The sequence below is a fragment of the Rhinopithecus roxellana genome, chromosome 17 (genome assembly GCF_007565055.1).
Source record: "Rhinopithecus roxellana isolate Shanxi Qingling chromosome 17, ASM756505v1, whole genome shotgun sequence".
Taxonomy (NCBI): domain Eukaryota; kingdom Metazoa; phylum Chordata; class Mammalia; order Primates; family Cercopithecidae; genus Rhinopithecus; species Rhinopithecus roxellana.
The window spans coordinates 47,174,291-47,312,858 of NC_044565.1; the positions used below are offsets into that span (position 1 = coordinate 47,174,291).

The 138,568-nt window shown below is 50.9% G+C and overlaps 6 protein-coding genes and 2 long non-coding RNA genes across 36 annotated transcripts in view; 3 read left to right on the forward strand and 5 right to left on the reverse strand.

Annotated features, from left to right (window-relative positions):
• Nucleotides 1-17,411: 17,411 nt before the first annotated feature.
• Nucleotides 17,412-31,105, reverse strand: ZNF34 (zinc finger protein 34). 3 transcript variants are annotated; one of them, XM_010375190.2, is made up of 6 exons: nt 31,016-31,105; nt 23,936-23,984; nt 22,728-22,814; nt 22,373-22,499; nt 21,787-21,906; nt 17,412-18,919 (listed from the first exon to the last, which is right to left on the reverse strand). In XM_010375190.2, the coding sequence occupies exons 3-6, from the start codon at nt 22,758-22,760 to the stop codon at nt 17,559-17,561; spliced, it is 1,641 nt and encodes a 546-aa protein (XP_010373492.2). In that variant the 5' UTR covers nt 22,761-22,814; nt 23,936-23,984; nt 31,016-31,105; the 3' UTR covers nt 17,412-17,558. The 3 variants fall into 3 exon arrangements, with proteins under 3 accessions (XP_010373492.2, XP_030777635.1, XP_010373494.2); XM_030921775.1 differs by lacking the exon at nt 31,016-31,105 and adding an exon at nt 30,864-30,963; XM_010375192.2 differs by lacking the exon at nt 21,787-21,906.
• A 2,314-nt stretch (nt 31,106-33,419) lies between these two features.
• Nucleotides 33,420-35,958, reverse strand: RPL8 (ribosomal protein L8). The gene is made up of 6 exons (XM_010375189.2): nt 35,853-35,958; nt 35,479-35,627; nt 35,255-35,396; nt 34,750-34,968; nt 33,830-33,945; nt 33,420-33,616 (listed from the first exon to the last, which is right to left on the reverse strand). Exons 2-6 carry the CDS (start codon nt 35,614-35,616, stop codon nt 33,458-33,460), a joined length of 774 nt encoding a protein of 257 aa, XP_010373491.1. The 5' UTR covers nt 35,617-35,627; nt 35,853-35,958; the 3' UTR covers nt 33,420-33,457.
• A 96-nt stretch (nt 35,959-36,054) lies between these two features.
• ZNF517 (zinc finger protein 517) lies at nt 36,055-56,187 on the forward strand. Of its 5 annotated transcripts, none has more exons than XM_030921485.1 (5): nt 36,055-36,242; nt 45,446-45,508; nt 46,194-46,320; nt 46,661-46,774; nt 54,436-56,187. In XM_030921485.1, the coding sequence occupies exons 2-5, from the start codon at nt 45,476-45,478 to the stop codon at nt 55,626-55,628; spliced, it is 1,467 nt and encodes a 488-aa protein (XP_030777345.1). In that variant the 5' UTR covers nt 36,055-36,242; nt 45,446-45,475; the 3' UTR covers nt 55,629-56,187. The 5 variants fall into 5 exon arrangements, with proteins under 5 accessions (XP_030777345.1, XP_030777342.1, XP_030777343.1 ...); XM_030921482.1 differs by lacking the exon at nt 36,055-36,242 and adding an exon at nt 41,342-41,716; XM_030921483.1 differs by lacking the exon at nt 36,055-36,242 and adding an exon at nt 41,659-42,930.
• A 223-nt stretch (nt 56,188-56,410) lies between these two features.
• Nucleotides 56,411-71,573, reverse strand: LOC115894315. Its single transcript, XR_004054414.1, has 3 exons — nt 69,658-71,573; nt 66,928-67,035; nt 56,411-58,863 (listed from the first exon to the last, which is right to left on the reverse strand). It is a non-coding gene; the product is annotated as an uncharacterized LOC115894315 (long non-coding RNA).
• A 234-nt stretch (nt 71,574-71,807) lies between these two features.
• Nucleotides 71,808-88,838, forward strand: LOC104671649 (zinc finger protein 7). 17 transcript variants are annotated; one of them, XM_030920618.1, is made up of 6 exons: nt 71,822-71,958; nt 73,384-73,431; nt 73,780-73,939; nt 82,226-82,315; nt 82,915-83,031; nt 86,604-88,838. In XM_030920618.1, the coding sequence occupies exons 2-6, from the start codon at nt 73,429-73,431 to the stop codon at nt 88,415-88,417; spliced, it is 2,184 nt and encodes a 727-aa protein (XP_030776478.1). In that variant the 5' UTR covers nt 71,822-71,958; nt 73,384-73,428; the 3' UTR covers nt 88,418-88,838. The 17 variants fall into 17 exon arrangements, with proteins under 17 accessions (XP_010373486.2, XP_030776478.1, XP_030776477.1 ...); XM_030920622.1 differs by having other exon boundaries at nt 71,823-71,958; nt 73,813-73,939; XM_030920614.1 differs by lacking the exon at nt 71,822-71,958 and adding an exon at nt 71,977-72,710.
• A 7,798-nt stretch (nt 88,839-96,636) lies between these two features.
• COMMD5 (COMM domain containing 5) lies at nt 96,637-100,115 on the reverse strand. 4 transcript variants are annotated; one of them, XM_030920631.1, is made up of 3 exons: nt 99,377-99,697; nt 98,859-98,934; nt 96,637-97,858 (listed from the first exon to the last, which is right to left on the reverse strand). In XM_030920631.1, the coding sequence occupies exon 3, from the start codon at nt 97,799-97,801 to the stop codon at nt 97,127-97,129; it is 675 nt and encodes a 224-aa protein (XP_030776491.1). In that variant the 5' UTR covers nt 97,802-97,858; nt 98,859-98,934; nt 99,377-99,697; the 3' UTR covers nt 96,637-97,126. The 4 variants fall into 4 exon arrangements, with proteins under 4 accessions (XP_030776491.1, XP_030776490.1, XP_010373481.1 ...); XM_030920630.1 differs by having other exon boundaries at nt 98,859-98,985; XM_010375179.2 differs by lacking the exons at nt 98,859-98,934; nt 99,377-99,697 and adding an exon at nt 99,761-100,115.
• The window catches only part of LOC115894209, a 45,347-nt gene continuing 6,326 nt past the window's right edge, over nt 99,548-138,568 (forward strand). Inside the window, exons 1-3 of the long non-coding RNA XR_004054229.1 lie at nt 99,548-99,661; nt 100,137-100,205; nt 136,488-136,615. This is a non-coding gene — a long non-coding RNA (uncharacterized LOC115894209). The remainder of the gene's footprint in view (nt 99,662-100,136; nt 100,206-136,487; nt 136,616-138,568) is intronic.
• ZNF250 (zinc finger protein 250) overlaps nt 126,913-138,568 on the reverse strand; it is a 22,293-nt gene continuing 10,637 nt past the window's right edge. For 2 of the 4 annotated variants that reach the window (XM_010375177.2, XM_010375176.2), the window contains exons 2-6: nt 136,910-137,005; nt 136,465-136,591; nt 136,113-136,226; nt 132,886-132,945; nt 126,913-128,852 (exon numbers count right to left, since the gene is read on the reverse strand). In XM_010375177.2, coding sequence (XP_010373479.1) covers nt 127,531-128,852; nt 132,886-132,945; nt 136,113-136,226; nt 136,465-136,591; nt 136,910-136,951 — 1,665 coding nt within the window. In that variant the 5' untranslated portion in view covers nt 136,952-137,005 and the 3' untranslated portion in view covers nt 126,913-127,530. Of the gene's footprint in view, nt 128,853-132,885; nt 132,946-136,112; nt 136,227-136,464; nt 136,607-136,909; nt 137,006-138,568 lie in introns of all 4 variants that reach the window. The other 2 variants (XM_030920628.1, XM_030920627.1) reach the window with 1 other exon arrangement.

Here is a 138,568-nt window from a genome sequence, read left to right on the forward strand (position 1 = left end):
GACATAAAGGTTCTCCAAGTCCCCACCAGCCTCAGGAGCCCAGCTGGCCTCACCCAGTGGATCCCGTACGGGGGCTGCAGGCGGAGCTGCCCGCCAGTCCCCAGCCGCGCCTGCACTCCTCAGCCCTTGGACGGTGGATGGGACCGGGCGCCACGGAGCAGGGGGCGGCGCCCGTCGGGGAGGCTCGGGCCACGCGGGAGTCCACCGCGGAGGGGGGGCTCGGACATGGCGGGCTGCAGGTCCCGAGCCCTGCCCTGGGGGTGAGACGGCTGAGGCTCGGCGAGAATTCGAGCACAGCGCCGGCGGGCGGCACTGCTGGAGGACCCGGTGCACCCTCTGCAGCTGCTGGCTCGGGTGCTAAACCCCTCACTGCCGTGGGCCGGCGGCACCGGCCGGCCGCTCCGTATGCAGGGCCCGCGCCCGCGCCCGCCGGAACTCGCACTGGCCCGCGAGCGCCACTGCGCAGCCCCGGTTCCCGCCCGCGCCTCTCCCGCCACACCTCCCCGCAAGCAGAGGGAGGCGGCTGCGGCCTCAGCCAGCCCAGAGAGGGGCTCCCACGGTGCTGTGGCGGGCTGAAGGGCTCCTCAAGCGCCGCAGGAGTGGATGTGGAGGCAGAGGAGGCGCTGAGAGTGAGGGTTGCTAGCACATTGTCACCTCTTTTAGGGACCTAGGTTGGTTTGTTCACTGCTCAGCCACCAGTCTGGAACATAGTAGGCACTCTATAAATACTTGAGAAGTGCTTGAAAAACGTATATAAAAAGCTGAAAATAAATACATCATACTAATTGTAAGATTGCAGAATATTTGATTTCCTCTTTTTCTTTTTCAAATCTCCTACGGGAGGTGTGTAATCACGCTGTGACTGGCGGCTGCTGGCTTTCCTAACGGATATTTCCAATTTACAGGGCTACCAACTGCCGAGCATCCAAGGAGTCCCTAAGCAGCAATCCAGCAGCTGACAAGGTTACCAGTGTCACTGCCACAGATGCTAGGCTGGTTTGCCATATTTACGTGGATTTGGTCAGCAATGAGCACGAAGGATATTGATTGTTTCTTTCCTTTCTTTTTTTTTTTTTTTTTTTTTTTTTTTGGCAGAGTTTCACGTTTCTCTCTTCTTGTCCAGGCTGCAATGCAATGGTGAGATCTTGGCTTACTGCAACCTCCACCTCCCAAGTACAAGCGATTCTCCTGTCTCAGCCTCCCAAGTAGCTTGGATTACAGGCATGCATGACCACGTCTGGCTGATTTTTTTGTATTTAGTAGAGACGGGGTTTCACCCTGTTAGGCTGGTGGCAAACTCCTGACCTTAAGGGATCCACCCGCCTCCCAAAATGCTGGGATTACAGGCGTGTGCCACTGTGCCCAGCCTAGATTGTTTATTTCTTTTCTTTTTTTTTTTTTTTTTGAGATGGAGTCTCACTCTGCCACCCAGGCTGGAGTGCAGTGGCTGGATCTCAGCTCACTGCAAGCTCCGCCTCCCGGGTTCTCGCCATTCTCCTGCCTCAGCCTCCCGAGTAGCTGGGACTACAGGTGCCTGCCACCTCGCCCGGCTAGTTTTTTGTATTTTTTAGTAGAGACGGGGTTTCTTTTCTTTTTTTTTTTTTTTGAGGCGGAGTCTCGCTCTGTCGCCCGGCCTGGAGTGCAGTGGCCAGATCTCAGCTCACTGCAAGCTCCGCCTCCCGGGTTTACGCCATTCTCCTGCCTCAGCCTCCTGAGTAGCTGGGACTACAGGCGCCCGCCACCTCGCCCGGCTAGTTTTTGTATTTTTAGTAGAGACGGGGTTTCACCGTGCTAGCCAGGATGGTCTCGATCTCCTGACCTCGTGATCCGCCCGTCTCGGCCTCCCAAAGTGCTGGGATTACAGGCTTGAGCCACCGCGCCCGGCAAGACGGGGTTTCACCGTGTTAGCCAGGATGGTCTCGATCTCCTGACCTCGTGATCCGCCCATCTCGGCCTCCCAAAGTGCTGGGATTACAGGCTTGAGCCATCGCGCCCGGCCTAGATTGTTTATTTCTTATTCAAACAGCTACAGCATGATCAGCAACCTGTGTCCCTAGACACAGAAGATGACAGCAAACCATAGGGGCCAGATGACAGGAAGCACAGATGGTGGCCATGGTGCTGCTGAGGCGCCAGCTCCACACTGCAACCAGGCAGTGGTGTGTCCACAGCTGTACCCCAAGGAGAGGCAAGGGGAGCATCCCGGACGCAGCCAACCAGGGTCGCTGGTGTGACTGTCGTTTCTTAAAAAGGTTGCTTGTCTCCCTTAGTTTCAGGAGGAGCCTCCAAGCATTCTGCCAAACTTAGCTCACACAGTGATGGACCTTGCCACACAGCTATGTGAAGATGTCCAAGGTCCTCGGGGCCCACGGCAGAGCTGTTCCCTACTCCACTGACCTCCCTGTTTCTAAAACCAGTGGGCTTTTTTTTTTTCCCTTTGAGACAAGGTCTCTGTCACCGAGGCTGGAGTGCAGTGGCACAATCTTGGCTCACTGCAACCTTCACCTCCGCAGACTCAAGCAATCCTCCCACCTTAGCCTCATGAGTAGCTGGGATCACAGGTGCGTGCCACCACATCCGGCATTTTGTATTTTTTTGGTAGAGACAGGGTCTTGCTCTGTTGCCCGGGCTGGTCTCAAACTCCTGACCTCAAGTGATCCACCCACTTTGGCCTCCCAAAGTGCTGGGATTACAGGTGTGAGCCACAGCGCCCAGCCACCAGTGGGCATTTTTTAATTTTCCTTTACTTGACCTCACAGCAATATTTGACACCATGAACTGTTCGTTCTTCTTGGAACACTCGATTTCCTTATCATCAATAATACCACCCTTCCTTCATTTTCTGCCAACAACTCTCAATCTCCTTTGCTAGTTTCTCCTCTACTCAGTGTCTGCCCTGGGCATTCTCCTTACTTTATTCTACATTTTCCTCTAAGAGAGCTTACCTTGTCTCATTTCTTCAACTGCTCCTTACATGTAAATTACCCCACTTAAAAAAAATTCCATCTCAGACCTTTCTTCTGTGTTCAAACCTTTAGAAATACATACTCAGCATATTTACCCATTGGCTGGGTGTGGTGGCTCACGCCTGTAATCCCAGCACTTTGGGAGGCCAAGGTGAACAGATCAACTGAGATCAGGAGTTTGAGACCAGCCTGGCCAACATGGTGAAACTCCATCTCTACTAAAACTACAAAAAATTAGCCGGGTGTGGTGGTGCACACTTGTAATCCCAGCTACTCGGGAGGCTGAGGCGGAAGAATCACTTGAAACCGGGAGGTGAAGGTTGCAGTGAGCTGAGATCGTGCCACTGCACTCCAGCCTGGGTGACAGAGTGAGACTCCATCTACAAACAAAACAAACAAACAAAAATATTTACCCGGGCCGAACACCCACAGCAAGCAGTGCTGGAAAGGGCAATCGGACTGTGGGCCGGGGCAGGCCCTTGTTCTCCCTCCTCACATTCATGACTAATACACCTGTGTCTTGGGAAATTCTGGGGAGGAAAATTCAGACCCTTCCTTCCCACTGTACCCTCTCAGGAGGAGTGGCGGGGAGAGTGTGACTTCATTGGGAATTGTTACCCTGGGGGACGGGTGGCAATAGCAAGGGTCTGTATCTTCCTCCCGGCTGCATGAGGTACATTCAGTACTTGCATCACCAGTTTCCACGTACAAAAACACCAGAATTCAGGCAGCCTGGCCAACAGAGTGAGAACTCATTTCTAAAAATAAAATAAATAAACAAAATAATGATAAAACCGATGAACGACCATGATTTTGCATCTGCAGCCACAAGCGCCTGCTAACTGTCCTGAGAAACTGACCCTCCCGGTCATATGTAGAGGCCTCTGCCATGGCAAAGAGCAGACCCCAGTGCATTCTATCTGATCCCAGGAAGACTGGAAGGACAAAGAAGCTGGAGGGGCATGAGCTACCTCTACAAGTTCCTTCTCCACACACAGGTACTTCACTCTGTTCTGCAGAGAATGAGCCAGAGGAGCAGAAGCCAGATGCTCCCCTAAAACAGCTTTCTGTGTTTCCCTGGTCTTGAGAGAGCTGTAGGAAAACAATTCTGGCAGCAGCACGGAGAGCAGGCTGGGGCTCTCTGAGACTCTCCCCTGGCTGGATGTGGGGAAGGAGGTCACCAAGGCTGTGTTCATGCCAGGGCCGTCCCTTATGGCTGGAGGAGGGTGAGCTGTGGGATGGCAAAGACTCTCCTCTCCAACTCAGGCTTCTCTAAGCCCTGCTCCCAACTAGGCCTCAACCTTGGTCTTTTAAGGACTGCAGACTCTCAACATAAATGGTTTTGTCTACACATCGGATGCAGGCGAACCACACCATCAGGGCTCAGCCTGGGAGGGTTCCTGGTTTTGCACAGGAAGGAATTCAAGAGTAAGCTGACAGAGTAAAGTGAAAGCAAAACACATTTATCAGAGCAACAGAGTGTAGGAGAATGCCTGCTCTGTAGACAGAGCAGGGCTACCCCACAGGCAGGGCAGCACTGGCGGGCTCCTGAGTTATATGTGATATTTTGGACCCCACAGCCAGGGCAGCACTGGCAGACAGCTGAGTTATATGTGATGTTTTGACCCCACAGGCACTGGCAGACTCCTGCGTTATATGTGATGTTTTGGATTGGTGTCCCCACCCAAATCTCAGGCTGAAATTTAATCCCCAGTGCTGAAGGTGGGCCTGGTGGGAGGGGACAGGATGACAATGGTAGATTCCCCCTTAATGCTGTTCTCCTGAGAGTGAGTGAGTTCCTGAAAGCTGGTCATTTAAAGGTGTGTGGCACCTCTACCCCCCTCTCTTCTCTCTTCCTCCTGCTTCCACCATGTAAAGTGCTGGCTCCCCCTTTGCCTTCCGCCAAGAAGCAGGTTTCACCATGCTTCCTGTGCAGCCTGCAGAACCATGAGCCAATTAAACTTCTTTCTTTATAAATTACCTAGTGTTGGCCGGGCGCGGAGGCTCAAGCCTGTAATCCCAGCACTTTGGGAGGCCGAGACGGGCGGATCACGAGGTCAGGAGATCAAGACCATCCTGGCTAACACGGTGAAACCCCGTCTCTACTAAAAAAAATACAAAAAGCTAGCCGGGCGAGGTGGCGGGCGTCTGTAGTCCCAGCTACTCGGGAGGCTGAGGCAGGAGAATGGCGTAAACCCGGAAGGCGGAGCTTGCAGTGAGCTGAGATCCGGCCACTGCACTCCAGCCCGGGCGACAGAGCAAGACTCCGTCTCAAAAAAAAAAAAAAAAAAAAAAATTACCTAGTCTTGGGTATTTCTTTATAGCAGTGTGAGAACGGACTAATGCCATATGCTAAAGAAGGGGTGGGTTGGCCGGGTGCGGTGGCTCACACCTGTTATCCCAGCACTTTGGGAGGTTGAGGTAGGAGGATCACGAGGTCAGGAGATCAAGACCATCCTGGCCAACATAGTGAAACCCATCTCTACTAAAAATACAAAAATTAGCTGGGCACAGTGGCACTTGCCTATAATCCCAGCTACTCAGGAGGCTGAGGCAGGAGAATCGCTTGAACCTGGGAGGCGCAGGTAGCAGTGAACTGAGATCGTGCCACTGCACTCCAGCCTGGCCACAGAGTGAGACTCTGTTTCAAAAAAAAAAAAAAAGGGGGGGGGGTGGGTTATTCACAAGCTTTCTAGAAAAGGAGTGGGCAATTCCCTGAATGGAGGAACCCTCTCTTTTAAGCCCTATAAGGGAACCTCGTGGTGCTGCGATGGCATCTGTATATGGTCATGCGCTGGCGGGCATGTCATATGCTGACGTATTAATTACAATTTGCATGTAATGAGCAGTGAGGGCAACTAGGGCTGTTCCCATCCCCATCTTGGTCCTGACTGGGTGTGGCCAGCTTCTGCACTGCCTCCTGTCTGGAGCAGCCAGGTAGTGACTGTTGCTGGGAAAACAAGTCCCATGGGGAGCCCACTTCACATCCCACACTGAGACACACACAAACCCTAGTGCGGCCTCTAGCCCTCAGGCTGGCCCGGAATGACCACAGCCACTTTAGAATGTGTGCCAGAGGCAGCTTAATGCCAGCAAAAGAACTTAGTTTGTTCCAAAGAAGCCCTGAGGACAGGGGAAGTGAAGAGGCATGGTCAGTGGAGGAGCCACAGGTCACAGCTGGACTCTCTTGGTCCGTCTGTCCCCCACAGTCCCCGCTGGACTCTCTTGGTCCGTCTGTCCCTTAGTCCCTGCTGTTCTGGATGTGGATGTCTGCCCATTGCCACAGCCCAGGAGCTGGGAATTGCAGCTGTGCCCTCGAAGGCTGGACGTCAGGTGAGCTGTCCATCCTTCCAGTGAGTGCCGTCTACTCTGCCTGGAGCTTCTCTACCCAGCAAATGCCTCCAGGGCTTAAAACAGTCTCCTTGTTCATTCAGCAAGTATGTATTGGGCACCACCTGTATGCCAAGCCGTGTGCAGGAACTGGAGCTTCCCCCTCGCGGAGTGCACAGTCTGCCGGGCTGGAGAGATACGAATACTAAACAAGACGTATCAGAAAAAGGGAGCCGAGTGCCCCAGGAGCTCTGTGGGGTCAGAGAGGCCATTCTGAGGCCATAGCCAGGTAGAGAGTGGCTTAGGCCATGGAACCGCATGGCAGAGGCCCCACAGCACAGGACAGTGTGGCACATCAGGAAAAGCGTGAGGCTAAGCGGGGGAGGAGGAGGCATAGGTGAGACTAGAGATGGGGCCAAACTATGGGGGACCCTGTGAGCCACAGGGGTTCTGCACTTCATTCCGGGATCACAGGACGCCGCTAAGGGGTTCTCACAGGGGCTGTAGTGGTTTTTTTTTTTATGTTCTCTGGCTGCTCTATGGGGGTGTTGAAGCCTCTGATGGGAAGTGTTAGGGACCTGTGTTAGCATGACTCTTGTGGGGGTAAGGAGGTGAAGGAACGGGAACCCCCAGTTTGGGTGGCAGACGGGACATAGACAGCGAGTGAGAGAAAAGTCAACAGTGGAGCAGAGGTGACCCTGTGTGGGCTGGGCCCAGGTGGTCGTCATGGCCACCACACCAGAAAAAAAGCAACAAGTGGGGACATGTTTGCAAAATAGATACAGGCCTCACCCAAATCAATGAAATAAGACCAAAAATTTTCCGGGCCGGGCACGGTGGCTCACGCCTGTAATCCCAGCACTTTGGGAGGCCAAGGTAGGCAGATCATGAGGTCAGGAGTTCAAGATCAGCCTGGCCAACATGGTGAAACCCAGTCTCTACTAAAATACAAAAAAATAGCTGGACGTGGTGGTGGGTGCCTGTAATCCCAGCTACTCGGGAGGCTGAGGCGGGAGAATTGCTTGAACCAGGACCCGGGAGGCGGAGGTTGCAGTGAGCTGAGATCACGCCACTGCATTCCAGCTACAGAGTGAGATTCCATCTCAAAAAAAAAAAAAAAGGCCGGGCGCGGTGGCTCAAGCCTGTAATCCCAGCACATTGGGAGGCCGAGACGGGCGGATCACGAGGTCAGGAGATCGAGACCATCCTGACTAACACAGTGAAACCCTGTCTCTACTAAAAAATACAAAAAAATTAGCCGGGCGAGGTGGTGGGCACCTGTAGTCCCAGCTACTCGGGAGGCTGAGGCAGGAGAATGGCGTAAACCCGGGAGGCGGAGCTTGCACTGAGCTGAGATCCGGCCAATGCACTCCAGCCTGGGTGACAGAGTGAGACTCCATCTCTAAAAAAAAAAAAAAAAAGGACAAGAGTAGAAAACCACATGGCCAGGGAACACCTGACAGTAGCAAATATACAGATGTGGGGAATTTGTGTGAGTCTTCAGAGCTGGTGGAAATGGGAAGTGGAGTAACTATTTTGGCAGAAAAATATATATTTTCCCTGCGAACCAGAATCCCACATGTACACATCCAGAGAGTTCCCTTTGTGGGTTCATGAGGAGACGCATGCAAGGGATGCCCTAGCAATGAGAACCTGGAATGGCCTGAATGAGAGCAGGGGAGGGGCCGCTAGGACAAAGCTGCAGGGACAAGGACCACTCATCCTCTATGGCAACTTGCAGACTTAGAAAGAAGGGTCCCCCCAGTCTACTGGAGTTCTTGACACTGGAATTTGGGGCTTGTCACAGGCCTGTTCAGAAAGGGGTCTGGTCCTGAGAAATAATAGGGTATTGGAGGCTTGTGGTCATAATGCTGTCTGTAGTTCCAAAGCCAGAAGAGGCAGCCACAAGCAGACAGGGCGCCATGTCTCCTGTGTAGGTGGAGACTGGGCATAGTGGCTCACATCTGTAGTTCCAGCACTTTGGGAGGCCAAGGCAGGAGGATCGCTTGAGCTGAGCCCAGGAGTTTGAGACCAGACTGGGCAACATAGCAAGACCCTGTCTCTAAAAACATACATACATACATATGTACTTTAAAAAAAAATGTAAAAGAATAACTGGACACAAAGTAAGGACTGTGGTTGTTGATCCTAGCCTGAAAAAAAGCTTTACTGGACATTTTGGGGACATTGGGAAAATTTGAACATGGGTTGACTATTAAATGAGATTACAGAATTACTGTTAATTTTCTTAGGTGTAGCTATGTGGAGTGATGGTCTCATTCTTGAGAGGAGGGCTGCGACATTTGGGGAGATGTGTCACCAGCTGCAAATTACTTCCAAACGGTTCAGCCAGAAATACAACATGTAGAGAGCATTGTGGAGAACAGGATAACAAAGCAGCAGCTGCTGAACTCAGGTGGATATAGAAAGTGTTTTTTTTTTTTTTTTTGAGACAGAGTCTGGCTCTGTCACCCAGGCTGGAGTGCAGTGGTGCGATCTCGGCTCACTGCAACCTCCACCTACTGGGTTCAAGCAATTTTCCTGCCTCAGCCTCCCGAGTAGCTGGGATTACAGGTGCCTGCCACCACACCCAGCTAAGTTTTGTATTTTTCATAAAGACCGGGTTTCACCATCTTGGCCAGGCTGGTCTTGATCTCCTGACCTCGTGATCCACCCTCCTCAGCCTCCCAAAGTGCTGGGATTGCAGGTGTGAGCCACTGCGCCCAATTGGAGGTAGTTTCTAATATTCTCTACGCTGGAAGTTTTTTGTAATGGAAAGTTGGAAGCAAAACAAGATAGGAAGCAAGGTGAACGCTGTAGAGGTTGGCTGCGTCAGACGGACCAGAAGGCTGACTGCAGGCGGGCAAGAGATAAGCACTGGCAGTAGTGGTTTGATACCTGACGGTCCAGTAGAATGCACAAAAGCCATTACTGAAAGGGCAGGAAGTCCCAAGGCTTTCTCTAGAAAGAACACATTCCTGTTCCACTGGCCCTTCACCTGTGAGCTGGGATGGGAGCTTTTGGGTGTAGCAGGTTGCTCCTCGGCCTCTTCCCAAGTTCCAGGTTTCCAGGGCCTAAAACCTGGTTGCTCTTCCTGTGGTTTGGGGCATTGTGGGGCTGAGTGATGTGGTTCTTCCAGCGAAGCTGGGGGACTGAACCACCCTGACTTGGGTGGTGCAGAGTCAGGGAACACCAGATTTGTTTCTTCTATCTGGGGCTTGGAGAAGCAAAAGGTGAGTACAGAAGATTAGCAATAAAACCCTAACTGTGGCCGGGTGCGGTGGCTCACGCCTGTAATCCCAGCACTTTGGGAGCCCGAGGCAGGCGAATCATGGGATCAGGAGATCAAGACCATCCTGGCCAACAAGGTGAAACCCCGTCTCTACTAAAATACAAATAATTAGCCAGGCGTGGTGTCATGTGCCTGTAGTCCCAGCTACTTGGGAAGGCTGAGGCAGGGGAATCACTTGAACAGGGGAGGCAGGGGTTGCAGTGAGCTGAGATCGCACCACTGCACTCCTGCCTAGCAATATAGCAAGACTCCGTCTCAAAAAACCACCACCACCACCACCATATCTGTATTTATTTGCCTCCAGTAATTTTTATCTCTGCTTGATCCCAGTTACATTTTAAACTTTTACCACTTACTGAGGGCAGTGAATTCCATGTATTTTTTCCATAACTTAGAAGTATTTTTATCTTGTCTTAAATTGATCTCCAGCAGTGCCTTTTTTCCCACACCCACGTATTATTTCAGGGGTCAGTGACATTTGACAATGTGGCCGCGAATTTCACAAGGAGGGAACGGATGCATCTAGCTTTTCACCAACAGGCGGTGATGTTGGAGAACTGTGGGAACTTGACCTGGCTGGGTAGGCACTGCCCTCTCCCCTGCCCCTCTCCAGGCTCTCTGAGTGCTTCAGTTGTTGAGAGTGATGGAAATTCCACATCCTTTCTAGACCTAGAAACTAGACCCTTTCTCCAGGGGACAGACCTGAGCTCCACATGGAGGAAAGAGGCTGGGCCTGAGGTAGCCCCTCTCTCCAAGTTCCCTATAGATATTGCACCACAGAATTCCACTCATGCTTGGTAGGACTTTCTGTCTCCCCAGCACGATTTGGTACAGTCCTGATGAATCTGAATTTTTCTCTTTTTTTGAGGCAGGATTTCATTCTGTCGCCCAGGCTGGCATGCAGTGGCACAATCATGGCTCACTGCAGCCTCAACCTCCCAGGCTCAAGTGACCCTCCCACCTCTGCCTCCCATGTAGCTGGGACTACAGGCACGAGCCACCAGGCCTGGCTACTTTTTGGTTCTTTGTAGAGACAGGGTCTCACTCTGTTGCCCAGCCTGGTCTCGAACTCCTGGGCTGAAGTGATCCTCCTGCCTCAGCCTCCCAAAGTGCTGGGATTACAAGCATGAGCCATTGCACCCAGCCAGAGTCTGAACCTCTTAATCACCTTGTACCCTTTTCTCCCTTTGCCCTTCTTTCTCCCTCAGCCATGAGTCACCCCCATCCCTCCCTACCCCGGACATAGTTTTATCTTTAGAGCCCCTACTTATTCCACCATCCTGGGCCTTCCTACCTGGTCCAGCTGAATCTCTCTGCCTGCTCTCTGCAGACCATAGGCTTTGGTTCTCCGCAGAAATGCACCTGTTGTGTTTCCTTCTCTGCCAGCAGAATTTCTAGGCCTCAAACCTGACCTGATCTTCTAGCTGGAGAGAGAGGAAGAGCCATGGCTGCCAGATGTTCCACAGACTGAAAATACACACACACACAGATGCTCCTTCCCAGGTGAGAAGAGGGAAGCCAGCTCTGGAGAAGGCAGTAGTGGGATACATTAGGAGGAGACATAGCTTGAAAAAACAGAGCCAGGTTGGGCATGGTGGCTCACACCTATAATCCCAGCACTTTGGGAGGCCAAGGTGGGTGCATCACCTGAGGTCAGGAGTTCGAGACCAGCCTGGCCAAAATGGCAAAACTCCATGTCTACTAAAAATACAAAAATTAGCCGGGTGTGATGGCAGGTGCTTGTAGTCCCAGCTACTCACTAAGCTGAGGCAGGAGAATTGCTTGAACCTGGTAGGTGGAGGTTGCAGTGAGCTGAGATCACACCACTGTATTCCAGCCTGGGCAACAGGGTGAGACTCTGTCTCAAAAAAAAAAAAAAAAAATAATAATAATAATAAGGCCGGGCACAGTAGCTCATGCCTTTAATCCCAGCACTTTGAGAGGCCAAGGTGTGCAGATCATTTGAGGTCAGGAGTTTGAGACCAGCCTGGCCAACATGATGAAACCTGTCTCTGCTAAAAGTACCAAGAAAAAAGCAGGGCATGGTGGCTCACGCCTGTAATCCCAGCACTTAGGGAGGCTGAGGCAGGCGGATCACGAGGTCAGGAGATCGAGACCATCCTGGCTAATATGGTGAAACCCCGTCTCTACTGAAAATACAAAAAATTAGCCGGGCATGGTGGCGGGTGCCTGTAGTCCCAGCTACTCGGGAGGCTGAGGCAGGAGAATGGCGTGAACCTGGGAGACAGAGTTTGCAGTGAGCAGAGATCAGGTCACTGCACTCCAGCCTGGGCGACAGAGCAAGACTCTGTCTCAAAAAAAAAAAAAAAAAGTACCAAGAAAAAAAAAATTAGCTGGGCATGGTGGCGCAGGCCTGTAATCTCAGCTACCCAGGAGGCTGAGGCAGGAGAGTCACTTGAACCTGGGAGGCGGAGGTTGCAGGGAGCCGAGATTGCACCACTGCAGTCCAGCCTGGGTGACAGAGTGAGACTCCATCTCAAAAAAAAAAAAAAAAAAAAAAAAAAAGAAAGAAATTAAGGAAAACAATTCCACAAGAGCATTAAAATGAATAAAATATTCAGGAATAAATCTAATCAAGAGGCAAAAGCCTCATAAATTGAAAAACTACAAAAGATCACTGAAAGAAGTTAAAGAACACATAAATGGAAATACACTCGCTGTTCATGGATTGGAAGACTTCATATTATTAAGGTGACAACACTACCCAAAGTGACCTACAGATTCAATACCTACCACAATCTTAATGGTGTTTTTTGTACATATAGAAAAACCCTTAACTGGGCATGGTGCCACGCACCTGTGGTCCCAGCTACTCAGGAAGCCAAGCGGGAAGGGTTGCTTGAGCCCATGAGGTCAAGGCTGCAGTGAGCTGAGTTTGTGCCATGGCACTCCAGCCTGGGTGACAGAGTGAGATCCTGCTTCAAAGAAAAAAAAGGACCTATCCTGAACTTCATATGGAATGGCAAGTGACCCCAAATAGCCAAAACAATCTTGAAAAAGAACAAAGTTGGAGGACTCACACTTCCTCAAAACTTAATACAAAGCTACAATAATAAAAAACAATGTGATACTGGCATGATAGGAAATAAAACATAATACAAGAGAGCCCAGAAATAAACCCTTGCATATATTATCAATTGATTTTCAGCAAGGATGCTTGGACCCTTTGTCATGTTTGTGTCCCACCAAATTTTGTATGTTGAAGCCCCAACCCCCAAGGTGGGGAGAGTGGCTGTGAGAAGGTGATATAGGCTAAATGAGACCATAGGGTGGGGCCCTAATGCAATAGGGCTGGTGCCTCTAAAAGAGGAAGAGATACCAGAGATCTGTCTCTCTCCACCATGTGAGAACACAGCAAGAAGGAGGCCATCTGCAAGCCAGGAAGAGAACCCTCACTGAGAACTGAATAGGCTGGTACTTTACCTTCCTAGCCTCCAGAATTGTGAGAAATAAATTTCTGTTGCTTATGCCAAGCCACCCAGTCCGTAGTAGTTTCTCATGGCAGCCCAAATTGACTAATACATCATTCAACTGGAAAAAGAAAGTCTATTCAATAGATATTGGCTGGGCACAATAGCTCAGCCTGTAATCCCAGCACTTTGGGATGCCAACACAGGTGGATCACTTGAGGTCAGGAGTTCAAGAGCAGTCTGTCCAATCTGGTGAAGCCCTGTCTCTACTAAAAATACAAAAATTAGCTGGGAATGGTGGTGCATGCCTGTAATCCCAGCTACTAAGGAGGCTGAGGCAGAAGAATTGCTTGAACCTGGGAAGCGGAGGTTGCAAAAAAACTGCAAAAGATCACTGAAAGAAGTTAAAGAACACATAATAAATGGATGGATCCGTCCATCTCAGCCTCCCAAAGTGCTGGGATTATAGGCGTGAGCCATCATGCCTGGACAAAACAGTTAAATTATCGTATGATTCAGCTACTTCACTCCTAGGTATAGAGCTAAAAGTACTTCAAGTAGGGATTCAAAAACCTATTTTTACACCAATGTTCACACTAGCACTACTTACAATAGGCAAGAACTGAACTCCAGCCTGGGTGACAGAGAGCAAGACTCTGACGCAAAAAAAAAGATACTGCTGGGAAAACTGGTATCCACACACAAAAAGAAAAAAAAGAAGCTGGGCACTTACCTTACACTGTATTTTTAAAATTAGCTCAAAATGGATCAAAGACCAAAATGCAATATTTTTTTTTTTTTTGGAGATGAAGTCTTGCTCTGTTGCCCAGGCTGGAGTGCAATGGCACGATTTCGGCTCACTGCAACCTTTGGCTCCCTGGTGCAAGTGATTCTCCTGCCTCAGCCTCCCAACTAGCTGGGACTACAGGTGCATGCCACCATGCCCAGCTAATTTTTTGTATTTTTAGTAGAGGCGAGATTTCACCGTGTTAGCCAGGATGGTCTCGATCTCTTGACCTTGAGATGCACCCGCCTCAGCCTCCCAAAGTGCTGGGATTACAGGTGTGAGCCACCACTCCCAACAATGTAATACTCAGAAGTAAAAACTTGGCTGGGTGTGGTGGCTCATGCTTATAATCCCAGCACTTTGGTAGGCTGAGGCAAGTGGACCACTTGAGGTCAGGAGTTCCAGACCAGCCTGGCCAATATGGTGAAACTCTGTCTCTACTAAATATACAAAAATTAGCTGGGTGTGGTGGCGCACACCTGTAATCCCAGTTACTCGGGAGGCTGAGGCAGAAGAATCGCTTGGAACCAGGAGGTAGAAATTGCAGTGAGCCAAGATTGCACCACTGCATTCCAGCCTAGACAACTGTTTCAAAGCCAAACCAAACACAGCTGGGCGTAGTGGCTCAAGCCTGTAATCCCAGCACTTTGGAAAGCCAAGGTAGGTGGATCACTTGAGGTCAGGAGTTCAAGACCAGCCTGGCCAACACGGCAAAGCCCCCTCTCTACTAAAAATAAAAAAATTAGCTGAGTCTGGTAGTGGGCACCTGTAATTCCAGCTACTTGGGAGGCTGAGACAGGAGAATCACTTGAACCTGGGAGGCGGAGGTTGCAGTGAGCCGAGATTGTGCCACTGCACTCCAGCCTGGGCAATGAGAGTGAAGCTCTGTCTCAAAAACAAAAACAAACAACAAAAAAACCCCAAACTAAACCAAACAAAAACTGTAAAACTCTTTGAAGAAAATATAATGGAAAAGCCTCACGACCAGGGACTTGTCAATGACTTTTTGCATATGACACCCAAAGCAGAGGCAACAAAAGAAAAAAAATAAATGAATTAAACTTCTTCAGAATGGAAACTTTTGTGCACCAAAGGAAACAATCAAGAGAGGGAAAAGGCAACCAACAGAATGGGAGAAAATATTTGCAAATCATACATCTAATAAGGAATTCATATCCAAAGTACATAAAGAACTCCTAAAATTCAACAACAAAAACCAAAGAGCCAAATTCAAAAGTGGGCAAATTTGAACAGCGGTATCTCCGAAGAAAATATACAAATGGTCAATAAGAACCTGCAAAGATGCTCAACATTAGGAAGACGCAACCTGAACCACGGTGAGACACTACTTCACACCATTAAGATGCCTATTATCAAACAGGCAGAAGATATCAAGTTGGCAAGGATGCAGAAATGGAACCGTTGTGCTTTGCTGGTGGGGATGTAAAACAGCACAGCCGCTGTGAAGAACAGTTTGACTGTGCCTGAGAAAGTTAAATCATTACCATATATATTTTTTTCTTTTGAGACGGGGTGTCACTCTGTCACCCAGGCTGGAGTGCAGTGGTGTTATCTCGGCTCACCGCAACCTCCACCTCCCAGGTTTAAGCGATTCTCCTGCCTCAGCCTCCTGAGTAGCTGGGACAACAGGCATGCACCACCACGCCTGGCTAATTTTTCTATTTTTACTAGAGACAGGTTTCACCATGTTGGCCAGGCTGTTCTCCAACTCCTGACCTCAAGTGATCCGCCTATCTCAGCCTCCCAAAGTGTTGGGATTACAGGCATGAGCCACCATGCCAGGACAAAACAGTTAAATTACCATATGATTCAGCTACTTGGTATAGAGCTAAAAGTACTTCAAGTAGGGACTCAAAAACACATTTTTCCACCAATGTTCACACTAGCACTACTTACAATAGGCAAAATGTAGTAACACCCAAGTGTCCAACAAATGAATGGATAAACAAAATGTGCTATATACATACAATGGAATATTACTTGGTTATAAAAAGTAATGGAGGCCAGGCACAGGGGATCACACCTATAATCCCAGCACTTTGGGAGGATGAGGCGGGCGGATCATGAGGTCAAGAGATCGAGACTATCCTGGCCAACATGGTGAAACCCCGTCTCTACCAAAAATAAAAAATTAGCTGGGTGTGGTACTGCGTACCTGTAGTCCCAGCTACTTAGGAGGCTGAGGCAGGAGAATTGCTTGAACCTGGAAGGTGGAGGTTGCAGTGAGCCGAGATCGCACCACTGCACTCCAGCCTGGTGATAGAGCGAGACTCCATCTAAAAAAGATAAAAGTAATCGAGGCCAGGCACAGTGGCTCATGCCTGCAATTCCAGCACTTTGGGAGGCCAAGGTGGGTGGATCACTTGAGGACAGGAATTCGAAACCTGACTGAGCAACATGGTGAAACCCCATCTCTACCAAAAACTATAAAAATTACCAGGCTTGGTGGCATGTGCCTATGGTCCCAGCTACTCAAGAGGGTAAGGTGAAAGAGTTGCTTGAACCTGGGAGGGTGAAGTTGCAGAGCCAAGATCATGCCATTGCACTTCAGCCTGGGTGAGAATAAGACCCAGTCTCAAAAAAAAAAAAAAAAAAAAAAGAAAAAGAAATGGAGTTCCGAAACAGGATACAACACAGAGAAACCCCTCGAAAACATTATGTGGAATGAACTAAGCCAAACAGAAAGAAACACAGATTACATGTTTCCACACATATTTATGTTCCCAGAATAGGCAAATTCAAAGAGACAGAAAATAGAATTGAGGTTACCAGCAGCAAGGAGAAGGGGGGAAATGACCAGTTATTGTTTAATAGGTACACAGTTTGTTTGGAATAGTGAAACAGTTCTGGAAATACACAGTGGTGATGGTTACACAACACCATGAATGTACTCAATGCCACTGAATTGTACACTTAAAAATGGTTAAAATTGTAAATTTCATGTTATGGTTATTTCACCACAATAAAAAAGGCAACTTCAACTCTATTGACATAAAAAGTATGACTGTTTGTTTCACTTATTTTTTGAGATGGAGTCTCACTCTGTCACCCAGGCTGGAGTACAGAGGCACAATCTCGACTTACTGCAACCTCTGCCTCCCAGGTTCAAGCAATTCTCCTGCTTCAGCCTCCCGAGTAGCTGGGATCACAGGCGCCCACCACCACACCTGGCTAATTTTTGTATTTTTAGTAGAGACAGGGTTTCACCATGTCGGCCAGGATGGTCTTGGACTCCTGACCTCAAATGATCCACCCACCATGGCCTCTCAAAATGCTGGGATTACAGGCATGAGCCACCACACCTGGCCCATGTTTTTAAATTTATAATATATAAAAATGTTAAAATATGTGGTATTATCTTCAGTGTGAATTTTCTGATATTGAGGAAATAGCAAAAGTGAAGATCCTAGATGCTGCAATGACAAGCATTACAGTATTTTCTTTTTAAAATGCTCTCCAGTATGTCTCAAAGAAAACCTTCCTAAATCAGCAGCAATGAATTTTTTTCTAAGTGGGGGAGATTACAGGAGCTTCTTTTTGCTCACTTTTCTCTCTCAATTTCTCTAAAATGAACATGCACTGCATTTGATTTAAGAAAAGAGGTTTGTTTAATGAGAAATGTCCTTTCACCCTGTGAAAACATTGTGTGGATAATAAAGGGCCGAGTCAGGTGCCGGGGGCGCATGCAGGAAATGCTCAGCTGGACTCTGCCCTCAGACACTGCCCCACTGTTACACGGAGAAGTCCTCCCGGAGGTGAATCCGCTGATGCTGACACATGTTGGAACTGTGCCGGAAGGCCTTCCCACACTCACTGCACTTGTAGGGCTTCTCCCCGGTGTGGATCCTCCGGTGCTGAATCAAGTAATTGCTCTGGCTGAAGGCTTTCTTGCAATCACTGCATTTGTAGGGTTTCTCTCCGTGGTGCAACCTCTGGTGGTGAATGAGTCTGGAACTGTTGTGGAAGGCCTTCCCACACTCGCTGCACTTGTAGGGCTTTTCTCCTGTGTGAATTCTCTGATGCTGGATGAGGTGTGTGCTCTGGCTGAAAACTTTGCCACAGTCATTGCATTCATAGGGCTTCTCTCCAGTGTGGCTTCTCTGATGTTCCACAAGTTTGGTTTTTTGAATGAAAGCTTTCTCACATTCATTACATTTATAGGGTTTCTCTCCAGTGTGAATTCTCTGATGTTGGATAAGGTTAGAACTCTGGGTAAAGCCCTTGCCACATTCCTTGCACTCAAATGGCTTCTCTCCAGTGTGAGTCCGACGATGGCGGATAAGGATGGAGCCATCACTGAAGGCTTTCCCACAGTCATTACATTTATAGGGTTTCTCTCCAGTGTGGATCCTCTGGTGATAAATAAGGGAAGAGTAGGCGCTAAAGTGTTTCCCACACTCACCACACTTGTAGGGTTTCTCCCCAGTGTGAATCCTCTGGTGCTTCATGAGGTTGGGCCTCCGGGTGAATGTCTTCCCACACTCGTCACACCGGTAGGGAATCTCTCCTGAGTGCATCCTTCGGTGGTTGATGAACTCGCAGCTCTGGCTGAAGGCTTTCCCACACTCATCACATTTGTAGGGTTTCTCTTCACTGTGAAGCCGCTGATGCTTGACAAGGTTGGCACTGTACCTGAATGTTTTCCCACAGTAACTGCAATAATGCAATTTTTTCCCAGTAGGAATTTTCTGATCTTCTTTAACAACTAAGTTTGCACTCAAGATTTCCCCAGAGTCACGAACTGTCTTTGTTTTTTTTGACCTGTGTATGCGCTTATGGTTGTTGAGATAGGATCTCTGTTCAAAACTCTGCTCGCATATATCACATTTGTGAGGGCTCTGATCGGGAACAGCTCGTGACACCAACCTGAGGCTTCCCCCAGACCCCCCGCTGCTCTCCCCGTTGGTCAATGTGACTGCCCTGGGGCCTCTCTGCTCCAGCTTTTCCAGGCTCCCCTCTGCCTTCCTGATGTGGTCACAGGCTTCTACCGGCTCAGATGCCCGGGGAAAAATCCCCCTCGGCTGTCCTAGTTCTTCCTCACCAAATGTCTCCCGTGAAGTCAACTCCTTGTACTCAGTTCTGATCCCAAGAACTGAAACAAAAAACAGAACATCTAAGGGTCACCTGCTCTGACTCTGGAAGGCAGGCATGAGATGCTGCTGGCCACCTGTGGGGTACTGATTTGATCATCTCCAAAGTCACAACAGCCTTGCAAAGATGAGAGTCTGGAGCTCAGAGGCTTACGCAGCTCACCTAGGGCCGCAGTCATGTAGCCCTTCAAACACTCACTCCTTCCTTGATTTGACACTCACACAACAAACTTCTCCTGGGTGGCCACTTCCCAAGAATGGGGAGTGACAAGTACCCAAGTGGGGTCCTGCCACATGGCCCCTCAGAGACTGATACCAGCAGCCACACTCAGGATTGATTAGTCCTGGCCCCTACTTGCCAGCTGAGTCACCTGAGGCAACAATTCACCTACCTTTCTGAGCCTTGATTTCTCCATCTGTGGCCACATGGCACTCTCATGAGAACAAAACAGAGTAATACAACAGACTGACCATGAAGAACTGAGCCCAGTGCCCAGCACAGCAAGTTCCAGGTGCAAGCACCTCATGACTGCCACTTTGATTACTGCTCCCTTCCTAGTCCTAAGGGGCCTATCCTTCCACCCCTTGCCTGGCTCTGCACTGCACACGAATACAGGTGCTGAACACCAATATCGGCCAAGATGTGCAGCAGACAGTGCTCACATACTACTACAGGAGCCTGTGCTGGAGCTGCTGCTGTGGAGGATGGTTTGGCAACCTTATCTAAAGCTGCTCTATGAACATGCTGACTCAGCGACTCTGCTCCCAGGCACACACGCACCAGAAAGGTATTCCGGGCACCGGAGAGATCCATGCCCAAGAGCGTCCACAGCAGTCCTGTGCAACCCCAAACCTGGACAACTCAATGTCCTCCACAAGTAGAAGGGAACATAAATTGTGGTATGTTCATACAATAAAACAATGCAACCAAACAGACCACACTGCTGCTCCAAGAAACACAAGCAGCTCTCACAGTGTTCAGCAAAAGATGCCCTGTGTGCGTCTAGACAGAAAAATCCAAAGCAGGAAGCGGCCTCTTGTGACAGGAGTCAGAAGGAAGACCCCTGTGGGGAGCAGTGGGCAATGACAGAGGAGAGCCAGGGAGCTCCTGGGGACTGAAACAGTCTGTATTTTAATCTGAAGGATGATTTTTCATAAAAATTCACTGAGTTGTAAACGTAGGGTTTGTCTTATTTCTATAGCTATTTACATTCAAATAAGCAGATTTACAAAATAAGAAGTCCTTTGAGCCAGCAGTTCCTTCCTAGAATATCATCAGACACATGCAAAAAGGTGACCAGCAGAGCTATCCAATCTTTTGGCCTGCACTTCCAGTGAAGACATGACAGAGACTCATGCGCACAGAAATGGAAACACATTCCGTGTCTGCACGGCAGAACACACTATCATTCCTGTTAAGCAGCAGTGTCAGCCGGGCACGGTGGCTCACGCCTGTAATCCCAGCACTTTGGGTGGCCAAGGCAGGTGGATCACAAGGTCAGGAACTTGAGACCAGCCTGGCCAATATGGTGAAACCCCATCTCTACTAAAAATACAAAAACTAGCCAGGCGTGGTGGCGTGTACCTGTAGTCCCAGCTACTCGGGAGGCTGAGGCAGAAGAATTGCTTAAACCCAGGAGGCAGAGGTTGCAGTGAGCCGAGATCACACCACTGCACTCCAGCCTGGGCAACAGAGCAAGACTCTGTCTCAAAAAAAAAAAAAAAAAAAAGAATGGCTCACACCTGTAATCCCAGCACTTTGGGAGGCCAAGGTGGGAGGATTGCTGGAGCCCAGGGGTTCAAGACCAGCCTGGGCAACACAGTGAAATGCTGTCTCTACTAAAAATACATACATTAGCCAAGCGTGGTGGCAGGCACCTGTAGTCCCAGCTACTCAGGAGGCTGAGGCAGGAGAATCACTTGAAACTGGGAGGTGGAGGCTGCAATGAGCCGAGATTGCGCCACTGCACTCCAGCCTGGGCAACAGAGCAAGACTCTGTCTCAAAAAAAAAAAAAAAAAAAAAAAAAAGCAGTATCTGGGTCAGGTGCAATGGCAGTGGCTCACACCTGTAATCTCAGCACTTTGGATGGCCAAGGCGAGAGGATCACTTGAGCCCAGGAGTTCGAGACCAGACTGGGCAACATAGTGAAACCTCGTCTGTAAAAAAATCAAAACTTAGTGTGAGTGGCACATGACATGCCTGTGGTCCCAGTTACTCGGGAGGCTGAGATAGGAGGATCGCTTGAGTGCAGAAGGTCAAGGCTGCAGTGAGCCATAATCATACCACTGCACTCCAGCCTGGGTGATAGAGGGTGACCCTGTCTCAAAAAAAAAAAAGAAAGACTGTCCGTACATAACAGTGGAAAGGCCAGTGCTAGGAAAGGAATATCCTACAATACAACTGTGTCTGGGCAGTGAGATTCAGGGTGATGTGTACTCTCTCACTTTTCCGTAGTGTATTAATTTAGAAGAGAGGGGAATTAAGTGATAGTCTCCATCACTAGGCCCTCATTGTCTGGCATAAGCTCTGGAGGGCAGGGTTCTGTGGGGTTCTGCAGACCCTAACCTCCCCTTACAGCACCCATGGTCTGCACCTACTCACTCCCCTCTACACGGGACCTTGCCTGGAATGTCCATTCCTGTTTTCCACAGAAATGCTGCCCTGGAGAGATTCTGCTCAATAATCTCCCCACCAAGGTGCCCAGACTGAGAGAAGTGACCTGGACTTCAGCAAAGGCCACCGTCAGGCCTCCTGTGCTAGCCCCAATGCATCTTCCCCGCAGACTCCTGGTTCATTAAACAGACATGCTGGACCCTAACAAATGCTCATTCGGTGACTTGAGTTGGGGAGCAGACCCCCTCACGCACCTGGGCTGTTGACTCTCAGGTGCTCTCTCTCAGAGGTGCCCTGAACATCCAGGACCCAGGGCTCATCCCCTCGCTCCAACTGCGAGATCACTCCAGGCTTGGGGCCTGCAGGTCCTACTCCTGGGAAGGAGACAGGGACTGGGGTTGGTACCAAGGATACAGGGCAGCACCTAGTGCCGTCTCACCCTGGGGCAGCAGGGTAAGGGAGGCACAAGCAGAGGGGGTGATGGAAGCCTGGACACCCTCTGGAGGGCACTGAGATTGGGCTGGGGCAGTCCTGAGCATAAGGGAACAAGAGCTCAGGGGTTACCTCCACTAGGAGGTGTGCAACTCCACCCCCTGACCCCGGTCCCCCTGTCCCACCAGGGAGGGGTCTGCCTGGGACCTGGAGCGAGAGGGAAGGGAAGGGCTGACTCAGGAAGGTCCCAGCACTGCCCCTCCCCTCATCTTCTCAGATCAGGTGCCTACCTGGGATAAAGGTCATCACCTACCTCTGTGCCCAGGGGGTGAGGCCCCCAGCCCAGCCTCTGCTGAGCCCTTAGCCCCTAGGGCTGTTCCCAGAGCTTAGTCCTAGTGAGGGCCTTACCCAGTGAGACTAGGTTCCCGTAGGTCTCCAGCATCACGTCCCTGTAGAGGCCCCTCTGAGCAGGGCCCAGGCGGCCCCATTCCTCCCGAGAGAGGAACACAGCCACATCCTCGAAGGTCACCTCGGCCTGGAATGACAGCAACTGCTATAGCCCAGGTGTGGTCCAGAGTGGGCTGGCAGCGGCACGGAGGCAGCAGAAGCATGCTAAAGGCACCACCACAGTGGGTGGCTGCATGGGGGTCCCAGGGTCACCCCTACCATCACGTCAGCACCCCAAACCAGAGACACCTGACAGTGTTTGCCAAGGAAAGCCCTGGGTAAAGATTTCACTCCTCCCAGGAGGACAGATACTCACCTGGGGTGGGGCAGACAGGAACAAGGCTGCCATTGCCTAAGGGTTGGGCTTTCTGAGGGCGGTGCACAGGAGCTGGTCACTCAGGTGCTGAGAGAAGAGAACAGAACAAGTGGAGGCCCAGTCTGGCCCCTTCTTCCATAGCTCAGGCTACTTGGTGCTGCCATAAACAGCCCTGCCTGCCTCACTGGTCCACCCCCACCCATCCCAGTGGGGGTACTGCTAACTGGCCTCCCAGGCTCGTAAACAAGTTTTCCATTATCTCAGGTAGCAGAGCATATTACATATGCATCAAAGAAAATGCTAAACCATCACAGCCACACTTGATGCACCACTACCTTTCTACCCCCACATCCTCATGTCCTCACCTGTCTACCCTCACGTATGCACGTCCTCACCATCTGCTTCTTTGTTTGATCACCATTAAATAGTGTGGGCTCCCAGAGCTCGGGCCCTTCACAGCCTCCATACCAGCACTGGCCCCTGGGCCCACCTTATGTACTCTTAACCTGTCTTTTCTCCTTTGACTCCGCCACACTTCACAGCCCCCACGACCTGGTGTTGGGTCTGATCACCCCAACAATCACACCCGGTTAATTTTTTTGTACAGATGGGGTTTTGCCATGTTGCCCAGGCTGGTCTTGAACTCTTGAGCTCAAACAATCTTCTTGCCTCGGCCTCCCAAAGTCCTGGGATTACAGGAGTGCACCAAAGTGCCCAGCCTCCAGTCTCACCTCTATTGCCTGCTGCCCTCGGGCTGTCTATCCCCCTCCTCCTCTCTGGCATGCTAAGCTGTCTCATTCAGGAGGAAAACAACAATACTCATTCACTTTACATGGAAGAATGAAGACAAAATGTTAAGGGTTAAGGAAGAAAATTAAAAATGATAGAAGGGGCCAGGCTCGGTGGCGCACATCTATAATCCTAGCGCTTTGGGAGGCTAAGGCAAGAGGATAGCTTGAGCCCAGGAATTTGAGACAAGCCTGGGCAACGTAGGGAGACCTCAATGCTACCAAAGAAAAAAAAATTAGCCGGCTGTGATGGCACACACCTGTAGTCCCAGCTACTTGGGAGGCTGAGGTGGTAGGATCGCTTGGGCCCAGGAAGCAGAGGCTGCAGTGAGCTGTGATCACACCACTGCACTCCAGCCTGGGCGACAAAGCAAAATCCTGTCTCAAAATAAATAAGCAAAATAAGGTTGACTCACTTACCAGAAGCATGAGACTCTTGGATTAGGTACACATGATGCAACTATTTGGCCTAAAATAAAACAACACAGAAAGGCTAAATATCAGTAAATATTAGATCAAACACTAGTTAAAATAAAGCTGTGGTACCTACATACCTTTTCTATATCTTTAAAGCTTTTTATTGATGTATATTTATATTATAAAAGTTGACAAATCCTGAGTACACAGTTCAGTGGATCATCACGAACTGCACAAGCCCATGGAACCAGCACCACAGTCAAGAAAGAACAGGACAGGCCCTGCACGGTGGCTCATGCCTGGAATCCCAGCACTCTGGGAGGCTGGGGCGGGCGGATCACCTGAGGCCAGGAGTTGGAGACCAGCCTGGCCAACATGGTGAAACCTCGTTTCTACTAAAATACAAAAATTAGCTGGGTGCAGTGGCAGGCAGGCGTCTGTAATCCCAGCTACTCAGGAGGCTGAGGCAGAAGAATCGCTTGAACCCAGGAGGTGGAGGTTGCAGTGAGCCGAGATAATACCACTGCACTTCAGCCTGGGGGACAAGAGCAAGACTTTGTCTCCAAAAAAAGAAAAAAGAAAAGAAAGCAAAAATCACTAATAGGAATTAAAAAAAAATGCATATTACTAAAAGTCCACCAAAAAGCTTTAATAATTACAAGCAGGTATGGATCTATCAAAGAGGAACTGGTAAATCCTCCTCTGGAATGAGATTTTTTTTTTTTTAAGATGGAGTCTCGCTCTGTTGCCCAGGCTAGAGTACGGTGGTGCGATCTCGGTTCACTGCAAGCTCCGCCTCCCGGGTTCACACCATTCTCCTGCCTCAGCCTCCCGAGTAGCTGGGACCACAGATGCGTTTAATTTTTTTTTTATTTTTAGTAGAGACGGGGTTTCACTGTGTTAGCCAGGATGGTCTCAATCTCCTGACCTTGTGATCTGCCCACCTCGGCCTCCCAAAGTGCTGGGATTACAGGCGTGAGCCACCGTGCCCAGTTGAGATTTTTAACATACTTCCCTCAGAAACAAGTGGGTCAAGTAAAGAATCTCATGCTTAAAGCATAAAGAACACACTTTTTTTTCAACATACTGAACATTACCAAAAAAAGAGCCACAGAGAAAGTTTCAACAAATCCCAAAGGAATATATCATTGGCAAAATAATTCCTACCCATATTGTTGTTATATTAGAAATATACGATGAAAAGTTACCCTCTCTCCAGAAGAATACAAAAATGGAAACTAAAGTGGAAATAGAACCAAGCCTACCTAAAGAAAACTGTGCATCCTTAATAGACTCATTTTAACAGGAAAGACTGAAACAAACAATCTAAGTATTCAGCAAGAAATCAAATGCAGGCTGTGGCTCATGCCTATAATCCCAGCACTCTGGGAGGCCGAGGCAGGTAGATCACTTGAGGTCAGGAGTTCGAGACCAGTCTGACCAACACAGTGAAACCCCGTCTCTACTAAAAATACAAAAAATTAGCTGGGCGTGGTGGTGTGCGCCTGTAATCCCAGCTACTTGGGAGGCTGAGGCAGGAGAATTGCGTGAACTCAGGTGGCAGAGGTAGCAGTGAGCCGAGATCGAGCCCAGTGCGAGACTCCATCTCAAAAAAAAAGAAAGAAAGAAAGAAAGAAACAAATTCAAGGAAAGAATATGAAAGGAAACAAAACACAATTTAAAGAAACAGAAAACAATCTCTATAGTCATTCTTTGAAAATGCTAATAAAGTACACAAACACCTGGCAAATCCAATAAAGGGAACAAAAAAAGATGGAAAAGGGGCTGTGCACAGTTGCTCACGCCTGTAATCCCAGCACTTTGGAAGGCCAGGGTGAGTGATCTCTTGAGCCCAGGAGTCCAAGACCAGCCTGTGCAACATGGCAAAATCCCTCTCTACAAAAAATACAAAAATTAGCCAGGCATGGTGGCACATGCTTATAGTCCCAGCTACTTGGGAGGCTGAGGTGGGAGGATCGCTTGAGGCCAGGAGGCAGAAGCCACAGTGAGTCGAGATCATACCACTGCACTCCAGCTGGGGTGACAGAGCCAGAGCCAGAGCCTATCTCAAAAAAAAAAAAAAAAAAAGAAAATAGATGGAAAAGTAGAAAAGGAAATGCTACCAAGAACAAAAAAGGAAAGAGTGTATATTTAGGGCAGTTTGAATCTATGCTCCTAGGTTAAAAAAATAATAATAATTTCAAATAGATTAAAAAAAAAAGAGCAAAAGGCCAGGTATGGTTGGCTCATGCCTGTAATCCCCATACTTTGGGAAGCCAAGACAGGAAGATCGCTTGAGCCCAGGAGTTCAAGCTCAGCCCGGGCAATATACTGAGACCCCATCCCTACGAAAAATTAAAAAAATTAGCAGGGCTTGGTGGCACATGCCTGTAGTCCCAGCTACTTGGGAGGCTGAGGTGGGAGGATCACTTGACCCCAGGAGGCATAGCAATAGTTCTCAGAGTGTGGCTCAGGGACCCTGGGGTTCCATGCATTCAAGTTTGTGTTCACAACACTAAGAGGACACATTAGAAGCACGTGCAGTAGAGTCAGTGACAAGAGAGGGATGTTCCCTCTCAGAGCCTGCTGCTATTCAACATCCTAGCCAGCGCAGTAAGTCACAGAAAAAAGAAATACAAGCTACAAGGATCAGAAGAAAAAAGACAAACTTGCCATTCTTTGAAAATGATAAAAACAATCTACATAGAAAATCCAAGAGTATCAATCCACTGTTGGGATGACAGGAGTTCAACAGCATTGCCACAAACAAGGTCAATACAGAATAATTAATACCACTCCTATTCGTTAGCAATCAGCAACTGAAAACTGACCATTCATAATAGTTACAAAAACTATGCAGTACATTAAGTCTTAAAAAAAGTTATGTATGTAATGGACAACATTATAAAACTTCATTGAAGGCCGGGCGCGGTGGCTCAAGCCTGTAATCCCAGCACTTTGGGAGGCCGAGACGGGCGGATCACGAGGTCAGGAGATCGAGACCATCCTGGCTAACATGGTGAAACCCCGTCTCTACTAAAAATAAAAAAAAAAACTAGCCGGGCGAGGTGGCGGGCGCCTGTAGTCCCAGCTACTCCGGAGGCTGAGGCAGGAGAATGGCGTAAACTCACGGGCAGAGCTTGCAGTGAGCTGAGATCCGGCCACTGCACTCCAGCCCAGGCGACAGAGCAAGACTCCGTCTCAAAAAAAAAAAAAAAAAAAAAAAAACTTCATTGAAGTACCTTAGAAAAGTTTATGCAGAAACAGACCATGTTTCTAAACAGGAGGGCTCAATAATATAAAGATATCAATTCTCCCCAAGTTAAATTTATTCTGTGCAATTACAATAAGCATTTCAACAGGACATTATATCTGACAGAAATGACTCCAAATACCACATGAAATAGTAACGATCTAAGATTAGCCAAGGCAGTGTGGCTGGGCACAGTGGCTCACGCCTGTAATCCTAGCACTTTGGGAGGCTGAGGCAGGCGCATCACGAGGTCAGGAGATGGAGACCATCCTGGCTAACGTGCTGAAACCCCGTCTCTACTAAAAATACAAAAAAATTAGCCAGGTGTGGTAGCATGCACCTGTAGTCCCAGCTACTCCGAAGGCTGAGGCGGGAGAATGGCGTGAACCCTGAAGGCAGAGCTTGCAGTGAGCCAAGATCACACCACTGCACTCCACCCTGGGAGACAGAGCAAGACTCTGTCTCAAAAAAAAAAAAAAAAAAAAAAAAGTTAGCTAAGGCAATACCAAAAAAATAACTGAAGGAGACAAGGGTGTGCCCTACTAGATATTGAGACTTAGGCTTTGGTAATGGAAAGTGAAGTTTAAGTATAGGAAAAAAGATAATGGAAGACATCTATACATATGTTAATATACCTGCAATATCAATGGCAATGAAGAAGGACAATAAATGGTATTGGCACAACTGGTTTTCCATTGGAAAATAAAATTAGTTCCCTGCCTTCTATGGTACACAAATATTTCGGGCAGGTTAAAGACTTAAACATTTAAAAAACAAAAAAAACAAAAAAGGCCGGGTGTGCTGGCTCACGCCTGTAATCCCAGCACTTTGGGAGGCTGAGGTGGGTGGATCACGAGGTCAGGAGTTCAAGACCAGCCTAGCCAAGATGGTGAAACCCTGTCTCTACTAAAAATACAAAAATTAGCCAGGTGTGGTGGCGCGCGCCTGCAATCCCAGCTACTCGGGAGGCTGAGGCAGAAGAATCATTTGAACCGGGGAGGTGGAGGTTGCAGTGAGCCAAGACCATGCCACTGCACTCCAGCCTGGGTGACCAAGCAAGACTCTGTCTCAAAAAAATACATAAAAATGTAAATAAGTAAATAAATAATAAAAGCCTATAAAGAAAATGATTGTTTGATTCCATTAAAAAGGAAAAAAGGGCCGGGCGCGGTGGCTCAAGCCTGTAATCCCAGCACTTTGGGAGGCCGAAACGGGCAGATCACGAGGTCAGGAGATCGAGACCATCCTGGCAAACACGGTGAAACCCCGTCTCTACTAAAAAATACAAAAAACTAGCCGGGCGAGGTGGCGGGCGCCTGTAGTCCCAGCTACTCGGGAGGCTGAGGCAGGAGAATGGCGAGAACCCGGGAGGCGGGGCTTGCAGTGAGCTGAGATCTGGCCACTGCACTCCAGCTCGGGCGACAGAGCAAGACTGCGTCTCAAAAAAAAAAAAAAAAGGAAAAAAGGCCAGGCTTGGTGACTCACACCTGTAATCTCAATGCTTTGGGAGGTGGAGGTGGGCAGATTGCTTGAGCTCAGGAGTAGGAAACCACCCTGGGTAATATGGTGAAACCGCAGCTCTACAAAAACTAGCCCACGTGGTGGTGTGAGCCTGTGGTCCCAGGCAAAACCTCAGGTGGCTGAGGTAGAAGGATCGCTTGAGAGTGGGAGATGGAGGCTGCAGTGAGCCAAGATTGTGTCACTACACTCCAGCCCGAGCAAGACCCTGTCTCAAAAAAAAAAGAAAAAGGATTCTGCACAAGACACCACAAAATTAAAAGGCAAGCAGACAAGCTAGAGAATGAAAGATATTTGCAAACATGTAACAAAACATAAATATACAGAATATATTTAAAAATTTTTTTAATAAGAAAAATGTCACAATTTTGAACAAATGAACACAGGATAGGACCTGGCAAACCCTGTAGTCCCAGCTACTCAGCAGGCTGAGGCAGGAGGATCACCTGAACCTGGGAGTTCTGGGCTGCAGTGTGCTATGCCAACTAGGTTCGGCATCAATATGGTGACATCAGGGAGCAGGGGACCACCATGCTGCTTAAGGAGGGGTGAACCAGCTTAGGTGGGAAACAGGGCAGGTCAAAACTCTGGTGCTGATCAGTAGTGGGATCACGCCTGTGAGTGGCCACTGCACTCCAGCCTGGGCAACATAGTGAGACCCCCCATCTCTAATTTTTTAATTAAAAAAAAAAAAGGTAAATAAAACCAGACTCTCCCCATAGATTGGGGAAATATAAAATACTTCATAATATCAAATGTTGAGGACACCGTAAACTGGTACAGTGACTCTAGAAATACATCTGGCCCTACCTGGTAGAACTGAAACCCTGCAAAACTCTCTGTGGGGAAACCTAACTCAAAGTATGTACTCTATGGAGACTTGCTAAGGCACACAAGAAAAACACAAGAATGTTACCATGTGCCTGTGTAAAAGAAGAAAAAACTTCAGCGTCTATCAGCAAAGTCACAGTGCTGAAAAGTAATGCCAAGGAGATAGAGCAGTTATAAGGCTGAGAAAAACTGTCAGATATAGAATATCCACAGTATAATACATACGTAGATTTTTTTTTTTTTGAGACGGAGTCTTGCTCCATCGCCCGGGCTGGAGTGCAGTGGCGCGATCTCGGCTCACTGCAAGCTCTGCCTCTCGGGTTCACGCCATTCTCCTGCCTCAGCCTCCTGAGTAGCTGGGACTACAGGTGCCCGCCACCACGCCCGGTTAATTTTTTTGTATTTTTTAGTAGAGACGAGGTTTCACCGTTAGCCAGGATGGTCTCGATCTCCAGACCTTGTGATCCGCCCGCCTCGGCCTCCCAAAGTGCTGGGACTGCAGGCATGAGCCACCACACTCGGCCATACATATGTAGATTTTTAAGAGACAAAAACAATATTAGGTATGTAGAGATACAAGAAAACGAGACTGGGCGCAGTGGCTCACGCCTGTAATCCCAGCACTTTGGGAGGTCGAGGCGGGCGGATCACTTGAGGTCAGGAGTTCGAGACCAGCCTGGCCAACATGGTTAAACCCCATCTCTACTAAAAACACAAAATTAGCCGGGCGTGGTGGCGAGCGCCTGCAATCCCAGCTACTCTGGAGGCTGAGACAAGAGAGCTGCTTGAACCCGGGAGACGGAGGTTGCATTGAGCCTCCAGCCTGGGCGACAGAGCGAGGCTCCGTCTCAGAAAAAGGAAGAGAGAGAAAGGAAAGAAAGAAAAGAAAAAGAAAAGAAGGAAAAGAAAGAAGAAAGAAAGAGGAGAAACAAAAACCTGGCTGCCTGGCTGCGGGGAGAAAAGCCCCCGACCGCTAGAAGCGAGGAGGGTGGGGTGGAGGGAAGGCACCAGCAGAGGGAGCAGCAAGGAGGAGCGCGGACGCTAAACGCAGGAGGGGCGAGATCCGCAGAGGGCTGGGAGGACCGAGAGACGCACGACCCCGCCCCTGAAAAGCTGACAGGAGAGGGGCGTGGGAGGCAGCCGGGATGAGGCCTCGGGTCGCTGGGACCAAGGGGTCTGGAGCGCATCGGGACGCAGAAGCCGCCCTGTGCTGCAGGAGTCCAGGGGGGCCCGCGTGGGGCAAGGGAGCTGTGAGGGGCTCGAGGGCGGAAGGAGCCCCGTGAGGAGCGACCCCGGAGCTGGGAGAGGGCGGCGAAGCGCAGTCCGTACTCAAGGCCTTGTCCGGGGTCCCTGGAACAGGAAGTGCCGCTGATGGCGGGACGGACCCAGGCCTGGAGCACCGCAACAGAACCGGGCACGGGCGCAGTGCGCAGGGAGGGGTCTGCGCCCCGCGCGCCCGCCCCCGCCGGGCTCACACTCACCTCAGCGCCGCGGAGCAGGACGGCCGCCCAACATCGCCCGTTCGGCCCTCCCGCCCCGCCAATCGGTGCCGACCCGGAAGTGACGTCAGCCAACTGTCCGGGTCCGAGGCGCCGTCCGGGCCGCTCTGGGAAGCTAGGACTCCTCGTCTCGGCTGCCCACCTCCCTGGCTCGCAGTAAGGCTCCGGGGACCCGCGAATGGCAAAGCCGTAAAGCGGAACGCTGCCACCGGGTGGCAGTCCGAAGCCACGGCCCGGAGGCCTCAGAACTGGGGCGATGGTTAGAGTCGAAAACATACTAATCTTTTCCTTTTTCTAATAAATTCTCTCCCTAATGAGCCACGAAAGGTGCCGCAAACAAGAAAGAACTAGGTCCCTTCCTTCACAGAGAAACGGGAACCGCACCCTTCCTTGGGGCTAAGAGAGGATGCTTACTGGCCCAAGAAGCCTGTCTTGGGTTTAACCCACGGCCCCTCATCCCTGACTCCTGTAAATGGAGCCCAGTGTTCACTCTGGAGAAAGGGTTTTCGGGTGCCTGAGCTGCTTCTGGAGCAAACTTTCCCTGATGGCCGGTCCTTCGGCCAAGCCCTGCATCCACTTTGCCCAGAAGGGAGCAGAAAAGCAGTGACCGCTTATGGCCAAGCTAAGCATCTAGTGCTTTCCCAAAACCCTCTTTCCAGATGCCCCTCCATCCTTCAGGAGGAAACACCATCCTCCTGGATTCTCAACCTAGGACCCTGGGACCGCCTTGCGAATGACAGGGGATCTAAACCAGGTCCCCTAGCTACTGGCGGGCGGTCAGGGCGGGAGTGGGAGGACCACATGAGGCCAGGGGTTTGAGACCAGCCTGGCAATAGCGAGAGCCTGTCTAAAATAAACAGGCCCTGCTGGGTCACTGCCTAGGTGTGGTGGGCGCCCAAAGACAGGTGGGGCCATGCCAGCAGGATCAGGAAAGCAAGATCATGAAATGCGGGGTAAGGTTCACTCTAGAAACAGCGTGGACCATGACAGTCAGGGACCACCCTGCAGCCAGTTAGGAATTGTCATCCCGGAGTGACCATGGAAGCCTAAGGTGGCCTATTCTCACCTGCCAGGCACTCTCCAAGTCTATAGGCAGAGCACACCGTGCCTCATTCTGCCTGCTGCAGTTCCACAGGAGTGTTGTTAGGGGCAGTAATCTATCTGCAGCTGCTGCATTTGCTGGTGGAACTTCCTTGTGTGAAAGCGCTGATAGGATGCTGTCCTGGGATCTCCTCGTGGTTAAGGGACAAGATGCCATGGGCTATGGCCAAACAGGAAGCCCCTCCACCTGCCTTGTGACCGCAACCAGCTTACTTGCCCTTCCATTGCAGGGGGCGGTTCCCTGACACTTCCAACCTGATTCCACTCAGAATCACCACCTTCAGCCTCACTTGTCACTACCAAAGCTAGAGAGAAGGTAGGTATCTGCCCCTGCCAGTAGGGAAAGGCCATGTGCTCAGAATAAGGTAATCAATGCAGCTTTGGGGGCTGTTCCTGGTTAGTTTCTCTGCAGTGTATGGCTCTGGGTGGGTGGGTGAAGGGACTCTTGGGTGCTCTGGGATCCCCATACACGCACTGCATACATTCATCCCTTTGTTCAGCAATCCCAGCAGTGACCTGGGACCCCACACTCAATCACCACCCTCAACCTCACCTGTCACTATCAGGATAGAAAATGAGGTAAGGCATGAGGCTCCACCCACAGGAAAAAGCACCCAGAACCCTCCAGTCAGTGACCACTCCCCACCATGGCAGGGTGGGAATGCATACAGGGTGCTCCCAGTCGTCTGCAGAACAGAATGGTAAAGGCCAGGCTAGGAATAACTTCCTGGCTGTAGACAGAGTGTCTGTCCCACGTTCCTCCAGGCCCATCCCAAGTTCTCAGTGCAAGACAGACACCTGCAAGCCCGGTATCCCTGGCAGTGACTTTACAAAAACACACTGACATCAGCAGGGCTGTACCCAGTACGGAGGGGAAGGATGTAGCCAAAGACCATGGGCAAAGGAACGCCTCAGGTGCTGAGCAAGTTAGCAGTGAGCTGGCCGAGTGAGGGTATGGTCCAGAACACCAGGCTCATGATTGTGTCCTATCTGTTTCCTGTTCCTCAGTTTCCCCATATGTGAAATAAGTGCTTACATCCAAGCACTGCAAGCCATGGTACTGAGTCACCCACCTAAGTGTCTTGGTCCCCTCTGTGTAGAAGCAAGGGTCTTGCCCAGGGTACCTGCACCTCATTTCTAGTTGTAGACTTTCCCTTCACGCTTCCACCACTCATTGGTGGTCTACTCCAGTAGTCTACCTTCCTCCCAGTACCAACCAGGGGATCCCACAGAAATCCTCCCAGCAGGGACCCCTCCCTTTGAAACCATGGGGGTGGGCACAGCCTGGTGGCATAAAGACAAACTTTATTGAGGCTCTCAGCACTAGTTTTCTTTCTCCTGCACAGTCTTGGTTCCCCGGAGACGTCCAGTCCGGCGGGCAGCAATGAGACCCACTTTGCGGCCAGCAGGGGCATCTCTGCGGATGGTAGAGGGCTTGCCGATGTGCTGGTGGTTGCCACCTCCGAAAGGATGCTCCACAGGCTGTAGGCAGAGGAAGATGGCTTTAGAATGCGGGTGAGCCCACCTCCTTCAGGAGGGTTGGAGCAAGATCAACAGTCCTGTGACTACAAACCACCACCCACTGCTCCTCCCACTGCAGATGTCCCTCCTGCAGGGCCACCTATGGATGGGACTTGCCTGCTCGTGTGGCCACCGTGCCTTGAATACCCAATCCTGCATTTCTGCATTACTTACATTCATGGCCACACCCCGTACTCGTGGCCAGCAGTTCCTCTTTGCCTTATATTTGTGGTAGGCCCGGCCAGCCTTCAAGATGGGTTTGTCAATTCGGCCACCTCCAGCCACCACACCTGTAAGGGAGATCAGGTACCTCAGGGAACCTCTAGTCGGTCAGAGCACCCCCACCGCCTCCCCTCAATCTCCTGTCACGCACCTTCACAATACTACATCCAACTACCCAGCAAAAAGCCCATTCGCCTCCACCCTAGAGAGCCCCTTGCACCCTGTGAGCCGACATCCAGTTTCTTCAATCCACACTGGGCAGTCAAGCCAAGGCCCTCACCTCTATCACCCAGAATGCTGGCTGAGCTCCAAGCACAGGGAAGCACCCCTTCACCATGTGTGAGACATCCGGCAGGTCACTCAACTTGACACGGGACACTTGATTCAGCCTGCCCCATCTCAGCTTTGCTTATTCCAGGAATACCACCTCAGGGCCTCCCCTGTGCGAGGCTGAGTTCGTAACAAGGATTCCAATGTTCCCAACAGCACAGCGAGTTAACCAAGACTCAAATCCTCCTTCACTCACTCAGGAGGTGTTTTTGAGAAAGTCACAACTCTCTCCCTGCCTTATCTGAAAAAGCTGTTAACCAACTGTATGCAAGTACAGCAATCAGGAAGCCCAGACTAGAATTCAAGTCCCAAGTGACTTAATCCCAATCTCATTTAATGCCACAACAGCAATAAGGCAGGCACTATTGTGCCCATTTTACAGTGACGAAAACTGAGACTACAGAATAACCTCAAACTTACAAAACCCAAGTTTTGAAACAACAGGTAATTCCAGGAACCAAGTCTAGCTACTGGCTGTCCGCCAGCGCTCACAGCCTGTTCACCCAACAGCCCTCAGCATTCAACTGCTGCCTGGTACTCACCAACCACAGCTCTGTTGGCTGAGGAGATAACCTTCTTGGAACCGGAGGGCAGCTTCACACGGGTCTTCTTGGTCTCAGGGTTGTGGGAGATAACGGTGGCATAGTTCCCTGATGCCCGGGCCAGCTTGCCACGGTCTCCAGGCTTCTCCTCCAGGCAGCACACGATCGTACCCTCAGGCATGGTGCCCACAGGGAGCACATTGCCAATGTTGAGCTGGGCTGCAAAGGGAAGCAGCATCAGGCCGTCAGCGCGGTAAGAGGCAATGCGACCCCCACTCGCTCTAAGTAGCGCGCGAAGTTGCGAGCACAGCATTCAACATCCAGCCTCCCGGGGCAGCTCTCTGAGCACCCACCAGTGCTCACCGTAGCCACTGGCCTGGCCCCCCGTATGTCCCCACCCCAACATTCTGCTGCGAGGTTCCCACACCGGTTTAGGACGTTAACTCCTCAGGCAACACCCAGACCTCTCCCCACCCCGACCTTGCTTCCCCGCCGCGATGCTAACCCTTCTTGCCGCAATACACAAACTGTCCCGTGTGAATGCCCTCGGCGGCAATGAACAGCTCCGTCCGCTTCTTAAACCGGTACGGATCCCGGAAGACCACCTTGGCGAGCGGCGCGCCGCGGCCCGGGTCGTGGATGATGTCCTGCGGGCAGGGGCGGCGTAAGTGCGGCGTTCCGGCCGGGAGTCCCGTCCCCTCCCGCCCCGCCCTGGCCAGCGTTCCGCACCTTCACGATGCCCTTGATATAGCCGTGCCGCTCGGCGAAATCCACGGCGCGCAGGCGCGCAGCGCCCTTACGGTGCTTCACGTGCGCGCGAAACACAGACCCGGCGCCCTTCCTCTGTCCACGGATCACACGGCCCATGACGACGGGTCCTGGGGGCGATTCACGGTTAGCGCGTCCGGGCGGCCCGGGCACCCCCGCCAGCCCGGCTTTCCGGGACCTTGCCTCCAAGGCCGCCGCGCCCACCACCCGCTATCCTCTCCGCGGGCGCCCGCACCGCCATCCTCTCAGGAGGGCCGGCCCGCGTCTCAGCGCGCCTCAAGGAGAAGGATGGCGGCGGATACTGCCCATGCCGCAGAGCCGCAAGCACGACCTACCAGCTTACTAGCGCTGCCGAAAGAGGAAACGCGACGTCCGCGAGCCGCCTTATCTTCCGGGGCGGGGCCCAGGGCCGCGACACCTTCCGGGCGCGCCACGGCCAGTCCAGCGCGGTGCACGCCGGGCTTGTAGTCACCAGTGGCCGCCGGCCCCGCCTACTTTTCCGCCGCTGGGGCCCCCGCGCAGGCGCACCGGGAGACGCGGCGCGCGAGGTCCTGCTGGCGCGGGCTCGGAAGGAGCGAAAGAGTGCTTGGCCTTCACCGGGGTCTCCGGGAGGGCACGTGTTCTCTGAGTGGCCGAGGAGGCGCCGAGTGGTTGAGTGAACTGTCCAGGGCGTCACAGAGCGACCCACTCCGGGCCACGGGGTCTGGCGCTCCCGGCTTTGCCTGGTGAGGGGCTTCCGTGTAGGCGGAGGGGTTCTCGCTGATGCAGAGCAGGAGATGGGCAGGGGAGATGCGTGTACCCACTCGTGGAACGTCGTGGTTTGCAGGTGGCAGATGACCGTCTCCCTGATGGACGGGCGCTGCTGGACGCCGGGACCTTGTCCACTGTAGGCCCTTGGAGAGGTCGGGCGTCGAGGAAAGGAGCCCGGGGATCCTTGCCGAGGGCGAGGGCCGGCCGGCCCAGGAAGTGGGGAGGGCCAAGCTGGAGGGTCCCGGGGCGAGGGAGAAGAGCGGGGATGGGCTGGGTCACATGCTGCGAGGAGGACGAATAATAGCAGACTGGACCGTACCCTGACCAAATTCTGTGCGGGAGAGGTGGGTGAGGAAGGAGCAAGAAATGGAAACTGGGAGGGGCAGTGGAGACCTGAGCTGGAAAGAGTCAGCCCGACTGGGGGTCCAGCGGCACATGCTGTGGAGAGGGGCTTCGCGGAATCGAGTCCCTAAGGGGTGGGACCCCGAGGCCGGGGGCGGGGGGTGGTGGGGAAGAGGTTTTTCAGGAGAGAGTCCCTGGCTGAGTGAGCACTGTCGAGCACAGGCGAGGCCGTGGTTGAGGAGGCAGCAAGGAGGTGAAAGCAGGGGTCCCAGTGGGTGGGAGAGGCTTGCAGTCAGGACTGGGAAGTGGGGTATTTCCTAGACCCTGCAGGGGCTGAGGCAGGGTTGACATCGTGAGAAAGAGACAGGAGAGGGTGGAAGGGGTGTCCTGTGGCCGCCGCTGCTCATAGGGGAGAGAAAGGGCTGCTGAAGGAGGCCCTCCCCTAGGGTTGGCAGGGGGATCGAGGAGGAGCTGCAGGTGGGGACTCAGGAAGCAGCCCAGTCCACAGCAGGGCCAGGGGCTGAGGGGCAGGACTGGACCCCAGGGGCAGTGTGAGAGGTTCTGGGATCAACCCAAAATTGGCCCACAGGCCCAGCCTGTCCCTCACTCCTGAGCACATCTGCTTCTCTGCAGGAGCAGAAGGAGAGTTGGGTGCGGGATAGAGATGAGAAGAGTGCTTGGACACACAGGCTGTGGGGTTCCCCAAGATGGTCTCACGGGTCTCTGGGATGAGATGCAGCTCCCAAGATCCTAGGTGCAGCCAGGAGGCTGACCAGGCCGCTTTAAGGCTCGAAGAGACATGGCCTTGCCAGCATCCACCCGACAGTCCTGAGGACTATATGACTAGGCTCAGTCTTGACCTGGCACACAGCAGGGGCTGTGCAGTTCTAGGTCATTTGACAGCCACTCCAGGCGAGGCCACAAACACTGGACATGAGGTTTTCCAGCCTTCTGGGGTGGAGCCATCTTTCTTGGGGCCAGGATTAGGCTCTCCACACACAGTGCCTCTGCTTGTGCTACCGACGTCACCCCTAACCTGCTTTTCAAACTTTATTCTTAGAAATTATTGCCAGCCAGGTGTGATGGCTCATGCCTGTAATCCCAGCACTTTGGGAGACCGAGGCGGGAGGATCACCTGAGGTCAGGAGTTCGAGACCAGCCTCATCAACATGGAGAAACCCCGTCTATACTAAAAATACAAAAGTTAGCTGGGTGTGGTGGCAGGCACCTGTAATCCCAGCTACTCGGGAGACTGAGGCAGGAGACTCACTTGAACCCAGGAGGTGGAGGTTGTGGTGAGCCGAGATTGTACCATTGCACTCCAGCTTGGGAAACAAGAGCAAAACTCCACCACACACAAAAAAAATTTCCTTTTGAAATTGTTCTTCAAATGTTTCTTGTCCCATACATGCAGGAGTAATTAGGTATAAACATGAGAAATTGTGATCCTCTGTCTTGCTCAGCTTGGCTCCCCTCCCCCACCAGCATTATCTGCCTGCACCCCCAATCCCCCACAACTGATGTGTCCTTATCTCCCTGCCCCCGCCACCACACCCCCGTAGCATAATTGTATCCCACATATGGGCACACCATCACATATGGCTAAAATGGGGTCACTCTAATAAAAGGAATATATATATATACTTTTTTTTTTTTTTTTTGAGACGGAGTCTCACTCTTGTTGCCCAGGCTGGAGTGCAATGGTGTGATCTGGGCTCACTGCAACCTCCGCCTCCTGAGTTCAAGCGATTCTTCTGTCTCAGCCTCCCGAATAGCTGGGACTATATGCGCACACCACCACGCCCGGCTAAGTTTTGTATTTTTTAGTAGAGATGGGGTTTCACCATATTGGTCAGGCTGGTCTTGAACTCCTGACCTTAGGTGATGCACCTGCCTTGGTCTCCCAAAGTGCTGGGATTACAGGTGTGAGCCACCACACCTGGCCAATACTGGGTACTTTTTACGGGCCAGGGACTGATCTAAGTACTTTTCATGCACACTGCTTTTTTTTCTGAGACGGAGTCTCACTCTGTCGCTCAGGCTGAAGTGCAGTGGCGCTATCTTAGCTCACTGCAACCTCTGCCCTCTGAGTTCAAGCAATTTTCCTGCCTCAGCCTCCCGAGTAGCTGAGATTACAGGCGCCTGCCACCGTGCCCAGCTAATTTTTTGTATTTTTAGTAGAGATGGGGTTTCACTATCTTGACCAGGCTGGGCTTGAACTCCTGATCTCATGATTCACTCACCTTGGCCTCCCAAAGTGCTGGGATTACAGGCATGAGCCACTGCGCCCAGCCCCATGCACACTGCTTTTCTAAATAAGTGTCTTGCAATTCTGGAGCTATGTCTTGTGAAAACGTATTTCCAATAAGATTCTCTGAGATAGGCTGGGCGCGGTGGCTCAAGCTTGTAATCCCAGCACTTTGGGAGGCCGAGAGGGGCGGATGACGAGGTCAGGAGATCGAGAGCATCCTGGCTAACACGGTGAAACCCCGTCTCCACTAAAAAAAAAATACACAAAAACTAGCCGGGCGAGGTGGCGGGTGCCTGTAGTCCCAGCTACTTGGGAGGCCGAGGCAGGAGAATGGCGTAAACCCGGGAGGCGGAGCTTGCAGTGAGCTGAGATCCGGCCACTGCACTCCAGCCTGGGCGACAGAGCAAGACTCCGTCTCAAAAAAAAAAAAAAAGATTCTCTGAGATAGTTTTCCCATGTGCTTTCAGTGCCTCGGGTGGGATTACCCATAGGACCCTGTTACCCATTCAGGAGTGGGTGAGGGGAGACCCCAGGGGCCAATGCCAACAGGAAGAGGTGGGGTGGTTGCGAGGATGGAGATTGCACATGCTTGGGGACAGCTTGAAGGTGCGTGTTAAAATTTTTCCGAGAGGGGTTAAGGTAGTGTATTGTGAAGCCCAACGGGTTAGTGAGTGCTAAATCTCCATGACCCCTGCCGTCTATATGGCTTGGATGCATCATGTCAACCTGACATAAAGCTGTGGGTGAACATTCTCTGGGACCCCACATGTGTGATTAAATAGTTGGAAGTTTTGGCATCCTTTTACAATGAGAACAGCACAGGATTTACATAGAATTTTTGGACATCCAAGTTCACCATAATACCCATATTATCTGAAATTATGTGCCATGGCCCTGAGGGGAGTCATGATCCCTTCCCCAAAGATGGTTGTAGGGACAGAGCAAGTGTCCACCAGTCCCTCCTGCTGGACCCCGAATCCGGAGTGCCTCTGTCCTACCCAGCCTGTGCCTCACTCCTGAGCAGATCTGCTGTCAGCAGTGTGAATGCAGGAGACACCCTTGGTCCCCCAAAGAGTCTGAGGAACCTACAGGCATCCAGTCCTGGGACAAGGATCTAGGTAGACATCACACAAGTTTAGCACCACCCATGTAGAGTGCTGGGCTGAGCCTACGTAGACAAGTGTCACCCTCCTGACCCAGTTTCCCCTATCCTTGTAAAAAGGAAGAAAATGATGGTTCCTGGTCTGTCTTGTGCTCAAATCTGACCTGGCTCCCAACCAGCTGTGGCTCTGGACGAGTCCCTTACCTTCTTTGATCCTCATACCTCCTCCCAGGGTACGGTTGCCATTCAGAGGATCTGGAAAACCTAGAGCGTGTGCGAAACCATCCCTAAAATGTGTGTGGAGGTGTGTGGGAATTTTTCAGCACACCAAGTTTCATGAATTGAACTGTTCTTCCCACTTGCATGATGGTTTCACACCACAGTTTAGTGGCTAAAGAATATGTGACTTGAAAAAAATTATTAAATTTTTTAAAAAAAGAATATGTGACTTGGAGCCAGGTCTGTGGGTTGGATCCCAGTTCTGTTACTTAAGAGATGAGACCTTGGCCAGGCACAGTGGTTCACGCCTGTAATCCCAGCACTTTGGGAGGTCGAGGAGGGCAGATCATCTGAGGTCAGGAGTTCGAGACCAGCCTGACCAACATCGAGTAACCCCGTCCTTACTAAAAATACAAAATTAAACGGGCGTAGTGGCGCATGCCTGTAATCCCAGCTACTCGGGATACTGAGGCAGGAGAACCTGGGAGGCGGAGGTAATGGTGAGCCAAGATGGCGCCATTGCACCCCAGCCTGGGCAACAACAGCAAAACTCCGTCTCAAAAAAAAAAAAAAAAGAGACGAGACCTTGGCAGATAACAGGGACACTATGCTCTCGTCATTTTAGTATGGGAACAGTAGTATTTTGATATGATTACCGTGAGGATTAAATTAGTAAATACAAAGAGCATACAAATGTTTACAAAAGTCACAGGGCTGTTAGAAGTCAGAATGACCACCCTTGTGTGCAGACAGGAGAGGTGGTCTGAGAGTGATCAGAGGGAGCAGCAGAGACACTTCAAGATTCCAGAAACTGTCTGGGTGCGGTGGCTCACACTTGTAATCCCAGCACTTTGGGAGGCCGAGGCGGCGGGTCACCTGAGATCAGGAGTTCGAGATCAGCCTGGGCAACATGGTGAAAGCCCGTCTCTGCTAAAACTACAAAAATTAGCCGGGCGTGGTTGGAGGGCGCCTGTAGTCCCAGCTACTCGGGAGGCTGAGGCAGAATGGCGTGAACCTGGGAGGCGGAGGTTGCAGTGAGCCGACATCACGCCACTGCACTCCAGCCTGGGCAACGAGAGCGAGACTCAGGCTCAAAAAAAAAAAAAAAAAAAAAAAGTCATACTAAACAATGCCATAAATTTATATAAGAGACAGACCCCGGCCCGATGCCCCAGCTCCGCCGTTCCTGCGGGGCCAGGAATCGATTCCGCGCCGTGCTCCCCAACCCTCGCAGGCCATCCGGAGGCAGGGAGTGGGCGCAAGGGCTGAACGTTCGCCGCCTCCGATCCCGGGGGAAACGGGGCGCTGAGAACGTCGACGCTCTTCCGCGCCCCTGGGGCGTGGGACTGATACCCGGTCTCGCCAGGAACCCCCGAGGAGCGCCCCTCGCTGAGGCCCTGGCGAGCGCCATCGAGGTGCGCGGTCCTCCAGGCCTCCCAGAGCGGCGCAGCGGCCGTTTCCGGGGGCGGGGCAGGAACCGGGGCCTGAGCGCCGGGCGCCCTGAGCTCCTCCCCGCGCGGTCCCGGCGGCCCAGGGTGAGTCGGCCCCGGCCGCGAGGCGGGGACTGGGAGGGGCGCGTTCCTCGAAGCCCGACCCAGTGGAGGCTGCAGCCCCCGGAGCTCGACAGGGAGCGGACCCGCAGCCGGCACTGCCGCCTCCGCTCGCCTTGAGTCCGTAACCCTCCTCTGGGCGAAGGGCCCTGCGCCCCGGTCCATGCTGGCTGTGGTCGGGGGCGTGCGGCCGGACCCCAGAGACCCGCTCCACCTAGGCGGACGGCTGCGCAGAGATGAGGCTGCAGGCGGGGAGGCCTGGCGAGGTGGGGCTGCTCCGGGAAGAACCAGGCTCTGCCCCTCGCATCCGCCCGATGGCGGGCTCTTCCCCGCAGCCTCGCTCCCCGGCGGAAGCCGTTTCCCGCAGCTTTCATTCACCCTGCGCAGAGGCTGAGGCAGGAGAATGGCGTGAACCCGGGAGGCGGAGCTTGTAGTGAGCCAAGATCGCACCGCTGCACTCCAGCCTGGGCGACAGAGGGATACTCCTTCTCAAAACAACAGCGACACTAAGAGTTAACATTTGAACTGAAACCTGCTGGCCGAGAGAAGCAGCCACAGATCCCTGAGGAGAAACTCCCAGGCGGGGGAACAGAGAGAAGGCTGGCATGGCTGCGGCGTAGTGAGCAGGGTGCCCCAGGTTCCCGAGGAACAGGGCTTATTCTGTGTAAGGAAGGAGGTGACCCCTCCTAGTCTTCTAGACCCCAGTTAAATGTTACTTCCCCCAGTAACATTTCTTGATGGTCCTCCTTCTAAATTAGTACCCTCCTCCCTTTGACATTTTCTCTCTCAGCACTCTCAGCAACAGTTTGATCTGTTGTCATCATATCATTGCTCAATTATTTTTAGCCCAGTGCTGTTTAATCTGATTGAAGGTTTATTTCCTAATTCCAAAGATAGAGTTAAAAGCAGGTTTTTTCCCCTCTAACCAGGTAGCCCCTCCCTGAGTACATGCATTCCCTAGACATGAGCAAAGAAAAAGCAGCAGTGGTAACTTACTCTCCTAGTCCAAGTCCAACCGTAGTCCGGGGTTGCAGTTCTTACCAGAGTGGAGCCTGGTATGTGTTGAGGGATCAGGGGATCGAGTCTTCTGGCAGCCTCATACCCTGAGATACTCTGGTGGCCTTGTTGGGGTGAGGACAACACGTGTGACCATCGCAGTGGCCCAGGTGGGTCCTGCCACAGACTGCCCTGGACAGACAGTGAGTGGGGCTGTGTGTGGTCCTGCTCTTCCGCAATCAGTCTGCTATCGGTCTGCGCACTCTGTGCAGGGGTGATTCACGAATCTGTCTGATCTACTCCCATCACCCTTCGTACCCTAACATGTCAAAAGGACTCTGCTGTCAAATGTCACTTCACAGCATTGTGATCAAGCGGCCGTCCTGCTTCTAAACGTGCGCTTTATTGATTTTTATTTATTTTGAGAGAGTGCCTCACTCTGTCGCCCAGGCTGGAGTGCAGTGGGGCAAACTTGGCTCACTGCAACCTCTGTCTTCTGGGTTCAAGCAGTTCTTGTGCCTCAGCCTCCCAAGCAGCTGGGATTACAGGCGTGTGCCAGCACACCCGGCTAATTTTTGTATTTTTAGTAGATAAGGGTTTCACCATGTTGGCCAGGCTGGTGTCGAACTCCTGACTTCAAATGATCTGCCCTCATCGGCCTCCTACAGTGTTGGAATTACAGGCATGAGCCACCGCCCCCGGCCTCTGAACACACGCTTTTTGTTAACTGATGCCTAGTGGGAAACATCTCTTTACAAAGTGGCAGCTACTTAGAGCTCCAGCTCTACAGAAAAGGATAGCCCCGGAAACCTTCACCCAAACACAAGAGCTCAAGTGTTTGTTGAAGGGAAGAGTGAGGAGACCAGGGCATCATGCCTGCTCTGTATACGTCTGCTTAGAGCAAAATTATTGTTTTGTTTTGTTTGAGACAGGGTCTTGCTCTGTCGCCCAGGCTGGAATTGGTGGCATGATCTCGGTTCACTGCAGCATCTGTCTCCTGGGCTTAAGGGATCCTGCCAGGATGACCAAGGTTGCAGCATTGCATTCCGGCCTGAGCAACAAGAGCGAGACGTCACCCAGGCTGGAGTGCAGTGGCGCTATTTTGGCTCACTGCAATCTCTGCCTCCCAGGTTCACGCCATTCTCCTGCCTCAGCCTCCCAAGTAGCTGGGACTACAGGCGCCTGCCACCACTCCTGGCTAATTTTTTGTATTTTTAGTGGACGTGGGGTTTCACCATATTAGCCAGGATGGTCTCGATCTCCACCGCACCTGGCCAAAAAAAGTCTTAAATTGGAAAAATAGAGGCCGGGTGTGGTGGCTCACACCTGTAATCCCAGTGCTTTGGGAGACCGAGGCAAGAGGATCACTTGGGTCCAGGAGTTCAAGACCAGCCTGGGCAACATAGTGAGACCTCATCAATAATAAAAATTTTTTTGGCAGGGCGTGGTGGCTCACGCCTGTAATCCTAGCACTTTGGGAGGCCAAGGTGGGTGGACCACGAGGTCAGGAGATCGAGACCATCCTGGCTAACACGGTGAAACCCCGTCTCTACTAAAAATACAAAAAATTAGCCGTGTTTGGTGGTGCACGCCTGTAGTCCCAGCTACTTGGAGGCTGAGGCAGGAGAGTGGCGTGAACCCGGGAGGTGGAGCTTGCAGTGAGCTGAGATCGTGCCACTGCACTCCAGCCTGGGCAACAAAGTGAGACTCCGTCTCAAAAAAAAAAAAAAATTTTTTTTTAAATTAGTTGGGTGTGGTAGCATTCTCCTGTAGTTCCAGCTACTCAGGAGGCTGAGGTGGGAGGATTGCTTGAGCCCAGGAGGTTGAGGCTGCAGTGATCATACCACTCTACTCCAGCCTGTGCCACACAGCAAGACCCTGTCTCAAAAAAAGAAAAGAAAAATAGAAAAACAGGAACCACTCGTCATTCTATGACCCAGAGAGAACTAGGGTTTTATGCTACCAGTTTTAGTTTTCTGCTTACGGTCTGCTTGTTTCATGTAGTAAAATGCAAGAATGTTTTCTGATGTTCCCACACATGGTTTTATTGGTTGTAGAGTCACCCATTGTTCATTTCCTAATGAACAATGTTGCCCAGGCCGGAGTGCAATGGTGCAACCTTGGCCACCCTGGGAGGATCCCTTAAGCCCAGGAGGCAGAGGTTGAGGTGAACCGAGATCATGCCACCATACTCCAGCCTGGGCGACAGAGCGAGACCCTGTCTCAAATAAAACAATAATTTTGCTCTAACCAGTCATGCTTTGTTCATTTCATAAATCCCTTCTGAGCATATGCTGTGTGCCAAGCCCTTTGTCAGGCCCTTGGGGTACAGCCCAGAGGTCTTATCTAATTAGGGAAGGCAGATAAGGAGCAAGGGCGTTAACTTGTCTTATGTCAGGTGGCATAGTGCTACGGAAAAAAACAAAGCAAGGAGCGAGGATAAGGAATTCCCAGGCGGGAGGGGAGGTGGCAGTCGCAGAAGGCCTCTCAGCAAGGTGACAGCCAGCAAACATTGGAGGGAGTGGGTGTTCCAGTGGAGAAGCTTGGGTGCAGCTGCTCCTTGGGACGTGAAGGAGGTGGCTGATGTGATTGCCCCAGCACTTTACCCTCTCCTGCTCCCTTCTGGATCTGGAGGGGCCTTTTGGGGGGCTGGAGAGCCTTAGGCCTGGGCTCCTTCCACTCATGGCTCTATGTTCTCCCGGAATTCACTGCCTCTAGCACCTGCTCCTCCTCAGAGGGTACCCTGGAATGACGATGGCAATCCCGATGCCTGGACCCCAGGTGAGCACCCCCTGAGCCTGTCCACTGCCCCAGGAGACTGCTTCGCCCCTAGCCTCAGCTTTTCAGCCCTGAGAACCTTCTGGGGAGCCTCACACCCATCCACATCACCAGATGGAGTCTGCAAGCCGAGGACCACCTCCTTGCTCTGTGGCCAGGCCGCACACGTGGCTCTGCCAAATCCTTCCAGCGTTTGGGCAGAAGTGGGCTTCCTGGGGCCTCCTATGGCCCCTGAGCTTCTGTGATCAGCCATTGAGGGCAGGGTCCCTGTCCTTCCCCAGTGCCCGACTCCTTCCTGGTGTGAATGGTCAGCCATCCTCCCTCTACTGATGCTGACTCACTGCCGGTGTTGGAAATGGAGACGCAGAGGGTAGGGACGCAGTGCTGGTGCTCCTTCCCCAAATCCCTGATGGTCTGTGGAGAGGGTGAGGCCAAGGTTGGGACCCCCTTCCTGGTAAATCTTTCTCCCTCCCCCGAGTTCAGTTTTTCCCTCTTCCTCTCTGGGGCTTGTGCTGAGAATGAGGCTGCTCACTCGGGGAGTGTTGGGCTGCCCTGACTCTGCTGGGCCCTGTGGATGCAGCGATGAGCAGCAGGGAGAGAGGCCTCTAGCAGATCACGCAAATGTTTCTCGTCTGCTGGGTTCTCACCGAGCTCTTGACTGCCTGGATAGCAGAGTATGTGGTTGCAGGAGGCTGTTGTGTTCGAGGATGTGGCTGTGTACTTCACGAGGATAGAATGGAGTTGCCTGGCCCCCGACCAGCAAGCCCTCTACAGGGACGTGATGCTGGAGAACTATGGGAACCTGGCCTCGCTAGGTGAGGGCTTCTGCCTTTGGTCCTGGGGCCGGGAGGTGTGTCTGTGTTAGCTTCAAAGGGAAGTTGTTTCCATTCCAGATTCAAGGTCTGAAACATTTTTGAGGGGAAACTGGAGGCTCCCCGAGGAGCCCCTCTCTGCTTCCTGTTGGGCAGCCACTGCCAGCATCAGCCTGCCTGAGGCTTCTCTCCTGGGACAGGCCCCCCATCTCCCCTTGGCCACCTAGCTGCCCCTCCTGGGACAGTGAGTGTTCCTGACCCACTGCAAGCACTCCAGCCAGGCACCCGGGCATCCCTCCTCCCTCCTGTACTGATACATTCTGCTTTCCTTCTCTGAACTTAGGCTTTCTTGTTGCCAAACCAGCACTGATCTCCCTCTTGGAGCAAGGAGAGGAGCCGGGGGCCTTGATTCTGCAGGTGGCTGAACAGAGCGTGGCCAAAGTCAGCCCGTGCACAGGTGAGTACAAAGCACTGGAAGGCCTGGGCGGCTGCCACTGCAGGGCGTGTCGTGTGCTGTCAGTGTGGCCTGGCCCCACCGCAGGGCGTGTCGTGTGCTGCCAGTGTGGCCTGGCCCCACCGCAGGGCATGTCCTGTGCTGCCAGTGTGGCCTGGCCCCACGGCAGGGCGTGTCCTGTGCTGCCAGTGTGGCCTGGCCTCACTGTAGGGCATGTCGTGTGCTGCCAGTGTGGCCTGGCCCCGCCCCACCGCACGGCGTGTCCTGTGCTGCCAATGTGGCCTCCGTGCAGTTCTGTGCAGGTCCCTTCTCCCGCAGTAGGAGGTGTGTGCGTTTAGCTCCTCACAGCACGGTCAGAGTTCCTACTAACTGCCTTGCTTGTAGGTCTAAGGTCAAAACTAACTTATGCAGGAAGACCCAAGTGCATGAATTTTCCATTTTGGTGTCCCCAAGGTGTCAGAGGCCGGGTCTGTGCACCTCTACCCTTGGGTTGTATAGGGACCAGCCCTACAAGGTCTGTGGGTTTTTCTTCTCGTGTGTGGAGAGGAGAGATCGTAGAAATAAACACACAAGACAAAAGAGATAGAAGAAATATCTAAGGTTAAGTTATCATCCCAGGCTTTTAAGTGCCTCAAGACCTTTTCCCAACTATGTTGATCTTTATTATAAGCATAAGGCGTTATGCAGTCATCAGAAGTATTCTAGTCATACTGTAATTGCATACGGTGTTCCAAATTCATAACTCTATCTCCCAGCCAGATTACACTCTGGCGGAGATCATTAATTTGATTAGCTAATTTCTGATCAACTTGAGTCTGAGAATTCCAAAGTCTGGAGGAGATTTTCTGCCATGCTTCAACATATTGAGCGGTTTAAACAGAATTGTGGATTGCAACTCCAGCGGTTACGGCTGTTGCAGTAACCGCAGTTAGACCTGCAATGACTGCAATAAGAGTTAAAATGAATCTCTTAGTTCTTTTGAGGATACCTTTAAGATCTTCATTGACTGTGAATAGAGGGGGAAGACTCCCATGGACGATGTAAAGAAACTGGTATGCCTACCCCCTCCCTAGCCCTCACCAAGAGAATACTTGTTGTGAGATTAAAAGTAGCATCAATGGACATGAACAGCTTACAGTTATCACATTCTATAGTGTGTGTATTGGGAATGATAATTACATTTCCAACCAACAGCATATAAGGGGGTTTGACAGCTCTTGATAGGCATCACCTGTTCAGACATCAAGGTGATGTTGAATATGGGTGTCTTGGTATTAGTAGGAGAGAGTTGATAAGTAGCGTTCCATATCCTTATTCCTGTCATGGCTGCAGCTAATTTCCATAATTCAGGATGTTCCGGGGTAACAATTGGATGAATCATTTTTGGTCTAGGAGGAACAATGCCTGTGTCCATCCATTTAAATGGGTAAGGAGACACCCATTCCTTCAACCTGTATGACTGCCATTTGTCCTCTACATAATCTAACAAACTCCGAGCAGGTCATATTTTGGCCGGAGCAATTCCGCCAAGAATGCCCTCTTGGAACCCAGTCAGTAACAACACCTGTAGCTAGAGTTTGGAACACTATGACCTTTGGAGCATTACAATCATTCCATACAATTGAATTTACTAAAAACGGTCCCTTTGTAGGTTCCTTGGAGCAGTCTGGCAGTCCTTTTGTGGAATTATCTTTTGTGGTAACAGGAACCCTCCATTCCTCATGTGGGTTAAGTTGAACAGTCGTAAGTTGAAAAGAATTGGTACTGAGCATATTATGTACTTAATAAGAATCATTACTAAAGGACAATATGGTCCACATCCAGTTCTGATAAGAAGAAGCTAAACAGCCAGGCGACATTGCAATGCACAGTGGTGGATGTTTGTAGCCAATTGACAAATTAAACCTTCTTCTGGTTGAGTTGGAAACCTGTCATCATTAGGAACCGGCATGAATGCACTATCATGAGTGGAAACTTCCACTGAGGCGTCCACCCAGGAGACAGACTGAATTAAAGGGGGAAAAGGAACATATGCCCAATAGGTAGACTTTTCAGGTGTCCCAGCTGCTGGCGCACTCACCACTGCACTGACCGCTGTAAAGGCAGCCGGAATTATATTACCCATCGTCGTTGGAATTCCTTTTTCTTGTAGTAATGTTTGTGTTTGATGTGATAAGACGTTTATTTGACGCCATGTTGGTGGAGTTGAACGACTGGTGGTGTAGGTCACATGGCGAGATTTTGTCGTAATGTAGAGGTCATGAAGTTTAAGTGTCAGGAGGGGAACCTTGCCCTTCCATTTGTGAGGAGTCTTTGCCTTTTGTTTCTGAGAGCGTTTCATATTTGAAATTTTGGTGCCATTTCAGTTGCCGGGAGGGAACCCACACGGGTTGTTGTCTTTCTTCTGGGGAAACGCAAGCAAAACCCCTGCCCCATGTTACCACGGTGCCTAATTCCCATTTGTTAGTTTTTGCATCCTTCCACCGTACCTGCTTTCCTTTTTGTGGATCAAATTTATTTCCAGTGAAATGTTCTCTGCTATAAAAGGTTGATTTCTTACTAGGTTTAAGAAATTTAGTGTAAAAAGAGCTAGATTTAGCTCAGCATGAGGGGTAGTGGCATCCCTCTTTGTCTTGTGTCCTGTTTTCGAAGTTGATCTTTGAGTGTTTTATTGGCTCCTTCCACCAAGGCCTGTCCTTGAGAGTTACAGGGGATGCCAGTTGTGTGAGTACTTGCCCATGTTTGAGTGAGCTTTTTAAACGCGGCACTACTGTAGCTGGGGCCGTTGTCAGTTTTCAGTTTCTTGGGACAGCCCATAACCGAGAAACATGAAAGCATAGTCGTTTAACATGAGATGTACTTTCCCCTGTGTGACAAGTGGCCCAGATAAAATGAGAAAATGTGTCAATAGTTACATATATAAAAGAAAGCTTGCCAAAAGCAGGATAATGAGTCACGTCCATTTGCCAGAGAGCATTCTGTGAAAGTCCTCTAGGGTTAACTCCTGAGGAAAGTGGCTGTAAAATTAACACTTGGCAAGTAGGACAGTGACGTGCAGTGGTTTTAGCTTATTTCCATGTGAGGGGGACTTTTTTTGGAGTCCCGCAGCATTGACATGAGTTAAAGCATGAAAATTTTCGGTGTCAGTGAAAACGGGGAGAACTAATATATCAGCTCAGGCATTTGCTGCCGAGAGGGGCCTGGGGAGGGGTGTGTGGGCCCGAATGTGAGTAATGTAGAAAGGAGAAGACCTTGCTCCGAGTACAGACTGAAACCTTTGGAAAAGAAAAAGTAGGGTATCATCAGGCCGAAATTTGATTAAGGCAGTTTCAATGTTGCCAGCAACATGTACTACATAGGCCCAATCAGAAACAATGTTAACTGGTTCAGGGAAATCTTCAAGGACAGCCATGACAGAGATCAGCTCAGCTGGTTGTGCTGAACTAGCGAACAGTTCTCTTGGCCCTGTATGTGCTGCTCGGCCATTACAGGAAGCATCAGTAAAAACAGTGACCACTTCGGCTAGTGGGGTATTTCTAGTCATGTGAGGTAAGATCCAAGAAGTGAGTTTAAAGAACTGGAATAGTTTTACATTAGGATAATGATTATCAGTTATACCCAGGAAACCTGCCAAATGGACTTGCCAAGCAAGGCAGATTGCAAAAGCCTGTTGGACTTGTAATCGGGTGAGGGGAATGATGATTTTTTGGGGCTTAATACCCTTGTTTTGTAGCTGCATTCCTAAATAGTGATAAGAAGTAGTCTGGATTTTTGAGGGGGGGGCAGGTAATAACCAAACAGGCTGGTGTGCTTGTTGTACCGCAGAAAAACAAGATATTAACATGGGGCGTGAAGGTGCCGTGAGATCAGCCGCCTGCTGGGCAAGATCGGTGGCCTGTGGCTGATTTTATGCTGCAGGGACAGCAGGTATTGGAGGCTGGAAAATTACAGGAAATTGCCAGGCTTTGGGATCCCCACATTCTCTTGCCTGTGGTATAGCCCTCATGAGAGGAGGGTCATTTCGAGGAATGTATGTAACTTGTTGCTTGTGAGCGGCAAGGGTAGTTGTGGCAACCACAGTAGTGACCTGACCAGAAGCAGAAAAGAGGTTGGAATTTTGAATGGAGAAAGAGTTGAGAACCTGTAAACCAGGATGAGATGAGATTACTGCTGAGCCGGTCTTTCGTGGGCCTGAAATCCAGGCTGCCGCGGCAGCTGCGGACCAGGCTTCAAGGGAACCTGAGGCTTCTTCAAGGGAGCCCTATTTGTCGAAAGAGACCCAGCCTTCAAGACAGCCTGATTTTCTTTCTTTCTTTTCTTTTCTTTTGAGATGGAGTCTCGCTCCGTCGCCCAGGCTGGAGTGCAGTGGCCGGATCTCAGCTCACTGCAAGCTCTGCCTCCCAGGTTCACGCCATTCTCCTGCCTCAGCCTCCCGAGTAGCTGGGACTACAGCCCCCCGCCACCATGCCCAGCTAATTTTTGTATTTTTAGTAGAGACGGGGTTTCACTATGTTAGGATGGTCTCGAACTCCTAACCTCGTGATCCACCCGCCTTGGCCTTCCAAAGTGCTGGGATTACAGGCGTGAGGCACCGCGCCTGGCCTTTTTTTTTTTTTTTTTTTTGAGACGGAGTCTCGCTGTGTCGCCCAGGCTGGAGTGCAGTGGCCGGATCTCAGCTCACTGCAAGCTCCGCCTCCCAGGTTCACGCCATTCTCCTGCCTCAGCCTCATGAGTTGCTGGGACTACAGGCACCTGTCAGCACTCCTGGCTAATTTTTTTGTATTTTTAGTAGAGATGGGGTTTCACTGTGTTAGCCAGGATGGTCTCGGTCTCCTGACCTCATGATCCACCTGCCTCGGCCTCCCGAAGTGCTGGGATTACAGGCGTGGGCCTCCGTACCTGGCCAAGGGAGCCTGACTTTCTGAGAGAGAATCAGGCTTCAAGGGAACCTGTGGCTCCAAGGGAGCCCAATTTGTGGAAAGAGAAATAGGCGGGAGAAATGGAAAACTAGGCTGTGGAGGGATAGGGTTGAGGGCCTCATTTCCGGGCCAAACAGGCAGAAGGTTGAGAGCCCTACAGCAGGGCTGAACAGAGACAGGGTTGCGATAATACAGGAGGGTTTTATAAAGTTTAAATAAGCCAAGTACTTAGTATTGGCCTGTCCCATGGTGTCCCCGAAATACTTTGAGTGCTCAAGTTGACCACCAAGCTTATTGACCACAATCCTCAGGAATCTGTCATCGGAGTCCTCTGCTGAGTCCCACGCTCAAGGCGCAACTTCACACAGAAAGGGAGAGCCCCATGTTGGAGCCAGATGTAGGGTCCAGCCCTACAGGGTCTGTGGGTTTTTCTCCTCATATGTGGAGATGAGAAATCGTAGAAATAAAGACACAAGACAAAGAGATAGAAGAAAAGACAGCTGGGCCCGGGGACCACCACCACCAAGGTTCGGAGACCGGTAGTGGCCCCGGATGCCAGGCTGTGCTGTTATTTATTGGATACAAGGCAAAAGGCACAGGGTAAGGAGTGTGAGTCATCTCCAGTGATTGATAAGGTCATGTGAGTCACGTGTCCACCAGGCAGGGGACCCTTCCCTGTTTGGCAGCCGAGGCAGAGAGAGAGAGGACAGCTTACACCTTTATTTCTTCTATGCAATTTAATGACTCTTAGTACGTTCACTAATTATACTACTGCTATCTAGAAGGCAGAGCCAGGTGTGCAGGGCGGAACGTGAAAGTGGACCAGGAGCGTGACTGGTGAAGCACAGCATCACAGGGAGACGGTGAGGCCTCCAGAGGCTGCGGGCGGGTGTGACTGATGTCAGGCCTTCCACAAGAGGTGGTGGGGCAGAGTCTTCTCTAACTCCCCAGGGGAGAGGGAGACTCCCTTTCCCGTCTGCTAAGTAACTAACGGGCGCCTTTCCAGGCACTGGGGCTACCGCTAGACCAAGGAGCCCTCTAGTGGCCCTGTCCGGGCATGACAGAGGGCCCATACTTGGCTTCTGGTCACTTCTCACTGTGTCCCTTCAGCTCCTATCTCTGTATGGCCTGGTTTTTCCTAGGTTATAATTGTGGAACAGAGATGATGATGATGATGATGATGATTTTTTTTTTTTTGAGACAGAGTCTTGCACTTTGGCCCAGGCTGGAGTGCAGTGGTGTGGTATCGGCTCACTGCAAGCTCTGCCTCCTGGGTTCACACCATTCTCCTGCCTTAGCCTCCTGAGTAGCTGGGACTACAGGCGCCTGCCACCACACCCGGCTAATTTTTTTTTTTTTTGTATTATTAGTAGAGACAGGGTTTCACCGTGTTAGCCAGGATGGTCTCGATCTCCTGACCTTGTGATCCGCCCGCCTTGGCCTCCCAAAGTGCTGGGATTACAGGCGTGAGCCACCGCGCCCGGCCAGAACAGAGATTATTATAATGTTAGAATAAAGAGTAATGCTACAAACTGATGACTAATAATATTCATATATCATATTTATAATCTGTTTCTAGTATAACTATTCTTATTATATATATTTTCTTTATTATACTGGAACAGCTTGTGCCCTTGGTCTCTTGCCTCGGCATCTGAGAGGCTTGCCGCCCACAGGTTGCTTTGGTTTTCCTGGTTCCCCATGGCCCATGTGCCAGGGACTGAGCTCAGGGCAGTGGAGGCTGCAGAAAGAACCCTGAGCCGGGGAGGAGGCCCCCAGTCCCGGAGGTCTGTGCAGGCACCTGTTTTATGCACCTGCCCAGACATGTTTGCTGAGTGAATGAACTGTGGGTGAACTCTGAAGGAGAGAGGAGTAAAGAACGTGGCTGTGGAGTGAGGTGCAACCTGCACCTCATGCCTGGCCTGTCTTCCCTGCCAGACCTTGGGCTTCTCCTATGGGCTCTCCATGAGCCAGCCTCCCACAGTGCTGGAGCCATTATTAGCCTTTTTGTTCCCTTCTCACCCAAACCCTCATTTTATTTTTATTATTATTATTTTTTTGAGACGGAGTTTTGCTCTTGTCGCCCAGGCTGGAGTGCAGTGGTGCGGTCTTGGCTCACTGCAACCTCCACCTCCCGGGTTCAAACTATTCTCCTGCCTCAGCCTCCTGAATAGCTGGGATTACAGGCACCCGCCACTGCACCCAGCTAATTTTCGTATTTTTAGTATAGATGGGGTTTCACTCTGTTGGCCAGGCTGGTTTCGAACTCCTGACCTCAGGTGATCAGCCCACCTCGGCCTCCCAAAGTGCTGAGGTTAGAGGTGTGAGCCACCACGCCTGGCCTGAAACCCTGATTTTAAAACCTCTGGCAATAATTTCTCAAACCTCCCTGAACATCTAACAAAGACTCTGTCTTCACTTGATTGTGTTATCGTGTCACAGTGTACATGTTTACTGAATCATGTTGTACACAAAAAATATATACAAGGTTTGTTTTGTTTTAAGACAGTCTCTTTGGCCCAGGCTGGAGTGCTGTGGCTTGATCTCGGCTCACTATAACCTCTGTATCCTGGGTTGAAGCAATTCTCCTGCGTCAGCCTCTTGTATACAAGTATTATTTGTCATTTATACTTCAGTAAAGCTGGGTGTTGGGGGAAGACTTGGGAATAAAAAGGTTCTTCCAACAATAAGTTCGTTTGAGTGTAGAGGCTGGATCATCCTTCCGTTTTCTGTTCCTTCTCTCAGATTCCAGGATGGAGGTCGGGGTCACGGAGTCTCCTCTCCAGAGAAAACTCTCCAGGCAGGCAGGACTGCCGGGCACCGTGTGGGGGTGCCTCCCCGGGGGGCACCCCGCGCCACCCCACCCACGTGGCAGTCCTGAGGACGGGTCAGATAAACTCACCCACCCCCGGGCTTGGGAGCGCAGCGCCTCCCCAAGGGTTCTGCAGGAAGACCCGGGCCGGCCTGTGGGGAGCTCAGCCCCCCGCTACAGGTGCGTGTGCGGCAAGGCGTTCAGATACAACTCACTGCTGCTCAGGCACCAGGTCATCCACACTGGCGCCAAGCCCTTCCAGTGCACGGAGTGCGGGAAGGCCTTCAAGCAGAGCTCCATCCTGCTGCGGCACCAGCTGATCCACACGGAGGAGAAGCCGTTCCAGTGCGGCGAGTGCGGCAAGGCCTTCCGGCAGAGCACGCAGCTGGCTGCCCACCACCGCGTCCACACCCGCGAGCGGCCCTACGTGTGCAGCGAGTGCGGCAAGGCCTTCAGCCGCAGCTCCCGGCTGCTGCAGCACCAGAAGTTCCACACCGGGGAGAAGCCCTTCGCGTGCACCGAGTGCGGCAAGGCGTTCTGCCGCAGGTTCACCCTCAACGAGCACGGCCGTATCCACAGCGGGGAGCGGCCCTACCGGTGCCAGCGGTGTGGGCAGCGCTTCATCCGAGGGTCCTCGCTCCTGAAGCACCACCGGCTGCACGCCGAGGAGGGACCCCAGGACGGCGGCACGGGGCAGGGCGCCTTGCTCAGAGCGGCGCAGAGGCCCCAGGTGGGGGACCCGCCCCACGAGTGCCCGGTGTGCGGGAAGCTGTTCCGACACAACTCTCTGCTGCTGCTGCACCTGCGCCTACACACGGGCGAGAAGCCTTTCGAGTGCGCGGAGTGCGGCAAGGCCTTCGGTCGCAAGTCCAACCTCACTCTGCACCAGAAGATCCACACCAAGGAGAAGCCCTTCGCGTGCACCGAGTGTGGCAAGGCCTTCCGCAGGAGCTACACGCTGAACGAGCACTACCGGCTGCACAGCGGCGAGAGGCCATACCGGTGCCGCGCCTGTGGGAGGGCCTGCAGCCGGCTGTCCACCCTCATCCAGCACCAGAAGGTGCACGGCCGCGAGCGCCAGGAGGACACGGAGGGCAGGCGGGCGCCCCCCTGGGCTTCCCGATGATGGGGATGACAGGCCAGGGATTCACGCGGGAGGCCCACCCAAGCCGGCGGGGCCCCAGCGCAGAAATTCAGAACCCCATGTCTTGAAGGTGCAGCAAAGTCTGAAGAAAGGGCCAGCTCCCACCAAGAGCTTAGCTGCTTGCTCTAGCCGGGCAGTGGGGAGGGAAAGGGCACCGGGCAGCCCGTGGTGTGGCCTCAGGAACTGCCATCAGCCGCCATTTCCTGGGACCTTCCAGAAATGTCCAGGAGCGGCAGTAGTGAGGGAGGGAGGGGCAGCTATGCTCAGTCCCCAAAGAGCAGGGCACGGGGGACACCATAGACGCATATGCAGCCTGGCACAGCCAGGCCTTAGCACCAGGCCCTGTGTGGCGGTGAATTTCAGGTGTTGTAAAGCCGACTCACAGGATAGAAGGTGCCTTAGCTGCCTGCCACCTCTCCTGCCTGTAATCCCATCACTTTGGGAGGCTGAGGCAGGAGGTTTGCTTAAGCCCAGGAGTTTGAGACCAGCCTGGGCAAGTTTGTGAAACTTCTCTACAAAAAATTTAAAAATCAGCCAGGTATTGTAGCTTGTGCCTACAGGCTGTGGTCCCAGCTACTCAGGAGGCTGAGGTGGGAGGATGGGTTGAGCCTGGGAAGTCAAGGCTGCAGTGAGCTATGATAGCACCATGGCACTCCATCCTGGGTGACGGAGTGACACCTTGTTTAAAAAAAAAAAAAGCCTAGATGACTGGTGGAGCTCTATCTATCTGTCTGTCAATCAATCAGTCAATCAATCATCTTATCTTTTTGAGACAGGATCTCTCTGCCAGCCAGCTTGGAGTGCAGTGGCACAGTTGTGGCTCACCGCAGCCTCGAGCTCCCAGGCTCGTTTCTCTCACCTTAGCCTCCTGAGTAGCTGGGACTAAGACACACACACTGCATCTGGCAGCTGGCTAAGCATTGTTTCTGAGTGTGAGGATGTTTTCAGTGGACTCAGTGAAGATCTGCCCTGTGTGGGCAGGCACATCCACCTGGCTGGGGGCCCAGATGGAACACAAAGGGAGAAGAGAAGCATATTCTCTTTTCTGGAGGGAGACACCCATCTCCTGCCCTTGGACATCAGGACTCTAGGTTCTTTGGCCTTTGGACTCAGGCTTGCCACAGAGGCCTCCCAGGGCTCCTGGCCAGTCAGCCTCAGAATGAGAGTTACACCACTGGCTTCCTTGGTTCAACTGCCTTCTTACCTGGACTGAGCCTCACTAATGGCTTCTCTGGGTCTCCAGGTTGCAGACAGCCTATGGGAGGACTTCTCAGCCTCTGTAAGTGTGGGCCAGTTCCCCTAATAAAACCCCTCTCCTGGCCGGGCACTGTGGCCCCTGCCTATAATCCCAGCATTTTGGGAGGCAGAGGTAGGCGGATCACCTGAGGTCAGGAGTTTGAGACCAGCCTGGCCAACATGGTGAAACCCTGTCTCTACTAAAAATACAAAAATTAGCTGGGCATGGTGGTGGCTGCCTGTAATCCCAGCTACTCGGAAGTCTGAGGCAGGAGAATCGCTTTAACCTGGGAGGTGGAAGTTGCAGTGAGCTGAGATTGAGCCACTGCACTCCAGCCTGGGTGACAGGGCAAGACTCTCTCTCAAAAAAATAAATAAAAATCCCCTCTCCTAAACTCTATTATTGGTTTTGTCTTTCTAGAGGACCCTAATACACTGCCCAGCAGAAGCCAGGAAGGAAGCCCTGCCAGCTCAGAAGGTGGGCAGGAGAGAAGGGTGTGGCCAGAGGGGGAGCCAATGGGGGTGCTGCATCCTCTCGGCCCCACTGGGAATACCTTGTCACCCCTAACAGATGAAGAGAAGGTGAGGGGGGATTGAGTTACCTGCCCACTGGTGTGTCAAACTCCATGGTGGGGGTGGGAACATGCACACCTGGCCCCTCCAAGGCCCAGTGCTCCCTGGGCTGTGCACCCCACAGTCCATGCCAGGGGCTGCAGAAAGAGCCATGGGAAGCCTGGCCCTGGTAGGGCACCAAGATGGGGAGGGCTGGATCCACCCTCCAGAGAACAAGAACCCTGGGCAGTAGCCGGGACATGGTGGGGGAGGCTGAAGGGTTGTCCCTGAGCATCCCCAACATGGAGCTCAGATGTCTGGGCCATGGGTGGGAAAGCACGAAGGTCAGGGCCAGCCTGGGAAACCAAGAGCTGTGCCAAGATCTCTTTCACCTGGGGCAGCTGCTCACATGCCTGCCACTGGGTCCCATCGCCTGAGACTCCCAGCAGGTGCCTCTCTGAGTCTTTGTCCTGTGCTGGAAACCGGGATGTGCAGCACGAACCTTCATACCCACAGCACGGGCAGGAGGAGTAACACCTCCTATGGGGAGCCAGGGTTTCTGGTGTCTCCAGGTTTTTCAGGAGCCACCACGTTCCTCTCATCCAGACGTTGGCGCCCGAGGTGGAAGCAGGTGGTGGCACGCCCGGCCCAGCCGCAGGCCGAGTGCAGATCCTATGGCGAGTGTGGGATCCAGCCTGAAGCACAAGCCAGGTGCAGCCTGCCGGGTCGAGTGGGCAGGTACCTCTAACAGCCTGGAGCCGTGAGGCCTTGGGCAGGGGCGTTGCCAGCATGGAGGTCTCCGGCTGGCAAAGTGGCCCGGAAAGAGTCCTGTGTCATAACCAGACTCACTTGTAACTTCTGTTGCTCTCCGTAGCTATTTCCAAAGCATCCAGGATAGGTTCATCTCAAGACATTCTAACTCATCTTGGACACAATCCATTTACTCTGGTGGACCCCGTTCACAGAAGCTGGAATCCCTGCTCACCTTCCCCAACCCCTTATTGCTGGGTCATGTTTACAAGTTTCTGTCTCTTTTTGTTCCCGGTCCCAGTACCAGCTCAGGTCCAATCAGCTTCTGAACCTCTATTGTGCAGCGCCTGAGACAAGGTGGGGGAGACAGGGACAGTAAAGCTCAGCCAGGTGCAGACTGCAGACTGGAAGCAAAGGCTGAGACAAGGTGGGAGAGACACAGTAAGCTCAGCGAGGTGCAGACTGCAGACGGGACGCAGAGGCAGGGCCACCCTCTTTCGGGGCATTTCTGGTCACTCCAGTCTGCTGGAAGGAGTCCGTGTCTCACCAGGAGACTCAGGCATGGACCTGGGCTGCCACTTTCTTTCTTCCTGTTACATGGATCTCTCTACCATGCCCCAGACCCAGGACCTCAGAGGCTTTCTCGAAGCTGCACTACAGAAGTTCTAGCCAGAGCAACCTGGTAAGAGAAAGACATAAAAGGGTATCCAAATGCGTCCTTCCAAATGAGGAAGCCCAATTGTCCCTGTTTGCATTCAACATGATCTTATGTATAGAAAACCCTAAAAGCTTTATCAAAACATTCTTAGAACAAACAAATTCAGTAAAGTTGCAGGATACAAAATTAACATACAAAACCCAGTAACATTTCTACATACCAACCACAAACTACCAAAAAAGAAACCAGGAAAGCAATTCCATTTACAATAGCAACAAAAAACAAAACTAGGAGTAAATTTAACCAGTGAGGCCGGGCGCGGTGGCTCACGCCTGTAATCCCAGCACTTTGGGAGGCTGAGGTGGCAGATCACGAGGTCAGGAGATTGAGACCATCCTGGCTAATACGGTGAAACCCCATCTCTACTAAAAAATACAAAAAATTAGCTGGGCCTGGTGACATGCACCTGTAATCCCAGCTACTTGGGAGGCTGAGGCAGGAGAATCGCTTGAACTTGGGAGTCAGTGGTTGCAGTGAGCTGAGATGGCACTGTTGCATTCCACCCCAGGCAACAGAGCAAAACTCTGTCTCAAAAAAAAAAAAAAAAAAAAAAAAATCATCAACCAGTGAGGTTAAAGAGCTCTACAAGGAAAATTACAAAACACTGATGAAGGAAATTGAATAGATCACACACACACAAAATGGAAAGTCATCTCATGTTCATGGATTGGAATAATTAATTTGGTGAAAATGACAATATTATCAAAAGCAATTTACAGATTAAATACAATCCCCATCAAAATACCAATGACATTCTTCACAGCAATAGGGAAAAAAAATCCTGAAATTCATATAAAATGACAGAAGATGCTGAACAGCCTAAATCAATCCTGAGCAAAAAGAACAAAGCTGAAGGCATCACACTACTTCAAAATATAGTACAAAGCTATAATAATCCAAACAGCATGGGCCAGGCACAGTGGCTCATACCTGTAATCCCGGAACTTTGGGAGGCCAAGGTGGGCAGCTCACATGAGGCCAGGAGTTCGAGACCAGCCTGGCCAACATAGCAAAACCCCATCTCTACTAAAAATACAAAAGTCAGCCTGGTGTAGTGGTGCACACCTGTAATCCCAGTTACTTGGGAGGATGTCTTGAACCTGGGGGCAGAGTTTACAGTGAGCCAAAGTCATGCCACTGCACTCCAGCCTAGGGAACAGAGTGAGACCCTGTCTCAAAAAACAAAACAAAACCCAGCATGTTACTGATATAAAAACAGAAACATAGACCAATGGAACAAAATAGAGAACCTAGAAATAAGTCCATATATTTAGTCAACTGATTTTCAACAAAGGTGCTAAGAACATTCACTGGGGAAAGAGCGGTGAAGGGTGCTGGGAAAACTGGAAATACATTTTGAGGATATGCAGAAAAGTGAAACTACAACCATATGTGGTCCAGGTGCGGTGGCTCACGCCTGTAATCCCAGCACTTTGGGAGGCCGAGGCGGTTGGATCATTTGAGGTCCGGAGTTAAAGACCAGCCTGGCCAACATGGTGAAACCCGTCTCTACTAAAATACAAAAATTAGTTGGGTGTGGTGGCACACGCCTGTAACCCCAGTTACTAGGAAGGCTGAGACAGGAGAATCGCTTGAACCTTGGAGGCGGAGGTTGCAGTGAGCCAAGATTGCACCACCACACTCCACCCTGGGTGACACAGCTAGACGCTGTCTAAAACAAAAACAGGCTGGGCACAGTGGCTCACGCCTGTAATCCTAGCACTTTGGGAGGCTGAGGTGGGTGGATTACCTGAGGTCAGAATTGCTTGAACCTGGGTGGCAGAGGTTGCACTGAGCTGAAATTGCACACTACATTCCAGCCTGGGTGACAGAGACTGTTTCAAAAAAACAAACAAAAAAAACCAACAGGCTTATGAAAAAAGTGTCAACAGCACTAATAAGAGAAATGTAAATCAAAACCACAATGAGCTATCATCTCATCCAGTTAAGATGATTATTAACAAAAAGACAACAGATGCTGGTGAGGATGTGGAGGAAGCAAGTACTCTGCTGGTGGGAATGTAAACTATATAGCCCCTATGGAAAACACTGGAGTTTTCTCAAAAAGCTAAAAATAGACCTACCGTGTGATCCAGCAATCCCACTGCTGGGCATATTTCCAAAAGAAAGGAAATCAGTATATCAAAGAGATATCTTTATGCTCATGTTTACTGTGGCACTATTCACAATAGCCAAGATAGGAATCAACATGTCCATCAGCATGTGAATAGATGAAGAAAATGAGGTACACTTACACAGTAGAGTACTATTCATCATAAAAGGAGGAAGTCCTAGGCTGGGTGCAGTGTCTCACGCCTGTAATCCCAGCACTTTGGGAGGCCGAGGTGGGCAGATCACCTGAGGTCAGGAGTTCGAGACCAGCCTCAACATGGAGAAACCCCGTCTCTACTAAAAATACAAAACTTAGCTGGGTGTGGTGGCAGGCGCCTGTAATTCCAGCTACTCGGCAGGTGGAGGCAGGAGGAGGCAGGAGAATTGCTTGAACCTGGGAGGCGGAGGTTGCAAAAAGAGCAAAACTCCGTCTCAAAAAAAAAAAAAAAAAAAGGAAATCCTGTCATTTGTAGCAACATGTTTGGAACTGGAGGTCATTATGTTAAGTGAAATAAGCCAGGTACAGAAGGCAAATACTGTACATTCTCACACATATATGGGAGTTAATAAAGTTGATCTTGGCCAGGCACGGTGTCTCATACCTGTAATCCCAGCACTTTGGAAGGCTGAGGCAGGCAGATCACCTGAAGTCAGGAGTTCCAGACCAGCGAAACCTCGTCTCTACCAAAAATATAAGAAATTAGCCGGGCGTGGTGACACATGCCTGTAATCCCAACTACGCCGGAGGCTGAGACAGGAGAATCGCTTGAACCCAGGAGGCAGAGGTTGCAATGAGCCAAGATCACGCCACTGCACTCCAGCCTGGGCGTCAGAGCAAGACTCTATTTCAAAAAAAAAAAAAAAAGTTGGTCTAATGCAGGTAGAGAGTAGAATGATGGTTACCAGAGGCTGGGAAGGATGAGGTGGGAGATGAATGTATGTTGATTAATGGGTACAAACATAAAGTTAGATGGAAGAAATATATTCGTGTTTGGTAGCACACTAGGGTGACGACAGTTGTATAATTTATCACATATTTAAAAAGAGCTAGAAGATTTGAAATGTTTCCAACACAAATAAATGATAAATGTTTGAGGTGATGGGTATCATAATCACCCTGATTTGATCATGGCACATTGTATTCATGTGTAAATATCAAAATACCACATATACCCCATATATGTGTACAATTATTACATATCCATCGATCAGCTTGTGGGGGGGGCATTCTCACATCACACACTTCTCCTAACTATGGGGAGGCTGAGACCGGAGAATCCCCTAAGGCCAGGAGTTTGAGACCAGCCTGGCCACATGCATGTGTAAATATCAGAATATCACATGTGCCCTATACATATGTACAATTATTATCACCACAGGCAACATATTGAGACTTGTCTCTAAAAATAAAAAATCAAAAAATTAGCCAGGCATAGTGTCACCTGCCTGTAGTCCCAGCTACTTGAGAGGCTGAAGTAGGAGGACTGCTTGAGCCGGGGAGCTCAAGATTACAGTAAGCCATGATTGCACCGGACCACAGAGTGAGACCCCATCTCAGACAAAAACATACAAATCAAATTAAGTGGCCAGGCGTGGTGGTTCACGCCTGTAATCCCAGCATTTTGGGAGGCCAAGGTGGGCAGATCACGAGGTCAGGAGTTTGAGACCAGCCTGACCAACACGGTGAAACCCCGTTTCTATTAAAAATACAAAAATTAGCCATGGTGGTGGTGCCTGTAATCCCAGCTACTCAGGAGACTGAGGCAAGAGAATCGCTTGAACCCGGGAGGCAGAGGTTGCAGTGAGCTGAGATCATGACAGCCTGGCCGACAGAGCAAGACTCTGTCTAAAAAAAAAAAAAAAAAGAAAAAGAAAAAAAATTGCCAGGCGCGGTGGCTCAAGCCTGTAATCCCAGCACTTTGGGAGGCCGAGACGGGCGGATCACGAAGTCAGGAGATCGAGACCATGCTGGCTAATACAGCGAAATCCCGTCTCTACTAAAAAATACAAAAAAAACTAGCCGGGCGACGAGGCGGGTGCCTGTAGTCCCAGCTACTCGGGAGGCTGAGGCAGGAGAATGGCGTGAACCTGGGAGGCGGAGCTTGCAGTGAGCTGAGATCCGGCCACTGCACTCCAGCCTGGGCGGCAGAGCAAGACTCCGTCTCAAAAAAAAAAAAAACCAAACAAACAAACAAAAAACAAGAACATACAAGGAACTCGCACAACTCAATAGCAAAAAAGTAATAAGAATAGTAAAAATCTGATTTTAAAATGGGCAAGTGACCTGGAAAAGAAATAGAAAAGACACTACAAACTGCTCTGATAGGGATGGAGGCTGTAGACCAGAAGAGGGAACCCAGATAAAATTCTACTATATAAGGGTGTCTTCTGACAAGAAGTGGCGTTGAAAGATCAAATAATCAAATGATGTGAGGCTGTGCTGCCTGCTTTGTAGAAATGAAAGGATCTAATTGAAGACAGAAGTTTTGGGCACAGAGGCCACAGCCCAAATCCTTCACCTAAAATCACTATCTCTGAGCCACTTTTTAATTTTAAAATGTAAAAGGAGGCTGGGCGTAGTGGCTTATGCCTGTAATCCCAGCACTCTGGGAGGCCAAGGTGGGCGGATCGCTTGAGGCCAGGAGTTCAAGACCATCCTGGCCAACATGGCAAAACCTCGTCTCTACTAAAAATACAAAAATTAGCCGGGCGAGGTGGCGGGCGCCTGTGATCCCAGCTACTCAGGAGGCTGAGGCAGGAGAATTGCTTGAACCCAGGAAGTGGAGGTTGCAGTAAGCTGAGATCATACCAGCCTGGCTGATAGAGCGAGACTGTGCCTCAAACAAAAATAAATAGGCCAGGCACGGTGGCTCAAGCCTGTAATCCCAGCACTTTGGGAGGCCGAGATGGGTGGATCACGAGGTCAGGAGATCGAGACCATCCTGGCTAACACGGTGAAACCCCGTCTCTACTAAAAAAATACAAAAAAAAAAAAAAATTAGCCGGGCGAGGTGGCGGGCGCCTGTAGCCCCAGTTACTGGGGAGGCTGAGGCAGGAGAATGGCGTAAACCCGGGAGGCGGAGCTTGCAGTGAGCTGAGATCCGGCCACTGCACTCCAGCCCGGGCGACAGAGCGAGATTCTGTCTCAAAATAAATAAATAAATAAGTAAATAAAATAAAATAAAATGTAAAAAGAAATAGGTAAAATTAAATACAGTAATACATTTTATTTTCCTTAAATCTAAAATATAATTCCAAATGTAATCAATATAAAAAATCATCTGAGAGATATTTTATTTTCTTTTTCATACTAAGTCTTTAAAATCAATGTTTGTTTTGCATTTGTGGCACATGGCAATTTGGACCGGGCACATTGCAGGCATCTGATAGCCACATAGGCCTTGTGCCCACCATGCTGCATACTGCAGGATCTGACTAAAGGGGCGCTGGGGTGGGTGAACTGCTCCCTGGCCCCACTTCTGGACTTTCCTCTCCTGCAGCCCTCCCCACGGGGCCTGCCACTTCTCCCGCTCCCTGCCCCAGGCCACTGTTGGGAAGGTCAGCATAGCCCTTGTCCCCCGAGTTAAATTGAGGGGCAAATCTGCAAGCTTCTGCCCAAAACGTCTCGGAGTGGACACTTCAACCTGGCAGCAACTCTGGGGCCAGTTAGCTTGGATTTCTACATGACGGGCAAAATGTCATAGGCTCGCACAAGGACAGCAGCACCCTCCACCCAGCTCTGTGGCCTTTGGCTCTAATCTGACACTGTATGGGTGGCCAGGCCCCCAGGCTGGACCCACAGCAGCCTCCCATGACCACCCGGGGCCTGAGATTAGCAGTTAGAACTCAGATCCTGAACCAACCACATCCTGCAGAGCACTGAGCAAGGGACTCACCTTATGGCCTAAGATCCAGACTCCTCTGGGAGTTCCCCAGGGTCTGGCCTGGGGAAAAGCCTGTCACTAACTGAGGAGTCTGGTTACTCACACTGCTTCACCAGCAGCCCAAGGGGGGTTGGCAGGGGGTGGGGGAGATCACATTGCATTAGAAAGAGAAATCCCCCAGCCTACAGGACACCAGCTCCTTATACCTGTCCTCCTCCTCTCCTGCTCAGTGTCATACTTGGCCTGCAATCACCCACAACTGTCCTCCTCACACACAGCTGCTATGGAAGGCAGAAGGAGGGTCTGTGGGCATGGGGGAGACCCCGGTGGCACCCTTAGCAGCCTGACCTCTGTGCCTCCGTGTCTTACCTCCAAAAGAGGACATCTCCTGCCTCACAGGTGCTTGTGAGGACGAGCTGAGAGACCAGCTTCTACACGGGGAGGGGTTGTGACATATCAGGGCTGTTCTGGACCCAGAGTTACTGCAGGGAACTGGAGAGATTGTGCTGCAGGAGCCAAGGAGGTTGCCCTGACAGGCCTGGAAGTGGCTTAGGTTTGGATCCTCCATCCCTGGGCACCTGGCATTGGGCAGACCAGACTCCCTGGGGCAGTTCCCACTGAGAAGCCGCAAAGCATCCTCCTAGACCATCCGTACCCTGGGGAAACATCCCTTGGTCCCTCTGTACCCTTCAGACCAGCCCCTCTTGAGGGATACCCAGACTCAGGCAAGGCAGGAGCCAAGGGCAGTGAAGCAAACCTGTCAAGGTGCTGCCCGTTCCCTTGGGTGTCTCCCGCCAAGAGGCCTCCATTCTCAAGGAAGGGAGCACTGGCCACCTGTGTGCATCCACCACGCGAGTGCGCAGGGGCAGACTTGCCAGGACGGAGCAGCCTTGGCACCCACTGCCCACAAAGGCGTCCTGGCACAGCCAGCATGGTCTGAAACCCTCGTATGAAGGAGCTCCTCACGGCCTGCTGCTGCCCCAGCCACAAGAAGCATAGGAGCACAGGTAGGGCCCACGGAGTCCTTGGGGCCTGCTACAGGGAGCCAGTAACTATGTTCACACCAGCAGCAATAAGCACAGGGACACAGGCAGATACCACCAGCCTGGGAAGGACGGGTGCGGTGGCTCACACACCACCTGCCTTCTTGCCGCAGCAGGCCTGTGGCCACTCTCTGGCTCTGTCTGTCCCAGTGCAGGCTGGACCTGTGGGCACCAGTCCCTGGAGGACTCAAGGTCATGGCAGGATCTGGCCCTGCCCCCCAGGAGTCTAGGGGAGCTCAGAGGTGCTCCGCTGGAGACAGGCCTGTGAGGGAGAACCATCATTAACCCCGCAGGCCACATAAGAGTGACAAGAGGTCACAGGTCTAAAAGGACACTGGCGAGGAAGATCGGGAGGGCACCAATAGGAGCCGGATGAGGACTCTGGAGCCCCAAGGCTCCTTTGTTCTTTTCTTTTTCTTTTTTTTTTTTTGAGATAAGGTCTGGTTCCATCACCCAGGCTGGAGTGCAGTGTCGTGATCTTGGCTCACTGCAACCTCTGCCTCCCAGGTTCAAGTGATTCTCCTGCCTCAGCCTCCTGAGTAGCTGGGACTACAGGCACCCGCCACCATGCCTGGCTAATTTTTGTATTTTTTATAGAGACAGGGTCTTGCCACGTTGCCCTGTCTGATCTAGAACTCGTGAGCTCAAGCCATTTGCCCTCTTTAGCCTCCCAAAGTGCTGGGATTATACACATGAGCCACTGTGCCCGGCTGACTCCTTTTTCTGAAACTCTTGAAAACTTCTTGTCTCTAGACCCGCTTATATTCAAAATCTACTCCCAATCTACTCCCAAATCTCAAGACTGCGAAGAAACAACAGTCAAATCTCAGCCATCCCCAGCCACAAGCTCAAGGCTGATGGACAGACCCCCCACCTAGACCCAAACTGTGTCTCTGTCCTGGGGGGACAGACCCAGCCTGGACCCCTCTGTGCTGAGCCCCTCTGGTCCTGGGCACCTCAGCAGTCCCACCAACCTCTTACCATACCATCTCTGTCGCCAGTCGGGCGCCCCAGAGCCTGCAATGGTGGTTGATTGACAGCTCCCCTCTCTCCTCCACGGTACAGCACCCCCAACTCCAGCAATGCAGCTGTTCCTGTTCAACAACAGGCCCCAAATGACCAACATGACAACATGGAGGTCCCAGCAGCTGCTAATCGAACCCCAGGTTTCTCCTGCTTGAACCCAGGGAAGGATCCCTTGCCTCCTGAGATGCACTTCAAACGGCTGTGTGCTGCTGAAGGCCCTGGAAACGCAGCCTCGCCTGGCCTCAGCTCTCCTCATCCTCACCTGGAATGACCACAGTCCCTGCACCAGGGCAAAGCCAATCACTGTCATTCAGGCTGCTCCTCCCTGACCGACTGTCTTCTGTCAGGACCCCTGGTGCCCCACACAGCAGGCACAGAGAAGGGCCTCCAAGGCCATGGCAGTAGATCCCTCTCCCAGCTCGTGTCACAGGTCCCCAAGCCGGAACCCTCACTGCTGACTCATAACCAGCCCATGTGGCACTGCTTCCTGAGGCTGCCTCCCTCTGGACATCCCTGGTGTGATGGCAGTACGGTCATCCCCAACGCACAGCAGAGCCTCCATCTCCAGGGCCCCCGTGCCAGCAGAGCCTCCATCTCCAGGGCCCCCGTGCCAGTCCTCCTCTGTGTGTGCGCAGCAGCCACCACTGCTGTTCCCAAAACCTCAGTCCCGTGGCTGCTCTGGCACTCATGGGTCTCTGTATGGCACAGTGCCCAGGTGGGGCCAGCTGTCTGCCCCGGCCCTCCGGGAGGTGGGCACTGTGGCTCTTAGAGGCTCCTGGCTCCTAGTTCTCTGTCCTCCGAACCTTCCGAGCTCCCAGGCCCTCTCCAAGTTGTGGCCTGGCCTATGGCAGTGGGGCTGTGGCCACCCTGTTCACACTCACCCCTTGGGAGCACTCTTCCCCATTTCTGGCTGGGTGAGGATCAAGGGCGTCTCCCCTTGTTCCAGCAGGGAGATTAGCTCAGGTTTGGAAGCTGGGAATCTTACTTCAGGAAAACAGTCCAGAGGCCTGGAGAGAGCCTGGGGAGGCGGAGCAGGCAGGGCGTGAACTGGGGGACTCTCCCACACCCAGCTAGCCAGGCAGGCTGCCCACTGGACACTTGAAGGGTAGGAAGCGGCTGCCAAGATCTCACCCCCAGAGATGCCCAATTGTGGCACAAGCGTCCAGTCTCTCTTGATTTGGCTGCCAGAGAAAAGCAAATTCTGCTTGTGGTTGTTGTCATGCGGTCCCAAACAGATCATCACTACAGGGAGAAGCAGTCTCCTCTGTACTCTGATGGGTGTGGGATGGGTGAGGACTGACTGTCCAGAGGGCCCAGGGTGCCTTCCAGGAACACCTATAGCACTGCCGACCTGATGCTCACCCCACCCCTTCCCACAGCAGCCCAGCGCCCTCCTGGCAGGCCCGCTGCTCCCCAGCTCACCCCCATCAGGCACTATTCCTCCTTAGATATCCTCTCCACCGCACGGAGGCTTGGACCCGACTTCACCAAGACATTTGAAACCATGCACCAGGGAGTGTGTGCATAGAATGAAGAACCTTTTGTTTGTGGGGCTCCATCTCTGCTCTCTAGGGTCACCCAAGCATTTGGGGCCTTGATCCTGGAGAGGCTGCTCCCTCTAGGGCTAGCTAATTCCCAGAGACAGCAAACACTCCCCTTCCAGTGCACCTTTTTTTTTTTTCGAGATGGAGTCTCACTCTGTCACCCAGACTGGAGTGCAGTGGCATGATCTGGGCTCACTGTGACCTCTGCCTCCTGGGTCCAGGCGATTCTCCCATCTCAGCCTCGAGTAGCTGAGACTACATGCGTGCGCCACCACACCCGGCTAATTTTTATGTGTTTTAATAGAGAGACGAGGTTTCACCATGTTGGCCAGGCTGGTCTCACCTCAGGTGATCTGCCCTCCTCGGCCCCCCTAAGTGCTGGGATTACAAGCATGAGCCACTGCGCCCAGCCCCAGTGCACCTCTGAGACACAAACCAACCAATCCAGAGTCCACAACTGTCCATTTCCCTTGTCACACTGTCACTCACCAAGCCAATATTTCCCCTGCCCTAAGTCAACTGGGAGCCAGGTACTGGACAAGAAGGGGCCACTCCTATAGCCCAGAGCCTGCCACAGTTGTTCAAATAGTCCAATCCTGAGCTCACTCTGCATACCTACCCTGCCTGCCCTCTCCTTCCAGAGAAAATAAAGGCTCCGGCCGAACTCAGCCCTCTCCCACTTTCTGCCTCCTGGCCATCCCTGGTCCTTCTCATGTGGCCCTGTGTGCCCTGCCCAGTTTCCAGGGACCCGTGACTATAACCTCTGCCTTCACGACAGTCTTTCTCACGTGTGCACGCCTTGCCACACGATTAAAACAAATCCAGGGGGCTGGGCGCCGTGGCTCACACTTGGACGCCCAGCACTTTGGGCGACCGAGGTGGGCGGATCACCTGAGGTCAGGAGTTCGAGACCAGCCTGGCTAACATGGTGAAACCCCATTTCTACAAAAAATTAGCCAGGCATGGTGGCGCGCACCTGTAATTCCAGCTACTCGGGAGGTTGAGGCAGGAGAATTGCTTGAACCCGGGAAGTGGAGGTTGCAGTGAGCCGAGGTTGCATCATTGCACTCCAGCCTGGGCAACAAGAGTGAAACTCTGTAAAAAAAAAAAAAAAAAAAAAAAAATTCAGCGTACATTTGAACTCACCTTGAGATATGGGTGTCTGCAGATGGTAAGGGACCTGTGGAGGGGCTCTGTCGGTTGGAAGCACCATTGCTCTGGGCCATCCACTCGGATTCGGAGAGTGCTGTTGGAAATGCAGCATCACCTTGAAAGTGGCTTTGTAGTTGAGATTTTTTTCCTGGTAACATTTACAGCTTGGAACTGTTCTATCTGACCAAATATGAGGAGTTTAGAGTTGCCCCAAAAGTGGCAGCAAGGGAGTTGCCTCAAAAGACTTCCCCAAACTGTCCCCAAATGGAATTGGTTGGGATTCCAAGGAAAGAAGTGGTAAACGATCAGTCCAGAGCATTTCTTCCAGACATTTTCATATGGAGCTTCAGCATTCTTGGGATCAACGGTGAGGCAAGGGATGCTTTACCCAAGCATGTTTGCAGCAAGGGAGTCTGGCCATGGAGCTTAGATGAGAGTTTAAGGGATTGGGCTCAGGGCAGGGCCAGTTTCTATGTGTTCAGCAATAGGGTTGACTGTGTTTTTAAGCAACTTAAACAGCTTTTTCAGGGAATGTGCCAGGCCCCAGCCTGAGTTCAAGGCTGCAGGGAACACGCAGTGGCCAGGTCCTGGAGCGGTGAAAGGACTCTGTGTTTCTCAATCAGTAGAGAAAGAAAGAGGGGGAACTGGAAGACCCTGTGAATCCCAATCTCAGACAGGGATGAGCAATCCAGGCTGGCCCAGAGCATAAGCACCGTGACCATGTGAGGCCTGAGTGCCTCGCTGTGGAGGGTCTGCTTGCTCAGTGGGCTCTTGACTCAGCCAGGTAGTGGATGCAGTGGATGGAGGAAGTCCCCTCGCCCCAGACAGGATCTCAGGGCCTCAGAGCCCTGGCATCTGCACCCTGGACACAAGGAAGGTGACGATGAGGTGGATGCGCTAGCCAGGCTCTCTCCCCCTCCTGCTACTGTGTTACCCTGGTGTGCCCCCCTCACGGGCCAGGCTGGGGCACAGGGTTGCCGGCCCCTACCAGCCCTGGGGGTCTGGAGGGCGGCTGGGGAAGCAGACCCCTGTCCTTCCCTATCCTTCGCGACATGCTCCCTGAGCAGCTGGGCACTTAGGTGACCAGAGAGGATGTGGGGCTGAGGGAGCCGAACTCGGGGGCTGCAGAGGCGGGGGTGGGAGTGCTGGGATCATCCGCAGGGGGAGAGGAGAGGCCGGCGTCTGTTTTTCACCTGGGCCTCCCTGGGGGGTTGGGGGGTGCCTGAGTCTTCCCTCCTTTGGTTTGCGCAGATTTCCCCGCGCGGGTTCGGATCAGCATGCTGGGGGAGTCCGGCTTACGTCCCTCCTGGACCTTCGCCCCGTTCTTCCCGTGGGGAGGGGTGCGTCAGGCGGATCCTGCGCCCTCCAGCCGCTGGGCTTCCCTGGGAGCCACGCGGGAAGGTCCAAGCAGCCGAGACGCAGGCAGCGTCCTCGCTGAGGCTGCGGGTCCGTGGCCATCCGGGGGAGACGCGCAGGCTCTGCCGGAGGCAGAAAGAACGCGAGGGAGCCGGGGTGGAGGGCGGCGCGCGGGGCCGGGGAGGGGCCAGGGAGGGGCGGGGCGCGGGGACGCCGGGCCCGGCCTCGGGCAACTCCGAGGCGCGCCCTTCCCCAGGGTCCCGGAGGCTCTGAGACGCCGCGCCCGCTCCAGCCGCCCACTGCGGACAAGGCCCGGGCCAGGCGTCTCCGCGAGTCGGGGCCTGGAGCGCGCCCAGCAGCCGCCTCCTGTCGCAGGGACGTGGGCGGGCGGCGCCTGAACAGCCTCGGTGGGAACCAGCGCCCGAAGCTGGTGATCCGGGGTGCGCAGGGCCCAGCCGGGCGATCCCCTGGATCTCCGCCAGCCTCGCCCCTACCCCGCTCCTCCCACCAGCCAGCGAGGCCCGAGCCTCGGAGTCTGCAACTCTCGGCCTGCGTCCCTAGCTCCCGGCCCGGGCCCGCCCCCTGCTCAGGCACCGCCCACTCCGGGCTCTGGGCCCTCCTCTCCCTCGCGGCTACGCCCCCTGCCCGCCTCCGACTGTAGCCCCGCCCCCCAGGCACCGGCCCCGCCTGTCTGGGCTTCTGGTCCCGCCCAGGCTCTTGGTCCCTCGGGCCCCAGCCGCGTCCCTCCTCGGCTCTGACTCCACCCCTTCCCCGGAGCCTGGGAGGCGGGGCTGAGAACCACAGAGATGGCCGGGCCTCCGAGCCGCCCAGGGCGGCCGGAAGTTTGCGGGGCGAGGCGGGGCGGGGCAGACGCAGGCGGCCAAGGCCCGTTTCCGGCGGCGCCGCGCGTTTGCTAACCTCGGGTGGTCCTTAGGGAGGGTGAGTGGGCGCGGCGGGCGCGGACTCGGGTTGTCCTGGGTGTGAGTGATCGCTGGTCGCTTCCTGCGCCCTCCGGCCTTCGCCACTGGGGTCCCCGCGTCTCCCGGCCTCCAGTCGGGAAAGCGCGGGGGCTTTTTGCGGGGTCCTGAGCGCCTGGCGTGGGAGGTGGTCGAGCACAGCCGCCCTCTCCCTTGGTGGCGCGAGGCGGGCTTCGTTTGGCGGAGTCTCGCACGCAGCTCCCCGCAGACCCCGCTAGTGGCAGCTGCATCACCCGCGGGCCCCGGTGTCAGGGGCTTGAATAAGGCGAGCTCCAGCTGCGGCCTTTTCTCCAGGCCTGGGCCTACTCCCGGGGCCCTGACTCGCCCTCCTGCGAAACCGCCTTCTTCTAGAGCGCTCGCTCTGTTTACTGGCCTGGAAGGCCTAGGATAAGTGACAGTGGAGGAAAGAACGGTGCCTTGGGTGGGGTAGGCTGTTTGTCTTCTCTAAATTCTGGTTGTTATTCCGGGCTTTCCTACTGTCAGGAGCCAGGCGGAGGATCCTCCTCTGGTGGTCACTGCTGCTTGGGTCAGCCACCCTATGCCGGTGACCTGGGGTTTCCACCCACAAACCACTTTCTGGGTTACAAGCTGCCGTACGAAGACTCTTTTTCCCTTCCGACCTCCTGGGGGAATGCTTGGGCAGGTAGAGGGTCTGGGATCATTGGCTTAATTGAGGTGATGACATCCCTGTGCCTGGTTCCATCCTGGCGACAGGTGAGCTGGAGACTGGAATTTATGTACTTGAGGGCAGGGGTTTCCACGTCCACTCCTGTCTTCCCTACAGTTCGTCATTTTTGCTCTTGCCTGCTCCAACCTCCAGTCGCTCACTGCCTTCCCTTGCTGTCAGGGATTTACCCACACTGGTTCATCCAACCCCATTTCTTCTTGCTCCAGGCCCTTTCGCATGCTATTCCTGCTGCCTGGAGTGCTCTGCCCACCTCCATTACCTTGGCCGAGGTCCCTTTGGAAGTGACCCATTACACTGAGTCAGCGTTCTAGGCTAAGTGGCTTTCATAGTTCCCTGTGCTTCAGCGCTGTTGTGGTTGCAGTGTGCTTATTTGTGTGGTTATTTAACTCTTTCCTCCACCAGACTGCTTCGTGAAGGCAGGATCCCCGTGTCCACTACTGTATCCCCGTTACTCAATGCCTGGCACGTGGCGTCCACTCCTTACAGCTTTGCGGAGTGATTCACACACACAAACGGGGAACAAGAGTTCAGTGGGCCTCCTTCCCTCGAGTGCCGTGCCTGCTTCAGCCCAGCCCCATGTCCCTGCTAGAGAAATCTGGGGCTGGAGGTAAAGGAGCAGAGAGTACAGTACCCCCTTGATTAGCCTGGAAGTTGGGCTTCTGGCACCCTGACCTTTAATCCTTTCATAATTCCCAACAGGTCTCTCGGCCAGAACAAGTGGATGCCCACCCACCACTGAGCCTCATGGTAGGAAGCTTGACTGCCTCCTCCTCCTCGCTTGTCCTGTGAAGGCCCACCTCCTGCTCTGCCCACTGGGCCTGGGCTCAGACCCTACCTTGGCCCTTGCTGGGCTTAGGAAGGCCCCCTTCCCCCATCCCCAAGGTAGTGAGCAAAGCCCTGCCGAAACCAGGGCCTAACTGAGGCTCTTGAGGGGGGAGGGTGGTATGACCACAGTGGACTGGGTTCCTGCTCCCCGAGACTACCCCTCCCCAGAATATTAGAGGCAGAGGAGTCCTGCTGAGGTCTCACCTAACCCCATGGTGCGCCTGCCTGAGGCACGTCATGAGACAGTGCCAGAAGGGGGCTGGCACCCAGGGATTCCTGGGGTGCTGGTGTATGTCCTTTCAGGAGGTGGTAACATTTGGCGATGTGGCTGTGCACTTCTCTCGGGAGGAGTGGCAGTGTCTGGACCCTGGCCAGAGGGCCCTCTACAGGGAAGTGATGCTGGAGAACCACAGCAGTGTGGCTGGACTAGGTGAGGCTGCACCTCGGGGCCCTTCCCCTGCGTCATCAGTCAGCACCACCCAGCCAGGCTCCATTGGAGGCCAAACACTCAGACCCTTGTGGGCTCCATAGTGGGCTTGGACTCATGAGTGGTGTGCCCGGCTGGTTCCTAGCTTTGCCCATGTCATGGGGTTCAGCCCCCAGGGAGTGGGTGGGATTCTGGGAGTTAGTAAAGCCTCTTTTCCTAAGCTGTTAAATTGTGAGAAATAGAATCCAAACTTGAAATAGCTTAGACAAGAAAAGAGAAATTATTGGGTGGAAGAATCCAAGGCAAAGGTTGTACAACCAGAGCAAGAAGTGGCGGTGCCTACGCAGCTGCTGTGCAGATGCTGTCATCCCCGTGCCCCTCCTGTCCTGCCGTTAGTCTTCCTCTCTGAACTCCTCCACTGCCACAGGCAGCCACTACGGTGCTCTTTATGTCCGTGTCTGTATTCTCACAAGGTGTGTGCTGTCGTTAGATTGCAACTTGGTGAAGGGGGGTGTGTCTGACTTGGGCCTCACTGGGCCTCTTGCCTGTGACTAAGCTCTCTGCTGCATGGGACCCTGAGAGAGTGCCTGGGCTGGGGGATCAGGAGTGGAATTGATGGGGCATGGTTGGCCAGGAGCTTCTTGGGGTGTTGGACCAGGCCTGTACCCCTCTGTCTTGGCTAGGCTGGCAAAGTCCAGCTTTCTGTTTTGCCAGTCAGATAAGTGTACAGTGGGAGGCTATTGTGGTTTGAATTTGCATTTCTCTGATTTCTGCTGAGCTTGAGCCTATTTTCACACCCTCATTAGTTTGCCAGGTTCTTTGTAAAATATCTGCTCAGGGCATTTGTCTGTGTTCTAGGTCTGCTGTGTTTTACTGCGTTGAAGGTGGTGTTTCTTCATTCTGTCTAAGACGCCTTACGTTGTAAAAACATGTAATTATGTCCCCATCGTTATTTTAAGGAAGGTGGAATGCTACTGACGACGTGCATTTTTTTATCACTTGATTTTACTGTATGCTTTTTATTTTTTTTTTTTTTTTTTTTTTTTTTTTTTTTTTTTTTTTTTTTTTTTTTTTTTTTTTTTTTTTTTTGAGGCGGAGTCTCGCTCTGTGGCCCGGACTACAGTGCAGTGGCCGGATCTCAGCTCACTGCAAGCTCCGCCCCCCGGGTTCCCGCCATTCTCCTGCCTCAGCCTCCCAAGTAGCTGGGACCACAGGCGCCGCCACCTCGCCCGGCTCATTTTTTGTATTTTTAGTAGAGACGGGGTTTCACGGTGTTAGCCAGGATGGTCTCGATCTCCTGACCTCGTGATCCGCCCGTCTCCGCCTCCCAAAGTGCTGGGATTACAGGCGTGAGCCACCGCGCCCGGCCTACTGTATGCTTTTTAAAGAGCTCTCTTGGACTCATGTAGACCTGGCTTACCCTGTCTCACTGAAATAGAAAGGAAAGACGCATGTCCTGAGGGGACCTTTTTTTTTTCCCGAGACTGAGTCGTGCCCTGTTGCCTACCCTGGAGTGCAGTGGTGCGATCTCGGCTCACTGCAGCCTCTGCCTCCTGGGTTCAAGTGATTCTCCTGCCTCAGCCTCCTGAGTAGCTGGGACTGCAGGTGCCCGCCACCACACCCGGCTAATTTTTGTATTTTTAGTAGAGACCGTTTCACCATGTTGGTCAGGCTGGTCTTGAACTCCTGACCTTGTGATCCACCCGCCTCGGGCTCCCAAAGTGCTGGGATTACAGGCATGAGCCCCCACGCCCGGCCAGAGTAAGGGTACTTCTAATGTTTCTTCACAGCTTTTAGTGACCCACTCTCTGGGTTGGTTATCTGTGTCCATACTTTCCACATGATGGCAACCTGTGGGCCCAGCCATCAAGGGGTGCTGCAGCCTTTCGTAAGTGGTGATGGGGTTTTCTTCATCCTGTGAGGTTGGTGCTTGAGCGCTCTTGCTTGGCATATAGCAGCCATCCCTTTTAACAGTCCCATCTGCTGTGCCTGTTCCTCTCTCAGGCCCTGTGTGTACACAGTTGCTGAGTTGCCAGTAACTGGAATTGCACTCATTCCTCCAGCAGCAGTTTGCTTCTCCAGGTTCAAAGGTACAGCTGCTGTTCTTTTTCCATGGCTTCTGTCTATTTTTAACGTTCTGCTGCTGTGCCAAGTCACAGGGTAAACCTTTTGAAGACAGTGTAAAGAGCAGCTGAATTCAGCGTGTGTTGTATGATGGTGCTGGTGACACCTGCAGCAGTGACTGGGCCGCTGAGGCAAGCTCACGTGTGCACAGGCAGTGATGGCGTGTCACACAGCTGCCGCCTGGCGGATGACATCGGTTCCTAGATACGTCCAAGAGATAGGAAAGGGTTTTATAAAAAGACTATCTTAGGGCCGGGCGTAGTGGCTCACTTCTGTAATCCCAGCACTTTGGGAGGCTGCGGCGGGTGGATCACGAGGTCAGGAGATCGAGACCATCCTAGCCAACACAGTGAAACCCCGTCTACTAAAAATACAAAAATTAGCTGGACGTGGTGGCGCGTGCCTGTAATCCCAGCTACTCGGGAGGCTGAGGCGTGAGACTCGCTTGAACCCTGGAGGCAGAGCTTGAAGTGAGCTGAGATCGCACCACTGCACTCCAGCTTGGCGACAAAGTGAGACTCCGTCTAAAAAAAAAAAAAAAAAGAAAAGAAAAAAAAGAAAGGACTGTCTTAGAATTTATCAAATAGGATAAATTCCAGGTTAGTTTTGTGTATTATAAATCACTGTTTCAGCCGGACATGGTGTTGCACGCCTGTAGTCCCAGCTACTGGGGAGGGTGAGGAGGGAGAATTGCCTGAGCCTAGGAGGTCAAGGTTGGAGTGAGCTATGATTGTGTCACTGCAGTCCAGCCTAGGCAACAGAGTGAGACCCTGCCAAAAAAAAAAAAAAAATCTCTGCTTCTTTCGTGTTTGTTAACTTTGCTAGGTCAGAATTTTTTTTTTTTTGAGATGGAGTCTTGCTCTGTCACCCAGGCTGGAGTGCAGTGGCGTGATCTTGGCTCACTGCAAGCTCCGCTGCCTCTTGGGTTCACGCTATTCTCCTGCCTCAGCCTCCCGAGTAGCTGGGACTGCAGGCGCCCGCCACCACGCCCGGCTAATGTTTTTTTTTTTTTTTTTTTTTGAGACGGAGTCTCGCTCTGTCGCCCGGGCTGGAGTGCAGTGGCCGGATCTCAGCTCACTGCAAGCTCCGCCTCCCAGGTTTACGCCATTCTCCTGCCTCAGCCTCCCGAGTAGCTGGGACTACAGGCACCCGCCACCTCGCCCGGCTAGTTTTTTGTATTTTTTAGTAGAGACGGGGTTTCACCGTGTTAGCCAGGATGGTCTCGATCTCCTGACCTCGTGATCCGCCTGTCTCGGCCTCCCAAAGTGCTGGGATTACAGACTTGAGCCACCGCGCCCGGCCTTTTGTATTTTTAGTAGAGACAGTGTTTCACTGTGTTAGCCGACGGTCTCATTTCCTGACCTCGTGATCCGCCTGCCTCGGCCTCCCAAAGTGCTGAGATTACAGGCATGAGCCACCACGCCCAGCCTGCTAGGTCAGATTTTAATGTAATTACTCAGGTTTTGCCTTATGGATTGTCTCTTTGAAGTTTTATTTAAAAGTTCTGTCTGGGCACGGTGACTCATGCCTGTAATACAAGCACTTTGGGAGGCCAAGGCGGGTGGATTGCCTGAACTCAAGAGTTCAAGACCAGCCTGGGTAACACAGTTAAACCCTGTCCCTACTAAAATGCACACAAAAAATTAGCTGGGCATGGCAGTGTGCGCTTGTAATCCCAGCTGCTTGGGAGGCTGAGGCAGCAGACTTGCTTGAACCCGGGAGGCAGAGGTTGCAGTGAGCCGAGATTGTGCCACTCCACTCCAGCCTGGGTGACAGAGCGAGACTCTATCTCCAAGAAAAAAACAAAAGTTCTTCCCTGGCTGGGCGTGGTGTCTCATGCCTGTAATCCCAGCACTTTGGGAGGCCTAGGTGGGCCGATGACCTGAGGTTAGAGTTTGAGACCAGCCTGGCCAACATGGTGACACCCCGTCTCTACTAAAAATACAGAAATTAGACACGCATGGTGGCAGGCAGTTGTAATCTTGGCTACTCGGGAGGCTGAGGCAGGAGAATTCCTTGAATCTGGGAGGCAGAGGTTGCACTGAGCCAAGATCATACCAGTGCACTCTAGCCTGGGTGACAGAGTGAGACTTGGTCTCAAAAAAAAGTTCTTTCCTCCTCCAAGGTCACTGAGATGGGCTTCATTTCCTCCTGTGAATTTTACGGTTTCTATTTCTCATCCGTATCCCAGCTCCACATTTGTGTTGGGGTTACGTAAAAATTCCTGTTTTATTTTGTCCAAACAGTTGTTTTCCCCAACATCATCTATTAAACAGTCTCCTTGGCCAGGCACAGTGGCTCATGCCTGTAATCCCAGCACTTTGAAGTAGGCTGAGTTGGGCAGATCACTTGAGGTCAGGAGTTCGAGACCAGCCGGGCCAACATGGTGAAACTTCATCTCTACTAAAAATACAAAACTTAGCTGGGTGTGGTGGCCCGTGCCTGTAATCCCAGCTACTCAGGATGCTGAGAGAGGAGAATTGCTTGAATCTGGGAGGCTGAGGTTGCAGTGAGCCGAGATCATGCCACTGCACTTCAGTCTGGGCAATAGAGCGAGGCTCTGTCTCAAAAAAAAAAAAAAGAAAAAAACATGTGCTTTTCCTGTTGACATGCGGAGCCACCACTTTCATCTATGAAATGGGGTGTTTCTGAACCCTGTTCTCTTCCCTGAATCTCTCTTGTGGGCCAGCTTCCTGCTTTTGTTTTTTTTTTTTGTTCATTTGTTTTTGGCTTTTTTTCAGATGAAGTCTCACCCTGTTGCCCAGGCTGGAGAGCAGTGGTGTGATCTCGGCTCACTGCAACCTCTGCCTCCCAGGTTCAAGCAATTCTCGTGCCTCGGCCTCCCGAGTAGCTGGGATTACAGGCATGTGCCACCATGCCCAGCCAAGTTTTTGTATTTGTACTAGAGACGGGATTTTGCCATGTTGGCCGGGCTGGTCTGGAACTCCTGACCTCAGGTGATCCGTCCACCTTGGCCTCCCAAAGTGCTGGAATTACTGGCGTGAGCCACCACACCTGGCCAGTTTGGCTTTGTTTTTTATTTTCGGGTGGTTTTTGTTTTTTGCTTTGGTTTTATAGTGTTTCTTAATACTACAAGAATACTAAAAGAATTAAACTCGCCCGTTTAATTCTTTTTTTTCTGGGACGGAGTTTCACTCTTGTTGCCCAGGCTCGAGTGCAATGATGTGATCTCGGCTCACTACAACCTCTGGCTGTTGGGTTCAAGTGATTCTGCCTCAGCCTCCTGAGTAGCTGGGATTACAGGCATGTGCCACTATGCCCAGCTAATTTTTATATTTTTAGTAGAGATGAGGTTTCACCATGTTGGCCAGGCTGGTCTCGAACTTCTAACCTTAGGTGATCTGCCCACCTTGGCCTCCCACAGTGCTGGGATTACAGGCGTGAGCCACCGCGCCCAGCTGCATACAAATTTTAGAATAAGTTGAATTCCTAAAAAATGCCACTGGAATTTTTATTGGGAGTTTTTTGAAACTGTTTTCCGTCAATGTAAAAGTGTTGATTTTTTTGCTTTGTGAATGTATTTTTAGCTGATTATTGCTGTAGTACAAAAATGCTGTTGGTTCTGAAGAATGATCTTACATCTGGCAACTTTGTGGAACTCCCTGGGTAAATCACTGTTGCTTGGTGATTCTGCTGTTTTCCAGCAGGAGGATTCCTGCAAATAAGAGTTTGGCATTTTCTCTCCCAGCCCTCACTCCTCCCATCTCTGCCTTTGCAGTGGCCAGCGCAGTGTTAAACAGGACCCTGTGGGCATGTTGTGTTCCTGATTTTAAAGGGAATGCATCCACATAACCACAGAAATTGACCAAGGAGTTTTGTTTTTTCTTTTTAATCATAAATATTGAATTTCAAGTTCTTTTTCTGCATCATTTGAGATGCATAATTTATTTTCTTTATTAATGCAGGAAATTACATTGCTATATTTTCTTGTATTCCTGAAATAAACCTTACTTAAATCATGATATTTATATATAAATTCTGATACACCTTTGAATTCAGCTAGCTAATATTTTATTTTGGATTTTTGTATTTCTGTTGATAAGTGAAACAGATACATACATACATATATATGAAATTATATATATATGTATATATATATATATATTTTTTTTTTACGACGGAGTCTTACTCTGTCAGCCAGGCTGGAGTGCAGTGGTGCGATCTCGGCTCACTGCAAGCTCCGCCTCGTGGGTTCACGCCATTCTCCTGCCTCGGCCTCCCGAGTAGCTGGGACTGCAGGCGCCCGCCACCACGTCTGGCTGATTTTTTTGTATTTTTCGTAGAGACAGGGTTTTACTATGTTAGCCAGGATGGTCTCGATCTCCTGACCTCATGATCCGCCAGGCGTGAGCCGCTGTGACCAGCCTATAACTTTCTTTTTGTGTTTTGTCTTTATATGGTTTTGACATGTTTGATAAATGGCATTTGGCATACAAGTAGAACTTGGTGGAACTAATCTATAAAACCATCTGGTCCTTGGGCTTTTGGGGAAGGAAAGTCTTGGATAAGCATTTATGCATTTATATTTCCTTTTTCTTTCTTTTTTTTTTTTTTTGAGACGGAGTCTCGCTCTGTCGCCCGGGCTGGAGTGCAGTGGCCGGATCTCAGCTCACTGCAAGCTCCGCCTCCCGGGTTTACGCCATTCTCCTGCCTCAGCCTCCCGAGTAGCTGGGACTACAGGCGCTCGCCACCTCGCCCGGCTAGTTTTTTGTATTTTTTAGTAGAGACGGGGTTTCACCGTATTAGCCAGGATGGTCTCGATCTCCTGACCTCGTGATCCGCCCGTCTCGGCCTCCCAAAGTGCTGGGATTACAGGCTTGAGCCACCGCACCCGGCCTATTTTCTTCCTCTTTGAGTTTGATGTGTGTGGTATTTGTTTGTTTTACTTTTTTAGTTTTTTGAGACAGAGGTTCGCTCTGTTGCCCAGGCTGGAACACAGTGGCTTACTGCAGCCTGGACTCCCTGGGTTCCAGTGATCCTCCCACCATGTTGGCCAGGCTGGTCTCAAACTCCTGACCTTCAGGTGATCCATCTGCCTTGGCCTCCCAAAGTGCTGGAGTTACAGGTGTGAGCCACCACACCTGGCCATTCTCAACTTCTTGAACTTATTATTTATCTCATTTGTGTTTTAAAATACTCATTTCAGGCCGGGCGCGGTGGCTCAAGCCTGTAATCCCAGCACTTTGGGAGGCCGAGACAGGCGGATCACGAGGTCAGCAGATCGAGACCATCCTGGCTAACCCGGTGAAACCCCGTCTCTACTAAAAATACAAAAAACTAGCCGGGCGAGGTGGCGGGCGCCTGTAGTCCCAGCTGCTCCGGAGGCTGAGGCAGGAGAATGGCGTGAACCCGGGAGGCGGAGCTTGCAGTGAGCTGAGATCCGGCCACTGCACTCCAGCCCGGGTGACAGAGCAAGACTCCGTCTCAAAAAATAAATAAATAAATAAATAAATAAATAAATAAATAAATAAAATAAAATACTGATTTCTAGTAAGTGTATCTAAAAGTATAAAATTTTTCTGGGCATAGTGGCATAGGCCTATTATCTCAGCTACTTAGGAGGCTGAGGCAGAAGGATTGTTTGAGCCGAGGAGTTTGAGGCTAGCCTGGGCAACATAGCGAGACCACATGTCTACAAAGAATTTAAAAATTAGCTGGGTGTGGTGTCACCCACCTGTAGTCCTAGCTACTCGGTAGGTTGAGGCGGGAGGACTGGTCTAGGGTATAGTGAGCTCTGATGGTGCTACTGCACTCCAGCCTGTGTGACAGAGCAAGACCATGTTTCTAAATTACATTTTATCTTTACATGCTGCTTGGGCTGCTTCCTATAAATTCTGACTCATAATAAATATGGTTGCCACTTAGTAATTTATTATGTAGTTTCCAAGTAGCTAATTGCATCTAAGCAACATTTTGTAGTCAATTTCATACTGAACTGCATTTGCCTGGGTGCATGTTCTGTGGTGCTGTACTTTCCTGTGTCTGTGACTCAGTGTGTGGCTTGACCCAAGGGCGTTTCTTTGTTCCACATGTACTTGGAGAGAATATGCATTTTCTGTTGAGTGTGGAGTCCTGCCTGCATCTGGGGGCTTGAGCTTATTGGCTATAGGCCTTTGGAATCTCTGCCTGCCTCTTTCCTTCCAGTTGGGGGAACCCTGAAGGAAGCTTCCAACCAGAGGCCTTGGCTGGCCCATGGATCACCTGCTCATCTCTGTACTGACCGGCACAAAGAGGGTACGGGGGCAGGTGGCCCCAAGAGGGCAGGGTGCCAGGTGGGCCCCCACAGGTCTCTGCCACCCAGTCTACGGAGAGGGAGGCAGGCCCTGAGGCATCCTTTGTGCAGGGACTTGAGGCTGGAAGGCCACTGGCTGAAGATTGGACCTTGGAGCTTTCAGATGCAAAATTTGCTCGTTTGTGTCCATTTGTCATTGTTTGTCATCTTACTTTGTAACCACCCTGGCCTCTTGGAGCATCTCTGCTCTGTGAACCGAGGGACAGGCCCGGCTCTGTTGAGTGAAACTTGGGCTTCTTCTCTCTCCTAAGTTCCAGGGGTAGAGGCGGACTGTCCTTTGCAGACTGGTGACAGGGTCACCTGGAGATTTTGGGAGTCAGGTATCCCTTGCTGTCTAGCCACAGGAGCTGGACAGATCTGGACAGAAAGGGCTTCTGTGTCCCCAGATTTTCACCACCCTTCACACCTCTCTCTCCCTGCAGGGGCTCTGCCTGTGCCTTGTAGCCCCCCTGCCCCTTTACATTTGGAAACTGGGGAAGGCTTAACCCTGTGCTGCACACTCCCTGTCATGCTGACACTGTCTTCTCTGCTGCACACACAGCAGGATTCCTAGTTTTCAAGCCTGAGCTGATCTCCCGGCTGGAGCAGGGAGAGGAGCCATGGGTCCTTGACCTGCAGGGAGCAGAGGGGACAGAGGCACCAAGGACCTCCAAGACAGGTAAGACTTAGACCCCGTCACAGAGAAGCCCTGGGGTGAGGAGAAACTGCAGGAGGGGCCTCACAACTGGGCAGCTGTGGGTGAGTCACGGGGGTTACGCTGGGATCCCTGGGAATGCCACTGGGGAAGCAGCATCCAGCACGTAGAAGGGAGCATAGACCCGTTGTGGGGCTGCCTTGGGAGACGCCAAACTGAAGAAGAGTCAAGACACAAAAACCCATGCATTTCCGCAAAAACAGAGCTTGTTTTTGAAATCATGTCACATTTTGTTCTATTTCTAATTTTACTCATACTTTTGTTAAGCAAAGATACAAACCTATGGATCCAAGTGAAGGGTTAAGTTTGGCATTCAGTAACCTCTCCTTAGGTAAGCATATTCGCTGAGGCAGCTCCCTTCAGGCCTTCTCAGGCTCCAGGAGTGCCTTACTTTCCTGTGGCTGCCGTAACAATGAACCACAAACTAGGAAGCTTAAAACAACAGAAATTTATTGTCTCACAGCCGTGGAGGCTGGAAATCTGAAATCGAGGGGTCAGCAGGGCTGTGCTCCCTGTGAAGGCTTTAGAAAGGATCCTGTCCTGCCTATCCAGGCAGCTGGTGGTTTTCTGGCAGTCCTTGGGTTCCTTGGCTTGTGGACGCATCCCTCACTCTGATCTCTGACTCCTTCACACGGCTGCCTCTCCCTGCATGTCTGCGATCATGTGGCCATCTCCTTAGAAGGACACCAGTCATGTTGGGTTAGGGGCCACCCCAGTGACCTCATGGTGACTAATTACATCTGCAACGACCGTGTTTCCAAACAAGGTCACATTCTGAGGTGCTTCAAGTTAGGACTTCAGCCTATCTTGGGGTCCTCAGCCCGAACCAGGGCACCCGCTGCCTCCAGCATGAGCTCCTGCTGGGCAGGCGCCTGGCCTGGTGCTCTGCTTCCCTGCTTTGCTGGTGTGCCACCCACATGACAAGGGAGATGGGTCTGCGTGCATCTCAACTGCAGAAAGGGAGCCCCTCCCCTCCCCTTCAGTTGCTGCTGGGTTGCCACAGTCACTCCTGCACATGGCAGGACCAGTCCCCACAGAGGCCACCGGCTTGGAGGGGCCTCGGGAAGCAAGTTGGACAGTCCAAAGTTGTGAAAAGCAGGGCATGTGGGGCCAGGTGCGGTGGCTCACACCTGTCATCCCAGCACTGTGGGAGGCTGAGGCGGGCAGATCATGAGGTCAGGAGATGGAGACCATCCTGGCTAACACGGGGAAACCCCGTCTCTACTAAAAATACAAAAAATAAGTTGGGCGGTGGCGGCGCCTGTAGTCCCAGCTACTTGGGAGGCTGAGGCAGGAGAATGGCGTGACCCCGGGAGGCGGAGTTGGCAGTGAGCCAAGATCGTGCTACTGCACTCCAGCCTGGGCGACAGAGCCAGACTCCGTCTAAAAAGAAAAAGTACAGGCTGTGATCTTCCTTCCATTCATATGACCCTAGGCAGCTTCAAAGGACAAGGAGGGTGTCTGAGCCTCTTTACACCCTGGGGTCCTTCAGCCACCCAGGAAGGCTGCATGTGGGAACAGTGGTCAGGAACCCTGGCCTCACTGGCTCTGCCGGCTACTCCCATGTTATCCTTTCTGCTCAGCCTCCCTGAGAAGGAGGTTCAGCTATAAGGTAGCCCAGTTAAAATCGAGCCGCCCATTAAAATATTTCCAACACGGACAGGAGAGTTTAAAGAGGGTGCTGTGGCAGAAAAGCCAGCTCCAGTTGGCAGAATTAGTTTAGTGGTTACATGTAGCAGGTGGTCCTTACTGTGATAAAGCATCAACCAAAAATATAATCCCACAGTAGGTGAGAGCTGTTGATTTACCCAGCACTTGCTTGCAGATCCGAGAGTCCAGGGCAGGGTTGTGGCCTCTTAGATAAAACAAGCAGCAGCGCAAAACCAGAATAAGGTGGAAATGCCCAGATATGTTACTTGTCTCCAGCTGGTACAGTCAGCATCAGATACTAAAGGATATTGGCCCAGAGCAGTGGGTGAGGGGCCAGGTCCCAGCTGTGCACCCCCACGCTCTTGACCACCACCATGCCCCCTGGTGGGTGGTTCCTGGCACCCACCAACAAAGCCTTGCTGTCAACCTGGCCCTGCTCTCTCTGCCACTGCTTTATCCTTTTTGAGATGGAGTCTCTGTTGCCCAGGCTGGAGTGCCGTGGCATGATCTTGGCTCACTGCAACGTCTGCCTCCCAAATTCAAGTGATTCTTGTGCCTCAGCCTCTCAAGTAGCTGGAATTACAGGCATGAGCCACCGTGCCTGGCCACCCTGCTCTCTTATCTTCACAGCAGGGGAAGGCTCGGGAGGAGTGCCAAGCGAGCCCTGTTGAAGGACAGGCATTCTGAGGTGGTGTGGTTGTGCAGGGAAAGAAGCACATGAGGACCAGGCCTAGGGATGCCTCCTGTCCTCACAGCCCTTGAGCGTCCCTGCTGCATAGTGAAGCTGAAACGGCTGCCTGCTGTGACTCTCCAGGACTGACAGGAAGACCTTTAGAGGTCCCTGGAAGCCGGAGACTCACCACTGATGATTAGGAGTGGGCAGGAACCGAAGCTTGAAGCCCTGTAACTGGGCGGTGCATTCATGTGGGGTAGACTTGGGCTGGCGATAGCTGTGGCCACGTGGTCGTGGGTGTGAACATGATTGTGTGGTGGTGGGGACCGTGGTTGTGATGACCATAGCCATGTGTTTTGGTTGCGTCCTGTCAGGGTTGTGATCACGGACATCAGGGAGATGTCTGACCTCAGTAGAGGTGCTCTCTAGGGTTACAGAGTAGGACAGAAGCCTGTGCTTACTTGGAGAGTCCAGAAAGAGCACAGATGTCTGGAAGGCCTCCTGGGGGCCTCCAGAAAGTTGCAGCCCCAGGGAAGAAGTCAGTGTGGTCTTGGGAGGTGACCACGCACAGCCCAGGGAGAAGCAGGGGAGGCGGCCAGGTGTGAATTGGCAGTAGCAGCCAGGAGGCAGCTGAGGGGGCTGGGTCCTGCTCAGAGAAGCCCACTGCAGGGAGTAGCCATGAATGGCCTAGGTGCCCAGTGCTTTTCTGAGCTCACCAAGTTAAGTCCCTTGGCAGCTCTTCCAGCCCCATTTTCCTCGTCACAATCCATGCCCTCCATTCAGAACTCCATTCAGAACTCAGACCCTGTACTGTTTCCTCACCAGCTGGGATGCTGGAGCCCCTGACCCCGCAGCCCATGGTAGCTACCCACCCTTCCGGTCTCACTTTGTCTTCTTTGCCTCTGTATGGACTTTGCCCCACACCAGTGCCCTGTAGGATGGATCTCTCTGCTCACAGACCCCAGCCCCGCTGTAGGCCGTGTTGCTCTCAGCACTCTGCCCAGTGCATAATGAACACTTCGTTGCTATTGAATGAGTGAACAAAGTAAAAAGCATGAAATGAGATCTGAGAACTGCCAAAGGCTCTACCTTCTCTTGCACGCTTCCACCTGGGGCCTCGCAGGGCTCAGTGCAGCCGTCCTGGGAGCCTTGTAGTCTTGTCATTTCTCTGAGCACAAGGCCTAAGGAACGTCTTTGTTCCTGTTTATTTCAGATTCTACGATTAGGACTGAAAATGAGCAGTCCTGTGAGGACATGGACATCCTAAAATCGGAATCCTATGGGACAGTCATCAGAATCTCCCCACAGGACTTTCCTCAGAATCCTGGCTTTGGAGACGTTTCTGATTCTGAGGTCTGGTTAGACAGTCATTTGGGCAGTCCTGGGCTGAGAGAGATAGGCTCTACCTTCCAGAATAACTGTTTCAATGAGGAGACTGTGGTTCCCAAGACCTTCATCAAGGACGCTGCCCAGGGATGTAAGGAGCTGGGAAGCAGCATCCTGGATTGTCAGCCTCTTGAAAGTCAGAGAGAGAGTGCAGAAGGGACGTCCCAGAGATGCGAGGGGTGTGGCAAAGGCTTCAGAGCCACTTCAGACATTGCTCTGCACTGGGAAATTAATACACAGAAAATTAGCAGATGTCAAGAATGCCAAAAAAAGTTATCTGACTGCTTGCAGGGGAAACATCCAAATAACTGTCATGGAGAGAAGCCGTACAAATGTGCAGAGTGTGGGAAAGTCTTCAGGCTCTGCTCGCAGCTTAATCAGCATCAGAGAATCCACACAGGAGAGAAACCCTTTAAATGCACTGAGTGTGGAAAAGCCTTCCGCCTGAGCTCAAAACTTATTCAGCATCAAAGAATTCACACTGGGGAGAAGCCCTACAGATGTGAGGAATGTGGAAAAGCCTTTGGTCAGAGCTCAAGCCTCATCCATCATCAGAGAATCCACACAGGAGAGAGGCCCTATGGTTGTCGTGAATGTGGGAAAGCCTTCAGTCAGCAGTCGCAGCTGGTCAGACACCAGAGAACTCACACTGGGGAGAGGCCCTACCCTTGCAAGGAGTGTGGGAAGGCCTTCAGCCAGAGCTCCACCCTAGCCCAGCATCAAAGGATGCACACTGGGGAGAAGGCTCAAATTCTAAGAGCCTCAGACAGTCCAAGCCTTGCTGCACATCAGAGAATTCACGCTGTAGAGAAACCATTTAAGTGTGATGAGTGTGGGAAAGCTTTTAGGTGGATCTCTCGCCTGAGTCAGCATCAGCTGATTCACACTGGAGAGAAGCCTTATAAATGCAACAAGTGTACGAAAGCCTTTGGTTGTAGTTCACGACTTATTCGCCATCAGAGAACTCACACTGGAGAAAAACCATTTAAATGTGATGAGTGTGGCAAAGGCTTTGTTCAGGGCTCACACCTTATTCAGCATCAGCGAATCCACACTGGAGAGAAACCCTATGTGTGTAATGACTGTGGAAAAGCCTTCAGTCAGAGTTCCAGCCTTATTTACCATCAGAGAATCCATAAAGGAGAGAAGCCCTATGAATGCCTCCAGTGCGGAAAAGCCTTCAGCATGAGCACACAGCTTACAATACATCAAAGGGTTCACACTGGAGAGAGGCCCTATAAATGTAACGAGTGTGGGAAAGCCTTCAGTCAAAACTCAACCCTTTTCCAGCACCAGATAATTCATGCAGGAGTGAAGCCCTATGAGTGCAGTGAATGTGGAAAAGCCTTCAGCCGGAGCTCGTATCTTATTGAACACCAGAGAATACATACTAGGGCCCAGTGGTTTTACGAGTATGGGAATGCCCTGGAAGGGTCCACCTTTGTGAGCCGTAAAAAGGTAAATACTATAAAGAAACTGCATCAGTGTGAAGACTGTGAGAAAATATTTAGGTGGCGTTCACACCTAATTATACACCAGAGAATTCACACTGGGGAGAAGCCTTATAAATGCAATGACTGTGGCAAAGCTTTTAATCGGAGCTCACGGCTTACCCAGCATCAAAAAATTCACATGGGATAAACCACTTACGTATAAATGTGTATATATGTGAATAAACCTACAGCCTTAACTTACTTATTTTATATGGGATCATTTATACTGACAAACATGTAGAATGTTGGTAAAGATTCAGAATTACTCTCAAAAAAATCCAACATAAGGCCGGGCGTGGTGGTTCACGCCTGTCATCCCAGCACTTTGGGAGGCCGAGGTGGGTGGATCACGAGGTCAGGAGATCAAGACCATCCTGGCTAACACAGTGAAACCCCGTCTCTACTAAAATTTAGCTGGGTGTGGTGGCGGGCACCTGTGTTCCCAGCTACTCGGGAGGCTGAGGCAGGAGAATGGCATCAACCCTGGAGGCAGAGCTTGCAGTGAGCTGAGATCGTGCCACTGCGCTTCAGCCTAGGCAACAGAGCGAGACTCCGTCTCAAAAAAAAAATCCAACTTCATATAAAATGCATGTTAATTTGCTGAAATGTTTGACCTTAACCTGTTCAATAAAGCCTGTATCCCTCACACCCAGGGTGCAGTCTGCAGTTTGAGTTCACAGGTCCCTGTGAAGGAGGAAGCAGCACAAGGAAGGCTCTACAAACACTGCTAGACTTAGTAGGTTAAAATAATTTACCTCAACTGTTTCCCCTTAAGGATCAATGGCTCGGCTGGGCGCGGTGGCTCAAGCCTGTAATCCCAGCACTTTGGGAGGCCGAGACGGGCGGATCACGAGGTCAGGAGATCGAGACCATCCTGGCTAACATGGTGAAACCCCGTCTCTACTAAAAAATACAAAAATCTAGCCGGGCGAGGTGGTGGGCGCCTGTAGTCCCAGCTACTCGGGAGGCTGAGGCAGGAGAATGGCGTAAACACGGGAGGTGGAGCTTGCAGTGAGCTGAGATCCGGCCACTGCACTTCAGCCTGGGCGACAAAGCAAGACTCCGTCTCAAAAAAACAAAAAACAAACAAAAACAATGGCTCACACTGGCTTCAACAATAAGGAAATGCATTAGCTCATGTTGGAGGAGGTCCAGGAGTGCCTAGAATTCCAACTTCACATTAGATCCTTATCTTAGAACTTAACCCAGCCACCCAGGACCAAACGGCCCAGCCCTATCCCCTTCTTCAGAGAGGCAGGCTGGGCTAGCAGGTACACACCATCACTGCTGGTGCGGTTGGCATTCATGGAGCACATACCAGTGCCAGGCACAGAAGCAAGGTGTCACAGCACGGGTTCTGAGGTCACACTTGTGCCCCAGGGGCTTGCTGTGTGACCCAGGACATCATTGCCCTCCCTGAAACTCGGAGCCTTATTTGTGTATCTGAAAACATGCACTGTGAGAGGGCACTGAGAGGAAACAATGTAGAACACGTCTCACCGTGCCTGTCAGAGAACGAGCACTCAAGTGAATGCTAGTACACCCACCCCTGTCCATGCCAGTGTCTCCAGCACACCCATGTGTGCACAGACCCTCAGGCTGATGACTATCTTGTACCGGCGCAGTTGCCCCACTTTTTTTGCGGGGGGGAGGGCAGAATGTGGTAAGGAGGAAATACAGTGGAGAAAAAGAAAAAATGGGCCAGGCATGGTGACTCACACCTGTAATCCCAGCACTTTGGGAGGCCAAGGTGGGTGGATCACGAGGTCAGGAGATCGAGACCATCCTGGCTAACACGGTCAAACCCCATCTCTACTAAAAATACAAAAAAATTAGCCGGGTGCGGTGGCGGGCGCCTGTAGTCCCAGCTACTCAGGAGGCTGAGGCAGGAGAATGGCGTGAACCTGGGAGGCGGAGCTTGCAGTGAGCCGAGATCGCGCCACTGCACTCCAGCCTGGGTGACAGAGTGAGACTCCATCTCAAAAAATAAAAAGACGGAAAGGGGATGGAAAGAAGCGGTTGGGAAACCTGGGGAGAAGAACCTGAGGAGAAGGGGTGAGGAGAGGGAGTGGGGAAAAAAGATGGTGGGAAGAAAAGATGTTCGATGGCCGGGCGCGGTTGCTCAAGCCTGTAATCCCAGCACTTTGGGAGGCTGAGACGGGTGGATCACGAGGTCAGGAGATAGAGACCATCCTGGCTAACCCGGTGAAACCCCGTCTCTACTAAAAATACAAAAAACTAGCCGGGCGAGGTGGCGGGCACCTGTAGTCCCAGCTACTCGGGAGGCTGAGGCAGAAGAATGGCGTAAACCCGGGAGGCGGAGCTTGCAGTGAGCTGAGATCCGGCCACTGCACTCCAGCCTGGGCGACAGAGCGAGACTCCGTCTCAAAAAAAAAAAAAAAAAAAGATGTTCGAGTGAAGAACTTGGGGTGAGGGAGTGGGGAAGGAAGAAGGTGGCAGAGTGGGGAAGGAGGACTCGGGAGAACTTGGGGAGAGGAAGTGGGGGAAAACGATGGTAGGGAAAAGAACTTTAGCTGCAGTAGGGGCAGACCAGCAGACCGTAGGGCAAAAGGACAGATGGGAGGAGAAGCAGGATCAGGGAGGAGAACCCCAGTTGCTCCACTTTACAGGTCTGGATGTAATTTATGCTGTGGGACAGCTTTCCTTAAAACTCAGCCTGAAACAAAAACTGCCAAGAACTGAGGGGCTGAGATTTTATTCTTTGTAGAAGCTCACGAGAAATCCTGTAGCTGCTCCATCTAGGAGGGGACGGCAGGCAGATTACTCACCGTGGTTGTCAGGGCCCTATCAGTTACCTTTGTCCACCATTCCCATGACGCAGAGGCCCAGCAGGTGCAGGCACAGCTGAGAAATCTGGAGGTGAGGAGTGAGCCTGCTCTGTTGGGAGCTGGGGGGCCATTACCTTACCCTTCAGGTTTTCTGCTGCCAACACAACCTTGAGAAGTGACCCAGGTGGAGCATGGTGGGGGTTCTTGGCACATGCAGGAACATGGAGGTGTGACTGATGGCAGGTGGCTTGCAGTAATCTGCTCAAGGTATGATGCTTTTTTGCTGAAATTGAATTTTCATGTGAATCTGCTGCTCAACCCTAATCTAATAGGCTGGCACCTTGTCCATTTGATTTTCTCACACAGCATCTAATTAAGGCTGATATTCACAGGCATGAGGCCAACAGCAAGACCTCAAGCCTGTCTCCACAGTCCTGGTCATTCAGGTATGAAGGAGTTCCGGGGGAACCTGCTGATTTTTGGTGCCACTGCCAATAATTACACAGAAATATTTGGGCCCCAAAGGCCCCCATCCCCAGTGGAGGGACACTTTGTGATCCCTTCCTCCCAAACATGTGGCCTAGAGGGACACAGGTCACGCCAGGGCTTGTGACTGCTGGCTTGGGTCATGCCGCACTGGTTAGGCATCATGGCAGGGTCACTGAGACGTTGCAGCCTCAGCTGCCTAACCCAAGAGCAACTTGGGAATTTGTATCAGGTTGAAACAGGTTGTGCTGGTCCATGTGTTTGCAAGTTCCAGAGCTTTCCCTGGTGGCAAAGGACACAGCAGAGTCCAGGGTGCTTGTGTCCCCATGAGTTTCGTCTTTACAGCCTGTGGACAGGGATCTGACCCCTTGGTCGGCCTGAGTGACCACCAGCTGCTGCTGCTTAGCTCAACACGCTGCGAGTGTGTTCCCAGACTACAGTGCTGCTCCTGGGGGCAAAGCCCTGACTGGTGACCTCCCACCTGCCCCTTCAGGGGCTCCTCCCGGTATGCAAGGGCGATGGTGCTCTTTACAGCCATGAAATCAGTGTCCACTGTAACTCTGCCTCTTCTCCAGCCACGCCCTACCCACACTGGAACTTCTGTACATGCCGAGTATGTGTGCAACGTCCCTGCCTTGGGCTGCGTGGCTGCTGATGAGGGTCTTGGCAGGTAATGTGCTTAGCCAGCTGGTCGCCTTCAGGTCTAGCACAGGCATTGCTTTTTCTCTACTTCAGGCTTTCTGGGCTGCCCAACCATGGGACAAGAGCCAAGGCATCCACATGCACCACCTGCAGCTCCTGTTCCTGGCCTTCCGAACCCTGCTCTCAAAGACTCTGACCCTGCCTCCTCCTGGGCTCTCGTCATCTCCTCTTGGCCACTTCCTGGTTCATGATCAGGACAAAAGGAGGGGAACATCAGCCATATGGATGGTCTGAAAATTCCAGATTCTGCGCTAACCACACTGCTGTGTTCTTTCCACTAACAGCAACCAGCCAAAAGGGCTTCATGCTGCTTCAGCACCTGGATTCTCTCTGGACTGACATGGTCCTAGATCAGGGGTGGCAAACCAGGCAAACCATTTGCAGCTTTTTACGTTTCTGAATGGTTGGGGAGAAAATAAGAGACTTGTGACATTTGAAGACTATGTGAAAATCAAATTTGTGCACAGTGTCCCTGGGCTTGGTGATGCCCAGGTGTCTTCATGGAGCCTCTGGCAGCTTTCCTGTTGCAGCAGTGTTTACCACACCAGCCAGAGCACCTTAACTTGGAAAATAACTTCATGCCTTCCAGCCACTGAAGGATTATTTTTTCCTCTCAGCCCTTAGTGGTTTCTTCACCTAAATGTCACGGTACAACTGAGAATAAGGCAACTGGGTCAGTTCAACAGAAGTAAACCTAAAGTCCAACAATCCAGGTTAGACATTAGCCACGGAGGGATGGGAGTCCTTTTTTTTTTTCGAGATGGAGTCTCCCTCTGTCCCCCAGGCTGGAGTGCAGTGGCGCGATCTCGGCTCACTGCAAGCTTCGCCTCCTGGGTTCATACCATTCTCCTGCCTCAGCCTCCTTAGAAGCTGGGACTACAGGTGCCTGCTACCACGCCCGGCTAATTTTTTTTTTTTTTTTTTTTTGTATTTTTCGTAGAGATGGGGTTTCACCGTGTTAGCCAGGATGGTCTCGATCTCCTGACCTCAGGTGATCCACCCGCCTTGGCCTCCCAGAGTGCTGGGATGACAGGTGTGAGTCACCGCGCCTGGCTGAGGAGGAGTCCTCTTCTGGCTGCAGGATGTGGAAACGACACATCATGTCCATGGGGCAGCTTGTTGAGAGCCAAGGCTGTGAGCACACAACTTAAAATTCAAGCTGCTGCAAAGCTTTGAGATCTGAGTATCACATGGAAGCATCCAGGCGGCCCCGGCACACAGGCTGTGGTTCTGTGCAGAGGGAGAGGAGGCCAGGTGGCCCCGGCATACAGGCTGTGGTGGTTCTGTGCAGAGGGAGAGGAGGGGCTGCTCGGGGTAGTGCAGGTGCTGGACTATCCTGTGACCTGCTCACACAGTTGTGCAATTTGGGCTTCAGGAAACTCAGCTGAAGAGTTTCCAGGCCAGGCGCGGTGGCTCACACCTGTAATCCCAGCCCTTTGGGAGGCCAAGGAAGGCTCACGTGAGCCCAGGAGTTGGGAGGCTGCAGTGAGCTGTGATCGCACCACTGCACTCCAGCCTACAGGACAGAGTGAGGCCATCTCCACAATATATAAATAAATAAAAACATTTTGGGTTTCTGTTTTGGAGACAATAAATTATAACCTAGGCCTAGAATTGCTTTTTATCTCAACTATCAGAATAGTCTTCAATTTATGACACTGAATTGAAACTATTTGGAGCTTTCTGGAAGCTTCACAAAGTGGAGCAGAGCAAGGGCCGGGCCCAGGCCATTTTATAAATCCCCAAGTCCCCAGTGCATGCAGCTGGACTCAGAGTCCCAGAAATGTTTGCTGAAAGAATGAGTGATGCAGCCGGGGAGGTATCCAGGCTTTGAGCTCAGGACAGTGCCGCAGGAGAGGGAACTCACTAGCAAGTTTCCACAGAGAGCTAAGGCCAAGAAAACCAAGGGAGTAATTTCCCAGATGCAGACATCTGTTCTCTATGCAAGGCCTTGCGCAAACCATGGGGACAAAGATGGACAGAGCCAGCCCCTGCCCTGGAGTCCAGGTCTAATGGAGACTGACCACTGACAAGGATGGACAGGTGCTCTGCATTGGAGGGGTCCAGTGGGCTCATGGGGTTGGCCCCAACCATGCCTGGCCTAAGAATGGTTTTTAAATGGAAAAAAATACTTTGTGACACATGAAATTAAAATTTCATGACTGGGTGCGGTGGCTCATTGCTGTAATACCAGCACTTTGGGAGGCCGAGGTGGGCAGAACACCAGAGCCCAGGAATTCAAGACCAGCCTGGGCAACATGGTGAAACCCCATCTCTCCAAAAATACGAAAATTAGCTGGGCGTGGTGTGGTGTGCCTGTAAGCCCAGGAGGTTGAGGCTACAGTGAGCCATGATCATGCCACTGCATTCCAGACTGGATGACGGGGAGACCTTGTCTCAAAAAAGGAAAATTTCAATATCCATTAAAAAAAAGTTATTGGAGGCCAGGCTTAGTGGCTCATGCCTGTAATCCCAGCACTTTGGGAGGCCGAGGTGGGCGGATCACCTGAGGTCAGGAGTTCAAGACCAGCCTGGCCAACATGGTGAAACCCTGTCTCTACTAAAAATACAAAAATTAGCTGGGCGTGGTGGTAGGCGCCTATAATCCCAGCTGTTTGGGAGGCTGAGGCAGGAGAATTGCTTGAACCTGGGAGGCAGAGGTTGATCGTGCCACTGCACACCAGCCTAGGCAACAAGAGTGGAACTCCCATCTCAAAAAAAAGAAGTATTGGAACACAGCCATATCTATTTGTTTACATATTGTGTGACTGCTTTCAAGCCACCATGGCAGGGTGGACAGAAACTTCATGGCCCACAAAATCTAAAATGTTTACTCTCTTGCCCTTTGTGGGAAGAGTTTGCTCACTCTTGAGCCAGAGGAAGTGGCCTCTAAGTCTGCTCCATGCTGCAGGGATCTCAAGTCCAACTGGATCATGTCTACCCTGATTAAAACCCCACTGCTCCCCTTGCCCCAGTGGAATGACCAAAATCCTGTGTCTAGCCTTGAGGCCAGCTGCTGTCCCTGCACTTGCCCTCTCTGTCCCTCACTCCCCTGTACTCAGGCAGTGCCAGCCCCAGTCCCGGGAATGGCTCACTCCCCTGCCTGTGTCTCACAAGCTGTCTTTTCATGGCTGTGTCTTGGTTTGCCTGGGTCCCCGCTTGAGACAAGCCCAAGCATTCACAGATGAATTGAGGCAAACCGAGATTCCCAATGAGAGACGGTGAGAGGTCAGCCTGAGGACCGAGGGCAGGTCTGTGCTCTGGGCTCCACACAGGCTTTGCAAAGCAGCTGGGAGAAGCAGAAGGATGGGGCTGTCCCTAAAGCTGCTGTCCCTGCAGGGCCAGGGCTGGTGAGTGAGAAAGGCAACATGGTCTCAGCTGCCACAGCCCCAGCCACATCCACATCTGGGGACAGAGAATGCAGGAAGTGGCTGGTCATATTCCTGACCCGAAGACAGTGGTAGGGACAGTGCCTTCAGGGAGACAGGAGGGCTGTACCTGAAACTCAGTGAGGGTGGGACGAAGTCGAGTGAACGACTAGATGGCAGTAGCCACAAGTATGCGCCTTGGAGGGCACCTGGGCCCCTCCAAGAGTCTGCCGACCCCGCCCCCAGGTACTCTTCTGCACCCCGACATGTCAGAACTGCCCACGGAGGATGAGGAAGAAATCCAGGCTAGTGGAGGAGACAAACCAAAAACTGCAGACAAGACAAACAGCCAAGCAACCCCAGGCACTCAAAGACAAGGGGAGGTTTCTCTGCAGAGAACAGACCAAACATGGTCCAGAAGTGCTCCATGGAGGCAGGGGCAGTCAGCTGGAACCCAGTTGACCGAAAATGGCTCTGCAAAGACAGCCCCAAGGCCCCTCCTGGAACACAGTTATGCTGGAAGCTGCAAAGCTGGCTACAACCCCTGCACACACACCTGCCCTAGAGGCACCCGGGAGAGGTCCCTGCCACCAAGTCCACCCTGGTGACAGCCTCTCTGCTAGGCTCTAGCCTCCTCCCTTGCGCCCCTCCACATAGCAGCCAATCACCAGATCATGTCTCTCCTTTGCTGAAAACCCTCAAAAGGGCTCCTCTGTCACTCAGAATTGAGCCAAAGTCTTTAAAAGGCCCTAGGGCCCTGACTTCTGTAACCTCCCCAACATCACCTCCCCTCAATGATCACCACCTACTTGGCTGCAGCCAGTAGGCCTTAAGCACATTAGGCCTCCCCACGCTGGCCGCCTGTGCACCGTCCTCCTTACCTTGTGCTGCCCCCCTCAGAGCGCTGTGCCCCTCGCTCCTTCAAGTCCTCGCTCAGATGTCACACCCTCAAGGAAGGTCACCCCATCAGCACACAGACCCCACCCTATTTGCTGCATCCCATCCCATCCTCTCATGAGCTATTCCAGTAAATTTTTATTATTTATTTTACAATGTTTCCCCTCCCCTCAGCCCCACTAGAATGTCAGCTCTGTGGGGTCAGGGATTTAAGGCAGAAGAATGAAAATGCCCAACCTAAAATACAAGATGTACAAAAGCACCTGGCTACATGGGGCCAGGCTGAGCAACTGTATGGTGTCTACAAAGGGCCTCAACCTGGCCACATAGCCACGCCCAGCAGCAAAGACAAATGTACAGGGAAAGGGAGGGTGTGAGCTTAACACCCACCTAGAGAAACATGTTGTTTACAGCTGCTTTACTTCCAAAAAAGAAAAAAAGGCATAGCTCTCTTTTTCAATTAAACAGAAGACTACATAATTATGTTCAAACACTCTCACTTAAGAGCCTGCCTCATGGCAAGGGCAGAGCTGTCCGGGGAGAGTCAGCTGCACTTTGCCACCATCTCAGGTGCCTGTCCAAGCCTGACCTGAATGGGACTGGCCAAGTGAGGGGTCAGTCCTGCAGTCTGCGCTCACACCGCTTCTCCAGATCTGCCATCTCCTTTAGGACCAGAGCCACGCTGTACCGCAGCTCCTGGAATTTGGCTGTGGGGACCTCGAAGCGGTATGCTGACCCATCTGAAAGCTTCAGCTGCATCAGGACGCTGGGCTGCAGGGAGCGAGCCAGGGCACTGGTGGAGATTGCTACATCCACCCGCCACCGAAAGTCAGCAACATGGGGCAGCCAGGCCCCCTGCTGCTGGGCCACAGAATCAAGGAGGGGCCGCTGGCTCCCAAATACCACGCTGGCCATGTCCCCGACCAGGTCTTGGGGGATGCAGAGCTCCTGGAGCTGGTCCCTGAAGGTGTCAGGCTTCAGGCTGGCAGGGGGCAGACGGAGGGCTTGCTGGAGCAGCGTGTGCATGCCTGCCAACAGGGCACCCAGCCGCTCCTCCGGCAGGTCGGCGCTGACCCGAAGACGCTGCACAGCCTCTCGGCAGTCCTCCCCCTGCAGGCTGCTGACCACAAGCTTCAGCAACTTTCTGAACGTGCTCCTGTCTAGGTCCCCTAGTAGCCGGGCCATTGCTGCCACCTCTGGAGGAAGCTGGGCCCCCAAGAAACTCACTCGGCCACTGTGACTATCACCAGGATGATGCAGGTACGGAGCTGCAGTCCCCACAGCAGACATTGCTGCTGCTTCCTCCTTGATCAGCCAGCCCAGGAGGTCGGTCCCAGATGCAGATGCCTAGAGTGGGGCAGGGGGAGAAGACCAGTGACTCTCACATCCTTTGGGCCAGCGAGTGAGGGTTGATATGGTCCCCATCATCAGGATGCTGACAGTGTGAACTACCAATGACAGTCAGTGCTGGGGAGGTGGCCCTGGGAGCAGGTGGCAGAGGGGTCCATGACAGTCCCAGGAGGAGTGGAGGCCTCCCAGAGGAAGTGACATCTAAGGCATGAAGGGCAAGCAGGAATTGGCAGAGAAGTCGCGGAGCAGGGAGGAGGACCAGGAAACAGCACAAGTTCTCCAAGTAAGTTAACAGATGAAAGAATGAACTAGGGGAGAGGTCCAGGGAACATAGGGACACGGGCAGCTGGCGCCACGGACCACACTGAGACCATTTAACTATTCAACCTTGAATCCTTCACAACAGCAGGCAAGAAGAAATACCATTCCTACCTGACAGGGAGATAAGACTCTAGGCCAGGTGCAGTGGCTCCAGCCTGAAATCTCAGCACTTTGTGAGGGTGAGGCCAGCGGACTGCTTGAGCCTAGGAGTTGGAGACCAACCTGGGCATCATAGCAAGGCCCCGTTTCTACAAAAAATTTAAAACACCAGCCAGGCGTGGTGGTGCACGTCTGTAGTCCCAGCTACTCAGAAAGCTGAGGACAGAGAATCCCTTGGGTCGTGGCTGCAGTGAGGCGAAATCGAGCCACTGCACTCCAGCCTGGACAACACAGCGAGATGCTGTGAGGAAGGAAGCACGGAAGAAAGGGAAGGAGAGGAGAGAGGGAGGGAGAAAGAAAAGAAAAGTAAAAAGAAATCAAAGCTGTAAACACAGCTGCCAAAATCAAGGACTGGAGCCTAGACCTGTCTATTCAGAAGTCTCAGCGGTTTCCACCACAGCCCTCAACCCCCGGGCTGGAGGCGCTGAGCAACGGGTGGCAACAGAGGCAAGTGCCGCATCTAAAGAGGGTGCCAGGCACCTGATGGGGGAGCGCAGCAGCACAAGCACCTGCTCACCTCAGCAGGGGCTGGAGCAGAGCTCGGCGGGGCACAGCTCCTGTCCTCAAGGCACTTGTCAGGCCACTGCACAGCGCTGGGGGAATCCAGGGAACTCCTCAGGGACTTCACGGCGCCCCCATTCTCCCTGAAAGTCAACGACCACCCACTGCCAACTCCTTCACCGCCCCGCCAGCACCAGCAGCGCCTTTCCACTCCAAAGGGCCATCCGGGAAGGCCTCCGAGCTGCCCGCTTCCGGTCACGCGGCTTGGCAGGCCGGGTTCGCACCCCAACTCCCTACCCGCGGTTCTGACGGGGGCGCGGGGGCCTTGGTGCACAGAGTCGAGCGCCCGTCGCCGCCCCCACGGTTCGGGGCCAACCTACCGGCGGGCGCCCCTCCGCGGAAAAACCCCGCAGTATGGAGAGCTCCCCGGACACAGCGGCGAAACAGCCTTTCCTAGGCCCGCACCCCCAGCCGGGGAGGGAGACTCCACCCGACTCCACCCCACGCTCCCGCGGTCCCAGTCGCCCCCAGCACCTGGCTCCGGCAATCCCCAGCTGATGCAGCCAAAAGCGGGCCTCGTCCCCGGAAGCGCCCCGAGGGCCACTTCCGGGTCGCTCTAGGAAAGCAGCAAGGACCGCTCCACTGTGGTCCGATGGCCCGAGGGGCGGAGCCGAGACCTCGCCAGGCCCCGCCCCCTCCCCGCCCGGGTGAGTCGGGAGTCGCTGCCTCGGGGTCCCAGGTCTGGTTCTAGACAGTTTTTTTCTTTCTTCCCCCGAGGAAAAGGGAAACAGAAGGCGGTGTTTTGTTTCCGTTTCTGAGGTAGAAACTGCAGCCTGGGCCCGCGTCTCCCTCCCCACTCGCGCAGAGGAGGGTAAAGCGGCAGACGCCTCCCGTGGTCGGGGTCAGAACTCCAGTCACCTGAGGCTGAGGCGCTGGCTGGCTTTCGTCGGCTCCGGGTGGGCGGCGGGGAACGGCGGGACCTTGCGGATCAGCGCGGAGCGGAGCCGCGCGGGCGTCCCTGGCCCGCGTGCGCGGTCTGCGCCTCCAGGGTTTTGAGAGCTGCCCCGTTTCCCCTCCGGTCGGGTGGCGGCCGGCTCGGGTGACTCAGTTCCGCCTTGGGCTGCTCTCTTGGGCCCTAGTGCAGGAGCTTGGTCCGAAACAATGGCCTCCCATACGTTTGTTTAACATGTATTTTACTATAGTGAAAAATAATGTGCCAAAATCATTGAATTGTATAAAATGGGTGAATTTATATAGTATGTGAATTATAGCCCAATAATTTTTTTTTTTTAAGACTGAAAAGAAGGGAAGCAACCTAATTAAACGGGCAGAAGATTTGAGTGGACATCAAGGAAGATACAAAGTGAGTAATGGGTACGTGAAGCCTTCAGCATCATTGGCTATTAGAGAAATGTGAATTGAAGCCACAGGGAGGTGCCATTTCCTACCATTAGAAGGGTTAGAATAAAAATGACAGGCTGGGCGCGGTGGCTCACGCCTGTAATCCCAGCACTTTGGGAGGCCGAGGCGGGCAGCCAGATCTCAGGAGAACGCTATCATGAGCACATAACTTAAGAGTATGGCAGTGAACCATTCCTGAAAAGCCACCCCCACGATCCGATCACCAGCACGGGGGATTACCTTTCAGCATGAGATCTGGGCAGGGACACAGATGCAAACCACATCTGCCATACAATGGAATAGTATTCAATAACAAATAGGAGTGGAGACTGGGTGTGGTGGCTCATGCCTATAATCCCAGTACTTTATGAGGACTAGGTGGGAGAACCACTTTACCAGCCTGGGCGACATATCAAGGCTTCATTTTTACAAAAATTTTTAAAAAGCCAGGTGTGGTGGTGTGCACCTGTAGCAGGGGTCCCCAACCCTCAGGCTATGGACCACTACAGTTCAGTGGCCTGTTAGGAACTGGCCTCACAGCAGGAGGTGAGGGCAGCCTATAGTCCCAGCTACTTGAGAGGCAGAGTGAAGACCCCTTGAGTCCAGGAATTTGAGACCAGCCTGGGGAACATGGCAAGACTCCATTTCTAAAACAAAACAAAACAAATCAAGTCTAAAAACCATGCTGAGGGAGGATTGTTTAAAGGGAATGGATCTGGGAAGTTTAGAAAGAGACTACGTCTGTAAGGTGTTATTTCCCTTTAAAATATCTGAAGCAAAAAGGTGAAGTGCTATCATTTGTGAGGTCAGGGCAGTGGTTACATGGCAGACCCACCCCCTCCAGAAGTGAGGAGAGCCAGGAACCTGGGGGTGAGTTTTGGAGACAGTTCCCACCCAAAGGCCAGAGTGCCTGGAGAACTCTCATCCTATTGTAGCAGGACGAGCTGCAGACAGAACTTCTCAGACCCCGGGTTAAAGAAGGACGGGGTTTTATTGGGCCGGGAGCTTCGGCAGACTTGTGTCTGAAGAGCCAAGCTCCTTGAAAAAGAAATTATTGGCCCTTTTAAGAGCTTACAACTCTAAAGGGTCCACATGAAAGGGTTATTATGATAGATCGGGCAAGCGTGGAGAACGTGACTGGGGGCTACATGCATCAACAGAACAGAAAGTTTTACAGTGCTTTCTTAGCAATGTCTGGAATTTACAGATAACACAAGCAGTTCAGGTTAGAGGTTGATATTATTATTATATTATTTTTAACCACCAGGGCTGGGTGATGGTGCCAAGGTCATCTGGCTATTTATCTTCTGTTTCTTTTTGTTTTCTCCCTCTTCTCCTTTTAAACTAGTCAAGACGGGGAGAGGAGGGCAGCATGAGAAGTGGTGGTCTCCTTCCTTACTATGATCAACATTTGAAGTTAATTTAGCTTGAAACAATTTCAAGCTTAGATAAAAGGTTGCATGAATAGCGCACCTTCCCAGAGACCCCCATTCAAGGGTCACCAGGTGTCCCTGCAATGTCTCTGAAGGAAAATACCCTGTTACCTGGCAAGAGTGGTATCATCTTGAAGCAAAATCACTGTGGTGGCTGATGTTAGACTCCTGCATACCAAGGTCCTCACACAAGGCCTGTAGCATTGATAACCCCTCAGAAAGATGCTTACCTAACTTCCCCAGCAGTCAGGAATTTTGCAAGAAAGTCTGAGGCATCACCAGCTGCACGTTTTTACCAAAAATCTTGCTATATAAAGGATGCTTTCTGGAGGGCAGGTGCAGGGATCCACTGTCTTGTGGCTGCCCGAGATACTACTTCTGTTCATAAGTCTCTATTAAATGTTTCTTTCTGAGAAACTGCATTTGTCAGCCTCTTTTTTCAGCCTCTCAGCTCCCTCAGCCTTTGGGGGTAGGTTTGTGTGACCTGCTCACTGTGGAGCAATCCCTCAGAGCATGAGGACTCGGCTGAGGGTCACGAGTTGCATCCACTTGTCCTATTTCTTGTCTCCTTCAATCTAGAACAGCCTTTCCATCCCCTGGACTTTCAGGACCCTGAAGTTTAATGTTTATATGCAGTCATTATGGAAAATGTTTCTCAAATTATCATCATTCTCTTGGTCAAAGCAGTGATAGAGCCTGCCCAGATTCAAGAAGACATTGTTCCTGCTCTCAACGGGAGGGACGCCAAAGAACCTGTGGCATCCTCAGTCAGCCACAGCAGACACGGTGGTGGTAACTCGGGCAAGAAGCACCAACACCTGCGAAAGCCAGGTGTCTCCAGGGCCTGAGGCTCAGGATATTTACACAGTGTCAAAACATCACCATGCAATGTAATTATTATTAATTACAAAAGGGAATAAGGTAACTTCACAAGAGACAAACCAGGCAAACAGCACCCTGGCCAAATGATCTAAGATAAAACCACTAATGCATAAACTAATGTCATTCTCCAACTGTCAGCTGTGGTGGGAAGACATCACTGCACAGCTGCCCGAGACACTTCCACCGAAACTTCTCTCCACTGGGTGTCAAGCTTGAAGCCATCTGATGGCCCATCCGTCTTCCTGGTTACCTCACTATTTTCTATCCCAGGCATTTCTCTGAACAAGACGTTTGCATCCTTAATTCTATCTTGAGGTCTTCTTTTTGGAGGACCCAGACCAACACAAATGAGCCAGAAGCAGCTTGAGAAAACCAGTGATCAGACGGACATTTGGGACTGGCCCACCCACCATCTGCAGGTGAAGAAGGCGCTGTTCTGGTTAGGAGGTGAGGCACTGACAGTCCCTGGCACAAGGTGAGGCTCAACTGCTAAGCTTTCCCTTGTGACCTGGGAAAATGTCTCAGCAGAAGGGAGTCTGTGCAAGGGACAGTGATGCAGGCATTTGAAAGGTGCAAGGATGGCCGGATCCCGGAGCAAGGCTGCACCGCCTGCAGCAGAGAATAGAACACTTGTCTATTGGACCCCAAATGGCCCTGCATCCGCACACGCTTCCAGTATGAGCTGAGCTCTGTCAGGCCTCCCCAGGCACGAAGTCAGGCAGCCCAGCAGCATCCATCAGAATGTGGCAATGGCATGGCCAGGATGACATCCACGCAGGGCCAGAGCGCCAGAGTGAGCTGAGGGAGCAGGCAGCCCAGCCCACATGCCTCCCTCAGCTCAAGCCTATGGCTGCACATGGCACACGTGACGTGCAGCTCAAGTCTATAGCTGCAGCGGGTTCCTGCGTGGCTGATGGAGGGTGATTTGTAGATGGATGGGCTCATCTCAGATACGTAGATGGATGGGCACACGTGAAATGGGCAGCAGCACCTGTATTACTGCCACTCTCAAGGGTGGGAAGGAAAACCTTCCCAGTGGGCAGAACTGCAGGCAGCATGCCGGCCACCCCATGTCTGCAAACAGAAGTGGCCTGAGATGAGAATGCCCAGAATTCTGGGCAGTGGCCTTGTGTCCCCACCTTCTGTGGGGGCCAGAAGGAAAAGGAGCCTGCAGACCAGGTCTGGGTTGAGGCAGTGGTGAACACACAGGAGGGCACAGAGTGGGAAGGTGTTTGCACATATCAGTGCCCACCAAGGCATCCAGCACATGAGGCACTGAGCAGCCAAGCAGACAAAATCACTTACCAGTGGACACCAGTCCTCACCGCCAGCCACTCTGGAGCATGAAAGGGGTGACCCTGGTGACAAAAATGAAGATTCCATATGGAAGACCTCCTTCACCCTGGGTCTCATGTTGTCGGGCGCAGTGGTTCATGCCTGTAATTCCAGCACATTGGGAGGCCGAGGCAGGAGGAGGAGCATGAACTCCCTTACCAGGGCCTGTCTGGCAGCTGCCACCTCTGGATGTCCAAATTGTCCATAACAGAGTGGACGCCATCATGCCCTTTCTATCCTGGAAAGGCTGGCCGTTTGTTCTCACACGGATGGATGCCTATTTCAGGTACCAGCTGACCTTTCCTACAGAGCCTCCGCCCACACCACTGCCTGGGGCTTAGGTTGCTTCATTCAGAGGCATGAATCCTCACACAGCAGCATCCTAGTGGGACCCACTGGTACCTGTATTGTAGCAGCCAGCCTCACGCAACTCTGCACTGGCCTTCTAGAGGCTCAGCTGAAGCAGCAGCATGGAGAAGATGCTCTGAAAGGATGGCACCATCCTTTGGGATGCCATACATTAATTTGGATACTTTTTATGGTACTGTGTTCCCAACAGAAAGAACACATGAGTCTGGGAAACAGATTTGAAGCAGGAGTGGCCCAACTCACCCAAACTCTCCCATAACCTACTGGGAGATTTTGTGTTTCCTCTCTACATGGTTCTGGACTTTGTAGGGTTGGAGGTCCAGTGACCCAGGAGCACACAACAAGGATCCCACTGAATAAGCTACAGCTGCTGCAAGGACGTTTGAGCTTCTCAAACCCAGGGACCCACCAGGTCTGCTGTGTTGATAGTTGTAATTTTAGATGAGTAATGAACAGAAAAGAAGAGAACATTTCAGCCCTGAGACCAATTCCAGTGATGAAGACTGTAGTTAATCCAACTAACCACTTCCTTCTGAGTTTCTTTTCAGGAAGAAAGACCCATGGGAACCAGGGTTTTCTGAATTGATAAGAATTAGAACTGGCTGGGTGTGGTGGCTTACACCTGAAATCCCAGCACTTTGGGAGGCTGAGGCAGGAGGATGGCTTGAGTCCTGGAGTTTGAGACCAGCCCAAGCAACATGGCAAAACCCTGTGTGCACAAAAAATACAAAAAATTAGCCAGGCATGGTGGCACATGCCTGTATTCCCAGCTACTCGGGAGACTGAGGCGGAGGATTGCTTGAGCCTAGGAGGTGGGGTTTGCGATGACCTGAGATTGCACCACTGCACTCCAGCCTGGGTGATGTTAGGTTTTGAAGGAAAGGTGAGGGTTAAAGAATGACAGAGAGAGAGAGAGAGAGAGAGAGAGAGAGAGAGAGAGAGAGAGAGGGAGGGAGGGAGGGAGGGAGAGAGAGAGAGAGAGAGAGAGAGAGAGAGAGAGAGAGAGAGAGAGAGAGAGAGAGGAGAGAGAGAGAGAGAGAGGCTTAACAGCAACACAGGTATGTTGCAAAAACCTGTGGAGATGGGAGACCAGCTTAGTGCCAGAGCCCCTTGCTACTTACAGGCTGGGGCAATTTATAGGCCTGCGTGGGAGGGGTCGGAGCTGGGGGGCATGGCCTACTTCCTGGGAAAATGTTGATAACATGTTCTCAGGATGAGGCGGTTCTGGCCCTTGTTCCGGCAGAATGTGGTGTTCCTTGCACTTTCTCCCATGCACTTTCTCCCAGCAGAATATAAGAGGCAGGCTGTTTCTCACCACCCAAACCCCCGTGGAATGTTTCATTTTGAACAAGGTCTGCGAAATGGTGGGGACATACAAAATGGTGCAAGTTGGACTAACATTCTTGCTTTATGCTTTATTTTTTATTTTTATTTTTTTTTGACAGTCTCACTCTGTCACCCAGGCTGGAGTGCAGTGGTGCGATCTCAGCTTACTGCAGCCTCTGCCTCCTGGGTTCAAGTGATTCTCCTGCCTCAGGCTCCTGAGTAGCGGGGACTACAGGTGTGCGCCACCACACCCAGCTAATTTTTGTATTTTTAGTAGAGATGGGGTTTCACCATGTTGGCCAGGCTAGTCTCAAACTCCTGACCTCAAGTGATCTGCCTGCCTCAGCCTCCCAAAGTGCTGGGATTACAGGTGTGAGCCACCGCACCTGGCCACCTACTTTTATATAAAGGGAAGAGGGTGGTTGTTGATTATCTGGCTGCTTCCTGCTGAATAGGGGTGCTGTAATCAGGGTTTGGGTTTTGAAGCAGTGGGTGTCTGACTTTAGAGTGGCTTTCCTGGAGGCGCTGATACTGGACTTGGCGGAGTAGGATCATATCAGTGTCTTTCTGGGTGGCTGCCTGGACAAGGGAGTTCAGCCTTCGGGAGGTAAAGTGGGATATGAAGGTGAGTACACACAGGCCAACTGTTAGGAGGAAGAAAATTAGGGGCCTAAGAAGAGGTTACCCAAGGTATCCACATTAGGAGGGACAACCCCTGCCTCCAAGAGTTAGTGGCTTGATGTTGGATTTCTGCAGCCCCGTCTCGGAGCCTGTGGGCTGTGTCTCGAACAGTGCTGTATTCATGAACATTTAAACAGCCTTCTTGGAGAGCCACACATGTGCACCCCTTCTCAGTGGCTGACAGGTCTGCAGTCCTTCGGTTCTGGAGAACAACTCCCACAGGGGAACCTACTTGCCTTTGGAGGCTTGTGATGGAAGTAGGCATGTCCTCTAGGTATTATAGAGGACTGCAGAGATTTTTATATATGTAAAAGGCAGCTGAGGCTGACACACCCGACCTGCCATTCTGGTGCCACGTGCGACAGAGAGGCTTAATCTTGTTACCAGAGGAAGGAGATGTAGAGCCAGCTTAGCGTGCTCGTGCTCAGAGGAGGAGGAAATAGGGAGAGCCTGCATGGTTTGGTTGTTAGGCAAAATGTTAATGTTTGGAAATTGAAACACCAGGGTGTATGTTTGTAACCCAGCTGCCACCAGGCAAAGATAAGTTGGTTTCATAAAGAAAGAAAAGGTGGGGAGGGGGTTGGCAGGCTAAAGTTGTAAAGGAAGGTAGCGAGCTGTGAGAAGATGGGGGGTGAACCCTGAACAAATGTTTTGTTCCAACTTTTTGTTTTTCCAGGTTGAATAGCTGTTAACAAGGGTAACCCCTGTGAAGGCCAGATAAGGGATGTTGCTGGGGGAGGAGGTGAAGGCTGTTGAGTTTCGGAGAGAGAGAGAACTAGGTTTTCGTTAACAAGTGGCTATTGCAGTACAGGTAGGGCAGAAGGATATATAGGTTGCAGCTGAGGGAATTGTGTGTGCATTTTTTCCAGGGAGCGCCCTTAAGTTGGATACATGGAGAGCGAGTGGTGCTGGCAGAGAGGGGAGGGGTTGGTAAGAGGTGTTTTATGGAATCCAGCTTGTAACATGTTTAGAGGTTACGAGGCAAAGGAGGGTAACAGCCCTGTGTGTGACGGTGTGGGTGGATTTGATGGACTGCGGGGAAAGGTGTTCAGCCAAACAAGATTATAAACAGGTTTTGGGAATGAATTGGCAGAGTAGGTGAGATGCAGGTTTATTTTGGACCAAGTTTCTGTACTTAGGTTAACAGGAAGGGCTGTGAACTGCTGGATTTGTGTGGACAAACAAATTTAACAGTTGGAAGAAAGAGGGGAGTGTGACTGATTTAAGAGCAATGTGTGAGGCTGACGAAGGGGGCCTGGTTGCCAGAGGTTGGGGGTGAGGATTTAGCATATCCACAAAGGACAAAATGAAAAAAGGTGATTTGAGTAGGAGTGAAATTCTGAAAGGTGCCCTGTAGCCATAGCTCCTGGATTGATGTGAGGAATTCGAGTGGAGTATCCAGGGACGTGGGGAGGGAGAGATCTGAAACAAGGTTTGAGATAAAAGATTGGAAATTGGAGGCGGAGAGTGTTATGGACCAGGGCCTTCTGGATAGGCAACTTCTGCAACTCTTGTTAAGCGCAGTGAGGTTGGTCCTGTGAGGGGGGAAGAATATTTTTTGCGGGGGGAGAAAACTTCTGGATATGGATCTGGAGCTTTTCTTAGTTTGGAATGGTGTATCCAGTGTGGAAAGCGGGTTAGCTTTGCCGCTGTGGGAGTAGCTAGAATAACCTGGTGAGGACTTGTCCACTTAGGTAGGAGAGGGGAGGAGGAGTCTGTGATCCAGACCCAGTCCCCACTGGTTGTAGGGACAGGAAGGAGTGTTTTGAGGATGGACTTTCATGCAGGGGCAAGTAAGCGTTTGTGTACCGTGTGTTAGATGGTGAGAGAGGTGTAATGCTGGCCAAGTATCCCATGCAGGAGGGCCGGGAGATACAGGGAAATTTTGGAGGATAAAGGGGCGTCCATACATATGTTCAAATGGGCTTAGGCTGAGGGGCTTGTGAGGAATGGCATATAAAGGCATGAGGAGAAGTGAAGTTTAGGCCATTTTAACCTCCAGGGAGAGTTTGGATAACTGTTGTTTTAGAAGGGCCAATGGCTCATTCAATCGTACCTGAAGATTGGGGGCAATAAGGAATACGGAAGGCCCATTTAATGTTTAGAGTCTTTACCAGCTGTTGGTTAACCTGTGAGACAAATGTTGGCCTGCTGTCGGCCTGGATGAAAGAGGGGAGTCCAAACCGGGGGACAAAATGGGTGAGGAGAATAGAGGTGACTGTTTGCTTTTTCAGTAGTAGTAGTGGTGGTAGGAAAAGCCTCTATCCATCCATACAATCTACTATTGTCAGAAGCTTCCGGACTTATTTTACAGGGAGCATGCGGGTGAAGGCGATTTGCCAGTCCTGTCCTGGCAGGTGTCCTCGGGCCTGGCGTGTGGGGAAAGTGGGTGATCTGATGCATCTTGAGGGGAAGTTTGAGTGCAAAGGGAACATGCCTTAGTGATATCTTTGAGATTGGTGCCCATGGTGGGGGAATGTATACGTTTTTAAGAGCTGAAGTAGAGGGAGGCAACCATCATGGAAATGGTTGTGCACATATAAAAGTACAGAAGGTTTTTTTTTTTTTTTTTTTTGGAGACAGAGTCTTGCTCTGTCACCCAGACTGGAGTGCAGTGGCGCCATCTTGGCTCAATGCAAACTCCGCCTCCCAGGTTCAAGCAGTTCTCTGCCTCACTCTCCTAAGTACAGGGATTACAGGCGCATGCCACCACGCCTGGCTAATTTTTGCATTCTTAGTAGAGATGGGGTTTCACCATCTTGGCCAGGCTGGTTTTGAACTCCTGACCTTGTTTACACCTGCCTCAGCCTCCCAAAGTGCTGGGATTACAGGCGTGAGCCACCATGCCCGGCCCAGGAGGTTTTTAAAACTTGGCCAAGACAATTTTAGCACTGAGGTAGAACCATTTTTTCCTGAATGGCAGGACAAGTGAGGTTTGTTCCTCCTGGGTATATACAGGGTATATGCTGGAAAAACTGGGCAATAATGATGGGGTTTAAGGGCTGCCTGCTGGGCTACCTAATTTGCTAAAAAATTTCCCTTGGTTACGGCATTTGTAGCCTTTTGGTGTCCCTTACAGTGGATGATAGTGGCCTGCAGTGGTAGTTTAGCTGCCTCCACCAGCTTGTGTGTGTTTACCATTTACTATGGGGGTTCCTTTTAGCTAGAAAACTCCTTTCCTGCCAGATTAAGGTGTGAGAATGTAGGATGTGATATGCATATTTGGAATTGGTGTAATTTTTTTTTTTCCTGTAACAGAGTCTCGCTCTGCTGCCTAGGCTGGAGTACAGTGGCACAATCTTGGCTCATTGCAACCTCCGCCTCCCAGGTTCAGGCAATTCTGCCTCAGCCTCCCAAGTAGCTGGGACTACAGGTGCCCACCATCATGCCAGGCTAATTTTTGTATTTTCAGTGGAGATGGGGTTTCACCATGTTGGCCAGGCTGGTCTCAAACTCCTGACATCGTGATCTGCCCGCCTTGGCCTCCCAAAGTGCTGGGATTACAAGTGTGACCCACCATGCCGGGCCAGGAATCAGTGTAAATGTTAACCCTCTTTCCCTTTGTTAGGGTGAAGGCCCTGGTTAGGTCATCTATCTCTATCTGTTGAGAGGTAGTTCTGCCTGTTGCGAGGTAGTATGGGGGGGAGAGCATTGGATTCTAGGAGTTTATTTTGGCAATGATGTTGTAACCAGATGCTAGACATGGCTTCTTTAAAGAGCTTCCGTTAATGAACCATGTAGTTGTTCCCTGCAAAGGGGCTTCTGAAATGTGTTGGAAGGGGGAGGGGAGGGAGCCTAAGAGGTCCAGGGAGGAGTGAGACAGCTCAGAGTCAGAGGTGTTTACAGGGAGGAGGGTGGGAGGGTTGAGAGCTTTGCCTTTCTGGAAGGTGATTAGATGGTTTCCTATGAATAAGGTGTATACCTGCTGTAAGCAGGATGGTGCGAGGGATAGAAGAGATTGATGGCTCCTGAGGTCCCGTAGGTTATGATGTGTTGGTAGAGTGAGTTTCTGAGCTGCCTCCAAGGCCAGCAGTGTGGCCCACCCAAGATTTTTAGGCAGGGTGGCCAGCCCTGGATGAGAGTCTGGTTGTTTTGAGAGGCACGTCATGGCTTGTGTTTGGCAAAAAGTTTAAGAGCAAGCCCTTATCAGAATGAACACGCAGAGTAACGGGCTTGGGGGTTGGGCAGTCCCCGTTCTGGGGCCATCGAAAGGGTATTTTTTAGTTTTTTAAAGTGTGAATTGACGGGACAAGCCGGGTTTGGAGGCTCTAGGCTGGGCCCACATGAGGCCATGTAGAGCAGCTTGGCCAGCAAACAGAAGTTGGGAATCCACAGCCGGAAGTATCCCATGAGGCCCAAGAAGGAGAGGAGGTCCTTCTTTGTGTGGGAAGGGGCAATGTCTTGAATTAGCTCCTTTTGTTGGGTTGGGATGGCCTAAGAATTTGAGGTTAGAACTCAGGTGAGTGACCTGGGTTTGGGTGAGTGACCTGAGTTTGGTCTACCTGAGACTTTGCTGGTGAGACCCAATATCTTTACCTATGGAGAAAGTTTAAAAGCTGAGTGCTGTGTTGGACAGACAGGTTAAGGGAGGGGCTACAGGGAAGTAGGTCATTGACTTATTGGGGGAGGGTGCTAGGAGCAACGGGAAGTTCAGCTAGGTACTTGGTGAGGGCCTGTCTGAATCGGTGGGGGCTGTCCCAGAATCCTGGTGGGAGTATGGTCCACGTTAGTTGGGTGGACGTGTGGGTATTAGGATCTGACCAAGTGAAAGCAAAAATACTTTGGGAAGCCGAATTTAAGGGAATAGTGAAAAAGGTGTCCTTTAAATCCAATACAGAGAAGTGTGTGGTAGAAGAGTGACTATGGGAGAGTGGCATATGTGGAATGAGAGTGGAGTGCTGGATGCATTGGTATTACCACCTGGTTAACAACTCAGAGATCCTGGACCAAGTGGTAGGATCTTGAGAATTTGAGCTTGTAAAAGTTTACAGATAATAGGTTTGAGGCCCCTGAGGCTGCCTGGGTTAGGGGATATTGAGACTGATGATGGAAAACAGAGTGGTTTTGGAGGGTTATTTACCCGGGATGTGATGTGTGGCTATTGTGGGTTTAAAAATGTTCCAAATTTCAGGATTAACAGAAGGCAAGAGGCTGGATAATGAGAATGAGGGGGAGAGGGAAGTGTCTGAGCGGCAGAGTAAAATAAAAGGAGCGGAATTGCAGGAGGCAGATTGTATGGAGGCCTGGGATTTACTTAGTATGTCCCGCCCCAAGACAGGAGTGGGGCACTGAGGGATAACCAGGAAGGAGTGGGTGAAGGGGGTGTTGAATAGGTTGCATAATACAGGACCAGTCTGTTTGTGCCTAGAGGGGATTCCATCAACTCCCACAACAGAGATAGAAGAACTGAAAAGGGGTCTGGAATATTCTAATAAAACAGAGTAACTAGTCCCTGTATCCAATAGGAAAGACATGGGCTTACCAGAGACTGACCCTGGGTTCCGAGGTGGTGATGGCAACTGGGGTGGCGGACCCCTGGCCCCATCAGACTTCAGTTACAGGTGGTGAAGCAGATGAGGAGCTTTGCTGAACACAGTCCCACTTCCAGTGTTCCTTGATGCCACAGATGGGGCAAGGTTTTGAGAGTAGGCCTTTGCCCAGTGACTCTGTTGGCTGCACTTAAAATAGGCTTCTGGTGGAGTTTGTTGTAGGGTTGAGGATTTCTGTACATGTTGGGAACTCTGTTGAATGGCAGCTGCCAGCATCTGGCATTTAGCCTGGTCTCTTTTTAACTTTTCCTCTCTATTGTTAAAGACCTTAAAGGCCACTTTGATTAAGTCTCTTTGGGAGGTTTGAGGGCTATTCTCCAGTTTTTAAAGTTTCATTAGAATGTCTGGGGCTGACTGGAAAATGAAGTATAAATGGAGGTAGATTCTTCCCTTATTGGCATTAGGGTTCAAGGTGGCATATTTAGGTGTGGCATATTTAGGTATGGCCTCTGAAAGGCAGAAGAAAAGAGCAGGAATGGCTTTATTTATTTATTTTTGAGACAGAATTTCGCTCTTGTTGCCCAGGCTGGAGTGCAATGGCATGATCTTGGCTCACCACAACCTCTGCCTCCCAACTAGCTGAGACTCGGACTGGCTCTCCTTGCTCCTCAAGCTTGCAGACCGCCTATTGTGGGACCTTATGATTGTGTAAGTTAATACTTAATCCCCTTTATACAGGCATGTGCCACCATGCCTGGCTATAGTACAGATGGAGTTTCTCCATGTTGGTCAGGCTGGTCTTGAACTCCTGACCTCAGGTGATCTGCCTGCCTTGGCCTCCCAAAGTGCTGGGGTTACAGGCATGAGCCACCATGCCTGGCCAGGAATGGCTTTATTTATGCCAGCTAGGAGGCATATCATATAGCTTTATTTCTATCTGTCTGCAGAAGTTGCCTGATAATCCCAACTGGGGTCAGTTCCAGGGATAGTTAGGATCCATACTGGGTTATGAGCAGCATCTTGTTGGTGGAGGGTGTCTATGTGGGTCTGGGCAGCTATCCAGATGCATTCCCTGTCCTCAGGGGTGAGGGTACAGGAGAGGATGACATATATGACATGCCAGATAAGGTCATGAAATTGAGTGATATACAGAAATTCTTTGAGGAAGGAGGTGGGATCTGTGCAAAAGGAGCTGAGTCTCTTTTTAAGCTGAGAGAAGTTGAACTCAGATTATGCCTTTGGTCCCTGTGACCTCCTGCAAAGGGAGAACTTTGGAGGGCCTTTGGCTGTGTGCCTGGTTTTTGGTGGAAGGGGGCTGGGCATGTGCCTAGTTTGTTAGCCAGGTTGAAATTAGAGGAAGAAGGCTTGTCTGGAGGAGGAGGCATTTTTGCGGGTTTTCTGTTGAGGAGGAAGATTTGAAAAGGTGAACGGATTAGCAGAGAGTGAGCCAGGAACACAGATAAGCAAAGCACCTCAGATCATTTATGATTTTGCTGGAGGAAGTCTTTTAGATTATGTTAGATTTGGAAATTGAATGTTTTGGTTTTTGGTATTGACTATTATTGTCCAGTTTACATGGGGACTAGGCAACATTACAGGGGAAAGTACAGAGGAAAGTACAGAGGAAAGTAAGGTGTTCAGTTTTTTGTTTTTGTTTCAAGACTGAGTCTCGCTCTGTTGCCCAGGCTGGAGTGCAGTGGTACAATCTTGGCTCACTGCAAGCTCCACCTCCTGGGTTCAAGTGATTCTCCTGCCTCAGCCTCCCAAGTAGCTGGGATTACAGGCGCCTGCCACCATACCTGGCTAATTTTTGTATTTTTAGTAGAGACAGGGTTTCACCATATTGGCCAGGCTGGTCTCGAATTCCTGACCTTGTGATCGGCCCACCTTGGCCTCCCAAAGTGCTGAGATTACAGGCGTGAGTCACTGCGCTCGACCAGCAAGGCATTCAGTTTTAATGGAGTTTGCCAAGCCCTGGGCTTGGAGGTTCTGGATGAAACATCCAAGAGTGGTGTCTTGAGGAGGTTTTCAGGAGGCTTGCCCCATACTGCTGGCCAGAGGGTGAGAAATTTAGAGGATGGAAGTACCCCAGAGGGAAGTGAATACCCTGGAGGGGAGTGAGTACCCCGATTCCTCCTGGGAGAAGGGACATAGGAGAGCCAGGGCGTCCCTACAGCTCTTTGCAGTTCCCCAGAGGCTGCAGTGGCCAGAGTGGTGAGCGTTCTGATGGTGTCCCCTCAGAGGGCAGGCCACAGTCACCTGGTGACCAGGGAGACCTCTTACCCAGTGCTGGAATTTTCTGGTGAACCCCCTGAAATATGAGAGGAATCCAGAAAGGAAATAAAGGGAGACTCACCCACTAATTGGACATGGGTATTGGATGTGATATCCAGCAATGGGATTGATACTTGCTGGAGCTGCCTGGAAAGGAGAAGAAAGGAAAAAGAGGATGAAGAGTTTGATCAGGATCTGGAAGTCAGCCCAGGACCAGAGAAGAAGAGAGAATAAAGGAACAGGGCTGGGAATAGGGAGTCCACTCAGGATCTGGAAGCAGGCCTGGGTCTGGTTTTTGCTGCTTGCTGCTTTCCAGGTTGCAAGAAAAGATTTACTCATTTAGAACCCAATCCCCATTCTGGGTTTTGGCGTCAAAATGTTAGGTTTTGAAGGGAAGGCGAGGGTTAAAGAATCACACACACACACACAGAGAGAGAGAGAGAGAGAGAGAGAGAGAGAGAGAGAGAGAGAGAGAGAGAGAGAGAGACAGAGAGAGAGAGAGACAGAGAGAGATTGCAGCTCAAGAACAACACAGGTATATTGCAAAAACCTGTAGAGATGGGGGATAAGCTTAATAGAGCCCACAGCTGCTTACAGGCTGGGGAAATTTATAGGTGTGATGGTTAATACTGGAGAAACGTGAAAAGCCAAGACTGGCCTAGCCTCCCAGCCTACATCTTTCTGCCATGCTGGATGCTTCCTGCTCTCCAACATCTGACTCCAGGTTCTTCAGTTTTGAGACTCGGACGGGCTCTCCTTACTCCTCAAGCTTGCAGACAGCCTATTGTGGGAACTTGTGATTGTGTAAGTTAATACTCCCCTTTATATATCTATTCCATTAGTTCTGTCCCTCTAGAGAACTCTGACTAATACAGATTTTGGTACCAGGAGTGGTTCTGGAAGAACAAAATATTAGAGTTCTTTTGTTGGTTTTGGGGTTTCTGGATTTGGCTGGTTAATATGATTGAACCCCAAAATGTTAAGGACTCTACTTCTAATAGTATGGAGAACACTGATAGTCCTTGGTGTAAACTGTTTAGAGAGTTATACAAAATAAATGCATTTCACGCTCCTGATTCACGGCTCATGAGAGGCAAGGAGTTTGGTAACTCTATACATAATACCTTTGACTATATGTGGAGAACCAAGGAACATGATGAAGCTGGTTGGTTGCTCCTAAGTTCAGTGGACAAGGTGATGAAAGAAAATGATGGCTGGACCGGGTGCGGGGGCTCACGCCTGTAATCCTAGCACTTTGGGAGGCCGAGGCAGGCAGATCATGAGGTCAAGAGATCAAGACCATCCTGGATAACACGGTGAAAACCCGTCTCTACTAAAAATACAAAAAATTGGCCGGGCGCGGTGGCTCAAGCCTGTAATCCCAGCACTTTGGGAGGCCGAGACGGGCGGATCACGAGGTCAGGAGTTCGAGACCATCCTGGTGAACACGGTGAAACCCCGTCTCTACTAAAAAATACAAAAACTAGCCGGGCGAGGTGGCGGTGCCTGTAGTCCCAGCTACTTGGGAGGCTGAGGCAGGAGAATGGCGTGAACCCGGGAGGCGGAGCTTGCAGTGAGCTGAGATCCGGCCACTGCACTCCAACCTGGGCGACAGAGCAAGACTCCGTCTCAAAAAAAAAAAAAAAAAAAAAAAAAAAAAAAAAAAAAAAAAAAAAAATACAAAAAATTATCTGGGAGTGGTGGGTGGAGGGCGCCTGTAGTCCCAGCTACTCGGAAGGCTGAGGCAGGAGAATGGCGTGAACCCAGGAGGCGGAGCTTGCAGTGAGTTGAGATTGCACCACTGCACTCCAGCCTGGGCAACAGAGCGAGACTCCGCCTCAAAAAAAAAAAAAAAAAAAAAAAGAAAGAGAGAAAAAAAGAAAAGAAAAAGAGAAAGAAAACAATGGCCAGACAGGGTGGTTCATGCCTGTAATTCCAGCACTTTGGTAGGCCAAGGTGGGTGGATCACCTGAGGTCAGGAGGCAGAGGTCAGGTAATTAATGGAGTTTTAGCTAAGGTCCAACTTACAGTGGGTCCAGTGGGTCCCCAGACTCATCCTGTGGTCATTTTCCCAGTGCCAGGATGCATAATTGGCGTAGACATACTTAGCAGCTGGCAGAACCCCCACACTGGCTCCCTGACTGGTAAAGACTATTACAGTTGGAAATGCCAAATGGAAGCCATTAGAGCTGCCTGTACCGAGAAAAGTAGTAAATAAAAAACTAGTGAATCTCTGGAGGGAATATGGAGATTAGTGCCACTATCAAGGACTTGAGGGATGCAGGGGTGGTGACTCCCACCGCCTCCCCGTCAGCTCGCCCGTTTGGCCTGTGCAGAAGACAGCTGGATCTTGGAGAATGACACTCGTGGATTATCGTGGGCTTAACCAAGTGGTGACTCCACTTGCAGCTGCCGTACCAGGTGCGGTTTCATTGCTGGTGCAAATCAACAACCTCCTGGTATTGGGAGCAGGCCCCCCAAAATCTGGCCACAAACTGGCCCCAAAACTGCCATAAACAAAATCTCTGCAGCACTGTGACATTTTCATGATGGCCATAACGCCACACTGGAAGGTTGTGGGTTTACTGGAATGAAGGCAAGGAACACCTGACCCACCCAGGGCGGGAAAACTGCTTAAAGGCATTCTTAAACCCAAACAATAGCACCAGCGATCTGTGCCTTGAGGACATGCTCCTGCTGCAGATAACTAGCCAGACCCATCCTTTGTTTCCCATAAGGGGTACTTTTAGGTAATCTAATATCTATAGAAACAATGCTAATGACTGGTTTGCTGTTAATAAATATGTGGGTAAATCTCTGTTCGGGGCTGTCAGCTGTGAAAGCTGTGAGACCCCTGATTTCTCACTTCATGCCTCTATATTTCTGTGTGTGTGTCTTTAATTCCTCTAGCACCACTGGGTTGGGGTCTCCCCAACCAAGCTGGTCTCGGCATCCTAGTACCTGGTATGCAACCATTGACTTGGCAATGTCTTTTTCTTCATTCCTGTCCATAAGGCCCACCAGAAGCAATTTGTCTTCATCTGGCCAGGCCAGCAGTATACCTTTACTGTCTTGCCTCAGGTGTATCAACTCTCCAGCTTTGCATCATAACCTTATTTAGAGAGAGCTTGATCACGTTTTGCTTCTGCAAGATGTCACACTGGTTCATTACACTGATGACATTATGCTGACTGAATCCAGTGAGTAAGAAGTAGCAAACACACTGGACTTACTGTGAGACATTTGCATGCCAGAGGATGCAAAATAAATCTGACTAAAATTCAGGGACCTTCTACCTCGGTAAAATTTCTTTCTTTTTTTTTTTTTTTTTTTTTTTTTTGAGACGGAGTCTCGCTCTGCCGCCCAGGCTGGAGTGCTGTGGCCGGATCTCAGCTCACTGCAAGCTCCGCCTCCCGGGTTCATGCCATTCTCCTGCCTCAGCCTCCCGAGTAGCTGGGACTACAGGCGCCCGCCACCATGCCCGGCTAGTTTTTTGTATTTTTTAGTAGAGACGGGGTTTCACTGTGTTAGCCAGGATGGTCTCGATCTCCTGACCTTGTGATCCGCCCGTCTCGGCCTCCCAAAGTGCTGGGATTACAGGCTTGAGCCACCGCGCCGGCGTCGGTAAAATTCCTAGGGGTCTATGGTGTGGGGCCTGTTGAGATATTCCTTCTAAGGTGAAGGAAGCTGCATTTGGCCCCTCCTACAACCAAGAAAGAAGCATAATGCCTAGTGGGGTTATTTGGATTTTGGAGGCAACACATTCCTCATTTGGGTGTGTTACCCCAGCCCATTTACTGAGTGACCCAAAAGGCTGCCAGTTTTGAGTGGGGTCCAGAACAGGAGAAGGCTCTGCAACAGGTCCAGGCTGCTGTGCAAGCTGCTCTGCCACTTGGGCCATATGACCCAGCAGATCCAATGGTGCTTGAAGTGTCAGTGGCAGATAGGGATGCTGTTTGGAGCCTTTGGCAGGCCCCCACAGGTGAATCACAGCAGAGGCCTCTAGGATTTTGGAGCAAGGCCCTGCCATCTTCTGCAGATAGCTACTTTCCTTTTGAGAGACAGCCCTTGTTCTGTTACTGGACTTTGGTGGAAACTGTATGTTTGACTGTGGCTCATCAAGTCACCATGTGACCTGAACTGTCTTTCTTGAACTGGGTGCTTTCTGACCCATCTAGCCATAAAGTGGGTCATGCACAGCAGCATTCCATCATCAAATGGAAGTGGTATGTACATGATCGGCTCAAGCAGGCCCTGAAGGCACAAGTAAGTTACATGAGGAAGTGGCTCAAATGCCCATGACTCCACTCCTGCCCCCCTGCCTTCTCTCCCCCAGCCTGCACTGATGGCCTTATGGGGAGTTCTCCATGATCAGTTGACAGAGGAAGAGAAGACGAGGGCCTGGTTCACAGATGGTTCTGCACAATATGCAGACACCACCTGAAAGTGGACAGCTGCAGCACTACTGCCCCTTTCTAAGACATCCTTGAAAGACAGCGGTGAAGGGAAATCTTCCCAGTGGGCAGAACTTTGAGCAGTGTACCTGGTTGTGCGCTTTGCATGGAAGGAGAAATGGGCAGATGTGTGATTATATACTGATTCATGGGCTATAGCCAATGGTTTAGCTGGATGGTCAGGGACTTGGAAGAAGCATGATTGGAAAATTGGTGACAAAGAAATTTGGGGAAGAGGTATGTGGGTGGACCTCTCTGAGTGGTCAAAAACTGTGAAGATATTTGTGTCTCATGTGAGTGCTCACCAATGGGTGACCTCAGCAGAGGAGGAGTTTCATAATCAAGTGGATAGGATGACCCATTCTGTGGACACCACTCAGCCTCTTTCCCCAGCCACCCCTGTCATTGCCCAATGGGCCCATGAACAAAGTGGCCATGGTGGCCAGGATGGAGGTTACTCATGGGTTCAGCAACACGGACTTCCAATTACCAAGGCTGATTCGGCTACAGCCACTGCTGAGTGCCCAATCTGCCATCAACAGAGACCAACACTGAGCTCTTAATATGGCACCATCATTCCTCGGGGTGATCAGTCACCTACCTGGTGGCAGGTTGATTATACTGGACCTCTTCCATCATGGAAAGGGCAGAGGTTTGTCCTCACTGGAATAGACACTCCAGATATCGGTCTACCTATCCTGCAGGCAATGCTTCTGCCAAGACTACCATCTGTGGGCCTATGGAATGCCTCATCATCCACCGTCATGGTATTACACACAGCATTGCCTCTGACCAAGGCACTCACTTTATGGCTAAAGAAGTGTAGTAGTGGGTTCATTCTCATGGAATTCACTGGTTTTACCATGTTTGCCATCACCCTGAAGCAGGTGGATTGCTAGAACGGTGGAATGGCCTTTTGAAGTCACAATTACAATGCCAACTAGGTGACACTACTTTGCAAGGCTGGGGCAAAGTTCTCCAGAAGGCCGTGTATGCTCGGAATCAGTGTCCAATATATGGTAATGTTTCTCCCATAGCCAGGATTCACGGGTCCAGGAATCAAGGGGTGGAAGTGGAAGGGGCACCACTCACCATCACCCCTACTGACCCACTAGCAAAATTTTTGCTTCGTGTTCCCGTGACATTACATTCTGCTGGCCTAGAGGTCTTAGTTTCAGAGAGAGGAATGCTGCTACCAAGAGACACAACGATCCCATTAAACTGGAAGTTCAGATTCCCACTTGGACACTTTGGGCTCCTCCTACCTTTAAGTCAACAAGCTAAGAGGGAGTTACAGTGTTGCCTGGGGTGCTTGAACTGGACTATCAAGATGAAATCAGTCTATTCCACAATGGAGGTATGGAAGAGTATGTGTGGAATACAGGCAATCCATTGGGGCATCTCTTAATATTACCATGCCCTGTGATTAAGGTCAGTAGGAATCTGTAACAGCCCAATCCAGGCAGGACTACAAATGGCCCAGACCCTTCAGGAATGAAGGTTTGGGTCACTCCACCAGGAAAAAAACCATGGTCTGTGGAGGTGCCTGCTGAAGGCAAAGGAAATACAGAATGGGCAGTAGAAGAAGGTAGTCATCAATATCAGCTACGACCATGTGACCAGCTGCAGAAATGGGGACTGTAATTGTCATGAGTATTTTTCCTTCTTTTGTTAAAAACATGTTTGTGTTGGCCAGACGCAGTGGCTCACGTCTGTAATCCCAGCACTTTGGGAGGCCGGGGCGGGCGGATCACGAGGTCAGGAGATTGAGAATATCCTGGCTAACACAGTGAAACCCCGTCTCTACTAAAAATACAAAAAATTAGCCGGACGTGGTGGCGGGCGCCTGTAGTCCCAGCTACTCGGGAGGCTGAGGCAGGAGAATGGCATGAACCCGGGAGGCGGAGCTTGCAGTGAGCTGAGATTGCGCCACTGTACTCCAGCCTGGGCAACTGACCGAGGCTCTGTCTCAGAAAAAAAACAAAACATGTTTGTGCATGTATACACTTGTACTAAGAATATATTCATTTTATTTCATTTTCCTTTATCATGTGACATAAGATTTATTGACATCATGTCAGCATTTAAATATTAACTTTATGTAATAGTATTTGGGTTGGGGATTGGTTTGTTTCCAGTTGTACAAAAGATAGTTGTAGTTTAGGCATAATTATAACCTTATTATTGTCTTTATTTGAAGATTATGTATGATCTCAGGAGATGTGTATGGGTTCAAGTTGACAAGGGGTGGACTTGAGATGGTTAATACTGAGTGTCAACTTGATTGGATTGAAGAATGCCAAGTATTGATCCTGGGTGTCTATGCAAGGGTGTTGCCAAAGGATATCAACATTCGAGTCAGTGGGCTGGGGAAAGCATACCCACCCTTAATCTGGTGGGAACCATCTAATCAGATACCAGTGAATATAAAGCAAGCAGAAAAACATGAAAAGGAGAGACTGGCCTAGCCTCCCAGCCTACATCTTTCTTCCATGCTGGATGCTTCCTGTCCTGGAACATCGGACTTCCAAGTTCTTCCATATATATGTATGTGTATGTATATATGTATGTATGTGTGTGTGTGTATATATATGTATATATTCTATTCTGTCCCTCTAGAGAACCCTAATACACACTACTACCACCCAAAAGTTTCCCCCACTCCAGGGCAAGTCCAAGTCCTAGACAAGACACTCCCAGCCTCTATCACCAGCCCCTCCGTACACTGAGTGGCTGTTGGTGGCCAGAGATTTCCCAGCCTGTTTTCTGGGAATGCCCCCTCTCCCTCAGGGATGCCTCAGGGATGCCTGGCACATGCCAAGCCCAGTGTGCTGTCATCTTCCTCCAGAGAAGGGATGAGTCATACCACTGTCTCCTCACACTGGACATGGGATAGCCACAGCAGAAGCTGTTGCAGGAAGTCAGGGACCCCAAATGGAGGGACCGGCTGAAGCCATGGCAGAAGAACATAAATTGTGAAGATTTCATGGACATTTATCACTTCCCCAATAAATACTCTTGTGATTTCCTATGCCTGTCTTTACTATCTCTTAATCCTGTCATCTTCGTAAGCGGAGGATGTATGCCTCAGGACCCTGTGATGATTGCATTAACTGCACAAATTGTAAGGCATGTGTGTTTGAACAATGTGAAATCTGGGCACCTTAAGAACAGGATCACAGTGATTTTTCAGGGAACAAGGGAGGTAACTTTAAAGTCTGTCTGTGGGCTGGGCAGGACAGAGGCATATTTCTCTTATGACTGAAAACGGGTAAGAGAAGTATTGCTGAATTCTTTCCCCAATAAGGAATATTAATAATTAACAGCCCTGGGAAAAGAATGCATTCCCAGGGTGGGGCCTCTGAAATAGCCACTCTGGGGGTGTCTGCCTTATGCAGATGTAGATAGGGATGAAACATGCCCTAGTCTCCTGCAGCACCCCCAGGCTTGCTAGGATTAGGAAATTCCAGCCTGGCAAATTCTAGTCAGACTGGTTCTCTGCTCTTGAACCTTGTTTATCAATGACAATGCATGCACAATGGGACATGGAAGTTCATTAGTGATTCGCGTTTCACCCTGACCTTGTGATCTTGCCCTAACCTCCTGCCTTGTGATCTTTTATTGCCCTTAAAGCATGTGACCTCTGTGACCCACACCCTATTTGTGCACTCCCTCCCCTTTGAAAATTGCTAATAAAAACTTGCAATTTTACAGCTCAGGGGGCATCAAGGAACCTGCTGACATGTGATGTCTCCCCCAGACACCCAGCTTTAAAATTTCTCTCTCTTGTACTCTTTCCCTTTATTTCTCAGACCAGCTGACACTTAGGGAAATAGAAAAGAACCCACGTTGAATATCGGGGGTGGGGTTTCCCCCGGTAAGAAGCCACTTTATGGCCCAGAGAAATTCCAGGGAAAAAGGATTATATTAATTGATAATATCATCAACAATGCATGAAAGCACACATCTTCTCATACCTGGTCATTACAGTATAATCTTTACTGATTAGTGGGTAGGTAGCATGTTATTTGTTTTGGGATTGGCACACTTGAGCCTTTTCCAGGCTTCCATGGTTGTATATTCTCTTCTTTGGAGTGTTCTGTTCATGTCCTGTGATCACTGATTTGTAGATCTTTATGTCAAAGTTATTGATCTTTCTTCACTGCAAATACTTGTTCCAGTCACTACTTTTTTATTGGAAAGCATCAGATTATACACAGAAATAAATTCCAGGCAGACTAAAATGTTTTCCAAAATAATAGAAAATTTGAAGAGAACCGTTTCAAATTCTTAGTAGCTGTTAGGATAAACAATTTTAAAAGAAATATGTATGTATTTTTTGTGACAAGGTCTCGCTCTGTTGTCCAGGCTAGAGTGCAGTACTATGATCACAGCTCACTAGTCTTGAACTCCCAGCTTCAATCAATCCTCCCACCTTAGCCTCCTGCATATCTGGGACTACAGGCACAAACCACCACACCCAGCTAATTTTTTTTTTTTTTTTTTAGAGAAGCATTTTCACCATGTTGGTCTGGCTGGTCTTAAAGTCCTGGGTTCAAGCGATCTGCCCACCTCAGCCTCCCAAAGTGCTGGGATTACAGGTGTGAGCCATTGTGCCTAGCCAAAGAGAAGTATTTAAATACCTAAAACATACAGACTTCTGAATAAAACAAATCCAAAATAAAGGTGGAATGCTGCCGACAAATCAGAGGCAGCAGATAATGGTTGAGAAGGCTGTTATCAGCATGAAAGTTCAGGGCCCTGGCCTTTGATATATTCCAAAAAGGTAGACAGCCCATATGTTCCAGTAGGTCATGTGCCACCTTTCTCCTTGGAGAGGAGGAAGTGAGTGGCAAGAATACATGGCCTGGGAATCCTCCTCAGAAAGAAGGGCATTGAAGCCCACTTCCTGGCTCCATGGACACCTGAGCCTGCATTCTCGCCAGTGGATCAATGGCAGCCTGACACAGCAAGAACAGGCAGAATGATATTAAGCTCACTTTAAGAAGGCAGGAAAACAAACTATACTTTTTGGAAGGATTTCCCTGAAAACCTAGGTCACTGGAATCCAGAATAACTTGTACTGTGTAACTTAAGTTGTCCTGTGATACACAGTCTTTCTAAACAAATGTTCCTGTGTATTGAATTTAACTGAATTATTCTCTTCTTAATTGGAATATGACTTTGTCTTTAATGATTAGAAATTGGGGCCTGAATAGTAGTGGGCACTGAGCAGCTGCCACTGAGTCACATGCCAGCTGCGGACTCAACTAATACGGGTTAGCAGCTTCCCTTCATAGAAGATTTAAGATAGCACCACAGTGTTCTCATTTTCTCTCTAAATTAACATTGATGTGATCTCAGATTTCTGGACTTTCACCTCAGTGATCTCATCTAGGAACCTGAGTGATCTCTTGGCTCTGAAGTAACACCTCAGTAATCTCAGTTCCTCTTTGGACTATTACCTCAGTGATCTCAGCTCCATTCTGAAGTAACATCTCAGTGGTCATAGCTTTTCCCTAAAGTAACCTCTTTTTAAAGCGTCACCCCTAGTGATCTCAACCTTTCTCTAAAGAATCACCTTAGTGATTTCAGCCATCTCTGAAGTAACATCTGTGTGATCTCAACTCCAGTAATCAGCTGGAGTTGTTTCGTCTCCTTTCTAAAGTAACAGCTTAGTGATCTCATTTCCTTTCTGAAGAATCACGTCAGCAGTCTCAGCCTCTGTTAAGTAACATCTCTGTGATCTCAGCTTCTAACACCTGAGGGATATCATCGTGGTCCTGAATAATACCTCAGTAACCTCAGCTCCTCCCTTAAGTAACACCTCATTGATATCAGCTTTACTCTGAAGCAGAACCTCAGTGATCTCAGCTCCTAAGTAACATCTCAGCATTCTCATCTTTCTGATGGTACAATATAGTGATTTCACTTCCTTTGTGAAATAGCAGTCAGTGACCTCCATTCTGGAGTTTCACGTTAGTGATTTCAACTTCTCTGAAGAGACACCTCTGTGATCTCAGCGTCTCTGAAGAATTACCTCAATGATCTATCTCTAAAGTATTACCTTAGCATCCCATTTACGTTATTTCAGCTCCTCTGAAGTAAACCTCAGTGGTCAGAGCCACTCTGCAGTACCCATTAGTGATGTCTGTTCCTTTCAGAAGTAACACCCAGTGATCTCAACTCCTCTCTGATGAAACACCTCAGTGTACTCAGAACCTCTGAAGTAACACAAATTGTCTCTCTTTCTGAAGTGACACCTCAGTGATCTCAGCTCTTCTCCAAAGAAACAGTTACGCTCTTGTCTTCTCTGAAGTAACACCTTAGTTATTTCATCTATTGGAAACAACACCTCAGGGAATGGATAGCGCCTCTGAAGTTAACACCTCGGTTACCTGAGCTAATCTGAAGTTTCACTTCAGTGATCTCAGTCCCTCTGAAGTAACATCTCAGTAATAGTAGTTCCTCTGGAATTTCACGTCAGTGGTTTCAGTTGCTCTGAAGTAAAACACTAGTGATGTCAGCTCCTTTCTCAGGTTAACAAAATCAGTTACCAGTTCCTCTCTGGAGTTAATACCTCACTGTTGTCAGTTTCTCTCACCAGTGTCTGTACATAGAAGGGGGAACAAGCTTTTGTCTACATCGTGGTGTTTTGCTGTGGACTTAAGGATCAATGCCTGGATGGGCACAGCAGCTCATGCCTGTAATCCTAACCTTTTGGGAAGCTGAGGTGGGAGGATTGCTTCAGCCCAGGAGTTTGAAGCAGCGGTGACCCATGATGGCACCACTGCACTCCAACCTGGTGACAGAGCAAGACCGTCTGTAAAACAAACAAACAAAAAGGAACAATATCCTAGTGCCTATTTCTTCCCCACCAAGCTGACAGATGTTGGGGGTGGGGGCCTGGGGTGAAGACAGCCCTTCTCTATCTCAGACACTTAACATGTTGAGAATTTGAAGTGGCTTGAATCTCATACATTTGATTCCTTTGTAGCTGGCTGCTACCAGAAATGGTTCTGATTCAGTTTTTTTTTTGAGACGGAGTCTCGCTCTGTCGCCCAGGCTGGAGTGCAGTGGCCGGATCTCAGCTCACTGCAAGCTCTGCCTCCCGGGTTTACGCCATTCTCCTGCCTCAGCCTCCAGAGTAGCTGGGACTACAGGCGCTCGCCACCTCGCCCGGCTAGTTTTTTGTATTTTTTAGTAGAGACGAGGTTTCACCGTGTTTGCCAGGATGGTCTCGATCTCCTGACCTCGTGATCCGCCCATCTCGGCCTCCCAAAGTGCTGGGATTACAGACTTGAGCCACCACGCCCGGCCTGATTCAGTTTTAAGAACTGTATCCCTGGCCGGGCGTGGTGGCTCATGCCTGTAATCCCAGCACTTTGGGAGGCCAAGGCGGGCGGATCACCTGAGGTCAGGAGTTCGAGACCAGCTTGGCCAACAAGGTGAAACCTCATTTCTACTAAAAATACAAAAATTAGTCGGGTGTGGTAGCAGGCGCCTGTAATTCCAGCTACTCGGGAGGCTGAGGAAGGAGAATTGCTTGAACCCAGGAGGCAGAGGTTGCAGTGAGCTGAGATCGTGCCATTGCACTCCAGCCTGGGGAACAAGAGCAAGACTTCGTCTCAAAAAAAAAAAAAAAAAAAAAAAAAAAAAAAAAAAAAAACTTAGAATAATTCTGAACAAATACAAATTTTTAATTATGAATAAACCGGATTCATCTTCCTCATAGTAATATGGCAATGGAATCTAGACTCTTGAATCAGGAGTAAAAAAATGAAGAAAATCAAATAAATGAATATTAGAGATAGTAAAAGAGCTACCTGAATTTGAGAAATGTATATTTTAAATATATCTACCAAACAACAGTATTTTCAGCATTTTTGGGGAGAAATACCATAAGATGTAAAGAGGTACCCACTTGGTGTAACAGCTATGAGGTCTGCCGAGTGTGAAGCTCCCCTCCTTTGCCTGCATAGGAATTGAGACATCCCATGGTTTCTGGGGCACAGGATCTGCAGGTCATAAGGGCAGGTTTTGAGGAAAATACCCATTTTTGAGTTGAATTTTACTAAAAAGTTAGCATATCCTTTCTGATCTTGAATAAAGTTAAAGCTCCAGATAAAGGGTTTTCTAGGCCAGGCATGGTGCCTCATGCCTGTAATCCCAACACTTTCGGAGGCCAAGGTGGGCGGATCAGTTGAGGCCAGGAGTTCGAGACCAGCCTGGCCAACATGGTAAGACCCGTATCTACTAAAAATACAAAAATTAGCCAGGCATGATGGGGCATACTTATAATCCTAGTTACTTGGGAGGCTGAGGCACAAGAAAAGCTTGAATCTGAGGGCACAGAGACTGCAGTGAGCCAAGATCATGCCACTGCACTCCAGCCTGGGCAACAGAGCAAGACTGTCTCCAAAAAAAAAAAGTTTTCTAAATTTATGTAATTTCTCACTAATATATCTTTAGACTTTTTCCTTGTTTCATACAAAACAGGTGTTTCCACACACTTAGGCTTTCCATTTCACATGATACTTGATGAAAATATCTTTTTATATCACTTTATCCATATAACACTAGTGTTCTAAGAGAATACTGAAAATAGTCCAACTTTCAAATTTTAAGTGCAATAATTAGTATGGTTAATTGACATTTAGGAAGGGCATGTAATGTTCTTAGAAAAAGAACTTTATTTGGAATGTAAGATTTTATTGGGATAATAGTTCTTATGCCTTAAATTACCTTAGTTCAAATAAACTAATGTCAAAGAAAGAATTATGGCTGTTTTTACCAAAATTCACTACAATTTTATGATTACTCTCCAATATAACTTCAAGATGTTGAGGAAAATAAAACAGGCAGTCTCTGAAGTTTTTCCACAGGAACAGCATGCTAACTGCTTCTTTTTTGAGTTATTTTGTGACATTGAATCACCAAAGAAAGGCTTCCTATAGAGTTAACAGAAACTTCTCTTGGGCTGAAGGCTGCTTGTGGTTCCACGTGCAGTTTCTGTGAGAATGGATTCTTGTGTCAGCCATGGGTCACAACTTTCTGTGCACTTTCTGGTGCTGGATTAGGTGGCCGTGCTGGTTGAAGGCACGGCCACACTCCCCGCACTCGTAGGGCTTCTCGCCTGTGTGGATTCGCTGGTGCTGGATGAGCACTGAATACTGGCTGAAGGCCTTCCCACAGCTATTGCATTCATAGGGCTTCTCACCCGTGTGGGTCCTCAAGTGCACAATCAGAGTTGCTTTCAGGCTGAAGGCTTTGCCACATTCTGTGCACTGGAAGGGCTTTTCACCCGTGTGGATTCTCTCATGCTGGATCAGAGACCGGCGTGCACTGAAGGCGTGCCCACATTCACCACACACATAGGGTTTCTCCCCAGTGTGGACTCTCTGGTGCTGGATCAGGTGTGAGTGCTGAACGAAGGCCTTCCCGCATTCGTAGCATGCATAGGGCTTTTCCTCGGTGTGGATCCGCTCGTGATTCATCAGGGTGGACCGGTGGCTGAAGGTCTTCCCACACTCACTGCACTCATAGGGCTTCTCCCCAGTGTGCACGTTGTGGTGCTGAATGAGGACTGAGCGGTCGCTGAAGGCCTTCCCACATTCACTGCACGTGTAGGGCTTCTCCCCGGTGTGGATCCTTTGGTGCTGCAGCAGTGTCCTCTTCACACTGAAGGTTTTCCCACACTCATTGCACCTGTGAGGCTTCTCCCCAGTGTGTACCCTCTGGTGGCTCCGCAGGACAGTGCTATGGTTGAAGGCTTTCCCACACAATGGACACACGTACGGCCTTTCTCCCGTGTGGATCCGCTGGTGCTGAATGAGATGTGAGAGCTGAGTGAAGGCTTTCCGACACTCGAGACATTCGTGAGGCTTCTCTCCCGTATGTATCTTGTGATGCTGAGCAAGATCTGAGCTCACTCTAAAGGCTTTTCCACACTCATTACACTCATAGGGCTTCTCACCTGTGTGAATTCTCCTGTGTTTACTAAGGACTGAGCTCTGGCTGAAGGCCTTCCCACACACACTGCACACATAGGGTTTCTCTCCAGTGTGGATACGCTGATGCTGCAGGAGGTGAGAACTCCGGCCAAAGCACTTCCCACACTCAACACACATGTAGGGCCTCTCTCCACATGGCACTGCCTGGTGTGGAGTGAGTGGCATGCTTTGGCTTAAGCCCTGAACTTCACGGTGGTCAACAGAGTTTGGACTCAGACAGAAGCTTCGCTTTGTTTCATTATTTTCTTGATCAATCCTCCCCAAGGGTGTTTTCCCCAGAATCACTGTTTCCTCTGAAATTAATGGCTTCGGACTCAAGTCTGTACTTTGACTCTCTCCCTTGGTTTCACATTCTGAAAGAACAAATCCAAAATGAAAATGTTAATGCTACTCAAAACTGAAGAGCTAGTGCAACACTGAAACTGGCCTTGCTGATGAAGGTGCAAAATCCCTCAATGCACACGTCTGTGTGAGCTAGAGAGGAACAGAACCACCATAACTGTGTCAAACAACTAGAAATCTGAAGATAATGTTTCCAAACAGGAATGTGCCAAGGCTAATTGTGAGGTTTAAGAGAAAGGTGCAAACTCCAGTTTGAGGTCACACCCCTGCGTGGAGTCCACAGAACAGCAGGGCAATAGCCCAGTGGTGCCTGAGCCCTGCCCTCCCAGGGGTCCTCATGTGGACAGAGCTGAAATGCAGGCCGACACAACGTGGGTGCCCTGTGGGGCAGACAGCAGCACTTGGGCAGGCAGGGAGAGGTGTAAGTTATGAGCAAGTTGGGGGGTGCCATCTGGAGGCCAATAGACATTGTACATGAGGTAGGGGTGGTGGTGCTGTTACCTCTTTGTGGAAAAGAATTTCTCTTTTTTTTTTGAGACGGAGCCTTGCTCTGTTATCCAGGCTGGAGTGCGGTGGTGCCATCACGGCTCACTGCAACCCCCACCTCTCGGGTTCAAGCGATTCTTGTGTCTGAGCCTTCTGAGTAACTGGGATTATAGACGCACGCCACCATGCCTGGCTAATTTTTGTATTTTTAGTAGAGATGGGGTTTTGCCGTGTTGGCCAGACTGGTCTTGAACTCTTGACCTCAAGTGATTCACCCACCTCAGTCTCCCAAAGTACTGGGATTACAGGTGTGAACCACTGGGCCTGCCATGTGGAAGATACTTTCATGTGCACCATGCAATGGTAGGAGGAGGGGAGGGAAGGACAAGACTGAAGGTGCAGAGGGACATAATGGGAATCTGCTGCCAACTTTAGGCCACAGATGAGGCCTTCAGGAGCAGCAGCACAGATGGCGGGAAAGGCTGGAGTGGAGACCCTTCTGGGAGCAGGTCGAGTGCTCTGCAGGCTGATTGTGTGTGAGTGGGTGGGAGGTAAGAGGTGCTGAGGACAACAGTGATTTTTTTGTTTTTTAGAGGAGTCTCGCTCTGTCACCCAAGCTGGAGTGCAGTGGCTGCTATCATAGCTCACTGCAGCCTCAAGCTCCTGGGGGGCTCAAATGATCCTCCTGCCTTTGCCTCCCAAAGTGCCGGGATTACAGGCTTGAGCCATTGTGCCTGGCTCTAAACATTATTTTGTTTTATTTAGTTATGCACGTTTCTGAGCTTTCTATAATTTCATGGAGCACAGTCTTCTGGAACTTGTTTTCCCATCAGCATTATGTTTTTGAGATATATCATGTTGTTGTACAGCAGTTATTCAATCATTTTCACTGCAGTATTTTCCATTAGGTTAAAATACCATAGTTTGTTTATGTCTATTCTGTTTATGAACATAATTCTTTTTTTTTTTGAGACAGAGTCTCACTCTGTCACCCAGGCTGGAGTGCAATGGCATGATCTCAGCTCACTGCAACCTCTGCCTCCTGGGTTGAAGTGATTCTCCTGCCTCAGCCTCCCTGGTGGCTGGGATTACAGGCACATGCCACCACGGCCAGCTAATTTTTTTGTATCTTTAGTAGAGACAGGGTTTCACCATGTTGGCCAGGATGGTCTCAAACTCCTGACGTTGTGATGCACCCGCCTTGGCCTCCCAAAGTGCTGGGATTACAGGCATGAGCCACGGCACCCAGTCCTGAATTATTTTCAAATTTTTTTTAAATCATGAAGCATGCTTCTGTGAAGGTTCTCCTATGTTTCCTGGTGCTTACACACAAATGCCCTTGCTGTATACATATGCAAGAGTGGGAAGTGGTAAACAGAGGAATTCATGTTTTCAATTTCAGGTTTTTTTTTTTTTTTTCCCTTCAGTTTATCTCCATTCTCTCAGGATGTGATGTTTTCAATTTCATTGGACAATGCCATACTTTTCCAAAGTGGCTATGTTAATTTATATCCCTATTAGCTGCCCTACATCCTCACCCACATGTGATATTGTCAGATCTTTCCATTTTTTCCATTCTGAAGGTGTAACATCGTGTCACAGTGGTTCTGATTTCCACTTTACTGATGAATAATGAGGCTGAGCAGTTTTCTTGTTTATTGGCCCTTTGGTTTTCCTAATCTACGCAGAAACTTGTGCCTACTTTTCTTTTTGAGTATTTGTGTCTTTTTATTCTATTCAGAGGAATTTATTTATTAAGTGTATTGACAAATTCAAACAGTGAGAATTTAAGTTTTTTTAATTAAAAAATTTAAATTCACTATCTTCAGTTTAATTTTTTTGAGATGGAGTTTCAGTCTTATTGCCCAGGCTGGAGTGCAATGGTGTGATCTCAGCTCACTGCAACCTCCGCCTCCCAGGTTCAAGCGATTCTCCTGCCTCAGCCTCCCGAGGAGCTAGGATTACAGGCATGCACCACCACGCCCAGATAATTTTTTGTATTTTTAGTAGAGATGGGGTTTCACCATGTTGGCCAGCCTGGTTTCGAACTCCTGACCTCAGGTGATCCATCCGCCTTGGCCTCTCGAAGTGCTGGGATTACAGGCGTGAGCTACCGCCCCCAGCCCAGTTTAATACAATTTTTAACATTTAACACATTTTTAACAATTTACTCTTGAGTAAAGAAAGTTACTCTGTGTGGGTTTTTTTGAGACAGGGTCTCACTCTGTCACCCAGGCTGGAGTGCAGTGGTGTGATCACGGCTCACTGCAACCTCCACCTCCTGGGCTCAAGCCATCCTCCTGTCTCAGCCTCCATGTGGCTGGGATTACAGGAATGCACCACCATGTCTGGCTAATTTTTAAATTTTATTTTGTAGTGTGGGGTCTCAGTATCTTGCCTAGGCTGGCTACATGTTTTTTAAACTGATAGAAGTTTTAGTTCTTTCTTTCTTTAATGTATAAGCCTCATCTTCACAGAATAAAAGCCTATAGGCTAAAGAAATAGTTACTCATTTACACGGAAAAGTATTATTTCTATTGTCTGAAGTTTCACCAGGTGTGGTGGCTCATGTCTGTAATCCCAGCACTTTGGGAGGGCAAGGCGGCAGGATCACTTGAGGCCAGAAGTTCAAGACCAGCTTGTGCAACATGGTGAAACCCCATCTCTACAAAAATTAGCTGGGTATGGTGGTCTACACCTGCGGTTATAGCTACTCTCAGGAAGCTGAAGTGGGAGGAATGCTTGAGCCCAGGAGGTTGAAACTGTGATGAGTCATGATTATGCCACTGTACTCCAGCCTGGGCAACAGAGTGACAGCCTGTCTAAAAAAAAAAAAAGGTTCCTGAATGGGTGGCTTCTGACCTGATGACAAGATGGGCAAGATGCCTTTAATAATGAAACATAGGCCAGGCACAGTGGCTCATGCCTGTAATCCCAGCATGTTGGGAGGCTGAGGCAGGAGGATTGCTTGAGCCCAGGAGTTTGAGACCAGCTTGGGCAACATAGCAAGACCCTGTCTCTACAATGTACTCCAGCCTGAAACACACACACACACACACACACACTAAACTAACTGTATAAGAGATTACTTGCTCAATCATCCATGGCACGAAAGCATCATATGACTGTCTGTGAGACAGACTCAAGTTGCTGTGAAGGTCAAACTTGCCTGCACCTTGCATCCATACTCTGCAGAAGCTGGACTTCAGCCAAGAGTCACTTGCTTTTAGAATGATGGTTTCAGTTGTTGTTTTAAGTATAAAGTAGGGAAGTATGTTTTAAGCATGACAAAAAAAGGAAAAAAAGTGATTTCACAGATATAAATTTTTAATTATAAAAACCCAGTAATCTCTCTAGGCTTACTATGGCTCACAAGAAAAGGAAAAATGTTTTAAATATTAAAAAACACAAAAAGCCCCTCCCTGGTGTTTTGTAGCAATTGTGTGAGTTGTTTAACACGCTTCATAGCACCCTGAGTAGCCTCTACATTCTTGTAGAACATGAGCATTAACACCTTCAGAGATTGTACTGAATTAAAAAGATCAGGTATACACTTACCCCATGGACAAGATAAACTGTCTTGTGTACAGGCTGTAGCGTGGTCACATTTGAGGTTGTCTGGAAAAAAAACAGCAAGTTGAAGTGACAACAAAATACTCCCTTCAAGAGTGGAAAATCCTGGCCGGGCACAGTGGCTCACATCTGTAATCCCAGCACTTTGGGAGGCCGAGGCGAGTGGATCACTTGAGGTCAGAAGTTCGAGACCAGCCTGGCCAACATATAGTGAAATCCCATCTCTACTAAAAAATACAAAAATTAGCTGGACGTGGGATGTGGTGGTGCATGTCTGTAGTCCCAGCTACTAGGGAAGTTGAGGCAGGAGAATCGCTTGAACCCCGGAGGCAAAGAGGTTGCAGTGAGCTGAGATCTCACCACTGCACTCCAGCCTGGGGGACAGAGCAAGACTCCATCTCTCAAAAAACAAAAACAAAAACAAAAACAAAAAAGAGTGGCAAATCCTTCCATTGCTATTAGAACATGTAATTTACTGAGTTATAAACAGCAGAGGCAGGGCTGGGCAGGTGCACACACTTACCATCCTGAGGAACTGCCAGGACAAGACAAAGGCATATTCCACTCCTCACCTGCTCTGATGCCAGCGGCAGTAATCCAGGTTGTGGCAGGTGGCTTCTGCTTCTATGCACATCAGTAATCTAAAACTCACTCAGTCCCACTGTCCTCTGTGGCCTGTGCCAGAGGTGAGGTGACCAGGTGCTTCTGTGAAAAAACTTCTCATCTCCAACCAGCCATGCTCCCAGAGAATTTCACAGTCTCTGTGGTATCAAATTCAAAGGGCACTCAAAGGGAGTTTAAGCTCTCCATCAGGTGAGTACATAGCTGGACACGAGAGAGCCCAGGACTGGTTTGGCAGTGGCGGCAAAATGCCCTCCTGTGTTTTCTTGCCTCCTACAGCTGCAGTCAGCAAGCAGAAGTTCTATGCAAGATTTCCAAGACATGATGATGTGTCTTCTTGTTCACAGTCACTTGGAAAATTAAATTCCTCTAGGGCTGGCATGTACCTTGTTCCTCTGAGGATATCTGATTTTGCAGGCCAGGAAGAGGTAGACTGTAACACCTGGTGCCCTATCTACATAAAGCTACTTTAGAAATGAGGAGGAGCTTTCAAGGGGAAAACCACCACATCTGAAACACCGAAGCTGATCAGCCAGCAGAGGTGTTGCCCGAACTGTCCCTGCTCACCCTGAGTGGGGCACACTATGGCAGGACAGGCTGATGGAGGTTTTCCTAAGACTCAGACATCACCTTACTGAAGTCAGAGGTTCTTTGCCTTAAGCAACCACAAACACGAACTTCAGGGTTGGATCTATGCACCATCTTTCCTTTTATAATTTTTTCCATCTAAAGGTCTTGTACATCTTTTGTTAGATTAATTCTTGGATACTTTATATTCCTGATGCTATTATAAATGTTATCTTTTAAAATATTACACCTTTGCTGGTTGCTGACAAATATAAATAAAACATTTTTGGCCAGGTGCAGTGGCTCATGCCTGTAATACCAGCACTTTGGGAGGCTGAGGCAGGTGGATCACCTGAGGTCAGAAGTTCGAGACTAGCCTGGCCAACATGGTGAAATCCTGTCTCTACTAAAACTACAAAAATTAGCTGGGCATGGTGGCATGGACCTGTAATACCAGCTATTCAAGAAGCTGAGGCAAAAGAATTGCTTGAACCGGCCAGGCGCGGTGGCTCATGCCTGTAATCCTAGCACTTTGGGAGGCCGAGATGGGTGGATCACGAGGTCAGGAGATCAAGACCATCCTAGCTAACACGGTGAAACCCCATCTCTACTAAAAATACAAAAAAAAAAAAAAAAAAAAAAAAATTAGTTGGGCGTGGTGGCGGGCGCCTGTAGTCCCAGCTTCTTGGGAAGCTGAGGCAGGAGAATGGCATAAACCTGGGAGGTGGCGGAGCTTGCAGTGAGCGGAGATTGCACCACTGCACTCCAGCCTGGGCGACAGAGCAAGACTCCATCTCAAAAAAAAAAAATAAAGAAAAAAAGCTGGGTGTGGTGGCGGGCACCTACTCAGGAGGCTGAGGCAGGAGAATGGTGTGAACCCAGGAGGTGGAGCTTGCAGTGAGCCAACATTGCGCCACTGCACTCCAGCCTCGGCGAGAGTGAGACTCTGTCTCAAAAAAAAAAACCAAACCGCAGAATTGCTTGAACCTGGGCAGCAGAGTTTGCAGTAAGCCGAGACTCGTGCCACTGCACTCCAGACTGGGTGACAGAGCAAGACTGTCTCAAAAAAAAAAAAAAAAAAAAAAAAAATTTGTATCCAGCAAAACTGGTAATTTCCCTTGTGAAATTTTAATCAATCATTTTCCAGGCTGACAATCACATAAACTGCAAACAATGCTTTTTTCTTTCCAATTCTTATAGCTTTGATTTTGCCTTATTTTTTATTTTTATTTCTTTTTTGAAACAGAGTCTCACTCTGTCACCCAGGCTGGAGTTCAGTAGCGCAATCTCAGCTCACTGCAACCTCCGCCTCCCGGGTGCACACCATTCTCCTGCCTCAGCCTCCCGAGTAGCTGGGACTACAGGCGCCCGCCACCACGCCCAGCTAATTTTTTTCTATTTTTAGTAGAGACGGGGTTTCACCGTGTTAGCCAGGATGGTCTCAATCTCCTGACCTTGTGATCCGCTCACCTCGGCCTCCCAAAGTGCTGGGATTACAGGCGTGAGCCACCGCGCCCGGCCGGTTTTGCCTTATTTCATACATGGGATGCCCAGTACAGTGTTATATGGACATGGGGATGGCGGGCTCCTTTGTCTTGTTCTTGAGATGAACCTGTGTGTTTTCAGCACTTCACCTTGAGTGTTAGGTTGAGACACTTCCTTTCCACATTTAGGATGCTTTGTTCTTTTCTAAATCACCAGGTAACTCTCAAAACCTGAATGTCCTATTAGGAGCAAATCTGGCTAACCAGTCCAGGGACAGAATCACTGCAGCCACGCCCTAACTTCCTCTACATGGCTCTGCACATCAGCTTGTTGAAATTCACTGCTCTGCTCACTTCCCACCACTGACTGCCACCTGATTCAGCAACCCCCAGTCCAGACTCCTTTGCCAGACAAGGCCAGATAAGGTTTTACCCCAGGTGGAAGCCACTCCAATCAGCGGCTCAGTATGAACTAGCTCCACAGCTTTGCTCAGGACCTGTTTAGCCCTCGTGAGGGAGGGGCCAGCTCTCCTCACTCACCTGAGTAGTCACTCCACAGGCCCTGGCTCTTCTTAGTCCCCTTCCTGTCCAAGACCCAGGGATCTTCCCCTCGTTCCAGCTGGGAGATTATGTCAGGCTTGGATCCTGGAAGTCCTGCTCGTGGGGAGGGAAGTCTTTGTTTATACAATATTTACAGAGCCCCCTCCCCCTGCCCAAGCCACTTGTGGGGACATGAAAATGGACAGGACTGACCTTCTGCTGGAGCTGAACACCCAGAGAGGTGATGAGAGCAAACCTCCAGGACCAGCCTGCCCCAGGCCCCGTACCCTGAGAAGCCCCCACCCCAGTCTAATACACAGATACACAGACAAGGCCTGCTAAGGGGGCTTACCCAATGAGACTACATTCCCATAGGTTTCCATCATCACATTTCTGTAGAGGCCTCTCTGAGCAGGACACAGGCGGTCCCATTCATCCTGGGAGAGGAGCACAGCCACATCCTCGAAGGTCAACTTGGCCTGGAATGACAGGGGCTGCTGCAGGTAAGACCAAATCCTGACCTCTGTGATGGGGAGTGGGTGCATGTGACATGAGCAGTGGCAATGCGGGGAGGGGCTCTGTGAGCTGAGGTGGGTACTGGGAAGGGGCCACAGAGTTCAGGGGATGCAGTTGGCAATGTGGGGGAGGGGCTCTGTGAGCTGAGGTGGGTACTGGGAAGGGGCCACAGAGTTCAGGGGATGCAGTGATGCTCTGGCTCTCTCAGGAGCTCTATGGGGCACAGAAGGAACCACAGGGCTCTGGCTGGGGGCACTGCATAAGCATTGGGGACAGTTTACCTGGGGTCCTGCCGGCACTGGCAAGAGCCTGGCTGCTGCCATCACCTGGTCTCCTGGGGCCTCTGAGGATCACAGAAATTGAAGGAGCCTCTGGGGCTGAGGAAGAGGAGGGGGCAAATGAGGGGCATGGTCTTGAGACCCTAACTTCCTGGGGGGCCCTCAGGGGATCCCTGGGCCTCAGAGTCAGTGAGGGGCACACTGAGGTCAGGTGCAAGGAGCTGCTACTTTTGCAGCCTTGGTCTGCCTTGCCTCCCCCGTGAACTCTGACCCTATGGTTCAGGAGCCTGTCCAGGCCCTGAACACACAGTTTCTGGGTCTGCCCAGCCAGTACTGGGCTCTCTGAACACCAGGTGCAAGGCACTTGCTGCACCCTGGTCCCGGCCCATGGTCCTGCCATACACAAGGATACCAGCTCACCAAGGCCCTGTGTGTTCTATACCTGAGGCACTCACACAAGTACCAGACTGTCCCCAAGTCATGTGGGGGATACAGGCATCAGGCCAAGCTGCTTCCCCAAACACCCTCCCAATTAAGAAAGCCTTGGCCACCAGGGTGACAATAAGACTCCCCTCACCCCACGCTTAGGCAGCCCTGGTGCTCCAGTGTGGCACCAGGTTCAACCAGGTATTCAAAGGGGAGGCATGAGAAGTGGTCAGTTCTGGACAAACTGAGTCAACAGTGGCCCAGGGATCTGGTCTGAGCAGCTGAAGGAAAACTTGTCATCAAGTGAGAAAGGGATGCTTGGGGTAGTGGGGCCTGTGCTGGAACGTAACACGACAAGGTAAGCAAGGGTATCTGACACACACCCAAATGGCTGGGAAAAAGGGGGAGTGCGGGCAAGAGCTTTCCTGACACATTTGGTCCTGTACAGGATAGGGTTCACAGTCCTTTGGAGCATCAAAGTCTGTGACAGGGACACAGAAACCAAGCAGGTGACCAAAGGTGGGAGATCACTCCAGAAAAACGTGGTATAAGAAAGCAACCAACCCCCTCACATGCTTGCCTCAGATGGGCACCACAACAAACAGGGTGCTTTAAGAGTGACAAAATCGGTGTCAGGGCTGCCCGGAAGAAAGGGCCTGGGGGCAGAAGTCAAGGGATATCATAATTCCATTGTCTATAAAACATCAGATACAGGCAGGCATGGTGGCTCATACCTGTAATCTCAGCACTTTGGGAGGGCGAGGCGGGTAGATCACCTGTCAGGAGTTTGAGACCAGCCTGGCCAACAGGGTGAAACCCCGTCTCTACTAAAAATACAAAAATCAGGCCGGGCGCAGTGGCTCACGCCTGTAATTCCAGCACATTGGGAGGCTGAGGCAGACGGATCATCCGAGGTTGGGAGTTCAAGACCAGCCATGACCAACATGGGGAAACCCCGTCTCTACTAGAAACACAAAATTAGCCAGGCGTGATGGTGCATGCCTGTAGTCCCAGCTACTCGGGACGCTGAGGCAGGAGAACTGCTTGAACCTGGGAGGCGGAGGTTGCGATGAGCCAAGATCATGCCATTGCACTTCAGCCTGGGCAACAAGAGCAAAACTCCATCTCAAAAAAAAAAAAAAAAGGCTGGGCGCGGTGGCTCAAGCCTGTAATCCCAGCACTTTGGGAGGCCGAGACGGGTGGATCACAAGGTCAGGAGATCGAGACCATCCTGGC

Excerpts from the sequence above, each read along its gene's own strand:
- ZNF34 (XM_010375190.2), bottom strand. The coding sequence starts at position 22,760 with ATGGCAGCCTTGTTCCTGTCTGCCCCACCCCAG. Across the intron at positions 22,500-22,727 it reads TCCTGTCTGCCCCACCCCAG|GCCGAGGTGACCTTCGAGGA; the intron begins GTGAGTATCTGT and ends CTGTCATTCCAG. Across the intron at positions 21,907-22,372 it reads CGGGAACCTAGTCTCACTGG|GAGTAGGACCTGCAGGCCCC; the intron begins GTAAGGCCCTCA and ends TCTCCTTCCCAG.
- RPL8 (XM_010375189.2), bottom strand. The coding sequence starts at position 35,616 with ATGGGCCGTGTGATCCGTGGACAGAGGAAGGGCGCCGGGTCTGTGTTT. Across the intron at positions 33,946-34,749 it reads AGCCAACAGAGCTGTGGTTG|GTGTGGTGGCTGGAGGTGGC; the intron begins GTGAGTACCAGG and ends TCTCCCTTACAG. Across the intron at positions 33,617-33,829 it reads TACGGGGTGTGGCCATGAAT|CCTGTGGAGCATCCTTTCGG; the intron begins GTAAGTAATGCA and ends CTCTGCCTACAG.
- ZNF517 (XM_030921482.1), top strand. The coding sequence starts at position 41,348 with ATGCCCCAGCTCCGCCGTTCCTGCGGGGCCAGGAATCGATTCCGCGCC. Across the intron at positions 41,717-45,445 it reads CGCGGTCCCGGCGGCCCAGG|CACCTGCTCCTCCTCAGAGG; the intron begins GTGAGTCGGCCC and ends CACTGCCTCTAG. Across the intron at positions 46,321-46,660 it reads TGGGAACCTGGCCTCGCTAG|GCTTTCTTGTTGCCAAACCA; the intron begins GTGAGGGCTTCT and ends CTCTGAACTTAG.
- LOC104671649 (XM_030920614.1), top strand. The coding sequence starts at position 72,675 with ATGACATCCCTGTGCCTGGTTCCATCCTGGCGACAG. Across the intron at positions 72,711-73,383 it reads TGGTTCCATCCTGGCGACAG|GTCTCTCGGCCAGAACAAGT; the intron begins GTGAGCTGGAGA and ends AATTCCCAACAG. Across the intron at positions 82,316-82,914 it reads TACTGACCGGCACAAAGAGG|CAGGATTCCTAGTTTTCAAG; the intron begins GTACGGGGGCAG and ends CTGCACACACAG.
- COMMD5 (XM_010375179.2), bottom strand. The coding sequence starts at position 97,801 with ATGTCTGCTGTGGGGACTGCAGCTCCGTACCTGCATCATCCTGGTGAT.